The sequence below is a fragment of the Anopheles coustani genome, chromosome 3 (assembly GCF_943734705.1).
Source record: "Anopheles coustani chromosome 3, idAnoCousDA_361_x.2, whole genome shotgun sequence".
Lineage (NCBI taxonomy): Eukaryota > Metazoa > Arthropoda > Insecta > Diptera > Culicidae > Anopheles > Anopheles coustani.
Window position 1 is genome coordinate 87,243,316 of NC_071288.1, and position 121,896 is coordinate 87,365,211.

The 121,896-nt window shown below is 42.7% G+C and overlaps 5 protein-coding genes across 7 annotated transcripts; 2 read left to right on the forward strand and 3 right to left on the reverse strand.

Annotated features, from left to right (window-relative positions):
- Positions 1-76,132: 76,132 nt before the first annotated feature.
- LOC131272417 (LIM domain kinase 1) lies at positions 76,133-85,412 on the reverse strand. The gene is made up of 8 exons (XM_058274142.1): positions 85,327-85,412; positions 83,658-83,757; positions 83,234-83,348; positions 83,021-83,151; positions 82,702-82,947; positions 81,947-82,332; positions 80,925-81,879; positions 76,133-80,018 (listed from the first exon to the last, which is right to left on the reverse strand). The coding sequence occupies exons 1-8, from the start codon at positions 85,346-85,348 to the stop codon at positions 77,603-77,605; spliced, it is 4,371 nt and encodes a 1,456-aa protein (XP_058130125.1). The 5' UTR covers positions 85,349-85,412; the 3' UTR covers positions 76,133-77,602.
- Positions 85,413-87,303: 1,891 nt separating this feature from the next.
- Positions 87,304-93,741, forward strand: LOC131258479 (protein unc-119 homolog). Of its 3 annotated transcripts, none has more exons than XR_009178089.1 (4): positions 87,304-88,039; positions 88,175-88,347; positions 88,679-89,310; positions 91,486-93,741. XR_009178089.1 is itself a non-coding variant. In XM_058259805.1 (3 exons), the coding sequence occupies exons 1-3, from the start codon at positions 87,531-87,533 to the stop codon at positions 88,789-88,791; spliced, it is 795 nt and encodes a 264-aa protein (XP_058115788.1). In that variant the 5' UTR covers positions 87,304-87,530; the 3' UTR covers positions 88,792-90,358. The 3 variants fall into 3 exon arrangements, 1 of the variants encoding a protein (XP_058115788.1); XR_009178090.1 differs by lacking the exon at positions 91,486-93,741 and adding an exon at positions 89,809-90,358; XM_058259805.1 differs by lacking the exon at positions 91,486-93,741 and having other exon boundaries at positions 88,679-90,358.
- Positions 93,742-93,951: 210 nt separating this feature from the next.
- LOC131260381 (putative protein tag-52) lies at positions 93,952-95,951 on the reverse strand. The gene is made up of 2 exons (XM_058262084.1): positions 95,749-95,951; positions 93,952-95,674 (listed from the first exon to the last, which is right to left on the reverse strand). The coding sequence occupies exons 1-2, from the start codon at positions 95,873-95,875 to the stop codon at positions 94,182-94,184; spliced, it is 1,620 nt and encodes a 539-aa protein (XP_058118067.1). The 5' UTR covers positions 95,876-95,951; the 3' UTR covers positions 93,952-94,181.
- Positions 95,952-96,473: 522 nt separating this feature from the next.
- LOC131260382 (large ribosomal subunit protein uL15) lies at positions 96,474-98,174 on the forward strand. Its single transcript, XM_058262085.1, has 4 exons — positions 96,474-96,569; positions 96,861-96,927; positions 97,222-97,469; positions 97,683-98,174. The coding sequence occupies exons 1-4, from the start codon at positions 96,564-96,566 to the stop codon at positions 97,812-97,814; spliced, it is 453 nt and encodes a 150-aa protein (XP_058118068.1). The 5' UTR covers positions 96,474-96,563; the 3' UTR covers positions 97,815-98,174.
- Positions 98,175-98,930: 756 nt separating this feature from the next.
- Positions 98,931-116,132, reverse strand: LOC131260380 (FHIP family protein AGAP011705). The gene is made up of 11 exons (XM_058262083.1): positions 116,045-116,132; positions 114,503-115,027; positions 107,792-107,994; positions 107,414-107,701; positions 106,902-107,298; positions 104,440-104,640; positions 103,341-104,355; positions 103,092-103,270; positions 102,598-102,919; positions 101,412-101,450; positions 98,931-100,496 (listed from the first exon to the last, which is right to left on the reverse strand). Exons 2-11 carry the CDS (start codon positions 114,710-114,712, stop codon positions 99,946-99,948), a joined length of 3,405 nt encoding a protein of 1,134 aa, XP_058118066.1. The 5' UTR covers positions 114,713-115,027; positions 116,045-116,132; the 3' UTR covers positions 98,931-99,945.
- Between the last annotated feature and the right edge of the window lie 5,764 nt (positions 116,133-121,896).

Genomic DNA, 121,896 nt, shown 5'->3' on the forward strand with positions numbered 1-121,896 from the left:
CCACTGATTGCTGCGCGTTCATCATTTTTCCCCGAAGTGATAATGGACGGCAACCTCACGGTGTTGGCTTGAAGTTTTTTATATTTATTTTTGGTCTTTTACTTTGCATAGCAGTTTTGGGGAAAGCGAAGTAGAGAAAACACAAGCCATGAGTGTTTCTGCTTTACATGCTCGAAACTTTTCCATCTCTTATCGGATGATGTTTTCTTTCTTCCTTTTGTTTTCATTTCGTTTTATTTCGTTCCGGGAAAACCTGATAAAGTACATTCAAGCAACGAAACAAACGTCCAAAAACTGAGCTCGCATTCATGGAGAGCAGCCTAGGGGGGAAATTTATCAGCTTCATCAGTTGGCGAAAAACACCAGCCAAAGGAAGATGGCTTTCCCGGCAGTGTTACAGATTCGGTTGGCTTTTCCGCTGAGAAATGATTTCGGTTTTATTTTTGCTTTGTTTTCGAAGCTCCATCCTAGTTGGGTGGTCGTAGAATGTCGTGGTGTATGGCAAACTGTTTCCCTCCAGCATCCCCCGGCATCACCCCGGAGTGTGCGGAAAACACATCCCGAGATAAAATAATGTTTCCACCCAACTCCCATCGGGCACGGTGGAAGTGAACGTTTTCTTCTCCTCGCTCGAGCAATGTCCAGCGTGGCGCATGTGACGCTTCGAAGTGCTTATTTGAACAGGGCGACATTTTCCTAACGCCCTCCCATCCTCCTCCACCCCTCTCCCCCCTCGGGCGTGGTGGGTCTTTGCCGTTTGGCCCGGCGCAATGGTGTCCCTCCGTCGAAGTGGCTGAACAAATTTGGCTTTTATCGCTTCACTTCAATTTACTCTGGCTCCTTTTTCGCTTCCACCCGGCCAACACCCGTTCCTTTAGCCGCTGCCGGGCGTTTTCCTTGCCGAACACCGCAGTGAGGCGAAGAAATAACAGAAGAACGGTTTTCTTCGGTTTCGAAGAAGGCAAAAAAAAACGAGTGAAATGCTTTCCCATTCGCTTTCCCAGTCGATAGACGCTGGGGATTCGAGAAAGAAGGAGGGAGGTTAGATGTTAGCGGGAAAAGTTAACAAGATACCAGCAGGGTACGATGGTCACCACCATCGCTCGGAAGCCCAACAACACTCCGAAAGGACTTCTCGCACTGGCAAACGAAGCGATAGAGAGAATGTCGGATCGGAGCAAAAGATTACTTCGAAGGAAGGTTCGTTCTGGTTTATTTTTTTTTTATTTTGGTGAAAACCCCTGCTTGTGACAGGATACCCTGGACTGCCACGAGGTGAAAGGAACCACTGGACCACCAACCAACCCCAATCTACCACCATCACTCTCTTTCTTCCCGACGAAAGACGTGATTTCATGTCCCCATGCAGTGACAAAGAACTTTGGCCAAGCGGGAGGGTTTTTCTGGAGGAAAATTCCGGAACTGCGATGCGCCGTGGGGTGGCCTTGGGTCAAGAAATCATTTTCATTACTTTATTATACAAAAACACACTGTAACGCAGGCACTCGGGTAAATGGGCACGGGGCGAACGCGTAACTGGACGCTAACGTTCGAGGGGTGAGACTTGTTTCAAAGAACACGTCACATTTTCCTTTTCCAACTCCATCCCATCCATGGAGTTTGGTTTTCCACCGACTTGGCCGATGATAAATCGTTGCCACAATGTGTGACACAATGTGTTAGTTTTGGGAAGGACGTTCCATTTTTCTTCCCCGAACCCCGGGCCGCCCTCGAGCCACCCTCCCGGGACGCACGATTTATTGTCTCCTCGGAAGCCTACGGTTTTCCGAGCGCCTTCCGCCCGCCCGTCATCATGATCGTCGTCATCATCGCCATCGTCGTCCGCCGTCCGCTTGGTGTTTGAATCATTCATAAGTGTTTGGCCCACTCGCCTTTCTAGGGTTGTTGGCGAATGCAGGAAGGAAAAAGGAAAATCAATTGCCTGGTACGCCATTTTATTTTACCGAAGAAGGAACAACTTAAAGAGACTTACGAGGAGTAAAGATGTAACATTCGATAACTTTAAGAACCCAAGTTTCCTTATTATATTTTTGTTTTAATAGAACAGAAAATGTATAGCTCAACGGACATGATTTTTGATAGTTCATAGTGATGTTTAATGTGTATAAGTTGAACTAAGTACGCATGTTTTTGTTTGTAACATTTTGTTTGTTCATTGTTAGGAAAACACGAAAATATAAAAGCTAAAAAAACAGTCCTCTGATTAAATATCATCACTTTTATTTTGCATTTCCATGTATGTATACTACAACGACCTAAAGGGAAGTAAATGTCGAGACATCGTAATGGAATTAAAATGCTAAAAAAATCGTTATTTGAGTTATTTGACGAAAGATCGAACATAAAAATTATTTGCTAGCTGTAACAAAACAAGTTAGATGAGTAAATCAAGTAATGTTGTTTTGACTAATTTACTATTCATATTAGTTTACCACAACAAATAATGTTGTTCTAACTAGTTTATCGAACATCATGCGCTTGTGCTTTCCTTTTGATGCATTAAACATCTATCTTCGTCCGAATTTCCCTTTCTTACGAAAAATATATTATTATAATCTCTTCTGCTCACGTCACTGTGTTTCGTTTCATCCTACGTCACCTATCGATGAACAAATCACTGTGCATCTGATTTTCTCAACCCAAAGCCTTTTGAGTGAAACAAAACAGTTTCGTTGCCTATAACCTACCTTTCTTTACAAAGCGACAAGAGGGAGAGTGTTTTGTGTAACTTTTCTCGGTTCATTTACCGTGACATACGCTACGGCCCTTGCGTTACCTTGGACGAAGCTAATAGTCCAGCATAGCGAAGCGGCATGGTATTGTTTTCCCAGTTTGCATTCGATGTGTTTTTCTTTAGTCCGTTGATAATCGCAAACCGGGGGGGTTGGAATGAGGAGTTAAGGACCCTGATGTCATTCTTCTTGAGTGGTATCTGACGTCGCAAGTAATAATTTAAATACTATTAGCACTAATTACAACGTCCAGAAGGCACTTGTTTTTCTTTGAGGCAAAGTTTGATAAGTCGTTTTATGTTGATAATGTTTCGTTAGGCTGTCAATATGTTTTCCCTTGAATAATTTTTCGAAAATGTTTTTTTTGTTTTTGTTGTTTTACACTATACTGACTTGAGTTTTTGTTATGTGCTGCAGAGTAGTGTAATGTGTCATGTTAATTTTTCTTTTTTTATTTTCTTCTTTTTATGAATTCATAGAATAAAGGTGTCTCGATATCTTGTATGATTGAGTTTTCAAAGAAATATTTTGGAAACAATGGGATGTTTCAACAGGATAATATAAAATTACCTATTGGTTTAACTTTAATTTATAAGATCTTAAATCAATTTGCTTCTTCCATGTTCCAAAACGTTACTTTAATTTTATAGTTTCAGAAGATTTTACTACAAACAGAAGAGATTACTACAAACCAACAGTTACCTTTTGTTTTTAAAACCAACCTCCGTTCTACTGGCACGGCAACAGTTGAAAATTGGAATGGTGTGTAAAGACGACACTGCAGTCAAGCAAGTCACACAAATTATCGCCCTTCTTAAATGCAACGACGTCCTTAATCGTGGCTCTAAGTACTCAGCAATTATCATCGAACAATGTCCAACGTTAACAAAACCTGGCTTGGATTCCCTTAAATACTTGCTTTCAATTGCTTCAAAGAGTTGTCGCGAATCATACGATGGCCACCATTTCTTTTCTCGTGTGAGATGTCCCCACACAAACACGCATACATGCGGTGCCAGGTTTAGATAGCGTGTCACACGAGTTTGGAATCAACCTGAATGTGTTTTTCTGTCGATTGTTTGTCTCACAGCGTTGTAATCATATGTTGTGGTTGGCGAAGAGAGAAAACCATCGAGTAGGCCGTTACGTGCGTTACAAGCAGAAGCAGGCTGTGATTATGGTTTTATGTTCGGTGGCGTTCGCCACCAAGCTCATCCATCCGGTACTTCCTTCCCCGCAAACGCCTGGCCCACTGTACTGTGCCCTCAATTCTGCCCTCACCCACACCCCTCCTACCTTCCTCCACCATTGTTTTAGCGAATCCGCGCGTGAACAACCTGCACTTTGGAGACTCGCGGAAGCGTCGCTGTTGTGTGACAAATTACAGCTCGAGAAGCGATTTGCCCGTCAGCCATTGTTGCCACAAGGGTGGGACACGAGTGGGTGTGTGTGTGTGAGTGAGTGAGTGAAATTAACCCTACACTGTCCACTGTTCCCGAGCGGACCCGAGCCAACGACCCCGGGGCGGACTCCAGACTGCGGGGTTGCGGGAGTGGAGGGGGGGATGATTATGGTTCATTAAATGCGCCATCGAAGCACCATTTCGTGTAACTCGCGGTGACCGAACCTCAGAGGATCCTCCTCCGCCCCCCACACCAGAGGGTCCACCACGGGTGGAAAGGGGATGAAATTCGGTGGAAAAAACGAACGGCGGGTGCGGGAAACCGGGGTGACCGATTCGATGGCGAAACGGTTTCCATCTGGTTCACGAGCTCCCATTCAGTGGGACTGTCATTTGCACACTCCATAAATAACGCACAGGTCCAACGCATACGGGACACGCTGACGAGCCTTGCCGGTTGACGAAAGTGGAGAAAAAAGGGTTATTAAAGTGTAATTATGGCGATTGTAGGTTCCGGCTGGAATGTTTTTAGGTTTCTCTTTACTTTTTGTTGAGGTGTTTTTCCCGCTTCTTTCAGCTTTCTATCATTTGTACTAATTTGTATTAGGTGACGTATTGCACTTATACTGTTGTGCAAGTTGACTTCGAACAAGAAATTATAAGCAGATGTCGTTCTTCCATTTGATTTACTTTTTTTTACCACAGGCAACTTGACGACTGTGTTTCCTTTTGGTCAACAATCTGTTACGGTTTTATATCGCTAAAACAAGTAAAACAGTAATTAATCACATGTAAGCTGAAAAACTGATTAGATAAATTTCATAGAGGTTAATGAAGTGCGATCAAATGTGTTGTTTAATTATTCTCAATTTATCTTTCACAACAACACGATGCAATATGAGCAATGTAAAAGTAAAAAAAAAAATGGATTTTTGATATAAATAAATCATTTCATAATGAGTTACAACGTTTTTAAAGACAATCAATGTTCCCACTTTCGCAAACAGCATTAAAATTTCTCAAAATTTCAATTGATGGAAAGTTTTTTTCTGTTTGTTGCTTGGATGAAATTCCCTCTACTTTCTTGCATTCTTCTGCTTTCTTGTATTAATTATTGTAATTTAGATAAAGTAGTTCTACATTTATGTTTCTTTAGCTATTTTGCCTGTAAAAAATGTTGGAAAGATTTGTAACGCTCCAGAAAAGATCGTGTTACTCTTTCACATCAAGGAAATATAAGTAATCATCAACAAGTCACAGATAAAATACTAATTTGACACTATTTCGAACATATTTCTAGTAAGTAATTGAAATATTCACCACAATTTTATGGAAGTGATATAGTGAAAATATTTCAAAAATATAGAACTAATAGTAGCTAAGCTCCTACATGCTCTTGCCTTTCATAAGACATCCTTTCGGAGTAGGTGTCAATTGTTCACCGCGAATACTAACACCCCAACCACACCCAACGGCTATCACGGACACCTTCGCTCAGAATGGAGGCTTTTTGAAAAGCCGTCACCAGTTTAGTGCCTCCAGAACGCACCGTCGGTCGCTCGAACATTGCAAAACAGCGCGTGTCTGTGTGACAGGAAAACCTCCGGGCTCCAGAGACTCCATGTTCGTATCCGTGTCCGGCGAATCTTTCACACCAACACCGGAAGCAAACACCGGGCGCACAAACGGAACCGAAATAGGCAAAGGACCGGGTGGTCCGAGAAAATCAATCCAGCTTCTGCATTGTCCTTTCCGTCCGTCCGTTTGCAAGTGCAGCAACGAGTGCATTTCAGACCAGCACCAGCTCGATTCGATGGCAAACATAGAGACGCACACGTTCCATCCGATTGGGAATGCACCGATAGTTCCGGCCTGCTTGGTGATCCCGTATTTTTTGTTCTAGCTTCACCTAGCCTTCGGCTCCAGTGGGGTTTTGGTCTTCCGATCCAAAGAGGACACTCGCTATGTTAGCACGTTCGATTATCCGAGGGCGGCAAAATCAACACGGCTTTGCCGAGTGTGGCCCGATGCGATATCTGTTTGGTCCGAGGCCTGTCAAAAACGGACGCGGTTTTTATTTCTCAACGGAACCAGATGGAAAAGGGTAGCATCGATGCACCTACGTCGGTGTTTTATGTCGAGAAAAATCGCGATTCGATTCTGATCAGATAGAAGTCGTGTTTTTGACACAGAAAAGGAGTGGTCGAGATCGCGTTGGTGAGAGGGAAATGTACTTTGGAAAAGTCAAGAAAACTTTGATTCGTTAAATTTATTTGATTGGAAACCGAGTTAATTGGAATTTACTTTCGAGCAATTAGCTAACATTTCTTATTACTTAGCTTTTTCTTTATAGTTTAAATCATAAAATCCATATTGGAGCTAGTATGGCACAGCTTCTACTATTTTTCATGTATGTTAACTCTGTTCTTAAGATAAAAAAGTCTATTGTTACCAAGATAGGTATTTCTGATGGCAATTTTCTGTGTTCTTTATAAACTGATTCAACAACTCGTTTAACAACTAAGTTAACAACTCGTGTAGTGATTTAAAACTAGTATTAGTTCCCGTTTAATGACTTTTCGTGTGTTACTACTCCAAGAGTTTACTAAATTCATTTTACACTTTTACTAAATTCGGACACTTATAAAAACTGGCCTACATGTTACCTATCATCGTGCGAATGTATTGAATGGTACACCAAAGCCTCGAAGGGCCTTCTTTTGGTGGCAAAACTATCACTGTGTAGGAATCGCAGCAACGTTTTCGCCATCCGTCTGGTTCCGCGAAATTGTCGAACGGTTGATGGAGCGCGAAGGTAAACTTTCACTCAAGGATTTTCCGCGGCTAGTTTCCATGCGTTGAGGTTTTGAAACACAACGAACCGCAACGGCTTGGCGCCTTGATTTTCGCACCATTCGTGTTTCGCTGGAGTGTTTGTCCCCCGTTTCACCCCTCGAACAACGCTCCAATGGTGCATCGTCTGCGTTGCATCTGCCTGGGGAAAATCTTTTTCGAAACGTCCGTCCGGTCCATCGAGAGCGAACATCAAACCTATTTCCAACGTACGATCAGCTCCGCGGCGCAAACGCCGCTGTCTCACCATGTTGGTTCACCTTTTACAGCTACTGGTCAGCGTCTGTGGCCGATGTTCGGAACGATGCAAATGCATCCGGCAGAAGCTACACGCATTGCACCCGGAAGCGTCGGAAATCAAATGCTCTTTCTTTTTTTTCTAAAACTCTTTCACTCCCTCGCCAGACTGTTTTTCTTCATCACTCGCTCGCTATCGTCGTGTTTTTTATTTTGTTCCAATCCACCACCACCACCATGTTGCTTTTCGAAAAAGCTTTGCCACAGGTTTCACGCGAGCCACACTCCCAAAGGTGCCGATTTTCGAGCTATCGTTTTGCGGCTAACCGAAGTGGATGAAAGTGGTTTGTGCCACCAACCCGGGGCTGGATGGATTGGATGCTGTTTGCATTTGAAGTCCGTGCCATGTTTGCGCAGAAGGGCAGATACGGTCGGGAGCATCGCTTTTGACCGTTCGTGACGTTGGGTCATGAGTTGAAACAATATTAGGATTTTTTTTACGGAAATTGAAAATACAAAATATATTCCAAGCTTTCAATGAAACTTTGTTGTTTATATGAAAACTTAGTGCAATTATTTTGCACTAGATTTAAGTAAATACTAAAATTTAGCTATAACATAAATTGTATGTTTCGAAGAAGTAAAACGAAAAAGTAATAGAAAGTACAAATCAAACGTTTTTGGAGGAGAGCGAAATAAAAACAAAAAAAGTCTTTGCCATAGAGTATAGCAATCCGGTGGCAATCAGACGTCATATGTCAGTGTGTATATTGGCACTGAACTGCATCAACACTGTGTGCGAGTGGTTTGTTCGTCCAACAATTCTGGTCACTTGATAGAAGATGAAATTTGCCGACCAGCACGACGGTGTGCAGTTTTTCTGCTGCACCCTTCGATACGATGCATTTGCAATGCATTTCTCCCGGGGATACGCTAGCCATCGTCGCTTTGTTGGTTGACCAATTTCCCAGCAGGCACTCGGGGAGGGTACGCATATTGAACACGGTTCCAATCGTTAGAATTCTATCAGCTTCGATATCGATTTTTGTGATAGTCAAACAAACGTTACAAGTCTGTTGTTTGGCCCGCTTTGCTTTAGGTTTGATTTGTATGCCTGTACAATTGAGTGGAACAGTTTAATGTGTGAATTATGGTTTCGCGAACGGTGGCAGTTAGGGCTCTTTCTTCTTTTGCTATTAGTGTTCAAATTTAGAGAAAAATATCATTGGAGTATGTAGGAGTTATTTTTTTAATTAAGTGATGAATCATCTGAAGAAGTTCGACAGTGAAGTCTACATTTTTATCTAAAAAACAAATGCGACAACTTTAAGCTTCACTAAACATTTATGTGTGATGCTTTCCTATCAGCAAAGAAACACATTTTTAATTTGACTAGTTTGGAATACGTGTAAACTATGCTTAACACAAATTTATAATGCTTTCAAGGAATGATTTCGCAAATTATGGACATCTCACCATCACATTAGGGAATTTAATTTGAAGCCAATCTCAATTGAAATATTGAATATCTATACATAATATACATACAATTACTAATTATCACATGAAGTCTTCTCAAAGCGTAAACGCAAAATGTTATCGTTGAATATTTAACTTTAAACCATTGAAAATGCTTGAAAGTGTCGAGAGGATCTTTCGAAAAACAAAAATCGAGCTGGCAACGTTTATCAAGTTTTGAATTTTATTTCAACTGACTTGCGGTTCATGAAAATTCTTGTTCAGTAAATCAGTATAATGTTTCAAACCAATGCCGTCGTATATTAAAATGGTAAATTATGACGTTTGCCATTGAATGTTTGCATTTTATATGTAGTTTGTTTAAACTTAAAATGAAAAAATAAGATGGAAGATTCAATTGAACTTGATAATACTTAAAATAAGTCATGTCAGTAGAAAACAATCTCTAACTAAATAGCAGACGTTTGAAGTAAAACCTAAAACAAAATGTGTACAATGCAACTGATACGTACCTTACATAAACTTACCTCGATGGCACGATGTATTCCGTGCAGAAACCAATATACATTGTAACAGACAAGCAACAGTAAATAACTGCACCATGAACACCCAATGCGAAACCGAATTGAACCTTCCAAAAAACCCACAGGGACGTGGCAAAGAGCAACACCGAACTGCTCAAAACGCACCACGGCTAAACACTCGACGCGGGTGCATTTAGCTTCGTGCAATTTTAATCACTTCTGCCGTTGTCGCCTCCTTCCACCCCGCGAACCCCGATGGAGACCAAGGTATATATGCTCCCGGGACATCTCATCCCAGCGGACTGACCGGATCCGGAGTGCAGTAAGTGCAGTGGCATCCAGCGCAATGTAATCACCCCCACACCCAAGGGAAAAAGGGTTGGCTGCTGCTTTCCGGCCAACCTCCGGTCTATCGACGCACTGCGGGGGTGAGGTACCGTAAAGGTAAACCTGCCAACGGACGCATTCGATCCCAGGATTCGGCGAACCGGTCGGCTCCCGACGGTCGACGAATCGGAAGCTAATTTAGTGCTACAAATTGTGCCCGCAGGTGACGACACAGCGGCAAAGGCAACTTTCGAGTTCCCAGGTTCCGACAGGATGGCGCACCACAAAGCCACCAAGCACTAACGCCAACGTCGGAGCTGGGAAAATTGAACGGTCTGGGTCGATCGATGCTCGCGAAAGAGAGGGAGGGGGGTTTAGCATAAAATCGGGCCGAACCGGGTGCCCGAGAAACGTGGCCGTCAATAATTAAAAAGCAAATCGTGTGTGCAATATTGCATTAGTTGCAGTCGATTTGATGAGTTCGGTTCCTTACGCGCTGTCACTCCCGTGCGCTAACGGTGCCACCGTGGCAGCCTTTCGCATCGACGTTTACCTTTTAATTGCTATCGGAACATGCCTAGCATTATCGGGAGTAAATGAATTGTTTCGCAAAGGGAATTGTACTCATATTGATAGTTAAAAAACTAGAAAAAAATTCTATACATACTTCAAAACGAAATACTGTCATTTGAGGGCACATTTTCCGTTTATTTAAAAACTCTTGGAAGCGATAAAATTTATCATTTGGATTGATAAACAATGCAGGAGTTCCAACTGTACAATGATTTGCAAAAGTTTATTATTATTTTCTAATTTAAAATTGACGAATTGTTTCGGGCCCTAAGTACTAATGAAATCTCTGGGTCATCAATTACTATAATAATCATAAAAGTTTGATTTAAGTTTCAGAAGAACATTTTGCTATTTATATTTCCATCGCATCAGAGGCTAATTTATTTATCAGATCAAAATGTATTTATCAGATTGTAATTTTTCAATCGATTTTTTTAAAAAATTTTCTTCTCTATACCTTTACAAGATGATTTATTATCGTGTTAAAGGTTACAAAACAAATAAGCTCCAACAACAAGTTTCCATGGTTTTGGTTGTTTTATAATTGTATTAAATTTCATACTAAAAATGAACCTTAAAATTAGTATGAAGAAGTCAATATTGGTAACATTCGCAACAGAGACATCAAAAGTATAGGAGACATCAAAAGTATAGGCTAAAAACTAAAGTAAAAGGGACATGATAACCGCAGATGCCCCAATCCATCAAAAAGCTTCAAAACGATTGATTTAGACACATGGCAAAGAAGTTAATCTGAAAAATCAGTGAGTTGTATTGTTCGTAGAAGTGTAAAATCGATTTGGAAACTGATAAGAAAAGGCATAAGACACACTAGATAAGAGAAGAGAGCTCCAGCAAAGTGTGTTAGGAGTTACGTAAACAATCGGCACATTTTATCCGTAATTTTCTGTAAATTAACACCACTTACACAGAAAATTCAATTTAACATACTCTAGCAGATGAATTGAATTACTTTATTTTAATGCTCGTGCCTAAGTTATATAGCTATTTTGAAGATATGCCAAATATCTTCTGTTCTATTCTTCCTCCAATGTTAGATCTTCCTTTGCTCTGTCATTGGATGCACATAATCAGCTGAAAGGTAAACGGGCAGATGTCCCGACTCTACGTGTGGGCCACAGACCGAAGAAACCCGTAAACCACAATACGTGGCCGACGCATTCGTTAATTCAAAATTCATACGCACTCGTGTGCGCGCCGGAGTTACCCATGTGGCCAATGTTTTCTATTCGATTCCGTACGAGGCCGAGAAGGCAGATGACCCCCGGAGTCGCATGTGCACAGAAGTCAAGACAACTAATTTCACTGCCAACGGGACAAAACGCAGACAGTTGCCGGAACGGGGAGGTGATTATAATAATTGTAATTTCGGACTTTTTGCTCGCTTACTCCCCCCTGATGGGTTGAAGGATTCCGTACCATCCTTCGGTTCCCGGTGGTCAAGAACTGTCGCTACCGAAACCGCAACCGTGACGGCCGGAGTCAGTTGCAGTTGCAGTATGAAATAATAAACCCACCGGTGAAGGATGCCGACCAGGCAACCGCAAAACGGCGAACAACGACCACGGGATCGGCGTGCAAGAAGGCACCGTAACACGTGGGTGGCTATCTTGAGGGCAAACGAACGTAAAGGTATACGAACCGCTCTCGATTTGAATCGATAATTCCGGAAGAAAGTAAAAACGAACGGTTTCGAATGTTTTCCTGGCCGCCACGGTCGAAAAATCGATTTGATTGGCAAACCGACAAACGACCCATGTCTGATGTTTCCGATGTTTGTGCGTTCGTGTTTTTTGAGCAAATTGCAGCACGTTGTCATAATTAAGCGATTGTCCCGAAAATGAAACGTCTTCATCGAATCCAAATTTAAGAAGGTTTTTTTCACTAAATACAAATATTGAGAATTTTATTTGCGATAACCTTGTTACAGCACAGAAACCTTTATTAGCGTTATCATGTTTCCTTGTTTACCTTTTTGTTTATTTCTAACCTCCATCACTTTACTATCTGCGTACTATTTTTTCCAACAGGATATTAATTTTCAATTTGTTGTTAAATCAAAGGTTTGTTGATAATCCTGGAAATGGAAATAAATATCTGTGAATTCTACCGCATACTGTTCCTGTTATTGCTCGTTCTATCGCTTAACTTTACGTTCAAGTTGAGTGCAATGTTGTAAATTTATATTAGTCTGTTCAATGATACAAATATTTTTTTCAAATTCCTATTGGCACGAAATTGAAGGCAAATGCATTAGTTTTTATTTGGCGATTCTTTTTTTTTTAAGAGTGGTATTTTTGGTTTCCTTTTAAGAGTGTTTAATGGGGATCTAACAACTATAATAAACAACTCAACTCCGGGTAATAAAAAGCCCTTCAACACATCGACTCACTCACAACCAAAGGGATTTTCCAGAGGCTCTCAACACTTATCGGCAAATACGAGTACATTAATTTCAAAGTGAACCACTTCCAAAAATGCTTATGAAAATGCAATCAAGATCCTCGGTTAGATCGAAGCAACTGCCATCGATCATGTTCTCGGCACGTGCATTATTTTGGCAAACCAACGTGTTGAGAACAAGGATCAACAATCCTTCTGATTCGACCGGCTTCAATTTTAATCTAATAATAAACGAATTAATTAAGCTGCGAGGGAGTGCGTTCCTTATATACCGCCATCGCAAGGATCGAAGCAACTAATGTGAAATTTTGACAGCTGCTAAACAACTACAAGGTAAACAGTGCGACAGAACTTCCCCTGGCCAACCGGTGAACACTCAGATCGTGGAGGCTGCGGAAGTGTTTCCAGGAGACCAGATCGTACCATGTTGATTGCGAAAGAGTGGCTCTTGAAATGTTTTCAGTGATCTTTCGCTTTTTTTCGTCTCAGCTTTTGCTTTGGTTCTGGTGACACTAATGAGGAGCAAGAGCAGAAGGAGGAGCCAGGATGCAGTTCTAGATGGCAACGGTGAAGCTGGGTTGCTTTATTTTGTTTTGTTGGGGAAACTTCTTTTTATTTTTTGCTTCGTTTGGAGATGGAGCAACTTACGCAAAATCTCTCGAGAGTCCTCGCCGCCTTTGCAGAGCCGGTTGTCGTCCCGAGCCCGGGGCGGCTTCTTTTCATGTTCCTTTGGGGAGTTTTTTTTTCGCTCAATATTCCTGTCGTTTAGTCTTGCGCGGCAAGTACGCAAAGGGCCAGACTTCTCTCGGTGTGTCTCTCTTGCACTCGAGCGTTGTTTTCGAATCTATATGGTTGTTTTCTTCCCTTCGGCCCGGTTTCTTGTCTGCCGAATGTAGTTCTTGATACGGCTCGGACACAAAACGCTGTGCTTCGTGTGCGCGTGTGGCTTCGATGCGTCTTATTCCTTTTTTCAATCACTCCGTTGACCGCCTTCCCACCAAGCTTGGCCCCCTCGAAGGCCCCAAGGACAGCACGCAACGCGAGGTTGATCCAGTTTCCGCCAAACGAGACGCTAATGAAACGGATTAGGGCGATCGGCAGCGATCGACGGCTGACCGACGGAAGTACGGCCGGAACCCACCGGCGCTTTCAGCCGCTTGGTTCCCCGCTTTTGGAAGATTAATCGAGCCCGCACCGAGGCCGAAAAGGAAACCGCCTCGTACGACCACACAGCGTTACTCGGCGCTGGGAAACGAACGCTTCCTTCCACCAGGCTCCAGACTCTGGCGGCGCTTTCGATTCGGTTGCAAATTCGGTGCAACGACGAGGTTAAACACGGACGAGACAAATGCGGCCCGCTGCGTTCTTTGTCTGCTGCACTTCTTCTCTGGTCAGTTCTTGTAGTGGTGGCGGCGGCGGCGGTGGCGTCCTCGGCATCATGTTTATTTATTTAGCAAGACCATAGTTTTTTTTGTTGTTGTTGTTTGTTAGTTCAGCTCATTTCATCCTGCAGTTGTATTGTTCACTTTACCGGTAATGAATGAACCGATGGGAAACCCACGACATCAGAAGCCCGGTGACACAAGAGAAAAGCAATTGCGGTGCTGATTTTTGAAGATTAAACGGTTCCGCTTCCTGGGAGTAGTTCAGGCAAGGAAAACTCGAAGAAAAACGAGTCCTTTTTTTTAGAATCATTTTTATAACGAACAGCACATGTTTTACTTTCGATAGAATGATAGATTTTCTGGACAGGATTCAACTGGATTAGCTGATTTATATTGAAATTCATACGTCCCTACATCTAAAGTCCAATAGGAGAATGGAAAAGTTGATAACATCTATACGCACAATAAATTAACAAAAATAAACAATAAATTGTAATAATATACCCTTCAAATTAAGGGATGTTTTATCATTATTTGATTATAACATTTCCAACCCTTAATTAATACTGTGCCTTTCAACAACTACTTACTAAGCGATTGTCCTAAATTGGTATGTTCTATAAGACAAAAAACCTTCAACTATTCAAAAATAAACCAACCGGATTTTTTCTTAGAAAGTTATCGAAGTTAGTAAAGGAAAAGTAAGAAATTTAGTATAGTTCTACACATAGAGATTTTTAAAGTGAGCATCATTATGAAATAGATATAAATATTATCCCTGTCTCGTTTTCTGTCAACGATTCTCCTCAAAAGTTCTTAATTCATCGTGAGCGTAATGATGATCAAGTGTAGAAGCTATAAAACAATAACTGGTAGAAAAAAAGCAACGAGTACCTTGCAAACTACCTGTTTATACTGGACGGCAAATACGCAAAGTTGTCCTCTTATGCCGTGCACGACAAGCCTATCAAATTTCAGACGGTGTGCGCTTTAGTCCTTTTTTTTGCATACGTCTTCTGGCATCATTGAGAATCCTTTTCATCGCCGACGCGTTAGGATTCGTCTGGAGCAAGGATCCGGTGCAAGAAAATACCTCATTGTCCGGCGTCGGGTTTGAAGCTCAAGAGCGGTCCCTTTCGACGAAGACAGATTAGTTTGAAACAGGTTGTCATCCGACGACCATCGGAGGTAATCAAAATCGGTCAACTTCCTCGCGAGTCGGAGTGGAGCTAATTTGCATCATAACCGAAGAACATCCCCGGTAGTTATGCTTCTCGGCCCCCCGGCAAGAAGAGTGTCTTTAATCTGTTGCCGACCTATTGCCTATTTTTTGTGAAGCCGATTAGCAATTGGGCTGAAATAGGTTGCAAAATCTATCGGCGCGTGGAAGTGTTGCTCGCGTGACGACGGATGACAGGCAGTCGACGTGCCTCGGTGTCTCTGATCTAACCTTTTTTCCGTGTAGAAAGGTAGCAAAAAAAGACATGGAAACGAATGTGAGCTAGCACGTGCGCAAGTTTCGTTGTGCGACGTCAGCTATGAGCAGGATCATAGAAATATGATCTAGAACCTTTTAGCCGAAACCTCACAGTTTAACCAATTTCACCAAGCGCGTGGAAAAGTCACACAAGCGAGATTAGACGATCCGTGTTTTGGTTTTTTCGTGGCTAGAAAATGGTAATCGATAGCTTGCTCCCTTTTTTTATACTTATTGCATGTTTTTCGTTTACTTTCAAACACACCCAAAGTCTGTTTGAAACAAAAAAAACAATTGCTAGGTGATAGATTGAATGAACCCGGCAGAGGAAGTCATATATTTAAATGAGCTTATTAGCGATTGATACGTCTATTTTTAGATGTCTGATGTCTGATCGTTTGATTCATTTATTCCTTTTTGCATATGAAAAAAACTTGACTCCTGGAGCAACTTTCAGAATCAGCAAAACAAAACTACTAACGCTAGACATTCAATCTTAATAATTCGCTTCCTTTGATGTAGCCGCTTTGTTTGGTTTGGAAATTTCAAATCGTACCTTATGACGATAATGTTGTGCTTCATATTTCCGGCCATTAAATAAAAGATTAATCGAGTCAAGATGGCAAAAAGAACCTGGTTTTAATGTTGAAACAAATCAATCAATAGAATCCTCTAAATCAACAGAATAATTAATCATGTTTTTATAATTTTTTGAAACTAACAAAACCAACCAATTACAAAGCCTCCCAAACAAGATGATTCCATTCGCTTTCACACCAGTATCCTCGACCAATTACAAATGCACCGCCGAGTGCAGCTCGCAGGAGGCAAAAAAGGGAAAGGTAAAAATCAACGCAAAGCTGTTCGCAAACCGCAAGACGCAACTATTCTTCGGCAGCAGGCCGAGCTTTGAAGGAGCCACCGTCAGCCATTGTGCAAACGATGTGACACAAGATGGCGCCAGTCATAAGGGAAAATAGCAACTACTACCACTACCGTCGCTGCGACAAAGGTCTGATGGATCGCGGTGCAGCAACACACAATCGAGAAGTTTGATGTGACAGTGGGGTGAGGATTGCAGTTTGGAGATCAGGCAGGGTTGTGTGATTGGGAACAAACGAGCTTGGATGTTGGAGTGCGCGGTGCACATGTTTCGCACGGACATTGTTGAAGGAAGCGACGCGAAGAAAGGACACGCCAGGAGCGAGAATGTCTTCCAGTGGTGCACACCCACATGTGTGTTTCGGCCCGGGAGGATGGTTCGTGGAAACAACATGCAAAGTACCGGAACCGAACGCAACCATTTCCTTTTGCCCTGGCGGGAAACAGGTACCTCATTACTTAGCCATTATTTCCACCGAGCCGTACAGCGACGTCGGCGTTGTCGACGTTCACGACAATATATTGCATTATAATGCACAAAACTGCACGAACCTGTCGCTCGTTATGGGTTTCTTGAGGAGAACTGTTCGCTTTCTCACCCATTATTGTGTGCAACCCCGTGGCTTGTGTGAGAGCCTCCATTTCCGTAGGCGTAGAATATTCTTCCTGAACGAGACAAACATACCTACCTAAGGCCACTTAATCCCGGGCGATGCTTCCGGCGCACGATGGCAGTGGGGAGCCAGTCATGGGAGAAGCTTCAAGGAGTATGCAAGGATGGTGACAAAAGGAAAAAAACACGAAAGAAATGAGTAAGCAGTTAACATGACTGAAATAGGAAGGGAAACAGCACCATGTTTATACTATTATCCTTTTTTCGGCTATGATAATCCAATGCAAATCACCGATCAACGTTGCGTTAAAGTAATTGATCGTCAAACCCTTGCCCCGAAATTTGAAAATAAGTTATACTTTTATTTTCTTATACAATTAAATTTTTTTCTACAAGTTTCCTTCCTAGTTATTTCTTATAGTTTCCTTCCTAGTTATCTAAAGAGTAATTTTCTCCTTCCAATCTGTGTTAGTGTATGCAACTCCAAACTTTTTTGTGAGGATGGTACACATAATTACCACACAAAAGAACAATACGTTTTTTGAACACAACATGATAATTCCAAACTATTTCAAACCCGTTTTGAGGTTTTCCTTTAAAAACACATGATAACCTTTTATTTGCCATAAAAGTGAAAACCAAAAGTTCGTATTTTTATGTAATTTTTGTTGAAAATGTTAAAGGGTCTTTATAGGGGCATTTTTTTATTGATCTATTTTTTTAGTATACAAAAATGCTAACTCATTTCACTCTGTTCTATCTCTGTTCTAGAACGCTAATACATTTAGCCATAATAGTATCAAAATGTGATGTGCTTAGGATCTAACATTTGCTAATTTGAAAACATATTTTATCGATGATTAAAAACACTATCAGTTAAAAATTAAAATTACTTTAGCATACAAACCCAAATCCCTTCAGAAAAGGATGCTTTATGTACCAATCGAGAATATTTCTGTAATTGATGTGCTTCAAATTCTTCTCTCTTGAGTACTTTCTTCCAGAATTGGTATCTATTTCTAACGTGTTATTTTAAACGAGTTAGTCAGTTCATTTAGCAGCTACGGTAATACGAGGGGGGACTCGTAACTGGGACTTGGCCCACTGCATACTCTCCACCTTGCTTAATATGTTTTATTTATATGACTTTCTTTTTCGAGCCCATAGTAGGCTGGACACTTCAGCCTTCGATTTTCTTGTGGATGCGGCGCAAATGTGCACTAGATTATCAACTGCTTTGTACGCATTGCTATGCCTTCGGAATTTCATTTGATATCGCTCCGTAGAATCTCAATCCCAATGATATAGTGATAGACCCCGAATGATGCCAAAGGGACGTGTGCGCGTTCCGGGCAGCGACCAGGAAATATTTCACCGTCCATCGGCGATATGAGCAACAAAGTCAGCACGTCATAAGACATCGGTTGCAGCTTATAGCACGACCATGATGATGCACTTGAGTCCCTACTGAAGAACTTGAGAATGGCAGACGATGGTACGTAGGTTGTTTGTAGCCAGGACGAAGGTGGGGAGGTCGGGCTGCTAGGTGGTGGAGCAAATACTCCGAAGGCCAAAACTGCGGCTGTGGCCAATTGTCACCAATTTCTAGGAAAACACCACCGTTGAATTGAGACCATTTTAATTGGCCACTTCAATCGTGTGCAATTAAAACCCGAACGGGTTGAAGCGAATGGCCGGAAGGGGACTGGGACACCGGGCGATGGGGAGAGATGGGAAGAAACTTGAGCCTTAAGCTGATGGTCAACGTCGACCTCCAAAGCGAATTGCTCGCATTCTTCGCGGCCGATGTGTTTTTCTCCATCTTCCGAAACACTACTTTCGTTGCGTTTCGCTCAATCCACCCTGAACGAGCTGGAAATATATTTTCACGCACCTTCCAATGATACGTTTCGTCAATCAGCCTAATGAAACGGTTCTTATTGCTATTATTTCGCGTTAGTTCCTGCGCCAAGGACAGCTTGAAAAGTTCACAAGGGGTTTGCTGCTTCTGTTTTCGTTAATTTTTCCTTTCTTTGCTCTCAACTGCAACTTGGACGAGCAAGTGCCCCGTCGGTTTCATTTTCTTCTCGTGCATCTCTTCGTCTGCAATGCAGCACACAACGATGGAGGACACACACGTGGCGGCCGGGAGCAGCAAAGGGCATAAATATGGGGTGTGGAAAATGGCTCCCGGGGGTTTCGCTTTGACGGGAAGCGAGAAAATCGACCCGGGTACGTGACGTGAAGCGTGGCCGCGGGCTTTAACGCACACCTCCCGGTTGCCGGCGGCCGGATCGTGAATGACACACAAATTGCCCGAACCGACAAGTCGGCGCGAGTGTCACAGTGCTTGATTTCGAGACCCTCAATTGCCCCCCACACACACGAACAACTCCTAGGAGGCCGAGCATTGCAGCAAGATGATTGTTTTGTATCTTGTTTTCGTTGTATCTTGGTTGTGGAAGAAGGTTTTCCAAATGAAATTAAATTAGCAAATTTGGAAAAAAATGATAAATAAGACACCGTTACACTGAAACTATGTATTTAAAATATTCAGAACACGTATGAATAAATAAAGAATTAGGTCATCTACTTTCATTTTGCTTGTTTGACTGGCTTAAATTTTATGCAATTATCTTAACCACGTACATTCTCTCAAATTTTCATTTAATAATCATTAACGAAATTTATCACTTAGAAAAAAAAAATAGAAAATGTCCCTCATACCTAATCATCATTATTAATCTATATATAAAAATCTTTATAGAAACAAGAGTAAAACTGTTTTTCAATCCTGCCTTTCCGAATACCGAATTTTCTTCATCAGCAATACAAAATTAAGAAAAGCGTGATTGTTTTAAAACTCGTTATACTTCTACGATGATAAACATATAATTGAAAACGAAGGACAGAATATGCGTGGGAGAGAAATCGTCTGTCGAATGGGTACAAGTCCCACTGACAAAACGCATCCTAACTTTCGACATACTTTTCAAACCCGATTATTAACCGCTCCATCGGAAGCATCAAGGGAAAATAAAATAATAAAGCAACAGTAGCGAGGAGGGAAAAATGCGACACGAAACCTGCGGTCGAATGAAACCGTCACGAGATCCGACCGGTGTTACGGTTCCGTTAATTACATGCCAATTTGTATGTTGCCCCGGCAGTTGGCGTCCGGTGGCGGTGGCGGTGGAGTTTTCTTGAAGGAGTTGCCCCTTCCGTGGCCCCTTTCTAACAGCTCAGTCCAAATCGTTCAACCGGCCAAGATGTCCCCCTGTTATCGACGGCAACCGGAGACGACGCGATACAGTTTTGGTTGTTCGGTTCGGTGCGCCTCAGATTTAGTGGAGCAGAAAAAATAGAAATTATTACCTTCTGCATTCAGTTGCATCCTGCCGTGGGATGGTGTGTATTAATTTCGACTTATTTTTTAATGTAAGGGGAAGTTAAACTGTATGTCGGTTTGATAATATAAATTACATGTTTCAAACAACATCTTTTACTGCAAATCAGATTGTTTGTAAAAACAACAAACAGCTCAATTGCTTAAACGTTCAAATCGTAGAACGTAGCTTACAATTTATTTTATCTTTATTCTGCTTTTATTAACAAAACTCGGAGGATTTTTAGCATTTTGCTGTAAATCTATCTCATTTTCATTTATTGAAATTTATGATAATAATTTCTCCATTAGACGCCTTTTTAAAATATCAAACACGCACAGTTAGACAAATGTTTTTCGTACTATAAATTTATAATTTTATTTTTTGCTCTCTTTTTAAAACGTTGACTGCTAGACGGTTTTGACACTTTTTTTTATATTTTTAAATCGATGATTTTCGTAAATCAAACAAAGACTAAGCTTCTCAAAGAATTGTTTTTTTGTAGTTGTTCCACTTTTTATGTTTCCTTTTCATTTATTCATGTGGTAAAAACTTTTTAAAACTAATTACATCTGGCTATAAAAAATTATAGCCATGGCAGTGAATGTTTTAACTGGAAATGCTATGAATTTGAAGAAACCTTATCTTTTTCTATCTTGACTAGGATTAGAAAATCATCTTAATTAAAGCCCTATATTCTATGCTCCAGAGTCCATATTTGTTGAGCTATTTTTTGTGGCAAGTAATATCGAGATCTCTGTAGTATCGTCTACCCATTTAAAACTCATTCTAATATAATAAGAGGACAACAATGATCGAAGGTATGAAATCTGATTCGCGAATTTTACGTATTGCTCACACAAACAGGCAATAAAAAATCCTAAGAAATACGATTAGCGGGTTTTTCACGCATACCCACTTTAAACCCACCGTTAAATGAGGAGATTATTTTCTTTGAGCCATTTTTCTTTCACAACCGCTGGAACAGGACTCGAGCACCCATGAGGGGTCGTATTTCTTTTCGGCAGAGAAGAAAACGTTTTACAATGAAAATCTTCACAACAGAGAACTTGAACACGTCGGAAAAAGAACCGGGTCCGCAGTCGTTTTGGCAGTCGAAGGAGCCGGCACTGACAACGGTTGCTAGGCTTTTCTTTTCGCCTCCTTTTCCTAGCTGCCTACCACCGGAAAGCGTATTCAACGTCGTGTGGTGCTCGTTTTGTATTTTCGGTTAGTATTTTCGCTTTTTTCGTTTCGGCAAGTAGAGAAATAAAAACGGCTTCCCTCACGGCTATCGCAGGATCAAAGCGATTTCGGTGACAAGATCGCGAAGTGAAGAATGTGTGCGGGCGAAAGAAAAAAAGGGAAAAAAAAACACCCAAATGGAGAAACCGCGTGACAAAGGCACCACGGAGCGGGCGAAGGATGTGTTGGATCTTTTCATCACGCAAAGGAAAAGCGTGCTACTGTCGAACCGTGAATGGGAGCGTGAGGGGAATCGGCGTAGAAGGTAGGTGTAGGTGTCAAATGGGAGGCCAGCGAAAAGTGGTTTCTGCTGCTTTCTTTCGGGCGCCACGAAATGGAGCTTTCTTTGTCGGTCGAAACTGGATAGGGCATTTTCTTCTACGTTTTCTTTTTTGGGATCCCTTCCACCCTGTTGCCCTCGAGATCGAGTCGCTTAAGATTCTTTTATTACCGCACGCCGGCGGGGCTGGGGATTCACACGTGCCAAGAAAGCAACGAAATCCTACATTCTTCGCGCAAACTGCTCGAGAGCTCTCCGCTTTATCTTGCGCGTTCTTTTGGCAGACTCTTCACCGGCATTCATTCTTTGGGGCACGCATTTCGAATCCCGCTCGAAAGGCGCCTCTTTTATGCTTTCTTGAACAGCACTTTTGGCGACGCGATGGTTTTCTGATGAACGGAATGGATGAAAAAGAAACGCAACTCCTCTAACACCATGCTGATGTCCATGATAGTGACAAGGAGTTTAGATTTTTTTTCCTCTACTATTCCAGGAGCTGCTTAGCCGTCTATATTTCGTAAAAGAAAGAGCCTCCACTCGGTGTGTCTCCTCCACTTGGTTGCCTTCAATGGGCGGATATTCGCACTCCTCTAGTCACGTAGCCTCTGTTCGCTTATCATTCAAACCGATCTTGTGCTGGCTTATGTTGGAAACTTGGCTTTCCTTATGAAATTCCAAAAACACCAGCACTTGCTCCAACTTTCTACAGAATGAACTTACCAAAGCATTCCAATTCTGTATGGTAAAGTGAAAAATATTATCGTGTAACTTATTTATTTTTTTTTTTGGATTCTATTTCCGTATTTTAGCATGTAGACCGACTTCCTTTTCATTAAAAAAAATTCATTCCAGACATTTCCAATTCCATAAATGTTTTGTATACCAAAGTTCGATTATTTTTTTAAATGCCAGTAATTTTTATATGCATGCTTGCAGCCGTAATACATGTTTTTCAGTAGGAATAAATTGTATACATTTTTCCGTTATTTGTCAACACCGTCATATATCTTATAACGAATTGATCTATATGGGAAACATCAGAAGAAGCATCTAAAATAATGCTGTAGTTTTAAACCGCTTTGATTTTGATTATATATTCAGATTCAAATACTAAATAGTGCTATGAAATCATATTTTATTTAATGTGTTAATATTGATGATAAAACAAGGACCTAAACACTTGTCTCTATTAGCTTATACCACCTCGATTCTTAAGTATATTAAATTTGTATACAAAACTATAAACTATTAGACTATAAAACTATTTGCCACAGACATATTTATTCTAAATGAACTATGGCACATATGATTTTAACAGTTTCTTAACGCCGGAACAACTTTCACGTGACGCTTCGACTCAACTCAAAGCTAGTATTTCATCTCGCCACCCATTTAGCTGAAATTGAAACCTTACTAACGACCTTCTTGTTCGTTTTGCTATTTACTTCATTTGTCGTACAGAGTGTTCTATTTCTGTGGTTCCGGTTCCGATGAATTTATCGGCGGAAGTGCAGTTTCGTCGGTGAAAGAACTCCCACGGAGTGTTTCCAAACGATACGTTGTTTATTTTTGACAAAAACGATTGGTTAACTGATCTAGCAAATGCATTTTCATCCGCAAGGAAATATGGATCGCCGACCGGAAACCTGTAAGCCTAAGATCGACTCAACAAATCGTAGAAATATCGTGAGGTCTACCGAAGAAGTCAGTTCTCGTAAGATGGTCGTAAACTGATGCACCACACCGGGCACGGTGACATTCGAAACCTAACGCCACCGGCGCGGAAATAGTTCGCCCGAAAGGTACAAACACACGCGCACAAGCAGGTTGCACGAGGAAGGAGACAACAATCATTAGAACATGATAATCTTGCCGCTTCGCCCAACCGTGAAACCGTTAAAAACCTCCCCGGGGCAAGGATTCTCGGGCCGGTGCGGCGGATAAATCGCAAGAAAAGCGACGCTAATGAGGATTTTTCGCGGGTGTGCCCGAACCCACCCGGGCCCGTTTCGATGGAGATAGGGCGCCGAAAAGGAAGATAACGTGCGCAACCGTGGCAGGAGGGTGAGGCGAACGGGCGACAGACGACGGCGGCGACCGGTTTTTCGGGAGATCAAAACCGAGATGCTGTTGGCTGCGTTTCGAGACGCCGCTGGCAGGCGCCATTTCTTGGGCCCGGGAACATATTCAGCTCCGGGAATCCACGACAAGATTTCCCGATTGTCCTGACTTTGTGGCGGTGAATTACCTCGCGTTTGCATTTGAAGTATTTCAGGTGAAGAATAAAATAGGAGTTGCAGAAATGTTTTTGTTTTTGAGCGCTCAAATGAGGAAAGTAATGCCAAATGTAAAAGAAATTACTAAAAGTACACAAATTTCAATAAATTAATACGGTAAATGTTGTAAAATAGATAAATTCAGTGAGTTTGTTGGTGTTCAAATTAATCGGCTGTTTAGTGCATTACTCCATCATCAGTGATCATGCATTAAAATAAATGAGAATGTAATTTATATTACATTTCCAGATTCTAATTGCTTCGATGTTCGATCAGGAATGTCCAAGCTTCTCCAAAGACATACCTTCAGGTGTAGTTGCCATTCAAAATAAGCCATTGTTCGCTACCTTCCGTTTGTTGTGTTAAATTCCATGGCTTACGATTTTCCCGATCATCCGCTTAATCCAATCCAATGATTTTAATTGTTTGCTCACCATAATTACCCACGCTTCGGATTCGGCCCCAATCAATTAACAATTTTGTGTCACGAAATAAAATTCCCCAACCGAACCGGTGGTTCGGCCACTCAACAGGGCCAACCAATTTACGAAACGCCCCAGATAGAATCCTTTCTCGCACGGCGCTTTTTACTTCGTGACCGTCCGATCGCATGCTAATCGTGCGAAACCCCTTCGATCCCTTTCGTATTGTGATGGGTCTTCCCTGCAAAGTATGGATCATTGAAACATGGAAGGATATCAGGGTGATTAAGGGATGGTCCAGGGTGGTAGGGGTTTCTTTTCAATCCTTCCATTAAGTTAATTTTTACTGCTTTTTCGTTGATTAAACTGTTCAATTTTCGAGATAGAATTCAGTTTATTCATGTTAATTTAACTTTTGCGATTGAAATGAATTGATTTTTTGTCTTAAACTAACAGACCATATTTTGAATATTTTTTACAAAATATTTTATTTAAAATGTTCATTAGTACCTAATCCTTTATTAATAAAATGAAGGAAACACAATTACAGTTATCATAACGAAGGTAATCAAACCAAAAAGATACTTCAACACAACTTTTTTACAAAATGTATAAATCACAAGAGTAAACACTGAGACTAAAAGGGAAGTAAAACTATAAATTCATAAACATTTAATCTCGTCGTTTGAAATACAAAAAACTACTTCAAATAGATCACTATTAGTCATTAAAAATTAAAGATGAATCAAAAGTTTATGAAGATGAAAGTGTTATACAAACATCTAAGTTTACATACTACTCGAATAGATTAGCCTACAGATGTCAACCGTTTTCGTCCTTGAAGTAAGGAAGAAACATCCTAAGGAAGGAAGGAAGATCAGAGGAAAATGTTTCTAAAACTTATCCAGCCTTCCATGTGTTGATGAGTTATGACGAATTGTGGCAACAAAAAACATACAATCGGCGAGGAATAAACCCGCTCAATCTGACGCTCAATGGCGCGTCTCATTTAATGAGTGCAAACTATAGCGCAGCATAAGAAGTGAATAAAATAGCGGTGGCCACGGCGCGAAACCCACACATGGCTCAGCATAAAAAATGAATGCATAATGAGCGTTCCTTGCACCGTGCTTGGGCGGTAGATTGGGGGGTTTGAAACGAAGAGAGACAGTGAGAGAGAGGGTGGAAAAAATAAAACATTCCGCCTGCGACACGACACAAACATGAACAAATAGTGGAAGGCCCGAACGCGACCACCAAAGCGAAGGAAGCGCCTGCCGCCGGCAAAGTAGGCGGAAGGAATGGCGCCTGGCGCCGGCGCTACATATTTCTTCTTTGGATGTTTTTCGGGCTGCCGCCGACGCCGACGACGCCGACGCCGCCGTAGCGCGATCAAACCGGTGGCGTCCCCAACGGCGGAGTGGAGGAGCTTAACATTTATTCTTCTCTCTCCGATCGCACGGGATCCTTTGGCCCGAGCCGGGCATGTTTCGGTGGCGTCTTGGAGAATCTGTTTGATTTTTTTTCCTTTTTTGTAACCGTCGTTTTTACCTTCCCTTTCGGTCGCGAAGTTAAACCGAGCCGCTCTTTTGCTGAAATGCCGCCCGGGAGCACCGCTGGCCAACTTGGGGCGATTGGGCGCCGCCGATCGTCCGTTTCCGTGTCCCGAACGGGCGACATGCGATCGCATTCTGAAACCGGTGCGAACCACCGTTTCCGTCGCCAAGGATTCGCGTGCGCCTCTTTACCGAGAGTGAAACAGCTTCCGAAAGTCGGACCGGAGCGGAACGGACTCAATGAAGATTCCGACAAATCCGACCAAATGAGACAGGGAAAGAAAAAAACGCACCGAGCAACATCCAGGGGAGCAAACGATCTGGCGAAGTCGCGATCGCCGTCTGTCAAGCCGATTGTTAGTCGGTGGAATTAAAATGAGTCCGTCCGGTGGGGAAGAACCTCGGGCTGGTGGTGGCTGGTGAGGGGAAGCGCGATCTTCTGCGACCCCGGTGCATCTGCATTCGGCCTCGGCCGCGGTTTAAATGATCACATCTTCTCATCGCGCGCCGATTGCCGCCGCTCCCGCCACCCTCGGCGCTACGCCGGGTGCGGAATCTGTGTTCTTGAGCTGTTCCGTTTAATTCGTAACATATTGTTGGTGCCGTTTTGCCGTTTTTTTTGCTTTCCGGGTCGTTCTTTATCCCTGGGAAAGGTATCTTCGAGGGGTTTGCTTCGGTTTCGGTTTGGTAAATGCTTCATTTTTTTATTATTTCGTTTGCATTGCCATTCTTTTGGATTTGAAAATACTGACCACCGATTTCAAAAATAATTTTACCATTACCAGAAACGTCTTGAACTGATGCCAAACTGTTTAAAAAAGGTAAACTTAATGGTATTTTATAACAATTGGTAAAATAAGAAACCATTAGATCATTATTTTAATTACTACCCTAACAAAGTTAATCATCAAGTAAAGCATTAAGATGATGTTTTAAACATTTCAAATATATATTCATGTTTTATAAAGCTTGCTGATTTTCGAAAATTTAGTAATTCACTCGTTGTTTTTAATATGTTCGGCACGTGGTTTATGTCCATGCTTCAAGTGAAAGACAAATGCTAGTGTTTAACATGTATTCTTGTATTTTTCATAAAAGGTGGTGGGCAAAATTTCAACGAGAGATAAATTAAACCAGAATAAAAAATAAGCAATAGGTCTCAAGTTAAAACATGCTAAGGCCATACCAAAATTGTTGAATATGACTGAAAAAACTACTTTTCCCTTTCAACTTCTGTTCTGTTTGGTGGCTCATAGATCAAGAACAATTTCAGTTTATTGAATTATGAAGGATATTAGAAATTTGAAAATGATAAATCTCATGAATCATGTACAGCCCAATCGAAATTGTGATAAATAAGTATATTTTTCACAAAATCAAAGAGTGAAGAATAACGCATTGATACCAATTGTTCACGTTTGAAACTAAATATCATTTTCAATAACCCGACTTTGCTAAATTTTATTTGTTTGTGAGCTTAACGCAACAAGTTTAAAACGGCAAAAGGGTTAATGAAACGAATTGATGAGGATAAAACATATATTTGTATTCAAAAGACAATGAGAGAAACAACTAATTGAATGACCAAACAAAAAAACATCAAACCAAAACGGCAAAAGAACGAATAAATAAAAAATCTTGGAGAACCAAATTGAAACCTTTAGAAAGACGAATTATTAGCAACCGTTGAACAGAATAGCAACGTAAGCTAAAAGATATGTTTCTCACGATATCCTTTCATTGCGACAAGTAACGCAAGTACATTTTCTCACGTGCATTACCAGAGATTCTAAGAAATCACTGCAACTGGAATTAATTATCGCTTACAAGTACCGCAGGAAGCATACTATCCCCATTTTTCCCACACAACACCGAACTGGAACGGAAGAACGAAAAAAAAGGGTTACGCCAACCATTTCTAGGAACAATTTCCCTGTCCCCGATTTCGATGCTGCACGGTTTGGGGTGCAGAAATCATCCCACCGAACGCGAGCGGCCCCTTCTCCCCAGGAACCCATGCAATCGGGCAACCAAATCGACAGATGAAAAATGTTCCTTCAAAGCGCAACCGACACTTTCCGGCGCACCAGGATGCCGGTGTGCAGTGAGCCGAACGATGACATGTCAAAGATACGGACGGCCGCGTGGCGGCGCATCAACGCGCAGATCAAGAGAAATCACTCATTTGCGAACGGACGGCCCGGAGACGGACGGAGCAGACGGTTGATGAAAACCAAATGGGAAGCGTAAATTGTGAATCTGAAAGCCGGCGCTTATGATTTTGCGGCGCGTGATAATCATCTTCGGGGAAAACCGGCACCGGAAAGTGCGCACCAACCAGTCCGTGGGGGCTCTACAGTGTGTAGCCCTGCTTTCCTCGCATTAAAGGTTAGGCCTGAGGTTGAAAATAAGCAAAAACATTTTAAAAAGTCCTATGGAAAAGGGAAAATTAATATCTTTCAACAAATAGATCAGTATTTAAATAGAAAATTAATATTAAGCCGATAATTTTCACAAGGCAAAACAACATATTATTTAAAGTGAAACAATATGTAAACAATTTTGAATCAATTAAAGCATTCTGAGAGTTGGAATAAGATTAAAATTTTAGGTACTATTGAAATCTGCTTTCCACTGTAAATGTCTTTCTGAACCTGATCCTTCCATCGACACCAACTGACGTGATGATGAAGCGCTGAAATTCACCAACCCCACCGTGAGCCAGATTTCTTTCTTTTTTAACTCAGAAGAAACCCACATGAGGTACCGAGAAGGAAAGAAAGAAAACAAACCGGATGATGTAGCTGGTGTAGCGGAATCTTGAGCTAGATTAAGACCGAGATTGACATTTCGCTCGTTTTGCTCCGACATATGGGCCAATGTTTGATGCACCGGCAGTGGGAATTCGCTGTTTTTGCCACCGTTTTCCTGTTCCTCGTTGCTTTTTTTGTTGTTGCCTGCTCTCCCCCCCACTCACCGGGACGTGCCTGTCAATATGATGAAATGCAAAGCGGGAAGTGGGTGCCTTCTTTTTTTCCGCTTGTCTTCGCAGCATCCTTGGATCTGCCGCTTCCTTTCTCCGAAAATTATGATCATCGCTGGCGCCCAATCGAAGCGCCATGGGAATATTTCTTTCCCGCGCTCCATCCATCCGGGATTCGGTGCGGGCCACGGAACGCGAAACGTGCTCGTTTAAATGTGCATATATCATAAAGATTTTAAGCGAAATTATTCATCTATTCTGTCATGCTCGGGCAAACGGCACGGTCGGCGGCGGCGGCGGCGGCACAAAGCGGGTTGCAGACAATCTTTTTATAGTTTACCGCCAATTTACCACCCATGTCCAGGTCCTGAAATAAACCCTCCCCCCGCGGCTTCCCGCCCGATAGCGGATCAACACGATCGACGAGATTGCACAAATCGCTCCCGTTACGCAGATGATCGCGTTTTAGCGGCAGCCTGTTTTGTTCCATTTGCTCTCACTCTATCTCCTTTCCGACAAACACACGCGTCGGGAGGTGGTCGGCCTTCCGCAGGGATGAATGAAAAATGATGGATGGAAGGCGATCAGCGGGAGCAGCAGCTTGGCTTTGGGCGCCCTTAGCTCCGGCGCCCGGGGAAGAAACTCCGCGCAAAACCCAGAAGCGACTGCGCTAAGTGCAACACCGCGCTGCATGCATGCATCGGGGCGCGCGCGGAAATGCATCATGTCTAATTACTAGGCCGTACCCTTTGGCTTTGATTTTCCCGTCCGTCGTCGTTCCGTGTCCACGCCGATCTTTACTTTGGCCGATAGAGGTTGGTTTTTGGTATGAACTACATTGTTTCAGTTTTAGATCAACCTTAAAATCTATTTTACCCATTTACTTACGAAGCTTTGCTTCAAAACAAATCATTTTTAAATGATTTGTTTAATTCTTCCACACTTCTTACAGTATTGTTAACAAAATATGCATTCTATTTGTTTATTTTATCAATGACATGATAACGAAAGAAAATATGAATTATTAGCAATTATTTGAAATTATCATAGATTCTGCAGATGTACATTTTTCAACTATGTTTTAAATATGGGTTTGCATTTCTGAGTTTTTCCATCGTTTTAAAACTTGTGGTCAAAAAATCTGCCGCTTTTTCTTTTCAAGCTGGTAATGGTTCCATAAACATAAGCAAGAAATATGATTTGAAACGCAGAATCCAGATTAAGTTTAAGTGCATGGAGAATGTTTTTTGTAATTCGTGTAGTTTTCTTTTATCTCGTTTACTAGAATTTGAATTTTTCCCTTGCATTGGTACATTGGCTAGATACACTACATTCACAATGCATGTTTTCACTTAAAAATTATTAAAATTTCTAATAGGACTAAACCAACTATAAAGCAATGTAATTTAAATTTAATTATAATACAATTTACCTCTATGTTCTTCGGTTGATTTGAGAATATGCTGTTTATTTGGTTTATTTCCTGCGAAATCATGAATAATTTTCCAAGTTAATCGATAACAACTTTTGCTAAGAAGAAACTTGACAAGTAAGTATTTTGTTTACATTTAAATCAAGTAACTTTACACTCGTTTTAAAACTAAAAAAGTCCTATTTGATTAAAATGTTTAAAAAATACACTACTTTTTTCTAATCCAAATATGTCCATTATTCTCAAAGTATTCTGAAAACTTTCCTCTTCTTTAAAAAATCGTCAAACTGATCACATAAACATAGAATAATGGATCAATCTTTTTATTTCATCCCAAAAAAATACAAGAAGACGACGTTTGAGAAGCTTTTATTCATTAAAGCTCAATGTGGATGAGTTCAGTTGAATCATTCCCTCTTTTTCATATTTACTTTCATTCGGAAGTAAATCGACAAACTCGTCTTGCATTTGACAAGACAAGGAAATTTTTGGTAAGAAGATTTCAAACTAAAGTTTTGAAACAATTTGAAAAAATTTTTTAACAGCTGCTAACAAGGTAACAAACAAGCAGCTGCTAATGTAGGAAGCAAACAAGCAGATTCTTTGTTTGCTAACGTAATGATTCATCTCTGGTTACTCAAATTGTACATCATAAGGTAATAACAACAACCTAAACAAAGATCTTATAATCTTTTTTGTATGAAAATTTGGCAAACTGGAAATGATTAGGCAAAAAAAAGTCTGCATTAAACATTTACATGAATTGAAGTTATATTATAAACAATTTTTCCAGACCCTAAAGAGGTGCAGAAAATCAGAACGAATGAAGATATTAAGGAAACCAGAAATATTGTCCATCTTAATCAACATCTTATATAGTGAATCCCTTCATGTTCTCATCTGTATGCTTATCAGTGCCTGCTCGGACTAACTGCCAAGTAGTAATATTGAAGTCAGCAAAGCGATTGAAAGCCACCTCAAAGAATGCATCTTGGTCACGAATAATAAACGCAATGTTCCACTTTCCTAGAGCCATCGGCCGCTGCCCATCTTGAGCTCAAGTGGCATGATTGAGCTTCAATCGCCTGCCCGATCATCTCCGAGCGACAATGCGGTCACCGCTCGTCACCGTGCACGTATTTTTAATGTGTTCATTAGCTCCATTCCACCGCCTCGGAGGATCGGGGATTGCCTGGTTGAGCACGGATGAATGCACTTGCGCTGGGCGCTGCACCGAGCCGTGCAGCAATGCACCCTTGTGCCGAGGGCAACATTTTACTGACGAATAAAATCCTCCCAGTGTTCGGTGTTCGTTTTACTTTTCCGTTTTCTTCCCATTCCCCGGTCAACTTAATGCCATTTTTGGTGACGAATCTCGAGCTACCGAAGACACCCGTTCATTTCGCTTCGCCTCGCCCTCCCCCTTGTGGCGGAATTCCCGCTTTTCGTGGAATACGAAAACCGCTCCCGGGGTTTACGCGACTTGCCGACTGCTCGTCCTCCCGCGGGATCACGCAGCGCCTTTTTCGTACAGTTGGTGTCAGCGAGGCTTTTCCACGAAACCGAGTGTCTGCCAAGCGCGTTTGCCGATTCAATTTATTCAGAAAGAATTACTTTTAATTGTTCGCCGAACGCCCGGTCCCGATGGATGGAATTCTCGCATCGCCCGCGAGGACGGTTTTCCCTTACACTTCCCCGACCGGCCGAAGTCCGGCAAAGCCATCCTGAAAACAGAGAAGAAAACTCGCTAATCAATGCGACAATAAGGGGCGGGCGGGGGAAAAAAAATTGCGCACGAGAAAAATGCAGAGCACATAGCACAAAACCCGCGAGCTGCAGCAAAAACATAAAGGAAGAAAATGAAAGGAAAAACCGTGCAGCGGAAAACCAGGGGCCGAACGTTTGCGATTTCGATCGAGCGAAACGACGGTTCGATTGGTGCCGATCGCAACCACTTTTAGTTCGATTTTTATCACCACACCAGCTTCCTATTAGTGTACGTCGATGGAAGTTGCATTAAATTTATGTTTCCTCCTCTCTGCCCCTCTTCCCGTTGTGGACGCAGCTCTTTTTTATGCGTCCCCCGGTGCACCGCATGCACTTAATCAATGCACATGATTGCGGCCGATAGCGGCAAGTTACGCGCACTACGCCAAAGTGGTTCTACATTAGTCACAATTGTCGCCATTTCTTGAGCTGGCGATGTGAAACTTCCATACCCATAAGAGGCGAGTGAAACGGCACAGACCGGGCTGGGGGTCGCCGACGACCAAAACCAGAATTGTGCGTTAATTTAATTGTGACGAAGTGCAAAATTTCATTTAATATTTGTTTTGCCACTTGCGCCATCGCCCGGGCGAGTTTTGGTGTGTCACTGCTAACCGGAGGTGTCTTTGCCTGTACATAAATTTATGCTGTCTTATCGTACCGTCGTCGGCCGTCGATGCGTTGGAATAAATTGCTGGTACATGGGACGGCTTTTTCCTTCGGCCTTGTTTTTTTTATGCTTGCGCCCTCGATGTTTTCCATTCCGTTACTAATTTTATTTTTCCTGCATCACATTTGTGTGACAGTGTTTTTTCTTCACTTTGCGTTGCTTTTTATGCCACCTCGCCGGTTACCATTTTTTTTTATTTCTTCATTTCCCTTTGCAGCAATGAGGCACATGCTGCACATTAGTGTGAGGTTTTAAAAGCAATGCATGTTTTATGGTGCTGGATGGTGAAACAAGATCGCTTTTTATTGCGTCTTGCCCGATGTTTGTGTGATGTGTTGCGTTTTAAACGTGTCGAACTGCATTTCAACAAGTTTATGTTTTAGATGTGACAACTAATGCAATGCATCATCGGTTGCGTAGACAGTTTAGTGTGAAATAAATTATGTTTATTACTTTGACTCTTTTTTTATGTCTTCCTTTCTTAATGTTTATTCTTTTGCGTAAAGTGCAGTGGATTTAATAAATAGAAGTAAACAAAACAACATTAAATTGTTTACATCAATGCTTATTTTAGTTGTCTTTTGGTTGCATTAGCTTATAAATTAAAAAAATGCTATTTAAACCAATTTTCTATTCTAGGTACCAGCCCAAGGGTTCCCGTCACGATCGTAGCTCGTTCGTAAATTTACACTTCATCACGAGCAGCACGAGGATCGGGCGGAGTCAAGTGGGCGAACCGCTAATGATCGCTCCGGCGGTGGTTCCAATCCAATCAATTGGCCACCCTGCAAACGGGCCGGCCCAGCACGACGCTGCCGGAAGTTCAACACCGGGCCCGGACTTGCCAAGCCACCCACGAGGCAGCGATGGCGGCCGCCAGCCCAGCGGTTGATGGCCAATTATCGTTCATCTCTTCGGTCCCGGGGCAAACCTTTTGCACCGATGGGCGCATCTTGTGACTCTTGCTCGAGGCCGCCTCGCCGGAGTGCCGACTCCCACCACCCACGTACATAAAGGGTGATCATCGTCCATTGGCCTTGCCAGCGCCAGCTGCGGTTAGCCCTCGGAGGAACACAAAACCAATTTTTCCCACCAGCTTCGCACTGGAAAGCCCCCGGCGGAGCAACTAAGGACACCGAACGGTTATGTTGTGCACAATAATAATAATCAATTATGTTGTACATTTTCGTCTCTCCGTTGCACTACATTCGTGGACATATATTCGTGGACTGTTTCTTTTCTTTTATTTCGGAACGATGTTTTCTGCTTCCCGCATAAGGATGGATTTTTAAACTTAACGAAGGGATTGCAAATAATGGAAAATGGATATGGAGCATTAGAAAAGGGATATTCTCGGTTTTACTTCTATTTATTTGGTAGAAGATATGTTTGAAAAAGTTAATCATTATGTATTCTATATTCATATTGTGTTATGATCATCATGTTCTTTCTTTTTCAGTTGTTTTGTTTTCATCTTTTCATTTTTTCCTTTAATTAGAATAAAATTCTATGTTTTTGATTTTTGATAACTATAATTTATCAATAACGAATAAATACTCGGTTTCGCCAAGCAAAAACCAAACCCTACAACAAGATGAGCGATACCACGCCATTTTAAATCATCTCCCACACTTCGGTCCTAGAATATAATCCTTGTTTGCATGCATTGCGCCTTGATCCAATTGGTCTGAGCTTCTTCAACCGTTCGAAGTCATGAATGGATGAGATCAATTTTCTTGAATTTACATAAATTTCAATTGAAGTCATGACGACCCGCCAGCTCCACCGTGACCTACCCTCACTGTTGCCGCACGTTCGAAGTTCCAAACGAGGACGGCACCACTAGAGAGACACACACACACACATTGTACTTGCCACGGTGCCACTTTGGAGCTCCCTGGGCGCCACTTGGCAGCGGGCGGGCGGCTTTCGTCGGCGGACCACCCCGGTTGAGACTTCGACGTTCGAGGTTCGACGACCGGGAGTTGGGATGCTGCGGGTGGCGAACCGGTCGGTCACGATGGTATCCCGTGGATTATCTTTCCGTGCGCCTCAATCACCATTCAGGCAACTACTTCATCAATGTCCGGGCCCATCAAGTTCCTTTCGTCGAAGCGCGCACTGGAGATCTCGAGCCGATGTTAAAGCTGACACAGCTAATCAGTAGGTTTTCCCATGATTTCTGTTTATCTAAAGTTCCTAAGTGATGACAATTCCTTTCTGCCTGTTGGATCTCCATCAAATACGGTGTAGGTGTTTCGGCTAGCATGTCTTTGATGTAAAACTGTTATCATGTAACATCATGTTTTGTTTACGATACTCCAATATATTGTACAACTTCATCAAAAGAGTAGGAAGTCCGTTAGTTTTGTTCGTGAAAGACTCATTAGGACATGCCTGGGGCAACCTGATCTCTAATGGAAGAAAAACCTCAAAACGATCGTGTGTGGGCAAACTCCTGTCGTGTCTCTTTTGCTCGAGAGTAATTAAAGAGTTTCTAACTTGGAGAAAACAAAACTGAAAGCTCACCCACACACGTTGCTGAAATGATGATGAAGATAGGCCAAACAGATGATTGATGGATATTTGAGTTCGTCATCGAGTAGTTCAGATTGTCGTTCAAAGCTGTTGGAGGTCTAGCTGGAAATATTCAAAGGAAATCAAAATAGATACTTGAAATTATCATCTCAACAAGGATATATATTTAGGAAATTATTTTGAGCGAACTAAAACGATCATAATTATACCAAAAATAGATATACATCCCAGTATTTGCCTTATTTGTTACTACACCAACATCTGTTTGATCTACATTCCCTCAACTTGAAACCTGATAATTAATTGTCCTTTATAAAAGCTTTTGCCAAAGTTAATTCAGGCCAATCTTCGCTAATGCCATTCTCCAGACGACAACAAACCACAAGTACCGCACATCAGCTGATCCCTAATAATCGAATAGCCTCACGCTGGGAAACACTTTACTCGGGGTTCACAACATGCTACCAATTGAGCGACAAAACAATTCCCGGAGCCTAATCCCCGAGCGGACTGAGCTTACTATCCCATTGCGGAGGCATTGTGCGTTGCCCGATGCCAATTTAGTTCTAAACCTTTGGCGAATTGTCACTCCTGCGTTTGCCTACCCGTTTACCGCAAATAAGAACCACTTTCCTACCGATCCTTATCCGAGGGTTTCTTCTCTTTTCAACCAGAACCATCAGCTACCGGCAAACAGAAAGGATACCCGAAGGGTGAAAGGAAGGATTCAAAGCAGGACAACTTTAGGTGCCATTGTCAACGATGCACCGATGTACCGATGCCGATTCCCAAGAATGTCCTAAAACACCGACACCGACAGGGATGGGCTGGTGGATTTGGTGACCCAGCAATCAAAGCTCCCGTCCCAAATCCCATTCCGTTCATTCATGCGCCGTGCTTGTCTCGTTTCTCGGCCGCCTTCAAATTGGCCGTCCCGAAAACTGTTACATGCTCCGGTGGCGACGGATGCACTTCTGGCCGATCCATTCATGCGGGAAAAATAAAACTGATCCAACCCAGTGTGGCACACTGTGTCGCTTTCCTTCGGATGCTTTTTCAGTGCGCCTTTCGAAAATCCAATGCGCTTTCGTCCGGTTTTCCTTTCAGCTTTCGGATCCAACGGCAGACGCCGTATAATTTGTAATTATCCTCCAACGAGTGGAAGAAGACATTGCCCTTAATCCTCGGCCCGGCGGCGTCGCCATGGCCATGGTTGTCATCTTTCGAGTTTGTTTGCAGTCCCATGCTTTGTCGCTGAACGCTCGGATCCATTTCATGCACCTTCTTTTTTTTCCTTCTCCTAAATCGGTTTATTGAGCGTTGTGACATATTTGTGCTCCCGCATCGGATCGCATCCGTTTGGGTTTTTGCATCTTTGTGCTGTGCTTGTGTTTATCTCCTCGTGTCCAAGTGAGCCTCTCCAGGGTGCATAAGCGGTGGATTAAGCGCTTTGTCCAGCGTTCCTTCCGAATGCATCCTGCCGTGAATGATGCTCCTTCCGGGAAAGGCACGCTCACACGGGTTGCTGATGGAAGGTTGAGAGGTTAATTGAAGGTAGGAAATCGTCGACTCAATTGGACGCAACCCACGGAACAAAGCCGTGTTTGTAATCGATCCAGAAAATCCTACGAATCACTTGTGTCAATTGGTAAGTTTATGCTACACAATACAAGGTATTAGAAAACTGCTAAACTTTTGTTCGGTAAATTGTGATAATTGAATGCTCATATTCATACTAACAGAACAGAGTATTACACTAGAAACTTCTAATTATTTTGGACCAATATAAAGATTTGTTTTTAAATAAATCAAAAACAAAATCATTTCGGTGATTGTCACCTTTGATCGCTATAAGAACATCAAAGATAAACAAAGAGTCTTTATGTAACTTCAAAACATGGCATTACCATTTTTTTCTCCGCCGAACGGCCTCTTCAACGTAAACGAGGAAAGCTCTTCAAGCAGTGTTCTAAGAGGAAAATGTAGGTGCATGTAAAGCCGTAAAATGTGACACAACAAAATGCACGCCATGTCGGATGACGTAAAACGGCAAAACTGGAGCTAAATTGACACCAAAGGTTGCCACAAAAAAAAGGATTTCGATAAAAAAAACTCGGCACTCAAATTAACTACTCAACGGAACCACCAAGGTTTATAAAACGCTTTAAAATGTCCTCAAAACTGTCGGTTGGAATAATTGTTTATTCCCATTCAGTGGCCTAGTCAACAGAAAAACGTTGTTTTATTCTTACCATGCCTCTGATTTTGGTGGATTAAGGATGAATGCATAGAATGGCGAATTCAGTTCGCGCCGGGGAAAGGAAAACATTTTTTTTCCCAAATGTCAAAGTCCTGAAATAAGCGGACCACCAGTTTTCCCGAGCACTTGGTACTTGGCGAGTTCTTGAGTTTGTCCTTGAGCATTTCCCGTCCTCCCAGGTAGAACCTGATGAGAATGGAACGGGACGAAGCGTGGGAAGTTTCTGGGCACTTTGTAAAACTCATTCTCCTTTGAACATTCCACCCAAGAGTCCCGGCTGACGACAAGCAAAGTCAAGAGATGCGAGATTAACAGTCCACTTAATTCTTCATATTCATTAACACGAGATAATCTTAAAAGCTGTTTGGATTGCGTTGAACCACGGTTTTTGTCCTATTAAAGTTGATTTGGTGCTATTTTGCTGCTTTAAATGTCACTTGACAAAAATTCACATCATCACAGTTTTACGCTCACCAAACCTTGATTGAATAAGACAACACTTTATCGAAAAGTTCAAACGAGTGCACCTAACCCGACATAAACCCCAGGGAGCCCGTACATGTGCTGGACGGTGCGGCTGTTTTCGGCTTACTTTGCGTCTGCCATTTGAATTAAATTTGACAAATCGTTTGATTCACCAACGGTTTGCTTCGATAAGGCTTCACCTGGCATGACACCGACGAAACAAAACCTACTCCAAACAAGCCGCACCACCACAAACAGGCCAGCGCAACAATGGCAATGCGGTGAGGCAAGGCAAGTGTCAAATCCTCTGTCCTGTCGACAGCAATAATGGCGACTGTCGGGGGCCTGCGGTGCTGTGATTCGTGCAGGCCTGTCCTCCTCGATACTTATCGGCGATTGGGTGACAAATTGGGTGTCACTCGCGAGGTGGCAAAGGCAAACAAATAAAACGTTAGACACGTCATACCTGGACGCACGGTAGTCGGTGTCACCGGCAGCTTAACAAATGCCGGGGAAGTAGCGGAGCAAAAAACCACGGAAGACGCAAACCATCTCTCCCATCATAGCAAGCCTCGCAAGGTATCGCGTTCACTTCACGGATTGAATTAAACCCATTCAACTGTCTAAGCCACTGAGGCCCCTGCCGAGGTTGGAGATACGAGGTTAGAAGATGGAGGTAAGATTGTCGCGAATGTAATTACATCTTGCTATGCACCACAGGTAGTGAAGGTTCCTCCACTAGTGAGTTCAATTGGACCTTGCAGTTTTCGACGAGATTAAGCCGTTTTTTTTAACTATTTTTTAGCTATAGTTCCATAGCCTACTGTATAAATCTTATTCAAACCAATCCTCTGAGGAAGAAAATTACCGACGGAAGGTTACAATTTCTTGTTCTGGTTTTTGTTTTTAGCTTGAAGTAAACATGGGGCAAATTGAAATTTGTAAATTAATAAATTTGAAAATTGTATTTTAACCAAAACTGTAATAAACTAACCACGACAGCCGAGGGGGTCCGCGAAATCGGCCCATGAACGCCGGGGCTCACCACCTCGACGGCGTTCGAATCCCAACCGAGACCGGACCCTCCCCTGTACGGGAGGACTGACTATCCACGTACAACAGGGAAAACAAGTCTCGTAAGCCCTTAACGGGCAGGCATGACCAACAACAAGGTCGTTACGCCAAGAAGAAGAAGAAGAAGAATAAACTAACCAATATGAATAATTTATTAACTCTTAGATGTTTTAAAGGATTAGCCAATGTTTGAAATATAACGTTTGTTCATTCTGTTTTCGTTTAAATTACTTTACTTCCCCAATGGCTTTACGTATTAATTGAAATAGTCAGTGCTATTAAGCATGCATTTTCATAAATCGAGGTGTATAGACATTTCTACACGTGTAATGATGTTTTCTATACAAACTGCGGCCGCCAAGCGACATGTTGTGTACATCGTGCGTGTCAAAATCGAGCTTATTCTTCTACATATCCCTAATTCGGCTTATGCCGATAATATCAGTCAAACCAGACAAATCCGCTGGATTAATCGACCCCCTTCCAGCGCTCGGTTGAGAGTAGATTAAAGGCATCAATTTATCCACTGCCACCGGAGGATTAGCCACCATTCCTGTTCACCCCAGCTACTTCTGGTCTCCGCACTTATACTAGACCTTCATTCAAAGCTATCGACGCTTATCGGTTGCTGAAAATCACACCATCACATTATCAACGGATTTAAGGCAAAAGTCAACCGATATAAACCCTCCCAGTGCAGGTGCTGTTAGTGGAGGTAAAGTTTTGGGGCTTCATCAACGGATTACAAATGTTTTCGGTGATTCAATGGCGAGTGGACATTGGTTTTGCAATGGTGAATTTGAAATGAAATAAATCAACAACTGCTTTATAAATCAAATGAATTCGAAATTCTGGTCCATGAACATCTCTTGAAACCCATCGATGGTCTGCACAATCAAGTGTATGAAGAAGATCAGCATGCTGTGAACATGATCAGGAGATTCCATAAATGAACAAACGTTATGGGCAAAAACGGAAGCATAACTTCGTTGCAATCACGGACGATTTCATTCCTCGGAAGCAAAGAATTCGCATACTTCATCCGCTTCATAGACCCGTGCATGTCCGATGGCATATCGCTCTCGTTAAGCTTCATTTATCCATCGGCAATCTTGCCTCCATAGCTCGGCCCTCTGCTTAAAAGTAGCCTAAGCTGATGTAGCGGAGAGTCCTGAGAATCTGCGACTCTCTACGCTACAATCGGAGAATGAAATCGGAAATCGGTACAATGAATTCCTTCGCAGTGTTTCCCGTGGGCTACAGAGTTGCAGATGAGTACTGACGAAAAGATACAGACCAACTGACGAAGGGAAAGGATTGATAGCATTATGCTTGGAACTTCACCTCTAGCGTTACGAATTGTTCGTTACTCCAAGCGATAATGTAGGTGAACGTTTCCGACAAACGACTTACCGTACTAAGCGTCCGATCGGCTGACGTTCAGAACTGAAAACATGAATGGAAGTATGGAATTTAAACTCGGGACCGTAAGCACAATCTTTACCAGTTCCTCCTAAAAGATAATCAGTTATCAAATATTTGTATTTACATAAAACAACAGTTTCTCGAGAATAATACTGGAAAATTACTGGTTAACAAGTGATTTTTTAAAAGAAATTATCCTATACATCCATAAGACAAAAATATACAAAATCATGAAAAAGAAGTAACCAGGCAACTTTATTTCATTTAGGTCCTTCAATTTTTTCTGATTGATTTGCTAATCAAAAACCTTATCAAAATCCCCAAAATAATTATCAAAATGTATCTTGTAAAAGTTTAATCTTTTAAGAAAAGCTAGAAAGCTTTAATCTTTTTTATCTTCGCTTATGCGAGTAGTATTATTATTCAACCCCGTAAATGTACCTGTTCTGCTGTCACATTTGCAATGTTTAATCATTGCATTTTTCTTACGTAAGGTAGTATGTGAAAAGTCTGCCACGATACCCGTTGCTTCGGGCTAATCGTTCTTTATTTCGTCCTCCATCTTATGAAGTGATTGTTGTGGCACTGCTAAGGAAACCCTTTGCTACAATACCGATAGCAATAGGTTACACGCACGTAGCTACGGAAATGAACTCTGCATGTCGATACTGCCCAGGTTTTGTTCGTTTTATTCTGTTATTTTCCTCTCTTCTGTTTTGCTTGCTTCCACAGATTAATCAACGCTTTGCTATCACTAGCCAACAAACAAAAACCTCATCGGATGTATAACTTTTCTGTATGTTTCTATTTCCCGCCTTCCCCGCATCCACCATTTGGGGCAACCAGATTAGCAGTCGAGCCGACATAGATAATTAACGGAACGCGATTCTGCACGGCACAAAGAGAACCTCTTTTGCAAACCTCGTGACACTTGCCCTACTCAAACCACCCCCCAGGGGTCGGATGCAGGGACAGTTCCCTCCACTGCTGGGGGAGTTCAGAAGGCCGGAAAATCGGAGATACGAGTGAATAAAGGATGTCGTCTCTATGGCGGAAGCCTAGTTCTTCCTAGCCCGAACGCATTCACTGTTTTCCGTTTTGTTATCCCAAGCAAAGATCAGATGTGGATAGGACCAAGCGTTGCCAGGCTCGTCGAGTGCTGCGTAAACAGACGATTACTGACGAGTAGCTGACGGCACACACCCAGTCCATTGGTGAGTGGATGACAAATAGTAGGGGGTCCTTGTTGCATCTTGCATTGGTAACCGAACTAGAAAATCCTTCCAAGTTGTACTGAACGTTGTGGAGCTTTTTCATTTGTTGTACACCGAAAGCCAAGTTTGGTGCATCCTAGCTGAAAACATGATCAAAAAACTTATTATTTTACCATTTTAACATGACTGTTTTATCTATTTTTTAAACAGATAGATCGTCAATGCTTTCGTGGTTTGAGTTGAAGCAAATTTTTACGTTCTTCATATGAACTTATTCTCAGTTTTGATATTATAATTTCTTCTTTTTCGAATTTTCCTTCCATTACAGGCGATTTAATTCACACCTTAGGTATTACTTTATTGGTATCAGATTCTTTTTATGGTTTGATTCGTTGTGTTAGGTTATTTGAGAACAAGAAGAAAAATTAGTGTAACAATTGTTTCATGGTAAAATAATAAATTAACGCTTCTTTAAGTGTTCAATATACTATTTGAAATAATTTCCTATCACATAAGTATTTCTTTAAAACAAAACAAAGTTAAAATATATAATTAAAATTATAAAATATAACGAAATTAACAGGTATAGAATAACTATATGTTTCAACTGAGATATATCCCCATACGTGATGGCGCAAGCACTGAATTAATAACCAAACACACTTTTCTATTTATTTATTTAAAATTGTCTCCTCATTTGGAGAAGGTTGTCACAAAGGAAGGCAAAACATAAATACAAGCATTAACAGTGAAGTGGAAACTAACCAAAGACGAAATTGTAGGTATGTCACTACATAACACGTCCTTCCTCGGTAACATAAACTTACACAAACGATTAAAAAAACCTCATTCGAGTGTAATGACACCCCAAGAAGGAAAGCCGAAGAAAGCTGGCCACGGTGTAATGCTAGGTATGTGTCCTCAAATTACATCCCCCCGATTTCCCACTGCCTTCGATCGACGAGTTTCCTTGCCCTCCCACTGCTTCATCTCAGCGATGCATGTAATTTTTCGTCGCTCAACCGCGTCCAGTCTACAGTTCCTTTCCCGGCGCGGGCTTTTCGGGCCGGCCGCCGGTTGTGGCCACGGTTAGTTTACCCTAATCAATCATGTAATACGGGTAGCCGGCGTGGCCGTGCTGGCGTAACGGATCACCGCTACCGGATTCACCTTCTGCCCCGCGGCCCATCGTGTCGGTGGACTAATCTCGATTCCTCTCCCCGATTCGGCGACAGATTTGTCCCTCCGTTTAATAATGCTGTCCACCGCCACCTCATCGCCGGAATCGTCACGGCACGGCGCCAAGAGAGCTCGGACCCAAGCAGTTTTCTTTCAAAGACAAGCCTGACGCAACCAAAGCCACAACTCGACCTGTCAATTACAACCAGAACTCTGGTGGTGGAACTGTCATTTGTGCGGTGCTTTGTGCCGGAAAGTCACAGGATTGCTAGGAGAGGGAAGCAACGAAAATTAGATTTAAATAGTAGATTTGCTGCTAGAAAACGGGATGTGATTAAATTTCCGTAACGGAGACATTCGTAGCGGTGGCAGCAAATGGGCGTGGGAAACATCGAAAAGTTATCCATCGTCGTTCATAGAGATCATATTACCTAGCATCTCTTATGAAGAAGATAAATGCAAATTGTCAAACATTCGGATTCTTTTTCTGACTTGTATTTAGAGAGCTTTAAATGTTATTAAAAAATCATTTGTCCAGCCATGGTGTAAACCTTGAAAGCTATGAACACAGTATTATCACAGTGGGCATACGATTTTAATCAAAAGAAAAGTTTATCAGTTTATTGTTTGTTCTATTAGCTTATGATTTATAAAATTTTGCGAGGAGAATTTGTACAGGAATGTAATAATATAAAACACGTCTTGTGACGCGTGTAAATTAATAAATTTCATGATGAAGAAAATGTAAGATGTCATGGCAATATATGACATCTTACATTTTTGAAAAACTGTTCTTCTTGTAATTAAGGAATCAGGTTTATTACAAATGCTTCGGGCAGACTGGTTGCTCAACAACTAACGACGTCGAGATGTGCTTCTTTTATATACAGCTATCTAGACTACTTCGATATCAGTTCTGAAGCAGGTTTTGTACATAAATTACAACACAACACGAAAAAACCTTTATTCAACCAAGTACGGATGACTAATGTTTGAAACTTGGAAAATATAGAATGAAGTAATCCAGATTCTCATCTAATTGAAACTTTACGTCGTAACTAATCGGCTCATCATTTCATGCCAAATAATATATCTGTTCGTTAACATTCGAATGTTGATTAATTTCTACTCGACACTTCGAAAAAAGATGTTTACTTTGTCGGCACAATCATTAATTTGAAATTCAAGAATATTTTTAAAGGTGGATTTTTGCATATCTTCTCATTTTAACTCAACAACATTTCATGTTGGATATTCTTTTTTGGGACCATACCATAATAAATAAAATAAATTCTTTTTTGGTGGTATGGCTACCCAAATAATCATTAGTATTTATATCAAAACATTTTTGCGAACACATTCCCACGTGGCGACGCAGTTTCCGGATACCCTGCTCGCTGATCAAAAGGAAAATGATGGAAATCCATCCCCTTTCGCACGACAAACCCGTTGTGCATTTGAATTTCCTCGAGTGCATTTAGAACGACTGAAAAAAAAAAAAACGAAGTAAAATTGCCGCTTTCCACGACAAACGATGCGATGACACAACTCGACTCATCTCGACGCCGGTGGCCACGAGGAAACAAATTTGAACCGGAGACACGGAGACTCTCCCGGTCCCAAAGTCCCCCAGCATCATCGTCAACCGTCGCCGGAAGCTAAAACACACACACACACACACACACACATAGAAGACTCGGTAGTGGCCGGGTGACTCTAACCGTCGAGTGAACGGAAGCGTTCGACCTGGACCGACAGTCGGGCACGTGGCTTTAAGTGACAATTAGAGGGACAATATACGGTTCGGAACCCGAGGGAGGAAAACAAACTGACCTTCGGCCGCGGCCAGCGGCGAGAACGGCGCAGTCTAGGATCGCAACGTGGGCAACGAAAGTCATCGGCACGGTTCCGTTCGTTCGTTGGTAAGAAATTAAAGTTAATTGAAATGACGTCCGCAGCTTCGGCTCGGAAAAAAGAATCGAACCCCTCCTTCGAGGCTGGGTGATGAATGACGTCGCCGCTAGTGACGACAAGTGACCGGAATTCCGACCGACTTCCGGGTTTATCGCAGCACAGGGTTCCGTTTTTGTGCAACGACCAAACGACGACCTAATGGAGGGACGAAAGAGAACTTCCTTTCGGAAGTTAAGAAGTCGCATGAAGGATGAAGTGGAAAAGTTTTGAATAAAATGATGATGCAGTGAAATTGACACTTTTAGATTGGTTTTTCCTGGACACTCTTTACAGAAATACATTACTGAAAAAGGTCAATCTCTTTCGGTGGTTATTGAACTCAATAACTTAACGTAGCTATTTTACAAAGAGACGCCGCTTGCGGACCAAAGTTCTACTAATTTGAATAATAGATTTCCGTTAATTATCGGAGTCCATTGTGTCCGTGGCTTAGCGAGGGACACGACATCCCTCCGTGGGCCGCATTTGGCCCAATAATTTATGCACAAGCATGATGAGTGCCGCGAGCGTAGCTTCCGTGCGTCAAATATTCATAACTTTTTAGATATATCATTTTCCAGCATCATCTCGACCGCACACTACATCCTTCCCTTGGGACATCCATATAGTAGGTAGCGTATGAGAGTGGAAAGTTCAATCCATCCCACACACATTCCTCCGGTGCTCGGGGAACCTTTGGCACGCCGGTGTCTTGTGGGACGGCAACCGGTAACTCCCGGAAGTCCAACGGTCTCTTCATCTGCTTCCGACGACCTTTTCTCGTCTAGTCGGGGATGCGGTGAAGCACGGATCAATGGTCCGGTAGGATTTTGACCGGTCCCACTCCCCTGGATTCACAAGACGAGGCGTCTGATCCTGCGCCCAGTGCCATTTGGAGAAGCTACCGGAAGTGAAATAGACGAATTAGGCTTACCGGAGCAATCGCTTTGTTGGACTACTACTTGCTACTTATTATTTTGCCAATGAGATAATTCTGAGGAATCTTCTTATCCTTCCACCAATTTTATTTGTTATATTTACATCAAAATTTAACTGTTATATTTACATCACAAGCATAATCGCTACATATTCAATATTAAATAAAATTGCTACACATTTCGTTGTAGCAGAAACCGATAATTTTGAACAAGAAAACTCAGAATAGTGAGTCTTTGAAACTCGACCTTTTTCAAAATTCCCATCTATGTTCAGATAATACATTTAGGTTAGGTAAATTCATAATTTTGAATTTATAAAACTTAATACTTACTGAATCCATCTCTTATAGTGGTTAGTTTTTATGATAAAAATGAAAAATAGACTAGTATTAAGCGGCGGTCATTTTGACCGCAAAGCAATTTTCGATTTTAATATCTCAAAACGGCTGAATCTTTTTACAAAAAAAATACTTTTCTTAAAATCCAAAGCTACATCTAAAACAAAAATCAGATTCAGATGCAGATTTTTCTGTTCGTCCAGTTCCGAGTAATTACTATTTTTTCCGTTCGGGTAATTTTAACCGTTCTTTTGATTGTTGCTTATCTTTTGTCGTTTTTGATTTTTCGTTTTCGATCACTCCGCTAGCTCGGTGTAAATCAAAAAAGATAGCAAAAATAGCGTTTGGGCAAGATTGTAAGTCAATGTATCCTCGTTTTAAGGAGAACTTACACCAACCCATTTAAAATCACCTTCAATGATTCTGAAAATACGCAAATATCTTTATCCAACCTCGTCCAGATGCACCCCAGAGGAAAACTACCCTTTCCATCGACCGTTTGACAGCAAACATAATGGAAACATTTTAACAATATTTTGCCTGATGCGCACAAACGCAATAAAGCTTCGGGTGAAATATATCTCCCTAAATTACCCTCAATTGAATTTATCAGAAAAACCCATCGACAAACAACAACACCACTTGTCAGTCGGTGGGAAACTGGCCCGGGTGACAATATTGTCACTGCCAGCTCCGACGGCGTGGGGGACGAATGCGGATGACTGACACGCAGGGTTTTCTCTCCGGTTGGGTTTCCGCCGTCGTCATCGAACCGGAACCGGATCGTAATTTTTTGCATCGGAAAACTGGTGCGAAATTAGTTTGGTATTGATTTTTCCCGTGCATTTTATTGTGTCGCCTTCTTGGTTTGCTTGTTTTACATGGTATTCTTAGGACACTTTACTGTCACACGTTTTTTTCCTTCTCTCTGTTACATCTCTCGGAGAAGATGAATTTCAGCATCACCATGGCTTTGACGGGGTTGACCATCGGAAAAATCAATCGACAACGGGTGGTTTTCCGCGAGGGTGGCCTCATTTAATGGCTTCGGGTTTCTCTCCGTTTCAGCCGTAACATATGTACGTGCCACAAGTGAAACCCCTCTCCGCTTTGCTTGGTGGAATCGAAATCGCTCTTTGCACTTCTGCCTGGTGATTAGGAAGGAAGGTCATGTTGGAAGGAAATCTTCCCGCATGCCGGCTGTGAATTCCAAGGGCGCTAGGTCGTCCTCGTCGGAAGCTTCCCTCACCCTACCATTTATCATCGCCCTACGAGAGGTCGGCAATAACGATCTCGGAACTGTTTCCCTCGGCCCGCTTTTCCTCTCCGTGAAAATCGAAGCACAGCCCATTAGGAAAAATCACATTCCACCCTGTGCAGTGTTCTCGAGAAGGCACCAGCGCCGGGGTGCAAAAACGACGCAGTGTGCCCATCAAATTAAGTAATTTACTACGGTCACTGATACTGATCGTGTGTGTGTGTGTGTGTTTGAAAATGGAAAAATGACAATTGGCAGCAATCAGGCAGAAGTACGACCGCGTGCAACCGTACCTTTCCTCTACCTGCCGTTCCTTCTGGCTGGAGATTGAGGAGGAAAATGGTGATGACACTCGGGTGATGGGTTCGTACCAGCAGGGCATGACATTGAAGGCGATGTGGAAAAGGGCACCGGAGGCGATGTAAGTCAAAGCTTGCCAATAAAGATGCACAGAACAGATCTTTTCACAAAATGTGAACTGTGTACTTTATTTACGAAGAATACACAGCTTTTTTAAACAAAAACGACTTTTATCCTTTAAAAATATAAGTCTCAGTTTCAGTTTCAGTTTGTTTTATTTAAGATAATGTTTCTACAATATTTGTATCTTCGTGATTTCTCGGTACTGGATACATATCCTTAACTCGACATTTTAATTTATATCGATGATCAGTGATCATATTGACAAGTTAGATTAGATGAAAACGTTTAACTAAGGCAAAAAAATGAAAAAAAACCCTGTAATTCTTTTTGATTTACAACCCTAACCTTAACCTAATAAAAAGAAAAAAAAGGACATGCACAACTTACTACTATACCAAACAAATAACGATAATAAAAATGATTAACAACTAATTGTCGAACAATGAGTTCAATAAGTAATTCTGACTAGAAAAAAAATATACATATATATATAAGTCTTAACGTATGACAAATGTATTTGTAAAACTGATTTATTGCTTTTTTGCGCATTGCTGAGTTTGGCATATGTAGTTTTTGTCTACTTCAGTTCTATTTTTAATCTTATTTATTCAATAATTTAGTTCCATTTTTATTAGATATTTAAATTTTTCTAATTTTCTGTTTAATCTTTTCTCCTTTCTTATCGTTGTCGTTATATTTGGTTGGGTTTTGTTTCAAAGTTAACTTTCTTTTAGTTTTCTCCGCAAATGTGGGTAATTTGTTTTTTTTTTTGCATAGAAAAATAATTTATCAATTGACTGAAAATGTTTATGAAATTTTCCAAAGTATGCGCCAAACTTTTGATTTTTATAAAACCCTTGAAAAATCGAATCTACCTAAACAAAAGGAATGATTTTATTCAAACCAGACAACTTTCAAACCAACAAACCTATCCCCAAAAACCACAAAATCCCCAACCAACCGGTGTTTGTTGATTCTGAACTTTTGCTTGACCCGCTAGCAAATCGGTCTCCGATCTTCTTTTGACGTTATCGATCCAACATCGTAGCAATCACGGCACCGATCAACTTTTTCCAACTAGCAAACCTCCCGGATCATGGCACGTAAACCAGGCCGAAGGAAACTCAGCACCGAGCAAAAAGGGCGACGAACGAAACAATTTAATTTCCCTCCAACCCCGGCCTCGGTTCCACTCGGTACCAGACCAAACGCTGGTGGCCTTCACCGTAACAGGATAAATTATCACCAAAATCACCTCGTGGTTTCGCTGAGCACCCCAAAACGCCACTGCCCTGGGAGGAAAAATGTCAACATGAGACTCTCACCCAAACATGGCACGGGAAAAAAAAACCCGGCAGAAGCCAAGACACGAGCCACACGCGTTACGAAAAGTGCCATGAATCGTAAAAGGGAACTTGTGTTAGGGTGGTTTTTTGGGTTTTCCCCCTCCCAAACAAACAGTCACCCCGCGACAACCGGGTGGGTAGTAATAAAATTGTAACAAGTAATAAATAATCACAAATTAAATCAAAATATTACAAGTTAATCCCATCCACCGGGTTTCAGGGGATCGGGGAAGACTCTTGACGTCGGACCAGTTCTTGAGGTTGGACGGAAACAAAGCAGAGCGTGCTTCGCAAGTGTCACCCGAAGGGAAACCGAAACGAATCCGTGCCCGTGGCGGGAAAATCTTACCCCGTAGCAAATTGGGACTTTCGGGAGGAGATTCCAAGCTCATTGCTTTCAGACCACATCGAATTGATTCGAGATTTTTGTCACTACTCGAATAAATAGCGGCCGGTGTACGTATGTTTTGTGGTATTTCGGTATCACAAAATCACCCAGCACCCTTCTCCCTTCACGAAAAAGGCCGGCTGGTCATCGTGACGGGTACAAAACTTTGTTGGATGATCCGATTTCCATTCAAATAGAATCGCAGAGACACAGGATCAGTCGAAGGAGACAGGAAAAAGATACGATTCAAACGATGCACTCTATTTATCTTGTTGCTCTACTTCGGCCACATGCTACCGTTGACGTAGCGGGCGACGGGTGTTAGGCGTGCGGCAATCGGGAATGTCAATATTGCCACGGATTCACCACCGACGCGAATCGTGACCGCCGTTCGAAGCCGGCACACAAACACACGCAAGGACACACATAGCGACGGGGTTTCAATCGGAATTGGCCCCTGCCATCCCGTCACGGAAAAGTTACCGAAAGCGACCCTTTTGTACTGTACAGGAAAAGGAAACTCGAAATACCATTTTTCACCGTTTGCATCCAACAGGAAATAAAACATTAACAAACGCGTCCTGGTGAATGGATTAGAATACAACTGAGCGAAGCTTCAAAATCAACAATTCAATCAAGGAGAGTTCTTTTCGTGACAGAAGTTTTTGTACGTGTGTGTATTGAACAAATGTTTTACCAATAGACCACAAAACTCTTTGTAAGTGGTTGCAATGCAATGTAAAGAGTTGGTTCCATGTCTTTTGTAGCTGGTCGAGCGTTCTAAATCTATTTATTTCCCATTGGCTTTTGTCTTTTGCAGTTGCCTCGTTCGTTGGTCGAATTTGTTTTACAATCGTTGTCGCTGTTCGGGACACTATTCATAAGTTATTCTCGAACTAGTTTTCAAGGTTTATTCTTTTTACTTAAGAATCCAAATATAGCGACTTCAATTGTTGACAAAAATATAAAGATAAACTTTTGACATACTTCATGAACCACAAAAAAATCGTTGAGCAAATCTATTCTTATTTCTTCTCTTGAACCCTTGTGCATGACATTTTTCATTATCCCGACACGTTCCAAAAATATGTTATTTTTGGTTTAATTGTTTGTTTGATAACCAGACTAATTTGTATTTCTTTCATCTCGCAAATTTAATTATTATTTCACGAAATGATTTCTTTTTCGCTTAACGAAACCCTCAATCGGTGGCCATTGGCTTTTGAAAGGTGCGGTTAAAATGATACCTGTTCTCGCACTTTCATGATTTTATCGTTATTTTTCAGAAATAACCCCTACTCTTTTCATGCGTTCAATCCACGGATCGTTCTTTAACATTTCCTGCAAAGCATCGTACTAAATGCATTTAAAACGAGTGTTAAACATCACCTTTCGCTGAAGATCAAACCGATTAGACGGGACAACAGGCCGAGTGTTTCCTTATAAACCGGCACACCTTTCGGGTCGTGCTGTGACGGGATATTTATATGGTGTTAAGTGGATAAACAAGATATGACGATCTGGTTTATGTTTTAAAACATTTCGAACACTGTCTTATTCTTCAGTACGAACATTTTGATAGCTACGAATGTAACAGCTTTCGTATCAAATGACTTGATTTTTTCTGCCAAGGGTGTGTTTGAAAGTTTCCAATAAGTCAATTGACTGCAATTTTGACTGGTGTTTTAGAAGTAGCAAAATATTTTAAATAGTTTGAGAAGAAAACATCTCTTGACTTTAGTTCCACTGAAGTAATAATTTAAGAGAAAGTATGTTCGTTGATGAAATATAACTGTCTTGTGCGGTAGATTTTTCATTCCAACTGTTCGACCACTTCCTCTTCCTGATCATTGCATCATAAATCGGGGTTCGGTCCAAGACCATCGTCACAGGTGGGAGGCTCGCTATCATTACGTCTCGAAAACGAACACAAAACACCTTCGAGCGAAGTTTCCGACCGTTTCAATCAGCTTCGAACACGAGCAAACGGCATAAAGTACAGCAACATCCTGTACATAACTCAAGCTGATACTAATCACTTCTCCCGCTGACTGAAACTTCTCGCAAAACAACCCTCACGTCGGCAGGGAGTGAGGAAAGGAGGGAGAGAATGAGAGAAAGAAAGTGACAAAGACTACACACACTCGTTCTTCACTTCGTTCAACCTTTCGCATCTTTCCATCTGGTGCAAAGTGGGAGACAGGTTGAAGAATCTATCAAAAAATCACAAAAGCGACACAAAACATCGAAGAAACAGCTCATAAAATATGAAGGAGGTGTAGGAAAGTTTGAGAAAAACCTACAAGAAACACCTACAACACGGTGAAAGATAGTAAGAACATCCAACGGCTGACAACTAAGAAGAAAATCCAACAACGACCAAGCAGCCCACGTGAAAAGATAAGAAACAGTCGGTTGAAGCGAAGAAAAAATAAACGATAGTAAGAGAGACAGAGAGACGCGGAAAACAACAGACCCATTACACCAGGGATGTCAAACATACGGCCCGCGGGCCACATGCGGCCCGCAAGCACATCGGATCCGGCCCGCGACCCCTTTGAAGCAATACATCGAAAGTTTGGATTTTTGAGTATTATCCATTGTTTGTATAGCAAAGTATTTTTTTGTTGAATTGAATGAATTGCAAGAGAACTGAACGAACGTCAATTTCAACAATTTCTATAAGAAAGTGATGTACAACTTTGATCTGCATCTGCCGATGATATTGCGGTTGACAAGAGCAAAGATTTCACACAGATTTTCGAGACGAGTGCATAAATAGTATTAATACAAAACAAACGTCATGAACTACAGGAGCATTCTAAATAAAATAACAGATGTGGAGCAATAAGTTAGCTGTAGTAATAATGCACATTTACTTTTTTTTTAATCTTTACCAAAATGCACAATAGTGTTAAAGAAAAATTTTCTTTTACTGAAAATTGTATTTTATAAGAAGTAATTTTACAAGAAGTTATATAATATTTAAAAAAATTGAAGGTGTTAAATACGATTGACTGTTTGGATCAAACCACACTGATAAGAACATATTTTCATCAATCCAATCAATTTTACGTTTTGGCCCGCGAACCTATTTTGGGGCGAAATGTGGCCCGCGAGGTCAAACGAGTTTGACATCACTGCATTACACATTGTTCGAAGTGTAAAACGAAACACACCTTTTTGCTCGCTTGTTGCAGCCGTGATTTATCTGATGCGGCTGCTGATGATGATGATGAAACTGCAAACATGGTTGAATGATTCTGCAATTCCTTCAGTGTGAAATGCGATGCAAACGTTGCACCGAGCACCGAGCGAACGAACGGCCCACTACTCTATTCTGGCAGACGTTTGCAGGAGAAAACAAGGTGGCAAAAACAGGAAAAAAACAAACATCACAAAAAACCTTTCTAAAAAGTCACCGAAACGCAAAACACCAACACGAAACGTGAAATAAAAACAAAATTTTAATCGCCCTCCCCGCCCGCCAACAGCTTTTGTGTTTGTGGAAGTGCACTTTTCTGGGTTGCCCTTTCCGCCTTCCCCACGTGGGGTTTCACCGCGCCCTGACAAACCCGCCCGAGATAAGCATTATGTTGCAATTTTTGTCTTTGAAGAATTGATTTCAAAGACTTACATCTGAATGCCTTTCTGACGTGGCGCAGTGCTTCGGAAAGACAGAGCGCCAAAATACGGCACCAAACGAAACCAAAGACAAATGGGTCTGAGGAACACGAACACAAAAAAGGCTGCAGCTGAACAGCCAGATCTCGGAGCACCGACGATGGAGCATTGTTGCGCGGCCAACAATAGGCGGCGTGCATTATGTTGCATTATTTTTGGAAGTGCCGAAAAGAGGGATTTTAGCGCACTGAAACAATCCCCGAGGTGTTGGCAGTTTAGCGTTTTGATGCGCATCACTGCCGACCGTTTTGGGGCAGAAGAAGTGAAGCGCTTGAAGCAATGCAGTTACAGCTGAGTGAGTTAGCTGCGTTGCTAATGCAGGATAACCAGTGCGAGGTAAAGACATTTACGACATTAGATTTTTCATATGTCTGAGAAGATAGCCACAAAATTATTAGTGCTAAAAACAATGTTATCAAATTAATTAATTAGCTGTAAAGTTACCTTAGACATTGATTATACTAATAATAATTCATAATCACAATCAACAAACTTCTCTACGTTCGTATTCAATCAGAAGAGCGCAAGCGTTTGCAAATCCTTGTTTTGATCTCACGGTACTTTGAACGTTTTTTCTATTTGCAAAGGTTGTTTCACGCTTCATATAAACAGGGATCTAGCCAGCTAGCTAACTTAAAACGCACGTAAAACAAATAAGATATTCACTAGCATGCTGCTTTCTCGTCTACTTATGTTGGACTTCTTCGATCAAATTTTTACTATTGATTGTAGTAAAATTTCACAATTCTTGTCTAGAATTTTACCAGCAGCGAAATAACATTTTTATTTTGGATTAACAATTCGAGCAATACAATTTTCAACACCATTACGAAACAGAATATGGCTCACAATACTAAACAAAAATTATGCTACAGAGAAATTATTTGAATGGAGTATTTATTCAAAGAAGAATAAAAAAGATCAATTTAAAGTACAAGGAACAAAAAGTTATAAGTTGAAAAAGTACAAAATTCTACGAAAATAAGTATGAAAATAAATTGTAACAACTTGAAATAATTGGATAAGAAAATTGATACTCCATTTAAAAGAGCTTTAATAGATCTGTTAAAACAACTTTTTCACAGCAAAAGACGCCTGTTGACGTTTTGTTAATAAAAGTTTGGGTGACTTTCAAGAGAGGAAAGAAGGTGAAAGTTTAGAAGCTGGAAGGTATTCTTAATAAGAGAAATTCGAAGAACAAAATGTAAATAATCCATAAAGTATTGAATTATTATGTATATTTTCCTTTGAATACTTTGAAAAATTGTTTTACATGCAAATCATGACTTTTCAGTGGAAGAAAACATTTTTTCTACAAGTTTCTTTCTGCATTAGATGTGTGAAAACTGAAATACTCATCTTAATTCACCTGTGGCTGTAGATTAAATCATTTCTACAACCTGTGACGTTTGGATCAAAATAATTCCAAACTCGTCATTCGAGAATGTGAAATTTGTTCCCATGTTTGTCCCCATGGTCGTCACACAAAACCACCACCCCCCAGCCCCAAAAACCAAGAACATGATACGATGTCCTTGTGGAACACACATCTCCCGACAAGATTCTAAATTACAGTCACACACAATCGAGGATCGCGGACCACCCGGGTGCAATGGCGACTCCCTCAGCATGGAGTTGGGGCAGGGTGTAGGCGGGGCGGGGATGACTGAAAATAGATGAAGACGAGAAAGATTTGAGGATCAAACGTGAAGCCCGGCCAAATCGTCCATGTCGCCGGCCCCAGGAATTCGGAATATCTACCGGATAAGGGAAGGTGGAGGTATTCTGCATGGCCGCGAGTGGAAAACATACGGAACATACGGGGAGTCCAAAGTGGAGAGTAAGAGCGAGATAAAACAATGGCCACTGGGAGGATGCGTTGAGGCGATGAAAGGAAAAAAAGAAAAGCTAAAATCCGAGAAACAGAAACATTTATCCACAAGAATCGAACGACATCGTCGACGACGACTGACGACGATTGATTAAGGGAACAATGCCACTGAATTGTAAGCGATGTAAGGCGAAATTGGCTGACCGAATGTAAGACGGATTCCGCCCCTCCACCGGCTCCCGTGTCCCGTCGCACACCCGCTGGGGAAATGGCTACTGCCGTTGCATAATCCCTCCCATGTCGGAATCCTTCGCGCACCTTCCGAAACCGAACGTCTCCGATTGGCAAATGTCGCCACGGAGCAGAGCGACACGGACAGAATGTGAACCCCAAGTGAAATCCCAACTTTGCCAGCGACATACACATTCCGATGTTTTCCAATTCCCGAGAACGAGCCGAGTCCGAGAAGGACCGAGAAGAGTCGCCAAGGAGAGAAGTGAGTGCAGGATGGGTGGAAAGAACTGTGCACTTCCCCCGCAGCGGCGTCAGGTCTCGTCCTGTCCGCACGGACATCGTCGAGCCCGGCCGGAGCTCGAAAGTAAAGTGAAGGAAAGCTTCACCGGTAGCCTCTCGGTCATTGCGAATACAAGACTTCCGTTGCGAACATCCTGCCCCGCGCGAGGGTTGCGTCCCGGGGCAGCAACATCCGATGGCCGGTCATCGCTGTCGTGCTATCAATCTGCCGTGAGGACTCGTCTTAAAATGCCACTTCTTCTTCTGCCAGCGACAGACCGTCCGCTTCGCGTCGCTGAAGGTGATTGATGGCCGTCGATTAATAATCCCATTGACGAGCGCCGGGAATTGGACGGGAATCGGGCGAGGCCAGCACTCGACATCCTTTCCTTCGCTGGAAGCGGTCGGCTGCGTCAAGGCCGGGGTGACAATCACTGCCGGCTGAAGGCTAGGGAAATGCGATTGCAATCGCCAATCGACTAAATACTGCACGAAGCCGGCCTGCTAGATGAACAACCGGCATTATCAACAGAACAGAACCTGCCAAACGTTGGAGTTGTCTGTCGACGATCGAAGCAACGGACGACAGAGTTCGAGCCGCCCGGAGGCAGAAGGAATAAATGGCACATTTTTGTGCTCCCTCGTTCTAGGACTTGGATGTTTCAAAGAACAGTGAAGATGCTTTGTTGCTATATGTCAGTTGGATTGTATTATCTAATTGGAAGTTGACAATCGATGTTCGAAGAACATTAATAATATTGAAAACGAAGTAATTTTTTAACATTTGTATCAAAACATACTCAATGAATTAACAGACAAATAGAATATTGAAAAACCCTTAAGACGTCTCCCTTTCCAGACATTAAGTAGTAACAAGGATATGCTCAACCTGTTCCGTCGAGTTGATTATACATCTCAATCATCATTTTCAGATACAGATCTCGGACCTTTAACATTTATCGAAAGGCTCAAATTCGCATTCTCTTAATATTGCTTTACAGATAACTTTTCAGGAATGTTTAAATTGTAAAAAGTGATGAACTTTTATTGAAGTAATGAGTATGATTGAAGTAGCAAAAACAATCATAGACTATAGTAATCCATATTAACTTATCCAGGATCAACTATTCGCTACAATAACTGATAGGAAAGGACTATGGTTCAATCCTAAATATGCTCTTAATTCAATGAATTCAATACAAAGTTATCACAAACGAGTTTAATTGATATAAAAAAATATTTCATTAAATAGACGGACTGCACAAACAATGTTCAAATTCATATTGATAGTATTTCTATAATCGTCTAATCCTCTTTAACGCACGATCTAAAATAAAACTCTTCATACATTGAGGCAACTAAGTTAAAGTGAGGAAAATATATCAATTGTTTTATGGAGAACGTTTCAGGAATGAAAAGTTAATAATGAACTTTTATGTAGCGTATGATTGAAACCGTAAAAGTAACTATAGATTAACCTGTCCACGTTTTAACTACTTGCTACAGTGATTGACAGGAAATAAAAATGAAGCAAACCTAAATGTGCTCGTAATTAAATGTATTAAATTCAAAGCTATCATAAACGAGATATTGACATAAAAAAATGGTAGCATTTTTATGGTCTTTTCTTTTAATTCTTATCTTCTGTTAACGACGGTTTTAAATAAAATAAGGTTATCTAAGGTTTCAAAAGGCCGTTTATGGAGCCATGTTAAAGTGATGGAAATAATAAAAAGGAAAACCAACTCGGTTCGCGCAAAATAATCTGTCTCGCTGCGAAAACGGTCAAAAAGTGTAAAACCCAAATGGGACATAACCTCAACATCGCCCCGCATGATGCAAAACGCTTACACGCCGGCACGACGGCTTTCCTAATTGTCGGTATATCACACATTTAAATTATATAATGTTTGCCATTCACTTCACAATCCGGTGACGCTCCGGCCGGGTCCGGTGTCGGAGTCATTTATTCAACTTTTATGCTAATATTTATGTGCATCACCGGTGCAGCCGCGCGAGGCGTTTTGTGCAAACGAAAAAAAAAAAACATTCGCTCACAATAACAAAAACCCAACCCGGTTCGCGGTGTGGGAGGACGAATGAAAGGACGAACGGACGAAAGGACGGTCGCTAGCGAGCGCCAAGTGATACATACATATTTATTTAGATCTAGACACATAGCTCCAATGGAACTTGAGCGAAGTGGGAATTTAAAAACAGCTCTCCAGCAAAGGGCATCGAGGAGTGGCGGAAGGTAGGGGAGCTGGTAGCTCCAACAGTGGCACACCACCGACACCGACTGTCAAGGAAAAATGGCGTCCATCGTCAGGGAGGGTGCAGCAGAAGTTCAAAAAGGCACTTGTATGCCTGCGGTTATGATGTCTTTTAAAAGCGGTCCTGAAGCTCGGCCATCGGGGGAGGGGGAGAAAGAACTAAGCGAATGGCTCGGGTGTTGGAGTCTTGGGCGTAATCTGAATACACACATCAAGCCCCGACGTAATCCAGCTCGACGCAGGGACTTGCAAATCGTTAGAAGCAGCCCACTCGCATGGGACTCGGATTGCGAAATCATTCCGCACGAGGACCAGATTCCTAACGACCGGCTGCGCTGGTGGAACGAGGAGGGGAAGGACGCGCCTGGACGTTCTATTTATTCAACCAGGCAATCAGTGTCCCATCTTGACCTCATGAATTATTATGCCATACAGTATCATTTCCATTTATGCATGGCACAATCCAATCTGATATGAAAAGACTTCACTCTCCTTCAGTTCGCTACGCCAGAGAGGGGGGAAAAAGGTGGAGTAGTAGGAGTAGCAGGTCCTGCAGGGGGGAGGAAAAACAGCATCTGGGCAATAAGGATCCGCTTTTTGCTTATTCCACCGAACAGATCGCCGGACAATTCGGACCATTTCTCCGGACTCGGTTCGGCATTTCGCATCTGTTGTGTCGCACGTCGACGGTGGATGGCGATGGACTCGGGCCGGGTTCTGCCTTCATTTTATGCCTTCCCGGACCGATGTAGATTCCTTTCTGTTATTATTCTTTTATGCCCCATAACCTCCTTTGGCTCACCTATCCATGGGAGCCCCCCTCCCAGGTACCTAACGTCTGCACGAGTAAATCGAGTGAAATGCAGAAATCCCTATTCAGGACCCATTTTTTACGGCTACGTGACGGCTACTCCTGCCACCACAACCCACGTCGACCACGTGGGGCACCTTATTTGCCCCATTCGTGTGCGTGTGTGTGTGTGTGTGCCACCGTGGTTTGCCAAAGATTGTTCCTTCAACTGCAGCGCAATGGTGGCCGATTAAGAGTTTGAGTGCCCGTTTTTGGTGGCTCCGAATGGGCGCAAGAACTGCACACGACGCAGCCGTAAAATCGCAGCAGACCGCGCTCTACACACGCCAGCTCCCCCACACACACACACACCTTCTACGGCAAGTGTTTGGAGCGGTGACGATATGTGTGTACATATTTACTTACACTTACCCTCCGGAATCCGGAGCCCCGGCTTTTCAACTTCCATTTGTTTTGGCGACACGAAGGGGTTAGTAGTTCGCCCTTAATACAAGCTAAAAAAAACACCGGATTTCCCGCACACTGCTACGTTCGTACACATAAGTTTTCCCCCTCGCTGGGGGTTGGTGGGTGGGCGACATAATGAAGCTCCAAAACTGGGTGGTAGGCAGGGCCCACACTTGATGCTTGCCCGTTCCACGAAGGAGAAAACGAAACAGATTGGGTGTTATCGTATGACAAAATAGCAGACATTGAAAGAGAGAAAGAGAGAGAGTTGGTGACGAAATGGGTAAGCGGGGAGAAAATAAGGAGCAGAGGATGCAGGCTGCATTACGGGGGGGAAATATGAACGAACGAGACATAATTCCGCGGCAGGATCAATGTAATGAAACAAAAGGCAAGATGGCGACACATCCGCCGGACCGTACCCCGCCACCGTACCCCACCATCGGTTGCCTCACGGGTTCGCCTAGGCGACTCATTTCGTATTCATATTTGCGGGACATAAATTATTGTAAATGGAAAAGATTTTACCATCTTCTACTGCTTCTTGACACAAATGGCACCGACGAGCGACCTGGGGAAACCGCATGCAACTAGGGCAACATGGGGCAAAATAAACTTCCGAGACACAGTCATTCTTGTTGCAAAAAGAGCAAACATATGAAAATAACTGTTAACGTAAAAACACGTAAATGTAATGAAAAAAGTGCTTAAGCTTTTTGTATTTATAAATGTGATTTTTATTTTGTGTAATAAGTAAAAACTATACCAACTACTTAATTAATTCTAAAAAGTGAATCATGTTCAACATTTATTGGAAATTAAGACAAAACCAACAAATTTTCTCTTTTCACATGATTATGTATGAAAATTAAACATTTTTCTTTATGCATGACGATGAGCATGACGGAGGGTAAGCAATAGCTTTGGAAAGGAAATGAAAACTGACGTTAAATTCAAATGGATCCATCCAACACGAGTAAGATTCAGTAGAAATTTGGAATAACTATTTAATCCTCTTGCATTGTTCTTATGATACATAAACATTCATTAAAACTTTCATACGGTTACGGTAACTTGAGTATTGTATATTAGCAAACGTAATAAATCAGTACCATTAGAATTTACTTTCGTTGTTTTGCGTTTCAAGATAGGTATACTTTAATTAGCTAAAATTTGATTTCAGTTTTTCATCGTTTATTTTATATTATCAACAAAGCATAGCCATCTTGCTTTAGATGTTCATGTGTCATTTGGAAACGAGTTACATAAAGATTACATAGAAAAACAAAATCTCATTCTAATGTAGTTTTTGCCCCATGTTCCCCTTACGTCTCTTCGGGGACAGAAAGAAAAACACAAACGTGCCAGTGATTCTCCATTTGTTAGAGCATAGATTTGTATGCAGTTGGAGATGGTAGTTTCGCTGGGAGGCGGCAGCGAACGGTGGACATGTCGTACTGATGGCAGACACCATCTCTGAGACCGACACTTTCAGCAGCTGGTAATAGCGTGAGGGTGCAGTGTTTTGGACACTCATAGGCATAAGTGCCGGATGAAGGTGATGGTAGAGTGAAACTGTATGTCTTTTATAATGGAACCATTCATTCGAAGCGTTCGAAAATGGGCTTTCGGTTAATTCAAGTGAATGAGAAGCAGCTTTAATGACAACTAAATAGAAAATAAAAGATAGAGAAAGCCAAGTCGTACGCCCCATTCATCTACATCTTATCACATTTCACAAGCAAGGGGTTAGATACTTTCTTGGAGAAAAGTTTGTAACCAAAACAATATGCGCACAGTGTCGCGTGAAAACCCGAATTTCCTTTCCCACTAAACTTCCGTAAAAACAACCAAATCCGGAGTCCAATTACAGCCGCCCGGCCAAGGGAGCCGACACCCAGGAGCTTTACGCGCTCGAAAACATACGAAAAGGACCACCCAGCCCAAATCTCCGGTCCGGATTTCCTTCGTTGACCCCATCTTAGGAGCGCCAGAAAAGGGCGCCAGCAAGAAGTGTCCACCATCGAGACAGGGAACGCTTTTGTCTTTTCTGTGTCTCGGGTGCGTCGGTTGGGTGCGGCTTTTGGCACTGGACCAGATCCATGGTTGAAACGATTGGAATTACAACAAAAACCGGAGGAACGATAACAAACCCGACATGGTTGAACATTTCTCCAAAAGGACGGATGAACTTTACGCAATTCGTAGAAAAATTGTCTTTCACCTAATGAGAAAGGTGTCTAAAGCATTAACACACTTTAAATACCGTGAGTTCAGTCTGAAATTGACTACTCCAGAATAGTTTAGTATACTATATTCTTAAATACACCAAAGTCCACATCCGGGAATCGCTTTGGAATAACATTCTGAACTTCATCAGTATCAGTTTCCTCGACCGTGTTTTCCTAGAAAAAGAAAGCACAAGATTTTACCGCAACTGAACTAAAAGATGTTGTCGTTAAACCTGGTTCGTTACCCCAATCGTCGTCGGTTGGTCAACCGCAATCAATTTACGATTGGGCAATTTAATTTAAAGTTTTAGCAATCCGAACTCCTGGAACAAACTTCACTGCCATTTGTTAGTTTCCTTGGAATCGCTTGGAATTAAGATATCTCTGAGTTGAGGTCGATGGTTTTGGTCTTTCTTCTATGTCGTCGAAAGCAAAGAAGCGATGGCATATGAGCAACGTAGACACGTTGCAAGATGGTATTCCAGCAATTTTCCTTAACCCTTAGGTATTTTATTATGTACACCCCTTAGCCAGCTTTAGGCGACAATCATAATCATGAAACGATTTCCTCATCATCGCACACCCGTGATCCAACACAACACTCTTAGCAATCCCTAGAAAACCACAGCATTAAAACGCCACCACTCCGACCGCCATCGTACGATACACGTCGAGGATTAAGCGCTCCGGGAAAGTTTGCTCAAATCATTGCCCAGCCTTCGACGCCGCTAATGACTTATCACAGTCCAAAGTAGCTGTTAAGTCACCCCCACCACACTTCTCCCATACCTCCTGGGGACGAGACCTAAGGAAATTGTGCTCAAACGCTGTCCCTGCATCGTTGCTACCGGGAATTGACTCTATCTCTCTCTTCCCTCGCCCGGAAGGAAAGGATATCTTCGTCGTCGTCCCTAGCTCGCCTGCCGGGAAAATGAAAATTCAATTAACTGATGAGAAGCAAACAGCAACACAGCCGCAACAAATCCGCTCAATCAATCCAACCCCCGCCCGGGATTGACGTTCATTATGGAAATCCTACACCCCTCTCGCTCGCTCTTTCCCCGTCGTCGGAAGCCCGGACTATCGGTATCGGTTTTTCTTTCCACTCCTTCCCGAGGGGTTCTTTCTTTTGGTCAACCCCGGGAGCCGACGGTTCAACGGCAAAGTCGGAGCCAAATTGAGGTTAAGTCCCCGTGAAGCAACTCGATTGATTACGGATCCGGATCCGTTGTGCCGCGCCTTGTGTGACGTCCGGGGAGCGGAATCCGGCGGTCGATTTGCCTGCGAGCCTCATTGCGCTTGTCCACACAGCCTAAGGACACCCTGAGGCCGGTGTTGAGATTTGACCGAACCTCTCGGAGGGACCCGGGTTGTCAGGTATGAATATGTACGAACCGGCCAGCGTTCGCAGTTGAGCTCGTCTAGAGAGATCATCAAGGAACAACCCACAACATGAGGGGATGGACAGGATACGCATCGCAGAACCGAGCAGTAATCCGCAGTGATACCTTCTTCATCCTGTTTCGTGTGGTTATACCGACTCCCTCCGCTGCGTGTTGCCTACATTCAGGCGCGCCGTCGCGTGCACGCTCGTGAAAGAAATCATCACCCGGAAAAGTCGGCCACCATATCCAGGGGTGGTGGATTGTGGCGGTGGCTAAACAAATTCATTTCCGTACACCCCCCCCCCCCCTCCCCCTCGTCCTCCGTCGGGCAGGTTCCTTGCAGGTGGGTTTTCATTACTAAACCCACCCTTACATTAACATAAATCTACAAGATTTGCAATTGATACTGCTGTTGGCTGCCGACGATCGTTCCGATCACCCCTCTTCGAGCTGAGGCTGTGATTTTTCTCGTTTTACGGTCGCCATATGCGCTTGCCGAGAATCGGGAAGGAATGGAAAAGAGGGAGAAAAAAGGACGCCGCAGTGACCAGAGGGATCCATTTCCGTTGCTTATGCCACAGGGACAAAAGACAGACCCTTTCTCATGCTCTGCGCTCGGTCTCGCAGGATGCCTGATGTTATTGTCTTTTTATCCTTTCCTTTTTCCCTCCTCCCTCTCATGTCGCCCGGTGATTTCCGACAGCCAAACAAACCGTCCACCATTCGTCCAGGGCACGGTAATGAGATTTACTCGTTGGCGGCTGCAATCTGTGGGCTCCTAATCTTTGACCGTGAACAGCTCTTGGGAAACGGGTTGAGATACGGATGCGATACCGATTCCGTTTCCCCCTGTAGGCGCAATGCGCAATCAGAAACTGTTTGAGGTATGATTAGCGCCCGAAGGGTGTATAAAAGCGAGCAAGTGCTGCCGATTCGGTGACGACACAGTTTCGCTGTGGTATGCAACTACAGATTCCATAAGAAACTGAACAATGCATGAAAAAAATATAGTTAGCTGGTAGATTTCAAAGGAACGGCTAGTTGATAACGCCTCTGAATTTTTAAATGCTGGATTCTTTGGATTAAAACGTTTTACAAACACTTTATAATATTGAATCTATTTAAAAAAAAAACAGGACAATGGAACATCAGGAACAGGAAAGATGCAACAACATTCTTATTTTAAATCAAAGCATAATAACCAACTGCGAACTCATTACTAAAATTGAAATTTTCTTAACGTAATGAAGTTTAACATAGAATGTCTCGAAATATCTGTTTCGTTTGTCATGATCCTAAGATTCATTAAGTTAAATGAAGGTAAAATTGTTACACTAATATTTATAACCCATCCCTTAAGTTTTTCTATTTTAAAATGCAATGAGACTTCACTAAAACAACCAAATAATGTATTCTAGCAATAAAGCAAACACCTTCAAATTTTATTTGTTTCTTCACCTGAATTGAATGAACCAAGATTTGAATGGATATTTTTGCTTCTTAACAATTGTCATAATCCTATGAAAGTATTTGCTAGGCAGTGTCATACACTTATTTTTAGTTATTTACAACTATTAAGCATTTCCTTTAAGCGGTGTTACTTTTAAGTTTAAGTGGTTCTGTTTTACCACTAAAACATTGTAGTTGCCGTCATTATCTATTGAAAGACCTTAACACATTTTCGAGATCCTCGATTATGTCATGAAATTCTGCTAAAATGTAAAAAGTTACCATCCGAAAGATGATCAACTACACCTTTTCTTAGCATTCAAAAAAATCATTTAGCCGTATAATAAAATCCAAGACTCTGGAGCTATCGTTATACGAGCTTTAACATAGCGAAAATAAAAGTGCACAGTTTTGATGTGCTTTATTTATTAAATAACCTTAATTTTTTAAACCTTTCGTACAACTCAACTTATACAAGCATCATGCGCCTTTGAAAATCTTTTACAAGACGTTGCATCCTCCACGATATTGTAAACCCTCTTTTAGCCGCGTTGGATGTTTATTCGGAACCTTCGTTTTAGGACTCACTTACCGATATTGATTACTTTCAATCCATTAAAGGCAATCATTCGATTGTTATGGCAACATACACCCACCGAACTTTGTTTGTTGCTAAATTCAAACCCTTCGGTCATAACAATCGTCACGCATCCTCGATGCATCAGCGAAAAAGCTTTCTTTTGACCACATTTACGCTCTATTATTTCCTCGCCCATTGTATCACGTAATGCAATTATGCTGACCTTTCGGTCGTTGTCGTCCTTGGCCGTCGTAACAACCCACACGCACCCGAAATTAAACTGCACGCTTCAAAAACACAATCATTGTGAGCTCGCACCATTGTTGTGCTGTGTCGATGGGTTTTAAATGAAAATATTTCGAAACAACTAAATCGTATAACTTCACCCTCGCACCAGGTGAAAGGTAATTTCGAAAAGTGAAGTCAATATTTTCCCCACCATGGTTCATCTGTCAATCCGGGGACGTGGCCGGAAGCTCCCGGACGCCCTTCGAGTGGGCTTAGAAATGGAACACTTTGGCACAGCATGAGAGAAACAGTAATAAACGACCTTCCCGTGGCGGATGTCACTGACCAGGGTGACCGTTTGAAGTGTGGCGTCAGCCGGCGAGTCGAAGAAAAATGCCACCGGGGTCAATGGATGGTCGTTAGTGATGTCGTTATTGGCTGTTCTTGACTCAAGTCTTGTCGACCAGCGCCCACCCATTGTCCGGCCATTATTTCTTAATTCACGGCACGTGTCCTTTGCTTTGAGAGGATCGAGTAGATGATCTACGCCCCAAGCATAAAGGTGTCCTTGCAACAGTGAGCTTATCACGAAGAATGAAGTTTAAACTATTACTTGCTTTATGTGTTGTATTCTCATCCTGGTATAGAAAATTCTACAAAATAATCTAAAAGCAATAGCTGAATGTAGAAGAAAGATTCCTTTGAAGTATATAAATAGTAGGAATTGACAGAAAAAATAATCACAAGAAACAACCATATCATATGTTCAACTGTGTATCAAATAAAAATGTATGATTTCAAAGAATAGAAAAATCAAGATTCATCATGGATCAAGAAAGATAGTGCTATAAGCAAAGGAATAAGTTAATTTAAATTAATATGAAGGCATTTCCAATGACAAGCTAAAAACCCAACAAGGTGGTAAACCGCCAATCACGGTTTTCGCCATGTGTGAGCCCTGATTGAATATTTTCAAAAAAATCAAAATGTTTATAACTGTTTCGTTGACCGCTGAGTTTCTTTTTGTTGAAAAAACACTTTCTGCGGTTTTGTAAAATCTATTTGAAAATAAAATCACGGTAAAACCTCCTCGGGAATGAAATCAAAACGTCATGCGAAACCACAAACAAGGTAAAAATCCCTAATGAAACCATCTTTAAACCGAAAGCAATCGAATCGGTTTCACCAGAAACGAAACGATCTGGATCTACGGATAGAGGCGGGAGAAGGAAAAACAAACGCAAAGGCAATCGAAACAAATTATCATAATTTTTGCATTAATCTACTTTCCCGTGTCCTATTCCCAAAGAAGTAAGCGAACGATCTTTTTTTTTTTTTTGACAAGGATGCGGTAAGGACACGCAGTATCTCTGGGAGTTCGGATCGTAGAGGGAAGAAAATCGAGTCCGACGCGAAGGGTCCTTACCGCAAAACCCACAAGAAACACGGCCACTATGGCGGATCGCCGGGAGTTCTGGAGGGTTCGAAAAAGCAAAACGAGTCCGAATGGAAATCATATGATATCTACAATTATTTCAACCAGCATGGGATTTTGTCATCAGCTGAAACGATGAAAACAAATTGGACCATCCCTTCGGTCTCTTTGGTCCCGGGAAGAAAAAAACCGTGTCAGCACAGCTTATTGACGAGTCAACCCGAGGTAGAAACCGCAAAAGACGTTTTTAATTAGCTTTAAACCGGTACCCCTCCCGCCGGAACCTGTAAGACCTGGCAAACTAGCTTTTCCTTGGACTGCACCGTCTAACGATCACAAACGTAACCGCACACAAACGTTGACCCTTAAAAATTGTTTCGCATTCACTGTTTATAATAATTGAGACGGACGAAACAACCACCACACAGACCGGAAGACGCAACGCCGATGGTCGCAAGATTTATTTGACAGATTTGTTTCGTGCTGCACAATAGTTGGCTCGTTTCGTCTGCGCTCCCTTCCTTTCGTTTCGGTCCACAATATAATGGAAATAATTAACCGGCCAGTATCCGTTGCGGTGTCACCCGGAAGTGGTCCGAATCAGGTTCCGGCGCGGAAAAACCAACGGGAAACGTTAAAAAGTCACCTGCCAGAAAGGTGCCTTTTCCTTTCGGTCCGCGGTACCACTCGGGCACTCGGAGACACAGTCCTGTGGAGGAAGAAAGGTGTGCAGTTTTCCGTTTCCGAGTTAGGCTTTCCACCGACTTTCTTCGGCTTCGGTTTACGGGAATGCAAAACGACATGCTCGGTGTAAGACGACGAAAAAATGTTTGAACACCACCAAAAACTGGACAAAATGGACCACAATACCGCGAACAACAATGGCACGTGGCTCATAAAAAGGTAAAATATAGCAACAAAATGGCGGTGATGCCAGCGGAACGGAACCAAATTCGTCCACCAACGGTCACACTTGATCGAAATTTGCATGCCGGAATTTGGCACCGGGCAGGTATCGGTATGTAAGAGTAAAGCTGGGAGTCTTAAACTAGACTAATTTCTGTGGGAAATTTTCGAGTAACAAAAAGCGAAAATGTTTTTCTTGGTGAAATTTTGTTGAAATATACGGTTTTGAAAATGAAGCCCATCCGTTTGCAGATAGATTCTATATACACGATCTTAGCAATAAAAGAATGAATATTTTCCCTTCATCTTTTAAGAATAATGCAACTAATGCAACACTAATAACGATTTTCAGCTGTTATGATTCAATCGGATTCAACTAGATTCAACCAGATTCAACTGAATTCGTCCGCATTCAACCGGATTCAACCAGTGAATCCAGATGGATTCCACCAAATTCAACCGAATCAAACGGATTCAACCGGATTCATCCGGATTTAACCATATTCATCCGGATTCAACTGGATTCAACTGGTAAAATCGGAGTTGAATTTGGTTGAATCCTGTTGAATACGGTTGAATCCGGTTGCATCCGGTTAAATTAGGATGAACCCAGTTGAATCCGGTTGAATTGGGTTTAATCAAGTTGAATCCAGTTGCATTCGGTTGAATCCGGTTGCATCCGGTTCAATTCGGTTGCATCCGGTTGAATCCGGGTTGCTTCTATCGATTATGGTACCGATGAATGCTTCCGAGCAAAACTGAAGCAAGACTACAGAACTGTTTTACAAATAAAGTATAATAAACATGTTTGCGTTATAAAATCAACTGATGCATTTGGAATAGAATGTGCTGCAGTTAAAAATAATGCTGCTGCTGTTATGATATCACCTAAGAATCTTATTGAAATTCATTTTTAACGACTTTGTTCGAGCAACACAATCATTTAGAACACAATAAAAAATATAATATTTTCTATAATGTCTTGCTTGATTATCTTAACTCGACAATTTTAAAACTCCGAGAGCTTATGTTTTCAAACACAACACATCGCAAGTGAACCATTCAAGATTCTCATATGGCACCAACAAACTTCCACATTGTTGGAAAAACTTTCCCTTCCAGAAAAGCAAAATAAAAATCATGTTAACTGGAAGGCATATTCAAAATGGTGCACGAATCGGTTCATCCTTTTTATGACAAAGCAAGAAAAGCTTTCCAAACAAGCCTTTCCAAGAATGTCGGTGAGGGTATGGTCCACCACATTTTCCTCCAAATGGTAAACCTTTGGCAAGCACGCTGAAAACGAAGAGTTCTACTGTTTTTCCGGCCATTTCCGGCCATTTTGTGCATCGTAGAGTGGAGAAGACGATGCGTGAACATCGGGGCAAAAAAAGTCATATACACTCGCACAAAACAAAAAGTCGAAGAAACGCATCGAAGGAGATGGGTGAGGAAAGGAGGTGTGTATGAGTCGTGGAATTTGCGAGCCAATTGCGACACATTTTCCCTCGCCCCCCTCTCCCTAGCGGTTCACCGGCATTGGTTCCGGGTTGGAGTGCATCCATTCGTCGTGAAGGATGCGTTTCCTTTCTGCACCGCGTTGCGTCCTTATCGTTCGCTCGGGTTCCCTTTTGTCGAGGGCCGTTCCGACCGCTTTCTTCCTCGCGCTGTTGTTCGGTCGTCACTCGCCAAGCCAAGGCAAGAAGGAAAAAAACAAACATGCCAACCGAACCGAACAGCTACATGGTTCCTGCTGCGTGTCGTGCACCTGCAGCTGCATCCTGCATCCAGCTCATTTCCACCGTGGGCCGGGGAAACCGTCGGTGGAAACCGAGCACCCGACGACGCTGGGGCTCGATTGTTCTTTGAACTCCATCTGCCACCCACCGGGGAAAGGCCGACCCGGTCCGACATGATCCGTGGAAACCTGAGCACACGGCGAGTACATCCTTCATTCGGGCCTAACGACACGGCGCACGGAAGCGGCGGAGTTCCGGAGTTCCGGTGTTTTCTCAACCCGCACTCTCTAACTCTCCCCTCTGTCTCCCTCTTTCTGTTCGTGCATCGAAAGCAAAGCCATGCTGAATGTGCAAGAGAAATGATTTCCCTTCGCGTTCCGGGACACACGCAGCGATAGGCCGTCGGAGTATGCTAATGGGCATCGCATCGGGTGCGAGTACCCGGGCCGGGTACATAACTCTCCCGTGTGGAAAAAGGAAAAACCACGCACACAGCAAAAGAAAGGCCGAAGAAAGAAACGCCCGGTTGGTCCGGTTGCGTAAATCGCACACTCCACGGTAGCGCACGTGAATGGTACGTAAATTATTTGGCCCCACCCCCCCCTCCCTCGGCCCCCCAGAAGGGCCCACGGGGTGTGCATTTGGTGCGCCATAAAGAACGGGCGTGTTCGGCTACGCTTTTTCCCTCGCTCGTACGAAAACTCCGCCGCACAAAGGAATGGCTGCCGTAATTTTTGCGTCACGGTGCGCTGCATTTCTTGCCTTCTAACTGTCACTCTTCGCGCTCTTTAGCCCCGGGGCGGGGGCACACCTTGCGGTCGCCATTTTTAACGGCGAGACCGCCATGGACCCCACCTCGGCTAGATTTATGATCCCGGGGAGGGGGAAAGGGGCAGTCAGCCACGGTTGGAAGTCAATGTTGCTTGCCAAAAGGTCGCAAAAACTATGCGCCCAGTTGTAAGATCTAATGTAATTGTTTCGCGTACCTTAAGGAGGCCACTTTTTTTCGTTAAAATATTGTGATGTTAAGCCTTGTTTAAAGGATCTATGTTGTTTGGAAAACACATGGTTACCATCAAAACTAGCTTAGAATATTTCTCTTATTTCTTTCGTTTCTGTGACGTTTGATATGGTAATTTTTTGCTGAACAGAGAAATTAATTTGATTTTGTTTCAATTTGTACATTCGAGTTATTCTATTAGACACGATTAGCGTGTTGGTTAATTCTACAATATTTTTTTAATTTAATCATTGCATTAAGTAAAAAAAAAGTTTCTTAACGCTTTTATATTCAACACACTGTAGGCTACTAACTGAAAAAACATTTTTAAAAAAGGTTATAGAGGCTTAATTAACCCCGTTTGAAAGGTTTTCTTGATTAATCAGTCATGGATAAAGCGTGTTGTAAAACAACTTACCGCACAAACCATTTCGACTTGCCTAGAAGAGAAAAAAAAGCCTAATTACCGATTTACAAACATCCACATGTTACATTGATTAGTTCTACTATTTTAGATTGTTTTTTTTTTCAATTTTAATGGTTTGAAAAATAGTTTTAAAATTTTTTCCAAAATTTCCAAAAAATTTACAATTTTTTAAAATTATCTTTTGAAAACATGTTTGTTATATGTTCTTGAGTCATACTTTTTCATTTCCAAGTATCGCTTGGATTAATAAGAATCGCTCTTGACCAACTTCCGGAGCGTTATTAAACACTATGCATTTTCATTTACTTCAAAAGGAAAACTAAAAGTGCAAGAAGGCATGGAACCATTGAACCATTGATGAAAAAACACAGCAAAAACGATCTAAAAGAAAATAAAAGCTTCAAACCCAACAACAATCTAGCAGAGGCCATTTCTCCCTTTCGGCGAGGGGAAAGTCTGGAAGAAAATGGGGTGACGTTTCCACGACGAGGCGTATGGTTTGTTTCGTAAGTGCACATTTTAACGTCATTATGCATGCCGGTGCGCGATATGAGTCGAAGGGGTCGGTTTGGCAAACAATAGGCAAGGTAAACCACCAACCAGATCTTGTTTTTCTTCCTTCCTGTCAAGATGGGACAGCTATGATGGCGGTGAAAAGCTGTGTTGACGATGATGGCGGATTACTTCCTACTCATTTCTCGAAATTTCCGCTTTTCCATCTGTCATTACTTGTTTATAGGCAAGACAGAGAATGAGAAAATTGATTGACTGCATGTTTCATTGTAATTAAAAATTAATTTATGATTCGCATTTTAAATTTATTAGTTTAGCGTTTGCTTTTTCATTTGAACATTGTTTTTTTATCAATATGTAATGATTCTAGCAATTATTAAAACTGTTTTCTTATCAATTTAAACTGGATTCAATCGCACAAAATATCAAAAGATGTAACAAACAAGTAAAAAGTTCAACGTATTACATTAAAACAGCAGATAATAATGTTAGTTCAACATTCTTCATCCCATTTCGAATGCTTTAGTTACGCTCCAACATTTCCAAACCATCCGACGATATCACCATTAGAATTCGTATGCGTGAGTGACCGATTTGCAGTCCATCACAGAACCCAAAACGGATTCCGATTCGATTTGAATGAATGCACCAGTGTTCGGTCGTTTTTCTTTCGCGAAACAGCAGTCCTTTTATTACGATTGACATGTTTGTCAACGGACAAAACCGAACCAAAAATGCACCCGAAATACGATATTCAAAAGACTCCGACCGATGGGTAGTTTTATTTCTTCTATTTCCAACAAACCATCGGACCATCGCTTGGTTGGATTCGATTCCGAAAGGCGCATTATCCTGCCCGGTGCACAGTTTGTCATCGATCCTGCATGTGAATAAATGAAATAGTGGCCGTCCACGGGAAAATTGAATAAATTTGATTATTTTCAATTGAACCTCGTAACACCCTCGCATTGCACCCTGTGGTGGGTTGGAGGCTGTATAAAAGAAAAACTACCATCCGGGTTCGTGGAAGTTTTACTTATTTTTTTATTACCTTCTGAATTTTGTTCCCTCACTTTATCAAATATTTGCTACAAAAAAACTAAAATATTTCTCCATTGAATTGAAATTTGGGTGCGTTTATTTTTTAAATTTCATCCAGTGTACGGAATGAATGGTTCGGGATTTACACAACCATGCACAATGAGGGAGTAGTTTCACAAAAAAGCATCTTCATCCCATTACCGTTGATGGAGTTTTAGTGATCTGTAGAAATAAGTACATCTACATTCACTCAACGATCGTATTTTATTTTATGTGAACAATCAATTTTTCTAATTTTTGAAACTTTTTGACATTTTGTAATCCTTAATATGGAACTCTTCAAATTCTACCCAAAGCCATCGAAAAAGCTGCAAGGATATGTTGATTAAAGAGATGGTAAGTAGCTGTTGTCGCAAAAACATCGACAAGACAAATGCGTGTGGAGAAAAACCAAAATTCCCAACCGTCCGGCAAGTCCTGGCAACCTGACAGGTGGACTAATATAAATGCAGAAAACAGTGAAGAAAGAAACAACAACGAAAAAAGCAACCTAAATGCAAAAACCAGCCGCAGCATCTCGGCTCGACAGAGGCCCGGGTGCGGAAGGTACATTGATATGGTAGAATCAATTATTCAAATTTATTTTATTTCGTTTTATGAGCGAAAATTTTATTTTATTATTTGAAATTCAAATGGATACAACAATTCGAATATCCATCGCCGGCCGAGTCAGTGAATGTGACAAACTGCCGGCCGCGTCCGTCCGCACACACGCACAAAAATGCACGCGGCCGGAAAAACGACGAGTGCGGCGGGACGGAGGCGCACCGGGAAGCACGCGACCGAAAGGAAAATTCGTTTGCAAGGGAAATTGAATCGTAGTTAGCAGAATGTACAGAAAAAAAAACCAACCAGAAAACCTCCGGTAAAAACACCCACAAAACGGAACGGCACCGATACCGCGGATATGGGTGGAAATAAAAATGAAAATTTTATTTCATTCGGATGATAACGGAACAGAGCGCAGAGATGTTGGAAGGTGGAAAAATAGCGACCCATCCGGATCCGGGGGTGGGCCGGAATGCAAAACGATGAAATCGAAGCGGAACATATGAAATATTCAATCAATCGTGTGTCCTATCGAATCAAACTTAAATATGCCACCGCTAGTGAGCTATTAAAATAGAATACATTAATTCTTTTACCGACAGCAGCTGAACGGTCGTGAGTGGAACTAGATGAAGCGTTTCTAATTGGATCGTATTTCGCTGGAAATGGGAGTAAATTTACAAAACTTTTGCTTTCAGGTGAACAAACCAAAGATCTCGCAAAAAATAACACGTATGAACCATTAACGCTCATTTGTTTCAATAACTTTTTAAACAATACTGCCAATTCCATCATGTACCGTAGTTGAACGACATTCCTTATTAAAAAAAACATCCTTTTTTAACGTTGCATTAGCTTTCATCCGGTGGAATGAATTATACCATAACCGTTCAATCATGCATGATGCTACATGCCGGGGATTATGGGACTCCGAACGAACGCATAAAACATGTGAAATTGGATTAACAGGATGAATTTCGAATTTGAATAATAATAAGAGCAAGCCTGAAAACGTAACACGAAATGTAAAACATAAAATAACCCATCTATTTCAACAGGAAGCTTTTTTTTCAGTGAAAAGACAAGTTGATGATGAGAGCTGTAAAGTTGATGGTGAGATTAAAGATGTTTATGCATGCTATCAAAACTATTAAAAACTAAATAAAAACAAGCTCAACAATATGTAATTTTTCTTTTTTCAAATTTATAACACAATTTATGAATGATAGCAAATTGACCTAACGAAATGAAAAAAGAAGCAAACGAAAACTTCGAAGTGGGGAAAAAACGTTTGGAGGAAATTTGAATTTTATTTTCTTAATTTCCCTAATGAATAACATTTGAATACCGTCTTCATGCACATGGCGACGTTAGGCACGCAGTTTGCAAGTGCGCTGGTTGTTATTGATGCTTCGGTCGTGATTTAGTTTGACTACAACCGCAACCTGGCCTGGGCTTCGAAGGATGGAAGGTTGTGCGCAAGGAAGTTTCTACCTTATTTGCATGAGCACCAAACTCCAAACGCATCGTCGGTTGCAGCTGCAAGTGGTCTAAGGTACGGCAGCTGTTGTCAAACGAAAGTTTATGATGGCTTTTTTTGTTGTGCTAAGCTTAAACAAGACAACTGCTTTGCTGATCGGATATAAACAACATCAGGTGCAGGAAATAATGAGCATGATTTGCTAAAAAATTTGAGGGTTAGATTTAGAAAAAAAAAATAGTTATAGAAACAAACACTTTACATAAAACGCTCATTTAAAACCATTTGTAAAAAGAATCACAGACAAATAAATATGAATATTTCATGTTCAACTATACAGCAAACATATAAGATAAAACTAAAAGTAAATTAAATCAACCATTGAAATTCTGTACCATCGTCAACTTTATTAATAAACGAGTAGAGAAAAAGAAACACATGACCAATCGGCCAGCGGAATAAACTAAATTTAAAAGGTTGCGTTTCGTTCCGAACGAACTGAAAAATTACACTGTGTTGTTAATAAATTAGTGAAGATAGAACGTAACCTTTCTGTTGCCGAATCGGTTAAATATATTAGGGCACAATTTTGTTTGTTTTTAACTAGTTTACCAAGGATTTTGTCGTCCCTTTCCTGAATACAGATCGTAACAGCTAAAGCAAAACTATTTGCACGTCGGAGCCTTCAATCTTAAACGCAAACCGACCATCTTTCCGAGCACGACTATTGCTATTCTAATTGTACACTTTACATGGTGTTGTGTCTACGGTGCTGTTGTTGGTTATTATTTCCCTGCCATATTAAGGTCCTTCATTCGCATTGCTTATTGTATAGTCCTTTTCCGTCGTTTTTATGTGTTTTTAACGAATGTTTACAACTGTTCGAGATTTATAATAAAAGATCTATTCCATTTGGTACACAACCGAACCAATTGTTTATATTTTATTTAACTATATTATGGGGACAAAAGAAAGAGAAAATCTTCTATCAGAGTCTGTTCGTCGGATGGATGACAAATCTGCACACTTTAGTGTAGCGAAAAACGAGGAAAAATAAAGATACCTCGTATAAAAATCTCCCATGGCTAAAAAAGGACATTTCCATACAAACTAAACAATTTGAATAAAAAAGATCCCAAAAAAAAGCTTGTCACAATGGGGCACAGTTTCGATAGTAACGTATAAAAATGTGTTGCGTCCGTTTTCAGATAAATATTGGTTGTCCGCGTCCGGAGGCGTGTGCAACAAATGGGAAAATTGAACAATAAATTTTTAAATTTTACAACATCCTGTAAGCAACAATACCAGTGGCAACAAAAGTTGGGTTTCCCGCCCCATGCGTTTCCGCACTGTCCAATTGTTTGCTCCGGCAGCATGTTTTTATTTTGCACAACACAGTTTTTTGACGACTTTTGCAAAAATAAAATCATCGAAATGTTATTGAGCATTAACATTACTACAAAGCCCACCTTCATGAATACGACGGCGTTCAGTTTTTTCTGGTATAAGTTTCCATCCCAACCCCTCTATTGTACCTTTGCGCACGAGCTTCTACATGTTTGTGTTGTGTTTCCCACCATTATTCACTATTCTGCCAGCGTCATTCCCATTGCTTTGACTATCTACATTATTAATTACAGGATACTGATCGAACGGGTGCCCATTTATTTTGCATGATCCCCGTCTACTCCTGCAGGGGGTTCTCGTCGTTGGTTGTGATTGCGGTTTGGTTAGCACCTCTCTTTTCATGCCCATCCGCCATCCAACCTCCAACTTCAACAGGCTGGCATTTCAAATGTCCAACATAGTGGAAGTCTTGACGAATGTTTTATTTTCATTCGGAACCAGCATCGCCTAACCCTAACATACACTGCTTTCGTCATGCTCTCTTATCAAAATAAAATGGTAAAACTTAAGGTGCTAAACTAAGTGTAACTAACGACTACGTCCTTCGGTCGACCTGGGGACACTTCTCTACTCTACTCTACTTCTTGAGTGCGATACCACTTTTCGGTAATGTCTTTTGCTTCATGGGTTACGGATCTCCCCCTGGTCCTGGCTCCCTCAGCCGACGAGAGTCACGTTAATGTTCGAACTTTTTTTTTACTGCTAAAAACTAAACGGTTCAAATGTAATAAAGTGTCACGAATGCATTCTCTATACACTACAGCGTTCCATATAATTCACAATATCACAGTCCGGTTAGTAACTTCATCTTGCTAAGGGGGTGTTTTCGCTGTTGTTGATCTACTTGTCATAAAAATATAGATTCCAAAGTAAGGTTCATTAAGAAAAGATCCTAATACATTGTGGGGTGTGCGGAAGAAAAGCAGTCTTTTTAAAGCATCAGCGCCTTTGAAACATATGTGCAAAACACATAAAAAATAGAGATCGGGGACAGGAGAGAGTATTAGTCAGTTTAAAAAAGGATGAAGATGTCATTTTTGTTAAAACGAATATAAACTAACGATACTAAAAACTTATACACTTTTGTTTGGTAAAATATCAACGCGCTGAGCTGTCGCTTATCTTAATGCGTATTCAAAAACATTTTTAGCAGCCAGTTAATGGAATTTTAGGGGTATGCTGGAATTTTCACGGTTCTGCATCAACCAAATCTAACGTATTTTCATGGAACGTATTACAATAAGTATAAACTATACACAGAAGCATCCAAGGATGCTTGACAATTGAAACCCCAAATGATGTGTGGGGTCCTCAAACGCCAGAGCAAATGATGCGGGCACAAAGTTGCCTTCGGTACAGATAAAACAGGCGCAACATTCCATCGATCCGAGCAGGCGGAACCGATGGCAAACAGTTAGCAGTTAGGTGTGTATTGGTAGGTAGAGTTAGTAGGTAATAAGTAGTTGTCGTTTGTGGCTGGTGTGCCGTACGCTCATGTTGACCGTTCCGGCGAAAATGGGGTGCTTGAATAAAAGGTGCTTGGAAGAAAAGTCGTATTTAAACCGGTGCGGTGCCTTTCGGACAGGCTTGTTTGGAGGTGAGAGTTGTTGGTAAACTTTGCATTCCTTCGCTTCCTTCGCGTTGAGCCGTTAGTAGATTGCTTTTCGTTTGCAAATTGCAGTTACATCAAGGGTTTGCAATTGCAATACTGTTGGAAAGAGTGAGCGTCTTTTTCTCATGTGAGTTTCATTATGGTACTCCGAAACTTTAAACGTAAAGTTCTTAGGAAGGTTTTTCAACCGTTCTAACACGACACTTTTGTAAAGCGATTTTAAGCCGCTACAGCTTAGTTCTATGCAGATACAAATTTACACACCCATGTGTGGACCACCCCCGCCTGGACATCGGGTGGATCGCCGCTCTCTCGAGCATCCGGCAACAGCGCTAATAATCGTACCTCTACCGGTGCCACTAGAGCTAGCCGTTATCGGAGGCACTTTTCGTGCCACACCCGGTAGCTTGGTGCCACCGGAGATGGAAACAATTGTCGCCACCTTGGCCCGGGGAACGACCGTCGGTACGGTCGGAGTCGGCTGTTCCGACGCAAACGACCCATTACCCTTGCGTGCTTCTAGCAGGCGTGCATTTAGCCGGCGAATGCTGGACGGTGAAAGGATACCGATGGTGCGACTTCCCGCCGTTCCACCAACCGAAGAACGCGTCCCGTTCGGTACGGGTGGCGAGGGAGAGTTCGTTCGAGAGTTGCTGCCACTGCTTCCACTCGGAGGTGAAAGCGTTGTGTACTTTTCCACCCTCACCCCGGTGGCCGTCCTACACTCGCCAGCGGCGGCCGTCATCTTCTCCACCGGACGGTAATTGCGAGTGCCTTTTCCGAGCCGCAATATGCTACCACCCGAGCTCCCGGTTCCCACGAGGGCCGCAGGAGTGTAGGTACTGATCGGTGGCTTACCAGTGGCCGGCGGTATACTCTCAACGCACGCAGCATTCATCACGTCACCCGGGGACGCTTTCCCACTGGCGCCTTTCGCGCCAGCGCGTCGTACGACGGATCCACTGGAAGTGAAAATGTTACCGCCATGAGCCACACGCGCACCGTCCATCACGGGCTCATTTGGTTTCGATTTGTACGAGAACACGGAATTTAGCACCGTGTTTGACTTTGGACGTGCCGAGCTTCCCGCCCCTGTCACCCCGGGCGATGCACCGAAACTGGGCTGCGGTTCCGGATCGGAGGTAGGAGAAATTTTCTGCTTTGTCGAAAACAACGCCGACCGTTCGGACGAACCCGTGCGGGTATGGCCACGGCTTGTGGTGCTGGTTTTAACGGTACTCGAGGGAAGATGCGTTCCGGGAAGGTCATGAACCGGCTTGGAAGAGTTTGCCAAAACCGTTGGCGTCGGTTCCATGGCACTGCGAAATAGTTTCCTAGTGTACTGGACGGCTTTCTGTGCACTGGAGGGTTGCTTTTTCTCCTCCACCTTTGCCGGAAGTGTTCCGTTACCGATCGAGCTGTTCCTTTCCGCCGGTATCGGAGTGAAGGGAGAAAAGTTTGGCTTCGTTTGGGTTGGAGTAATTTTCGCCTTTCCCAACGCTGGCACCGGAGATTCAGTGGAGATATTTTCCTTCTCGCATGTACCGCGTGTCGAGTGGACCGGTTCCAATGGAGCTGGTGGACTGGAAGTCAGAGCGGGTCCTCCTCTCGCGCTTGAAACCACGGCGTCACACTTCACCTCCACCTCCGGCGTCTCGCAGGTTTCACTCTCCATCCGGTTTCCATTCACCTCGATGTAGTTAAGGCTAGTGTCACAACTCGAATCAAAATCGGAACAGTTTTCAAGATCGCGCACGTTGTTGAGCGTAAGGTGTCCATTTTGCACGTGGATGACGAACCCTTTCTCGCCGTAATGTTTAACCTTGGCCGGAATAGGACCCCATCCTCCATCGTTCGGTCGCATGCCGTCCCCGATACCGATGAGTGATTTGTTCAACTCCAAACTATCCTTCACCGAAGCCAACAGTTCGTCCGTGGAAGGTCGCTCCCGACCACCAGCACTCGCGTCCACGATTTTAGCAGCATCGTTCGCGATCATCTCGCTGGTCATGATTAAACTGATCGGTTCCGAGGCACTTCCATTGTCAACCGCATCGTTCACGTCGGCAAACAACCGATCGGCACCGAGCCTTGCCGCCAAAACACTAGAATCGAGCGACTTTCGTTGATTCTCACGACTCAGCATCATCCGATGGCGCCGTTTCGCTCGAATACTGTCCCGAATACGGTCGCCATTAGCGGAAAAGTCTTTTCCCAGGTGCGGTGACTTTGGAATTTCGATACAGTCTGCCACAATGAAACCGTTGTTGCTATCGGGACAACAGGAGCCACCATTGTTTTCCACAGCGGGTGGTGCATGTGGTGCATGCGGTGATACGGTGGTACACGGTGGCCTCACACCGCCGATAGCCCCGTCCACCACGTCCAGACTAGAAGTCGTTTGTAGGTCGCTCAGTTTCGGTTGTGGTTCAACCGTATCTTCCGGCCCTTCGCAGATGCGCTTCCGGCTGAGCGAAGGTTTGAGGGAGTACCCGGCGGAGGAGGGTGGCGGTGTGGCCAGCCCATCGGGTGTGGTGCACAAACTCGAATCCGTGCTGCGTTGTCCCTTGAAGTGCTCGATGTCGTACACAATCTTGGCCGGAAGTGGCTTATTCAAGGCCGTCATCGTCACCATGGTCTCTAGCCAGTCTTGCAGTACATGGAATGGAGGTCTATGGAGGAACGGACAAAAATAGTATATTAGACTTTCGTTCAAACAAACTTTGCCTCCCATGCCAATTTTATCAGGATATTAATTTATTTCGCTCAAGAGAGATGTGTAAGCATAAACAATCTTTGTGAGGGATGGAAAACCGATCAGTACCTAATCAGGTGAACAATCAAGCGGAAATGTCAAAGTTTTGATAATTTTTTCCAACAAAAACATGTTATTTCAATACTCATAGCTGTTCAAATGCGAAAATTGTATTTACATTCGTACATAAATATCTTTTCAACAAGCTAAAATTCAAAGAAAAATTCGAATTCCTTTTGAATTTACTAAACCACATTGTAACACGTGTGCGTTAAAAATAAATTAAAATCCACTTTTTTTCATTTTTCCAATTTTAGCATAGCTCAACTAGAACTTTGAGCAAAATACACAATTGATACTATGGCTTTTTCTTATGATGCAATCCTTTCAAAACGTGATTAAAATATGGAAACTAACAGTTTACCAACACATCCACTCTCTGCTACACACCGAGGAACAAAGGGTGCATATTGAAATGCGTAAGTCATCTCTTGTGTTTACGTTTGTTCCGCAATCCATGCAAGAGTCTCTTATCTTTTCGTACGTGCCTTCTTGAAGTAAATTAGTCAATTTAATTTGTTTCAGTCGTGCTAGTTTATGGAGGGTTACGGATGAGGTCAGTTTAAAAACAAAAAAATGGAAAAAGCGCCACTGGAATTCACAATGACTTTGCATACAAAAATGGTGGCATTGCGATTGACTAACATTATTATGTTATGTTTATTTGTTTTGTTGTAAATATATTTTCAAGATGTTTCCATGAAAGGTGCGTCGATAAAATTGGCATGAGAAACACTGTGTTTCGAATAATCTTTCGACTTACCGCTTGTCGGGATTCAGATCACAGCACAGGAACGCAATTTTGAAGAACGGCTCCGGACACTGGCCACAAAACTTCTCCCGAAACACCGTCTGGTTCAGCCCGAAGTCGGGCAACCTCGGCAAGTAGTCCGGATCGGCCTGCACGCGCCCAATAATCTCGCACAGCATAATGCCGAACGAGAAAATATCCACCTTCTCGTCGTACTTGTTACCGCGCATCATCTCCGGGGCCATCCAGTACGGATTACCCACCACCGTGTACCGTTGCCTCCGCGGGCGCACGCCCCTCCTCCCGATCGTCCCATTTCCGTTTGCTGCGGGACACTTTTCGTAGGCCGTACTGAGCAGCGGCTGTTTGATGATACGCGCCAGGCCAAAGTCCGCCACAATCACCGTCCCATCCTCCCGCACCAAGCAGTTCAGCGAGTTCAGGTCCCTATGGATAATGTTCATCGAGTGCAGGTAGCTCATGCCGCACGAGATGTCCCGTGCGAACGATATTCGCTGCTCCCAGCTCAGCGGCTGGCCGGAATCGTGTATCAGCTCCTTGAGCGACCCGCCCGGTATAAACTCGGTCACCAGGTGCAGCTTTTTGTCCTTGTACAGGACGCCGATGAAGCGGAGCACGTTGTGGTGCGAAAGGGAGCGCAGTACGGCGACTTCCTTGAGGAAGTTTTTCTGTGCCTCCTCGTCCACCCGGTACAGTTCTTTCAGCACCATCACCTCCTGCGTTACACGGTGCGTCACCTTAAACACCTGACCGAAGAACCCTTTCCCAAGCAGCTCACCCTGCACCAGATCCGACGCGCGGAAGATACGGGCCGCCTTCGGTTCCACGCGGAACGACTTTGTACGCGAGAGGTCATAGAACTCGCCGCCGGCCGCAATGCTGCGATGTTCGTCGAGCAGCCGGGACATGCTGGAGCTGCGCTCTTTTTCCTTTAAACTATTGGTAGCTGTGTGGAAAAAAGAAAATGTCAATATCACAATACGATAAGGAAATTAAGAACTGCCTCAACCTACCAGTATTGCAATTGACATCTTTCAAGCGTTTTTGTAGCTTTCTCGATGATCCACTCATGTAACCCTCATCGTTTTTCCTAAAGATACGCTCCAGCTTACTCGGTGACAGACTCCGGCTGGACTGATTATCCCCATCCTCGTTGTTGTTGCAGGTATCGGGACATTGCGTCCCACAGTAGGAAGCGGACAGAACTCCATTGACCGGTCTTTGTTGCGGATCGAGCAGCTCAGGATCATGTTCAACCGTCAGCTGCAGCACTTTGCCCGTCGAGTTTTCGATGAGATTTTGCAAATTTTCCAACGGCACATCGCGCACCGGGGTGCCGTTTACTTCCAGTACCTTGTCGCCAACGCGCAATGACATCAAATCCGAATTGAGCGTTACCCTGTGAGCGCCAAGTGGATGGAGTAAAATCGTCGTAAAATGGATTAGACTTGTGGAAAACTAATCTCTCGCTTAATGGATCCCTTAAAGAAAAATTTTATCTCTCGTTTGATCTCCCCCGAAAGCGGGATTATTTACCTAAAGTGAAGCAAACCACAGCAAGACTCCAATGCAGAATTAATGCATGAAAAAATGTATTTGCCTAACTGTCCGTATGCGGCACAGAACACTCTGTGACAGCACGGCACACGTGTTACGACAATGGACGACAATCCGAAAAGGGCAAGCGTTAAAGCACACAGACAAAAAGGGTTAGTATGAGGCGTTGCAGGTTCCCACATGGTTGAAAGATGACTTCGGCTGTACTTACTCCGATATTCGTACGCTCTTGCAACCGGCGCCAGCGCCCTTGCCGGACGCACCGAACAGTTTGTCGTCCGTGGCCAGTCGGATACGATCGGTACGCGCATTGGTCCAGGGTATCTCCACCAAACGGATCGTATGCGGAAGTGGTTGTTGCTTTGCCTTCTCACCGCGCACAATCGAGGACGTTGTTGTTGTGCCGTTACGGGACACTTCTACAAGGGCGCTCTGGTGGCGTTTGTAGCATTGACCGCTGTAACAGTCGATAAGTAGAGAAAATGTATTAAATGGTCCCGAGTCCGCTACCTCTTGTACCTCCAACGTACCAGTAAAGCTTTGACCGTTCCAGCAGTGTGTAGGTTTCCCCTTCGGCGATGAAAACTTTACACGATTCACATCGAAAGCACTCCGAGTGGAACTTGTGATCGCCTGCGAACATAACAGGCCCGGAGATAACCTGAAGAAATCGGAAACAAACGTCCGAATGAGAAGCATTTTCTTTTAACTACACAACCTCCTGGCCTTCAGCTACCACATACCTGAGAACACTGCTGACAGCAGTCGCCAAACTTGGACCAGTGGTCCTCCTTGCAGAACAGTAAGCCATCCTTTTCGAAGTACCAGCTCGACAGTCGTGCATCGCACACCGAACACCTGCACACAACGAGGGAGAAAGTAAAGGAAGTTCATTTACACCACACCACGAGGCAAATTGGTAAATTGAATTAGCATACGGTAAATGAATTAAAATGTCGCCACGGATCGGTTCGAACGCCGTTGCAGGCTTTGATCCTGAATTTACCAGGCACGTGGTGGACGACCACGTACACGTTATCCATCCACCACAGAGGCAGGAGGCAGTGCAGTAATCCTGGTAACTACGGCAACCAAAACCGGTACGGTGTACTTTGCACAGCAAATTACCGTTCTTTTTGACCGGAAGCATACCGGCCCGGTGCTTACCTGAAGCATTCCGCGTGCCACAACTGACCAACGGCGGCCACATGCTGTTCCGGTTCTATCGCGTTGTAGCAGCTAGCGCACACAGTGCTGTCTTTTTTCCCTACAATGAAACGAGAGACGCAAAAGTGATTACTAATTATTCACCGCCTGATGTCCGGTGCCAGGAGTCTGTAAGGCCTTGACGGAGTTAAAAGACGTTACATCTCACGCTGATGGGTCAGATAAAGCCGTCAAAAGGAAGGGTTAGTTTATTTTTTATGGCCACACAACCATCCCCCCCTCTCCTTCTTCCTCCGTACAATGTCCAATGGAATACATGGTTTGTTGTTGTTGATGTTGTGGTTGAGCTATGGTTTGTTTCCGATTACGACACGAGGTAACGAAACCTTCGGTGACATCGATTACTTGATTACCTCCGCCGTGCCGCTGCCACATGCCTCTGTCACCCTCCGACATGCTTTACATCCAACTTATCACGTACGAGAAGTAGAGCAAATTAGTGCATTGCTTAATCGCTCCACTCTACCTCAGCTCTATTTTGATTTATTTGGCAACCGCTACATTTGCTTTCACTTGTGCGATTACATTTGCTAGTTTGTTACGCTTGTGTCGGTGTGCGGTTTTTAGCGCATTGCTTCAAATCTATTTTCTAATGTTATCGATCTAAGCGGCGCAAAAGCATCGCATCCAAGTCGCCTTCGCTATTTTTTGAACCACAACCACACACGCACACACAGCGCTGGCCATTCAACAAAACACAGACCGTAGGCCAGTGGCGTTTCTAATGAATGAAATGTCAAGGTCAGGTGCTGCCGGACGGTGAGGAGAAAAGCTTGGGCCAAAGGATATCCTGTTTTCGGTGGAACTTTCTGGCTCATCTATCTGGGCGGCAGTTTCCCAACCGTGTGTGCGATGATGTCAATGACGCACCCTCGTCGGAAGCGAACGTGCCGAGGGATTGGCTCGATTGATAACTGGACACTTTTATCGTACTATACCACTCCGCCGCATTCCATGGCGCGACACACACATTTAGTGGCGGGCCCGCAAGAAAAAGATCAAGCAACCGACCGGAGCCCAAGAAGGAAGCGAGATTTCCATTAGCGTCGATGACTCACGACGGGTCGCGGCTCCGGCTCCGCATCGTAAACATTGGGCAGTCGACCTTTTGCAGGCGCAGGCAACATCATAAAACAAAACTCACTCTCACTCTCTCGCTCTCGCGCTTGTAAACACCAGGGGGGCCCGCAACGCAGCGTTACGTTACGTCAAGCGGGTACGAATGAAAGGGAAATACTCTAAGGAATGCTTTGGATTTTTTCTTTTCTTTTTTCGTTGAGGGATTCCCTTTACTGCTCGGAGGACATGCAACGCAATCAATTAGGTAACAATTACCGGCCAATCAATAACAACAGCGTGATGCGCACTGCAGGATAAAAGTGAGGCAGTAAGAAACACTTAAAGACAGCAAAAAAAAACAAGCGTCAACACTGAAGGTGAAAAAAAGCATCACACAAGCACCCACGCTCCGCTACAGCAAGCATTCATATGTGACTTTGGAGTCCAATAGCACAGTCCACGGATTGCTGCGAACAAATATTTCACTGCACAACGCTGCCATTGACTGGCAATAAGCATTCACAGGAGGAAGTACACGCTTATCACAAACCTTTTTCCCCGTTCTCGCCCATTGTTGCATTTTACTACGACCGTTCGCTGTAATCCCCGCGAAGCTGCGGTCACCAGCGCCACCACCACGCACTAATTCGGCTGAATTCTTAACTAACACTGCGTAGAACAGACAATGGGGTACGCTACGTGCGTATTCAGAAGCGATAAACATATGCCGTTTTTTAAATCCGGCGTTCAACTGAACGAGAATGCTGAGCAAATGGTCACGAGCTTACGAGGATATCTTGTTTTTTGCGTTCTGGTAGTTTTTTTTTTTTGCTAGCCCTGGGCGAAAAACATTCTAGATGTCAATTGAAGTACAGAAGCTGTGGAGTATAAACCACCCAAGGACTAATTTTGACGGCGTCCATCATGCCGTTCGCCCAAGCAACAAAGTGAGTGCCTTCTTAGTCATAGCCCCGCTAGGCGATTTCGAGCAAAACGTCCTGAGTGAAACAAACATCGAGCAGTTTTGTGTAGTGAGTAGGACGAAGAAGAACGACTTCTCGAAAACGTCCTACTTTTTTTCATCCCCATACAAAAAAGTAGGACGTTTTTAGGCCGACATTTTGAGCTGCCTAGCGGGACTTACCGGTTCTTTGATAATCAATTAAATTTTTCTTTGATGTTCCAATATTATTTCAGGTTCCCATGATTCTTCTTCTTCTTCTTAGTCTGCGAGGATTTACCCCAGTACGGCTGTTGAATCCAGCTTCCTGGGCCTTCGCCAGCTAACCTGCTGATGTAGACCTCTGTGGGTTAAGGACCGGCAACTAAGGCCATATGCCCCGTTATCAAGATTCAAAGGACCGAAACGATGGTAACTGTCAGTTTTATCGTCGCTGCCCCATACAAAAGCTAAACAACAGTTTGAAAAAAAAAGGACAAACTAGTTGGCCGTCTCCCCGATCCAAAACGACATGACCTACCATCGTTTTTGTCCTTTGAATCGTGATTGCCTCAATTGTTTCTCCAATTTATTCCTAAATCTCTAATCTATATGTCTGTCTAATCTAAATCTCTAATCTATATCTTGTAATATTTATAGGATTTGCGGCAAAAGGGTAAATTAGGTCCCAGCCTTTGTCCTGGTCTTCCTAATGATTCATATTTGCACCTGAAGTTATGCAAAGCGCGACACATGCATTCTTTTCGAACGTTTGAAATCTAATGATTCGCTTAAAAGCACATAACGATTTAAACTAATCACGCAGTGGAGGTTGCTTGCAGGTTAATATACTTTTACATATTAAGTTAGCTTGTAAATTATACCACACATGAACCAATGGGTTTAGCTGAAGAGATTAATGGGAAACGGTGCGCCCGCAGTGAGCGGACTGCGCCAGGTCTACCTAAAAAGGGAGTTTGTTATGCTTTGGTAAAATAAGTTCATAACGTACACCTAGGGGGACTGCGTAGCCGAAATTAACGGTACACAAACGGTTTGAATACTCGTAGGTCGAAATTAACGAATTGATGTGCCACCTATTGCATAAATTCAGTTAAAACGTCCCACTAGCGATGTAGCCATGATCGAAAACATGGTGACCAGGGCTTCATTTACTCTTTTACCGGATTTGCGATATGCTGGACGAGGAACTCAGTGTAGTGAGAGCCCCTAGAACCGTGGTTCCTTGGGCAAGCAGCTGTGCTTCGTTCCAACCTTCTGCCTTGAATTTTCCGTTGCGTTGATAATCCTGCATTCTCATGTTTCCCCGGCTTATACAGTATCGAAAGCAATTCATCGAAAGATTCTAAGAAAGTAACTGATTTTTTTTGTGTATTAACAATTCAATAAGGAGTGTTTAATAATTCTCTTAAAAAATAAACATTTGTTGGCCCGTAACCTGAAGTTCTCTTTGCGTGTTTTGATTTCACTACAGCTGTGGAAAAGGGGAAGAAAAAACAAACAGAACCTGACAGCAGATAGTTCCCTTTTTCTCGTTTCACGTCTATCTTCGTAGAAACAAAAAGGTCCCACTACGGTTCTGCCGTGCAGGATGTGCTAGATAATTTAGTGTATAGTTTTAGGTCATTTTGTTGCATTGCTAGGTGTAAAATCTCGTTGGTGTAAAAGTTGGTGCCCGTGCGCTAACCGGGACAGTGGAGCATTCTTTGTAGAGCAGGGAAGCAACCACACAATACTCGCTGGACTGATTCTTTCTTGCGACGTCGGAAGGCACAACTTTGACCCAATAAACAATGAGTGTGGTGGGCAAGAAGCTTGGCTCGTCGATGTCGGCCCAAGGGGGCACATCGGGAGAAGCGGAAGCTGCTGGCGAATCACCCGCGACTCCAACGTCCAGTCGGCCCATCCCGAGCACCATCACACCCGATTACGTGTTGCAGTTGAACAAAATCGCCGACGATTACCTCTGCACACCGGATGCAAACATTTACGAGATCGATTTTACACGGTTTAAAATCCGCGACCTGGAGTCGGGTGCTGTCCTGTTTGAGATAGCGAAACCGTCGGTTAGCGACATTGCCCAAAGCGCCAGCGAAAACAAGGCAAGTGCGAACGAGGCAGCGACCGCGTCAGGTGCGCAGCAGGCGGCGTCGATTGGTAGCGAGAATCCGACGACGGCTGTGGCGACCTCCTCCGCCCCACCGACCGAAGATGCGGAGGAAACATTCGAACCAAATGCTGGCCGCTACGTTCGGTATCAATTTACGCCGCAATTTCTAAAACTAAAAACCGTCGGTGCAACGTGAGTATTTTAGTTTAACTTACGTTTCTAAAAAATAACTACCGACTAACATGTTTGTCTATTCCTTTCCTTTTCAAATGCCCGTGCTGCGGAAAATCAAACCCCCGTCGTACAACATCGTCTTCGCCCGTGCAGGGTAGAGTTCACGGTTGGCAGTAAAAGTGTGAAAAACTTTCGAATGATTGAACGGCACTTTTTCAAGGATCGGTTGCTGAAAACGTTCGACTTCGAGTTTGGATACTGCATTCCCTATTCTAAAAATACCTGCGAACACATCTACGAGTTTCCCACTATCCCGCCAGATTTGGGTAAGTACAGCATGTGTAAGCCATGTGGAACAATCCTACACAAGGTTCCTACCCGACCGGCGGGATTTGAAACGTTGCGTTGAAATGTGGCACTGAGCGTGCAGCGAACGAATGGTACCAGAACATTCGTTTGCAAACGTCATGCTATCAAGATTGGAACACATATTACCCTCCCGTAGTAGTCGCAGAATAATTTCGAAACTAAATATGCTTGGTAAGCTTTGTCATCAGTTCAAATCTTATATACCCTAAACAAAATATACCATTACAACCAATCGCTGTAAAATAATTTAAAATCTTTTTTCAAACGATTTTTGACTTCTCCCTTTAGTAAACGAAATGATTCAGCATCCGTTCGAGACGCGCTCGGATAGTTTTTACTTTGTCGACGGTTGCCTAGTGATGCACAACAAGGCCGACTACGCCTACAACGGTGGTCTGTGAGCACGGGAACGGCAACGAGGGCGAAACCGAAAAGTGATGTAAACCGCGATTTACGATTTTTGCCAGATGTTACTGCTGGCCATTTTATAATTGTTTATTTGTGTTTGTCGATTTGAAGAAAAAACCCCTTGAACTCCTTTGAGGTGTTTCTGGCACGAGTGTTTACGTCTGTGTAAGTGTGTAAATGTGTGTGCGTGTGTGTCTGCACATACAGTTAAGGATTTGTTTTTTGCATCCTAAACGTACGACGAAGTCGGAAGTGTCGGTGGCCTGTTCGTCAATTCCTATAATACAGCGAGTGCTGCCTGGCAAAGCAAACATCCACCGCAAACTGACGCTGGGCAGCCAGAAGGTAGCAACGTGTTCATTTAGAAGACATCGGCCGCAAACTGACCAAATGAAGGGCATGATTTATGGAGACGGGAAAACGGAAAATTTAAACACTCTTCTCCCCTACGAGATAAGCGTCACGAGCTAAACCGAAGACCAATAAGAAGACGAAAAAAATAACCAAAACAGGTACGTTATAGTAGTTATTAGAAAAGCAGTCGGAAACCATGTACGGAAAAGCTAAACCAAAAATCTATCTAAGAAAGCTAAGAAAGACATTTAAAAGAACAGTTGCCACAGTAACCGCGCATAACGGAACGAGAAACGTGACGATTTTCGTTCAATATACTTTATTACGTGCGCTTTAACTGTTTATCGTACTGATCATGGATCGCATGTTAGTGGAAAAGGACCGAAAATCACACGACCACACCTCCGCTGGCAATGCTCACGAGCTCTTATTATTACAGTAAAAATAACGAAAGCAGTCGATGGGGTTGGGGTATTTAATTAAACAAATGAATGGTGGGCGAGAAAAATGAGTTTTATCATACTATAACATAAAATGAAGAAAACCCGGAGACAGATCAAAACCAAACACCCAATGAAGAAAAGGTGAAGGCAGGGCCGCGGACCGAGAATCTAATCACCTTTCTTGCCTTAATTATCTGTTTGTTATTATCGTAGCGGCGGTGGCAACTGCTGGCGCTGAAGAGGGGCAGGATCTGAAGAAAAAGAGAAACGAAGAATCAATGAAATCGCATAATCGCGCATAAGAAACACACATAATTCACGCAGCAAGAATCTCTCTCGCACGGCAATTGTGCGGAGGTAAGTCGTGTACGGATTTAAAAATAGCTTCGATCGCAAAACAGCAGCGCGTTGTGAAACCGGGATCATACGGTCGGACGATGGACGAAAGTGTATTAATTGCGTAGTGAGGTTGGTACCGATAGATAGAATGGGATTCTTTTAATAAGCAAAAGGCCGATTTTTTCACATGCAAGCAGTATGCAGGGGTATGATAGGGTTGAGGAAATGAGTGGAAATAGCGTGTCCGGCGTATCTCGTGAATTACTCCTGTTTATGTAAACATTTTTCCTACATACCTTAGGTCTTTAAAAAAAAACAATTCCCTTGGCTCTGTGACGTAAGCGCACGGACCGCGAGTAATTGCTTTTGTTCTAAACCATTGAAATTTTTTTTAATTGCTGGGAATGTGATAAAATTAAAATTACTTCCCGATTTAACCACATGTTGCAACGAGTCCATTTTTATTAGCCGTTCTATATCGGTTGATTAAATGTATGGAATGAAACTCATTTAAAAGCGAAGGTCACGAGGCGAACGACAAACGACCCGAAGCATGCGACCATTTGCTTCGATTTCATGCTTGGTAAGGTTCGGTGGCAAAGTATTAGAAGTTTCGTATGAAAGGGGGGGACCCTGTCGGTCGTTACGGTCGATGTCCCTTCGGTTGACCGATGAGCATTGCACGGAGAAAGGGAATTTCGGTACCCGTTCCATACCACGTGGCACGCGATTTTTCCCCCGAATATGGTCACAGTACTGGCTCCCGTTATATTCGTCCGATTGTTGTTAGTGAAAGTTGGTTGTTTAGTTTCTGTTTTTCATTCTAAGCGATACTAAGGATTGGAAGATGGAATTGAAACAATCGACTCATCGCACCCCACACTCGGACCGCTTCTTTCTCGCTAATCATGGTTGACAAATAATACGACTCGCCGAACGTGTCCTTCCGTGTCCTTTTTTTTTTTTAAACGACACCAAAAATCACTCGCGTGACCAAACCTGAACCACGTGGGTGTGAAAGAAGTTTTAACACGTAATGTGTGTTCCGTGCTTGAAGTTGCGCAGTTGGTTGCCCAGACACACGAATACCAAAGGATCTCATAAAGAACCTGCGTGCGAAGCAATGTCGATAGTTTCCCACGATAGTTGGTAAGTGGCAAGTGACATTGAAGCCGATGCATAAATTTTAAATAGCAGCGAGGCTTTCCTTGCACGCGTTTTACAATGACATAAAGGGATACGTTTTTTGCACTTTTAGTTGCCGCAGAAGAAGGTGATGATTTTGTAACACATTTAGCACAATTTTATCCCCTCCGTGAGACGGTATGGATCGGTATCGGGAAACGCCGATACACGATGCACGTGAACTGTAAACCTAGATTGATGTTATTTATTTTGTGGAGAATGAATGTTTTCCAACAACCACCGGTTTAAGCTCGGGCCGCCAAACGAACATCCGGATTCGTGGGACACAGAATCCAACATAAATATATATATTTCTAGCGCCAGTGAATTGCCGAAACTTATCGAATTTTATTTTTTCCACGACAGGTTAACCTGAGAATTTAAAACGCAGGAGTATCTAAGAAAAAATATGGCATAATTAAAAGAAATAATAACGTAAGCAACCACAACTAGCAGTCGCGAAAGCGGTAGAGAAGTAAAAGGTAGATGAAACAAGCATAGATAAATGCACCGATAAGACAAACCACCCAGGCAGCAGTTGTTTTAGGTACGTACATAGCAAAACCCGTAAACTAGTCCACATGTCCTTAAAATAAGCGTGGAAACGCTTCCATATGTTGTACAGCACACGAGCACGTGTGTTTGCTGGCAACTTTAAACACAAACACACACACACATCCTAGGGTGGCAAGGAAAGAACTGAGTTGAAGTAAATCCTTAATAACGAGACGAACTTAATACACACCCTGCGCGATCATGGAAAATTCAGGAGTCCAGAAAGGAGAGAGGAGGATCGGTAGATTGTGATAGATCGGACAGATGTTAGAGCACTTTACAGTACCACCTTTTTAAAATACACCTTCTTGCCCGCTAGCAAGGTAATAGAAGTTGTTCGTACACCATTCGTTTCAGAGAACTCGGAGGAGCCAAACGTCGATGTACGTGGTTTAGTGGAGGTGTATTTTCGTATCAGTTGATTTGTGGAAAGCGTAATCGACTTTGAAATGTTTGAAAAATGTTTATGCATTTTGTTTTCTGTAAGAATACGGATCTCTTTGAAACGACAGCAGTTTATTTAATATGAGTTGTTTTTAGTTTGTTTGTTCAGGGTTTTCTAGTCACATTAGTTCACTGCCCTGTGTTGTTTTGCGTTTGCGATCTTCGTTTAGATCGACATAGCTTTAAGAACATTGTTATAATTTATAAATACAAGCTTTTCCAAATTATTTTATTATTTTATGCTTATGTTATGAACATGACAAACAGGTGTCTGACTATAATAGTAGTTCGCGATCTAGCTTGAGGGAGTTAAAATTAGAATAAAATGAAATAGAAATCCAACAAAAACCCGTACGTGTCCAGCCGATTTTAGAACACCGAAATGAGCGCCGCCCATTTAAAAGAGAAAAAGGTAAAACAAACGTGTACTGTAATACGATACCAGCAAACAGAGAACAATACGAGATGAAATGAAAAAGCAACAAAAAATAAACTGCATCGATCCTACCAAATAAGTCCTAGAAGAAGTTACTAGCAGCTAGCGGAAGAGCTTGTCTCTCGGAGGTAGGCATTTGAAAATTACGAGGGACGACCCGACCGAACGTGGGGGTGGCAAGTGGCCCCCTCGAGTCGATAAAAGCATACCAGGCATACAATAATTACTACTAAAAAAAAACAATTTTAATTTTTAGCAAAACAAAAGAAAATCAACCAGCAAAATATTTAATCAAATCGAAGCGAAGCGTATCCGCCAGCAAACATTAATTAGGAAAAATGGTAGAAGGGGTCGTTTTTTTTTCGGTGACATTTTCTTCTGGCAGTGAACTGCAAGGAAAACTAAACCCACTTATTCTCTTTCTCTCTTTCGGGCTAAAGCTAAAAGCAAGCGAAATAAGTAATCCTAAACAGAAGAAACACTGAAAATCAGTAAAAAACAGTCACCGATCGAGAAACGCACGATGTTCGAGCACTGAAATCTAGCGTATAGCTGTTTGGAATTGATGCTAGGAATCTAAATTTCGGTTCATAAAAAGGTACACATTTCGTAAAACAAGAAAATCGATTAATACAAATAAAAAAAACTGATGCGGCTAGATGGTAGAGTAGAAGAACGATGCAATTTGATGACGAATAGTCCGGAAGCCACCGGAGAGCGATAGAGTATGGCCGGTACACTAACAATATATCAAAATCGTTTTATTTTGTCCCTTTAGGCAAAAATAAAATCTTATCCCAACGCTCCTTCCATTCAACGCTCGGCTCGTGGTAATATGTTTTTCGGTGCAACACCAGTTTGCACAATTATACAACCTCAAACAAATCATTTCAAATTGTTTGTATTTTTAAAACACCCCAAAAAGCACACGCACATGGTGTGCTCTACGTCCCACGTGTTTTTTTATCTAGTCCATCATCGAGTTAGTTAGTAAGTTAGTGTTCCATCCCGTTTAGTTTAGTTTTCGTTTTCACCCGAAATGTTAGCAAATGCTGTTTGTCCGACCAATTTAACAAAAAACAAAAAAAAACAAAATGATGTGATCATTTTTTGCCCTTCTTTTTGCGCCCAGTTTTTAATTGTGGTTTAGTGGAAATAATCATAATAATAATAGATAACACATTGTTCGGTGTAAAACAAGCACCCGGTGAGTTTGTTTCCGTGTTCCAGTGTAAGATTGAAAGAAAAGAAAGGTAAGTTCGTTCAGAGTAAAAAACTTGTCTTGTCTTTATTGTAAATGTTTAATTTTATTAACTAAACAAAAACGAAATTAAGTCGCCGCCCGAGTGATTCGGGGTCGGTTCAAATGAGATGATTAAAAAGATCTTAAAACTATTCCAAAGTCTATGAATGACGATTTTATTTCCTTACAAGCAAAAGAACATTAGTTTAATGGCATTAACCAAGTGAATAAATACATAATTCTAGTGACTATAAGAGGTGCGAAAAAAAATAAAACAAATACAGATCTAATAGTTGAAATAGAGAAAAAGATGCATTGTAAATTATGCAACGAATCAAACGGTCCTCATATTCAAAGCAAATCGTTTGAAAAGCCCGTCCGGAGTCAATAGCGCCAGTGCGCGGAGGGAAATCGAAAATGGACATGTTTGTCAACGCCTTGGTTGGTGGTTCTAGGTTCGCTCGTCGTTTCCCCCGGTAGTTCCCTTCCTTCCATCCACGTCTGGAGCATCGTTGACTCGACCCTATTTACTCCCAGTGCGGATCTCACCCCAAGGGCGACGGTGGGTGTGTCCGCTTGGGGAAACATATTGCGTACCACTGTTGCCGTCGAGGGTTGCGATTCACTCGATTCCCCGAGCGAGCTGTTCAGTCGAAGGCAGTTGATGTGTTTGAACGGCCACATCGTATGACGGCGCCGTTTCGAGGGCGTTATGGGTTGCTGCTTTTGAACACGCTCCGGACTGGCCGTCTTGCGCCGCAGCAGCCACAGGATGTCGTCCTCCGGTTCTAGCCGTTGCAGGTGTTTCTTTCTCAGCGGCTTCCGATTGCTGGAAGCTTTCCGTAGCGTCTTGCGACACTGCACGTGCTGCTCGATCGCCTCCTTTACGGCCACGTACCAGGCATGACTCTCGTCCAGTACATCCGAGCTAAAGATCGTGCCGTCGCCACTGCACGTTATCTTAAAGTTGCCTCGAAACAGCTCGACGATTTTACACTTTTTCAGCGGAAAAATACAACTACAGGCAATGCTCGAGCTGTCCGTTAGCAGCACGTCGGCATCTTTCAGCGGGCGGCAGTACATGAACATGTCCGACATCAGGATGCAGTACTTCTTCGAGGTGGAGCCGTCGGTTTTGAGCTTGCGCAGGATACCCTCCTTCAGGATCTTGCGCCCCGGTTGGACCAACTTGAGCGACTTGTTGGTGAGCGCATTCTGCACCGTTATCAGTCGCTGTGTGTTCTCGTGATCCTCCACGACGGAGTTGATGTGCGACACGGACTGTTCGACGAGCCGAATCGATTCCTGCAGCGGTTTGTAGGCCGCATCCGATGGGCTCGTGTAGAGCAGCACCTGCTGCAGGAGCAGCTTGTACCGTGGAATCCGCTGTATCGGTTGTATCAACAGCGAGATCAGCTTCATCTGTACCTCCGGCCGGCACTCGGTGTTGCTTATGTACCGCTTCAGCGTCGGGTTCTTATCGATCAGCGATTGAAGCGTGCACAGCGAATTCCGGTAATCGAATGCGTACACGGAGTAGAGCTTGAAAAACGGCCCGAGATTCGTGAACGCCCGCACCACGTTGTCCAGATTGTCGTCAAGTTTCTTCAGCAGTTCCTGGCTGAGGTTGTGGATTGTGTCGAGCTGGCCGAATAGCTGATTGTGTACCTTCTCCGTGAGGAACCCGTTCACGCGCAACGGAGTTACAAAGTACTCCAGCAGCAGGTCCAGCTGCCGCAGGTACGATTCCTCCGACGTCCGTATTTCTCCTATCGCTTGCAGGCGTAACTGATGTCGTTTGTCGGCTTCATTATTTTCTTGTGACGCCACCAACGAGCTATGGCTTTGAGATCCGGGTAGAACAAACCGACGCCCACCTTTAACGAAAACCAACAAACATTAGCACCAACTAGCATGTATTTTCGGGTAAGATAAAAACAAATGTTCCTACTTTTGTTGATGCTCGTTGGTCGAATATTTTGCACCTTCAAGGCAGCGATCAGTTCCGACCGCATGTCCTCCGGCATCAGAGGTTTCAGCTGCAAGTTTTTGGAGTGATTTGGCATAGCGTGAGCCATTTTCGGAATTACTTTCACTGTGGTAAGTAAACCATTCAAGCAAGGTTGCGGTCAACAATATTGCTGGCGGTTTTTGTTTGGCGTGTCCGTTTGTCGTTAAGATCTGTTGTGAAAATCAAATTTGACGTTTAATGCTCGTGTGCCTAATGAGGCACAAGGTTGAAACTTTTCAAATAGGGAAATCTGAGGCAATACGAGCTGATTGTCCAGAAATGGTAAAAAATATAAGCTTGGAGATTATGTTCTTTAGTTTTATTTTAGATCGCTCATGTTTGCTCAGATCTTTCCACCTAAAGGTATGTGTTATTTTGTTTCGAATAACTTTAATGCCAAGAGTATGACAGCACGCTTTGTATTGAAGTGAAAATTTTATTTGAAGAAAATTTAACAAAACAAACTAGAAAAACACGAGTGGAAATTTTGTCACAAACTTGTCACATTTTTCCACGATTAACAATTTTCAATTTAAAATTTAAAGAAATATTTTTCCTCACATGCTCACAATACGCGGACATACCTCACTGGGCACAAAACGTCAAGCGATCACGATTGCTGTCAATGTCACTTCCGCTTGCAGCTTATACGTCAAACCGAAACGTTCAGTCCATCTTTCTTTTTCCGGCAAACTTTGCCCGCTGTCGAACACATTTCGTGGTAGCAGCGAAAGGATTTTCGATTTTCGTGCACAATGGTCGTAAGTGTCGAGCGTAAATACGTCTAAACGGCGACCACTTCCTTTGCGGTTTCGTTAAAACTTAGCACCGTCTCTGATATTAGTTGACAAGTAACGAAAATGTGAATTTTACTTGGCCACAAGTGAACTTGTTTGAAGGCGAATTCGCTTGGTGTTCGGAACGGTGTGAAGGAAGTGTGTCGCGTGTTGTGTGTGTTTATATCGCGTGGTGCGGAATATGGAACCCTGCCCCGCGGGATTAATTTTGACTGTCGGAGGTTTAATGCTGCTTTTCTTCGTTCTACTTTGCAGAATCTAAGGAAAAGGAAGAAGACCAGGAAGCTGCGTGGCCATGTCAGCCACGGTCACGGTCGCATTGGTACGTATCCAACGAGCGGACCATTATTTTGAGGCTACACGAACGGGGGTTGTTTTGTTAGGTTAACCCGTGTGAAAAGGGGCAACCATTTCTACTGGTCCTCTCTTCATGATGATACTTGCGAACGGGCGGACAGAATGCATCATGTGTACAATAATCGATGCTAACAATCCTGTTGATCGTTCCTATTCTGATTAAATAAGGCGTACAAAATCCTGCAACACCCGCGCTTCCACAGCCTCTTTTGTGTGATGGCGTAAAACAGCAACTGATGATGATTTTTCCTCCTTTTAGGCAAGCACCGCAAGCATCCTGGAGGTCGCGGTAACGCTGGTGGCATGCACCACCATCGTATCAACTACGACAAATACCATCCCGGTTACTTCGGCAAAGTCGGTATGCGGAACTTCCACTTGAACCGCAACCACAAGTTCTGCCCGACGCTCAACCTCACCAAGCTGTGGGCTCTGGTGCCGGAGAACATACGTGAAGAAGCCAAGAAGAACCCCGAGAAGGTCCCCGTGATTGATCTGGTGAAATTCGTAAGTATACCCCCTTCAATTGTCTGTTCCTCGAATCGTCGAAACATGATGATAACACGACGGGCGGACAGAACGCACGTGTACAATTTTTGATGCGAATAACCCTGTTGATTCGTCGAAATTATCTGATTCGATCAAATAAGGAATATGCTCTTCGGTTTCCTCTTACTATTTGCGCTCGGTTTGTTCACGTATGTTTGTTATCGTTTGTAGGGTTACTTCAAGGTGCTCGGTACCGGATACCTTCCCAAGAAGGCGCCCATCATCGTCAAGGCGAAAATGTTCTCCCGCAAGGCCGAAATGAAGATCAAGCTGGCTGGTGGTGCGTGCGTGCTGCGGGCTTAGAATTTGTTCAACAAAACGAGCGAAGGAAGAGCTGCACACACAAACTGTTACTACTCGGCCGATGATGGAGTAGGCGGGAAAAATAAACATCTACACCCGGGCACTGGAAACCAAATGCGACATCCCTTTTTACGGAACTGAAACACCTGCTGCTCCGTGTTTACTTTCTATTTGCTCCTGCCGGGTTGCGGATATCCTTGTTTTCGTACAACAGTTCGTGTGTATTGTAGGGGGAATGGTTGGAAGCTGTTTGCGGTGGCGTTTGCGTGTCCGGCGTCCGTGGACGGTGCCGGTGCGTGTAACGTTGTCACGAAGAGAGAAAAGATGAGAATACAAAAAGAAAGTAATACCTTAAACATCCTTTCGGACGTGTCTTGTGTGTTTTTGTTTTCTATCGCAGATGACCAACCAATTCGACCATTCAGACAGGGGTTTTCAGTGCCGTTCAGCAGTATGCAGGTTCGAAGCACATTCGAATTAAATAATCTATGCAGGACAGAGGTATCTGCCGCCCAACACAATCTGATTTGTTTGTAGCCCAAAAGTTCATTGAAGTGAAATACTTCTTATTTGTTATTAGAAAAGCTAACTTCTGTTTAAACAGTAATCTATTCAAAACAATTTTCATGGTTGTTTTAATAATGCGGTTCCTTTGATCCATCCTTCTTCTAGCGTTAACCGTTTCTCGGCCATCTAGACTTTGATCGTTACATGTTGAAATGAAAACGCTTTGATCTGCTTCAGTGAAGGATCTGTGAAGCGAAAGATATGTTATTTCACTTCTAACCTCGAAGCAAACCGAACCACTTAGCTGTTCACCAATTCACCAATAAATTCTCTATTTTGGAACCAATTGATACGGTAAGTAATTCACGGCTATTCATTAAATTTGATTTAAAAAGGAAGCCAACTGCTGGTCATTAACGGGATTACAGCATTACGTCATAAAACATTTCTTTCCCAAATACTTAACTGCATGTTTGAGAACCGTAATATCGGATATCCGATCCATCGATTCGAGTTAAAATTAACTTAACATAATTTAATGTAATTTCAACTCGATCGATGTTCTTTGAACTACTCAAGATTTCGGCACAGATAGAAAAAAAACAACCCTTCACAACATTAACAACTTTCTTTCAGGTAATTTACTTCGATAAATCAAACAATATAATAGTATATATCTTACATAAAAAAAAACAACTCCACAATCTTCGCTTCATGTACACTAGGTTAGATTTTCCATTGTATTTTTTATCTCACCAATCCTCGCGAAAAGCCATTGGGGTCGAAAATTGCTACAGTACGTTAAATAGTTGTATATATTATCTTCATGCTCAAATTACGTCGACTTCATTTGTTCCATTTGTTCTTTTCTTTGTTCGATATTTAGCTAGTTAGTTTAGTAAGCGGTTACATATCGATTATACACGCTCAATGGGGGTCAACATACGATAAAAAGATATAAATTCGCATCACTCAAGAAGTAACTTTCACCTGCTCGCACCGATAGCTTCTTGAAGCAACCGGTTCCTTGTCGCATTTGTGTCGTTTGGCCTTAGGGTTTGATCGTACACGCGGGCGTACGGTTGAATATCGTACAGTAGGGGTTTAAAAAGATGGACAAACGCACAAATTTACGTTAAATGTTTAAAACAGTAAAGCAGGAAACCAAAAGGGATGTACGCTTCAAAAGGAAAGGATCGCACAAAAGCAAACTTACTCTACACATCCTACCTTCGTTGTAGTAGCGACGATGATAATCGTTAAAATATAGATAGCTACATAATTATTGTTTATATATTTATAAAACAAAACGGAAGCGAATCATCCGTATATAATTTAACTTTCACCTATCTAAATCGTTTCGAAAACGATCGCGCCCGCCTCAGAACTCAAACTCAAGCAAAAGACGTTCTCACAGCATGACAATTGAACTAACACACAGGCTGGGAGGTAAAGTAAAACGGATCTATAAAAGAAAAGGGGGCTACAGGTTCCCAAACTTTGTTACTTAATTACATCACAAGCTTTTCGTTTATCGGGAAAAGTTACTTATGCTAATCGATCGTTAGTCGGAAGTTATCGTTCCGCTTTGCACCGGACTTCTTTTGTTTGTTTGTGGGATATTTTAGCTGGTCCGTTGCTGAACCCCGCCCATACGCTGCTGATGTTGTACCTGCTCCGAGAGCATCATGATGCACTGTTCCTGCGTAATGGCGGACAGTTCGCGAAGCCATTCGTCCAGCAGGACGGCCCCGATGGCGAGATTTAGCTGTCGCTCGCTAGCACCCACACTGTAGTTGACCAGACTCGAATGGTGCTCGAGGCTATTGCCATGCAAGTGCAACTCGTTGTTACCACCGGTCGCTGCCGGAACCATTCCGGAGGAGGAATGATGAACCGGGGCCACAGCAGCCGGAGCATTCGAAGGTGTCTCGAACGACATGAATTGGGTTTCCGCTTCACGTGACTCGCGTCGGCCACCTCCACTGACCAGCAGACCGCTCGTCGGCGGATGGTATCCACCTCCTCCTCCGGTGCCGGAGGTGCCAGTTCCCCCTGGGGTTGATAACGGTTGCTGCTGCTGGTGTCCGGAGAAGTTCGTCGATGATCCCGCTGTGAGTGACTGCGGGTGCCTTCCGTTCGGCGAATGGTTCAATCCGTTACCGTTGCTCGAGCCTGATCAATCCCGCACCATTCCGAATGAGAGAGAGTATGGGGTAAAATTAATCAAGTGCTTTGTTTCCCATCTTCCCGGCAACGGAAACGTAAGTAGAATAGAAACGGCAACACAAGAAATAATTAAGCATAGCAAAGGATAATCTACGTTCGGCCTCGGAACCGACTCGGGAAAGGGTTGTATTAGTGTTCACACTCTCGAACCACGGTTCGATTCTAAATTACCTGTCCTTAATCCTATACATGCTCTACCGGATATACCGTAATACACACCAAACAATACAACATTTAAAACATTAATCGTTAGCAATGGGAGGGTGAGTGTAGAACAACCCGCAAGGGACTAAACATTTCCAATAACCTTACATAACTCAAAAACAATCAAAACTCAAAACACTCATAAAATGTTAATACATGCTCTGGACAGGGGAAAAGAGACACGAACAAACAAGGTCCTTGAGAAAGGCACTTGAATGTGGTACTACCTACGAATAAGCTCAAGAATGTTTCTACGGTTGGACAAAATTTCACATAAAGACGATGAAAGAGCTCCTAACATAGAATATTTTAATTTAAAAAACCATATATTCTTAAAAACCAAATAACAATGAGCTTCAAACTCCTATATGCTCGTAGAAAAATATAAAAAAAGGAAACAATTTTTTACATTTACATTAAAACAATTTGTGTTAACATGAGCAAAACAAGAAGGATATTTGATAACGTTGTGCATGCAAAATTTGGAAACGTTTCAGACCAAAAACAAACAATAAATAATAAGCAGTTTAAGATAAAACTATGCTGCAGGCGGAGGTAGTTAAAGGAAACGACGGAGAGGATTGGAAAGGTAGAGTAGAGCAGAACAATAACAAAACAAAAAAACAAAGAAACAACAAATAAAGGCATGATATTTACCGGTAAAAAATTCAACTATTTGTGCTAAACCCGATGAAGCTGAATGAGGAGAGAAACGAGATGACGAAATTGATGCGGTTTTATTATATATCAGTCATTTGGCTAGTTTTCTGGAAGCATTTATCATAGTACAACGAAAGGAACGTTATGGCGTAGGGGACGGGGGTTGCTTTGTGAATGTACAAATGTTTTAAGCACATGGATGAAGTGAAGGAGTTTTAAAATTTCGCTTTCTCTCTCTCTCTATCTCGCTCTCCCTCTTTAACTGTTTCGATTGTGTTCACACTATACCGAAACGGACGATCGTTAGTCAGTTCACATTTGAGATGAGGCACATGTCAGTCCTACGTAGTGGCGCGGTGGTGGTTGAGTTTGTGCAAAGACCGACGGTGTTTAGATACAGTAGCGGAGAGAAGTGTTGAAGGAGGAGATGGAATGAATATGAACGCCCATTTGGCAGTGACAGGCGGTGGGCGTAGGTGCAGAAAGCTGTCTCTTTAGCGATTAACAAAACTCTTCTTCCATTTGAAGCAGTAAATTTGCAAAAATAAAAAAACGAACAAAAAAGCAGTTAAGAAATGAAAAAATATAAACGAAAACTGTTACAACAAATTGCAAATACAAACATTTTTGATAAAACGTCTTGTAAACACGAAAACCTTTTTAAATGCACTTTGTGCATGATTCCAAACTAATAAATAAAGAAAATGAAGACAAATCGTAACAGTTGAAAGATGAGAAATGATAGATGAGATATGAAATCATATAAGGCGAAAGGTGCCCACGGAAGCGTATAACAGTAAAAATAAAACAAAAATAAAATAATCCAGTGTAGGTGAAAAGCAATTAAAGGAAACGAAGAAGCAAGACGTAAGCGAGAACGAAAGAAAGACGGCGGTGCGACAGAGTATCTAGAGATCGTTGGTGAATCACACTACGCCGCAACTAATGAGCTGTGAAAACGAAAGCATAAGTCATCAGTTTCGAGAGCAACCGCAGCAAGAGGCAGCAAGAAGATTCGTAGGATAGGAAGATACATGTTGTGGCTGGTTTGGTTAGGTGAAAGATAAACTAAGTGATCGATCGACGGTAGACGGGCGATCGCCGATCAGGCTGTGGTCCACACACCATCGTTGGAGAGGAATTTAAATAAAAAACAATACCGAATCGATATCGAAACACTCACCGACAGACCCGGGACGACGGAAAATGTTCGAAAATGAGTTGGTTATGCTTTTACGTTTGCTGTCCTGCCGCTTGAACGGATCGTAGGACGAGCTGGGGGTCAGCTGCATGGGAGTGGTTTGCGAGAGGCTGGAAGTCATCGACGAGCCGCCCCCGTTTAGCAGCTTCCCGCCGCTGGCGGCCGACTCGATTGCGTTCTTGCGCATGTTCACTAGCCGGAACTCACGATCGACCAGAAAGGTTCGCGCCACGTCGGCAATCTCGAGCGATTCGTCCGTGTCCGGTAGTTCGGCATCGATTTGTTGCTTCAATATTTTCAGCACCTTGTGACGAGAGAAAGAGAGGACAATTAATTTTTCAAACTCATTTGAACCTTCGATAGTAATGCAAATTTTTGAACTTTTATCGCTTGGTAACATTCAACCATCTTTGTAGTACTGGACTATACATGTTTTAATACATGGCACGTAATTTTGTGAAGCAATTTAGGCATACCTGGTGAAAGGAAGGCGTATCGGAGGTCGTCGGTATATCGGGCCGCAGTAGAATCGAGTGCAGCAGTGGTAGCGGAAACAGTGTCAGGTGACTTATCAACCCCGTCAGATGGAGGTTCACGTACATGCAGTTACTCGTGAAGGTTTGCAGCTTTCCCCAGATGGCGGTAAGGAAGGGACCTGTTGAGAGAGAAAACCAGCACGAATTAATATTTGCGAAATAAAAAGAAGAACCGTTTCTACGACGTACCTAAACTGACCGTCCCCTGTGCGAAGAGATCCTCAGATAGATCGAGATCACCGATGGGTTCTTCGCGCACGTTCGATATCTTCCACGTGTCGACCCGCTGATGCTTCGGTTCCGGAGGTAGGACCAGCGCTGCCGGTAACTGCTCACTCGTAGACTGAGAGAATACGTTCAAACTTTCGTACCCACTGCTGTCACCGATCGATTGGAGACTGTCCAGTTGCTTACCACCGCTTGCGGTGGCCGCCACTAAGCCGGCCCCACCAAACATGCTCGCATTGGAAGTGGTACCCGTGCCAACGCCAACCGGCTGGTCGCCCACGATCGAGCCGAAGGTTCCGGAATCGGACGAAAATTCGCTCAAAAAAGATTTTATCATCTGCACCTTCAGTGTGCGGACATCTTCGGCGTTCTCGAGGCTGTTGCCAACGCTACCACCGTTCGGGGACCCCGCGGGACCGGAACCGGAGGAAGAGACAAAGTTCGCTTTGCTTAGTTTTTGGTAACGGTACACGTTGTTCCACTGATCACAGGCATGTTTGCATTGGGCGATGCGCGTGCGTGCATCGAGCAGGTACGCTTGGTAGTTGGCCAGCAGCGTTTCGCCGGTCGTCGTGTTCAACCCGTAGTGGTTCCAGTTGGCACCGATCGTTTTGCTAACGTTCATGTTGACCCCAGCACCACCGTTTAACCCGTTGGCACTCGTTGGGGCAGGGGTGGTGGTGTTGGTGGTGATAACACGTTGACTGGCACCGCTGCTTTGGCTTGCCCCGAGGCCATTGGTGTTGTTATTATTGTTAATACTCAGCACGCTGTTCACCTTCCGCATGATGTCCGGTGTAATGTTGAGGAAGTACTCGACCGCCTGCGTGTACGGATCGACCCGGTTGATCTTGTACCGGTGCGATATCGGGACGTGCTTGCAGTGCAGCAAATACTTCAGCATCAGCTCCAGCATGATGTCCTCACAGTTGAGGCTTAGGAGACTATCGAACAGCGACAGGGTGACCATGCACAGCTGCAAAGCGGAATGAGAAAAAAACATATTAGATTCCTTTTTTTCAAGTTATTTGCTTCAGCGGAAAGCAAATGTAAGCCTTACCCTTGAATCGTTGCTGTTCAAGCGCTCCACGAGTACATCCAGTATCCGCTGGCCGTCAAACTTTTCCTCGTCGAGCAGGAAGCGAACGACGAGCTGTATCAGCCCCGGCTCGGTGATGGACCGTACGATCAGATCGAAGTACGCCATCGCCGACACCTGCGACTCGACGTTCGTCTGGAATTGACCTTGCCCTTTAAATGTCTGCTTTCGAGAGTGAGGAGTTGGGATAGTCAGGGGGATTCGTTTTTCAAGTGGTGTGCATTAGGGTAGCATTTGGATTTATTGTTTGTGTTGTGTGAGGAGTTGTCGCGGTGGGTTTTTAATGAATCATTATTGGTTAGCAGGTGTCGGGTTGAAATTGAGATACGTTTATTTTTTTTTTTTTCATTGCAGTCCACAACGCAACCCCCATTATAAATAGATGGAGTATGTTACGTATTTCCAAAATTCCGCCATCCGGAAAACGGGGGAGAAAAACAATATCAACAAGCGGAAAACGATAGCAAAAATTCACAGCATTCATCATCAAAAGGCCATAGTTGTATAACACAAGCACGCACACACGCACACACGGACGGTTCGTCGTCGAGGAAGGCAACGAGAGCAAGGGCAGTTAGGTTGGCAAAAAGATATTGGACGGAGAAATGGGGGGAAAAAATGGAAGCACAAGAAAAAAGGGGAAAAACAATTGATAAAATGATACCGATCATCGGCCATTGGGAAAACGATCGACGGGTAATATTAGATCACCAAACAGGCCGGGATGCACCATCGAAGAAAGAAGACAAGAAGGTGTGCAATGACGAGATTATTCGAAAATTGTAGTACAATGTTGAAATTTTTGGTATAGTGTAAACGATAAAAAGGGCAATTAAAGCCGAAAGGAAATGGGCAAATGATGTGGGGGAAGAGAAAGAGAAAAGAAAAAAAATAATAAAATAGTACCATTAGTTCCGGAACGGCAGCGCGGCAATGCCTCGTAACGATCGTAAGATCGGGTAAAAATACCAAACACACAAATCAAACAGAGACAGACAAACAGACAAAAAAAAAGAAGAAAAAGGACATGAAAAAATAAACCAAGATAAGGTAACAAATGGGAGCTAATGTAACAAAACTAGAAAAAAAAACTGTTGACTAGTGAACGGAGATGTAGCTTAGTAGAACACTACGGGTACGAGAAAAACAAACTCGATCATATGGCACTTCCGAACCGGTGGAAGTAAAAGAACAGTTTGAAGTAAACATGGGATGGAACACCAGCCACTTAAACAAACACAACGAAAAACAACAAACCATAACGAAAAGGGAATTGTGGTGTGATTGTGAGTCAGTAATGGTTGAGTTGTCCATTTGATTTCCTTTTACGAAAACCGTATAACCGTGTGTGCTTTTATGAATAGGATTGATGTGTTTTCAAGAACCCGGCAAAATTAAGTTTTACTTTATAGCCTCAATATTAGATCTTTGAGTTAATTTAATTCTCATTTGCTTTCCTTTGGTGATTCGGAAGTCGGTTTAAGCAACCATCTACTTTCATTCAACGCTAACTGTCAAATACCCCAACACTCAAATTACCATAGCAACGTAGGATTGCTGAGCTTTTGCATAACGATTGTTTATTCGATCTCTACCTCTCATTTGCTCTATTTATTCTTGTTTGAACTGAAGATACTATAATCATTTGTTTAATCAGAAAATAAATAAAATCGTTGATAATTGGTCGCATTCCAATGCGACTAAGAGTAAACAAACTAGTTTCTGTGTGATGCTGTGTGGGCATGATTTGTGCAGTGCGACCTTCCCACCATAATCCAACAAACCGCGCTTTCGCCGGGTACAGCAAACATAAGTGCACCACTAACCGATTAAAGTTACATTCCACCAAACCATTGTTTCTGCTATTTACAGATTAGAATTGCCGAAGAGATTACGGGCTGTGGGTCGAGCCGTAAGAACAGCGGGACGGAACGGACCGGACCTCATCCACAACACAACACAAACAACCCACATTTGGCCCGGTAATGGAGGGTAAAGGTAACGGTAGGCATGAGATAGAGCGAGGCCTTTCCGAACACCACGTTGGCGGCGGAAAGGAAAGTGTACCGATAACCGAATGCAAACACTAATGGCAAATAATTGTGCTTTCCCACCCTCTCCCCATTTCTCCCGGTGGTGAGCGGTGATTTGATGGACCCAACGGTCGGTAAATCGACCGCTGAATGTGCATGAGGAAGCATTATGTTACAGCGGAACGAAGGCGAACGGTGTCCGATTGGAAGTGCGAGATTGGCTCGTGCCTGCCGTGAAGATGCGGTTGTTACGAGGCGAGATAATGGCGTGGGGGGAGGGGAAAGATGAAGGATGTCTGACGAGCAAAAAGACGCAAACGTCGGGAAAGGTGCAGTACCCAAAAAGCAAAACAAGGCCTTTGTGCGGGTGGACAGAGGCACACCACCTACCTGCAGTATGGCCGGACCGAGCACCGGCACCAGAAAGCCTTGGTAGAGGAAGTCGAGCAGCTGCTGGCGTATCATCGAGTGGGCGACCTGGACGACGGCATTGCAGAACTCCAGCGAGTTCATGAACAGCGTTAGCTCGGGCAGCTCGGTCACGTCGTCGGTCGTGATGCGATACCAGTCGACGGTTTTGATTTCAATCTGGTTCGGCAACCGCGAGTAGAGCCCACCGAGCCCGGTTACCAGGACCGGACAGATCGACGAGTAGGTCGCGATGTACGTGCCGACGTTCGAGTTCTTTTGCGAGAGCGCCATGCAGAGGAGCAGTGCGTCGCGCGCCTGATGACCCAGTGACCCCTCCCGGTGCACGTACGGAATCAGCAGCGAGAAGATGATGAAACTGAGGGTAGGAGGGAGGTTGTGCGAAATCAAACGGAACGGATCACAGCTTAGCGAATGTAAGGAAGAATGCAATGCAGTGACGCAACAACAATCACCGAACTATGGAAACTCACTTCGTGTGGCCGCCGTTGCTGGTCTGCTGGCTGTGGGTTTGCGTTTGCGTGGTGGAGAAGAAGAACAGGTCGAGAAGGTGCACGTTCTGCATCAGCACCACGCACAGTTGGTTGAGCAGGATCACGAGCCGCTTCTCCACGTCGGGCGGATAGATTTCGTTCTGGCTCGAGGCCAGCAGCTTCAGCAGCGGCCTGAGGAACGGTTCGTGCACCAGCAGCTGGTGACGCGAGTGGCTGACCAGTTGCTCGTAAAGCTTCAGCTGCTCCAACCGGACGGCATTGGCATATCTGCGGGTGAAGGTGAGAGAGAGAGAGGGAATCGATTAGAAATTGGAATCGCATATGACACCTTTAACTCAAGGATGAGTGCGCGCGCACCTTCCAGTTTTAATGCCCCACTCGTACAGCTTGTCGAGCAGGTTCTCGCTAAGGAGGTGCTCCAGACACGGCGCGGGGGGTGCCGTCTGGCCGGGCAGGCTGAGCTTGTTGCAGTGATGCAGCTCCATCAGCAGAAGCGTCACCATATGATCCAGATGAGTCACCACGCCGAGCACGTCGTCGTGCGATTGACTTCGATAGTTCTGCAAGAAGGAGAAAAATAGTAAGGGTTTTCCATTATGTTGCTCACAGAACTGTTGTTTTCATTTATATAAGAAGTATAACCTGTAATATATTTTCATTGTCTACTTTCTTCCTAATTGAATGACAATCATACACTCTGTCCAGTTGCTACAAGACTATCTCGATTTTCACAATATTCACTAAATATATTAATAAATTAGCTTGCTCCGAATATGCTTTAATACGGAAATTAATTGTACAATATAGCTTACATAAAATAATATGATAAAACGTTGAAAATCCATTCAACAATTGTCCAGTTGCTATAAGACCACTTAAATACAGTCGGGTTTAAAAGGCATTATCCAAAACTAATGTGTTGATACAATTGTGTTATGAGTTTCATAAATGCAAACATTTTTTTCAATCAGTTAAATTATCTGAATTATTTTATGATCTGATCATATTGTTTTTAACAAAGTTAGGTATATTGCAATTCGTTTCTGTGTCAGTATCGACTCGTCGATCTTTTTTTACTAATTTTTTACACAAACTCATTGCTCAAAAACGTCTAATATATTGTCTTGTATTGTTTTTAAAGGTTTAAAGGAAGTCTAGGCATCTTTAATGACCTTAAAGTAGTTTCAAATAGAAAAATGTAGTTTATAAAATAATTTTACAGTTTTTATCGGTCCTTTTCAGTAATAAGGAAAGACTTGAATCTATCGACAAGAAGGACAGATTTTCTCTCGCATTCCGACATTTCTCGTTCAAAATGACACATTTGCTTTTACCAGCTCCATTTATTATTTTCCTTTCTGCAAAATCACGATTTTACCACCAGTAGGTGTTTTATTATATTAAAATTCACTACTGGTCTTATAGCAATTGGATTATCATTGAATAAACATTCAACGTTTTATAATAATTCAACAATAACCGTATTTGTTTAAGCAAATTTGCAGTTTTTTTACCAAACGATTACCGAGAACGAGTCAATTTTCCAATATTTTCATTAAAAATCACGACAATCAAGGTGGATTGATAGCAACTGAACAGAATGTATTTGTTCATTTTATCCTTATAAAATCTCCTTTAGTTTCATAAAAATATCACCCTTCATTTTTCAACTACCATTGGGAGTTTTCTCACAAAGCGCATGATGATTGGAATGAATAAAAAAGAAGTCAAACGATTTTCAGTTGCACCGAAGAAGCTACCCTGGGCACTCACATACTCATTTCCCTTTTTGGTTCGCGAATTAACAGAGCATAATGGTTGGAAATGATAATTCCATCCTAACCCAGATAAGTATGCAAAGGCAAATGGTATACTAAATTGAAACTGCTACCGTGGAAAAATGATATTTATTTAATTTGTAAATGAGTAGAAAGCAAACATCTTCGCGGTTACGGGGAACCGGATGGATAGGTGGGGGTAGGTGGGTGTAAGGCGCGTGAAAATGCATAATTGCATGGTCCTACATTTTTTTTGTGTTTGTTTTCGCGCGTCGACTCCCCTCCTCGTGCCCCCTCCGATCACCGACCATGTCGTGTTTGCTTTGCCCTTTAATTATGCGACGCCATTTCGCTGTATGTAGACCTTGACGGACTGCAGTTGTGCAGCGAATCTGCAGTGGTTCGAGGGTGTGAAGATATGCGAAAGCAAACCAAAAAAAATGAACATATTTCCTACTCGCTATTGTATGCCGATGGTGTCTACAAGCGTCCTGGTGCATCGATAGCAGCAACCTGCTGCTGCATTGGGAATCCTCGCGTTGGTCCGCGCACATGTTCCACATGGTTGTTTTGCACGTGTAAGTCATTTTTTTTTCTAGCGCACCCGGTTTCCTATGAATTGTGAGGCTTTCGACTTCGAAACCTCGTTTTTTGTTGCCTCAATGTCCACGGAAGAGGCGCAAGTTGTAGGATGTTGTTAATGGCAGTAAAGAAAGCATAACCGTTTCCAGAAGCATCACGAATGAATCATCGATTGGTTTTCGCTCATATCAGCTACCAACACATTTGCCTTTGCTACCGAAAGATACTTCAGAAGACATTTAGAGGCTTCTGACGCCTGTCGATCAATTACACGGTACGATCGGGGATACAGTTATTCGGTGGAGGCCAATTTTCCCCCCGTTTTTCTTAAATAAAAAACTCCCTTGTGAACCAAGCCACCGATAAAACATCTTTTCCACCCCGGAAAAGGGGGGACACCACCACAGCACGTGTGAACCGCACAATGGTAGCAATTATGGTGCGCTGATGGGTGTCTGGAAAGTCACGGGTGCGAGTTTTCCATGAGAATTACATAGGATTACGCGTCTTTCGTCTTGTGATTCGCCTTCTGGCCTGTCCGTTGGCGTTTGGTCTTTTCGGCCGAGCGCAGCATCCACACGTGAACGAGAACGGCTATCGAGGCATTCACGTTCACAGACAACCCCTTTCCCCCTCCCCTCCCTCCCTCTCCCTTGAGCATCATGATTTCATTATGTTGAAATCGAGCTCAGTGGGCTTTCACGCGGGACAATTTTCGGTGGCACGGGGAGTGGCACACATCGCATCGCCTTGGGACCGATGGAAGACGAATGGGTTGATGGACGAAATGGATTAATTCCACTGGCGCGCTAAGGGGTGTACGTGAGAGTTTTGTAACCTAAAATGTTCGAATGTAACCGGTAGAGTTTAAACAGTTTGGCACTCGAAAGAATTGTTCGGAAAAACGGGCAATAATTCCTGTAAGAAGTAAAGATTGATATCTTCAAACCCAAATCATACAATCGCCCTATGAGATGATGGATTTCAGTTTTTAAAAGGTGTTCAATGACAAAGATTATACCCCTAAAAAAATTAATTAAACTTAATCGTATATCCACTAAAATTAATTTCAACCCAGATCGTCTACAAGCAGTTCCGGTAACTTTCAACATCTTTTCTTGACCAATATGTTCAGTGCCTAATGATAGAGATTTTTCCAAACAGCTCAACCAAAGTTTTTTTACAATTTAATACAACAAACTTTGGAACATTTCTGGGCTAATAAATAAGATTAGAAAATAATCTTTTTTTAAATTTCTTGATTTAAAACTTGATAATGTGACGATTTAAAAAAAAAAAAGCTTTCATATGAAAGATTTTGTCCAGTTGGTCACAGTTGTTGAGTAAATTTTTTTATCATAAACAGAGCAAGCATTACAAGATTATAGAAAATTCCGAGTTTTGTACTACTTGCCTACTCACTAATAATTGACATTTAATTACATCGTTAAGTGCTTCACATCCATTTTAATGTCCATAACGTTGTCAATTAGCTCTTGAGGTCAAAGATTAATTAAAATGCCACTTTAAATATGGTCTGTGGTTTAAAAAAAAAAGAATTTTCGCAACACCATGTTCTATCAACATGGACATACGTTATCAACTGTACCATGGCATGAAGTAAACCAAATTAAACTCGAACGAACTGAATTGAATGGAATGGGGGAAAACCCCGCAGCTGAGGGTTGGGCATGAGGACAAATGTCGGTCGCCGTTTAAACCGACGTTCCCAAAGTGATTAAAATGGTTGAAAAACATTTTCATTGAAAATTAATGCAGAATGAAAGCGATACTGGGCGGGATCGCTGGGAGTATGTTGATAATTTATTTTTTCAATAAGCCGGGTAGAAGAAACCGTAAACCCCGTTTGCGGCATTAAATTGTCAAGCGACTCGCAATTTCCCTTAGGAGTTGAGGGACTATTTTTTCCACGAAACACCTGCACGAAAACTGTGTGTTGGCCCAAGCAACAAATACTTTTTAGAATCAAAATGCTATAATTAATTTTAAAATACTGTTTTTTAAATGTTATGTCAACATTTTTCTTTTCCTCCCATTCAAAATATTGTATTTTTTTCCCTTTTGAATGTTATGCTATGCGTAAATGATGGGTTTGTTTTTCTCCCATACCAGGTTGCTCACCTCTGGCTGCATCAATAATTCATTAGCACAATTTTGGCACAATGGGAGTGGAATTGTGTCACTCGCTGCGCGTGTTTATTTCTGCCGCCTTTTGGATTTCCCATAGCAAGTTCGTTATAAAGTTCATTATTTTGGTACAAACCGAAATAAAAAAAAAAATTGGAAAAACAAAACACCACCAAGCCATTTCCTCCTTTCAGTCGATGAATGTGGATACACATGCTATGTGCGGGGTTTTTTTCCCTCCTCGTTCTCATACAACCTACCTCCCATTGGGTGGGGGTGGTGTGCGATTTCACAAAGATGCAATTTGTTTGACGGAACGTTGATGCAACGTTTTCGGCACTTTTCTAGAGCGATCTTCTGTTTTTTTTAAAGCTTTTTGAATTGTGGCGGTAGATGTGGCCGTGCCATTTGACTCTTTTTTTGGAGCTATATTAGATTTTTCTTGTACTCTGTAACCAGTAATTTGGATCTCCCTTCCCCCGTCCACAAAATACACGACCCATGAGCTTCATATGATTTTCGGTGCAATTTTTTCTTCCTTTCCAAGGTGGATGCGACCGTGGATAAAAACAATAGAAGGCAGTCGTACGACAGAAAAAAAAGTACAGTCACAAAAATTCGCGAGTGCAGTACAGGGCAAATGCTTTTACAGTGCGTTAGCGAATGTTACCGTATGGAAAACAATTTATGTAGCACTAAATGAACCTTTTTTTCATTGTCAAAAAGTCACACTTTAATCAACCATCATGCGATGAAAAATCAGTGTATATTAGTTTTAATTCAGCGTTAAAATCAGTATAACATTGTTATGTCACCCTCATATGGAGTAATAGCATTGGAGTAATAGCATTAGACAACTAAACTGTGGTCCACTTTTCAGAAGCTCTGAACTACTTTAAAATGTCTGTTGGATGAAGTTTACGTTACATAGTGCACAAAAACATCTAAAAGGCGATGGGATTGAAAAAAAGAAACGGAAACGAAAGACATGCCATCATTTCGATTTGCCAGTGTTTGTCGTTTTCCCTTCTCGCTAAACCCACCGTTCTGCACCGCTGAAGGCGATCGGCGAGCGAAGAAAGAAATGAGTCGATCTTGCGTGTGGCGTTCGCCAAAGAAATTTCGCGACGCGTGGGCCCGCCACGGCACCAAACCCTCGGTGCTCCACAGGGTCCCACCGTCCGCACGTTCCATGAGAGTTTCGCCCGGCGATTGGGGCTCCATTTTTTCGTCGCCACAATTGGAAAGCAAACAACCCAGCTCCAACCAACCCAACGGAATCGGAATGGTGGCATGTCTAGGACCGCATGGGTAAATAAAACGATATTTCTCGCGGGAAAAAAAGGGACGACCAACATCAGATCGGATTGGCTTCGGGCTGCTGGTTGGTGAAATAAGCCGTCGATGGTTTCGGACACCTCTCATCAGCCATCACATTTAAACGAATAGGACGATTATGGGATGAAAGTTCTTTCATTTTGAAAAATTAATGACGTATTAAATAGCGCCATTAGAAAAATGCAACGCGAGAAAGTCAAGTATGTGATCGAATGCAAAAAGATTGATCAGTGTAGAGGTTTAATATCTTATCTTATGTATCCGTTGATAAGCAATTGAATAAAGTTGTCGAATTTAGTTAAACTACCTAGTCTCATTGCACGTTGCATGTTTTTTAAATACTTGTTTGCATTTGTGTTTTAAAAAGATTACACATACTTTGCTTAGTAAAACAAAATTTCTACACTTTGCTCAACACACAATGTTCATGCGGTATTTTGCGGAAGTCGGAACTGATCGCATGAAGAAAAAATAAACCTCCTTCCGTAACCAGCACCGTGCCCGGTCCGGTAGGGCTAATCCGGTTCGGAACCGGCACTGTTTACGCAACGTCTTGACGATGATAAGCTTGTCACAGCGAAACCCACGTTCCGGACGGCGTGTTTTGCTATTGCCGGGGAGCGTGTTATTTTTTTTTCGAAAAAGAAGATTGTTGTATAAAAATGCGTCGCAAACAAGTATCGAAGCATCGCAATCGAAAGGAAGAGGAAGTCCAGCGTTATGGCAACACAAGTCGCGATTCCGCCGTACTCATCATCCCGCCGTCCTTTGGCAGCACACACTGGATCGATGAAAGTAATTGCCGGTCTTGGCGTCGGGAGGCTAGGATCAACCAACCGCAACCACGGCGAACACGGCGACTCGTTTCAGTGGAAAGATCGTTAACGATGAAGATGATATTTTGTGAATGCTGTTTGATATGGTGTTGAGAAATTGTAGAAGCATTAGCAACAGTATGGGCAGATGATTGGTCTCACATGTGGTAATATTTCTAAACAATGTTTTGATTGACATGAGACAAAAAAGATAAACATCTTTTACACTGGTGGAATTTGATTAGATAAATCATAATCTCATTTGCTGGGTTCCATAGCAAAATTAATTAAAACCTATCGTTCCAAAGCTCAAAAGGCGCGTTGACAATCTAGTCAGCACAGATTTCACCAATTATTTTAGATTACAGTTTGGTATACTAAATAAATTCTAGATTCTAATTTATTACCTCTGATCGTAAGATTATTTCGTACGCCTGCTGCCAGTGGATGCAGAAACTGTCGTAGCATGCTTTCGGGTCACAGTCCGTTGCGTCGAACGGCCGGATCCCCGCCATCCCGCCGCCGCTGCCACCGGCACCGGAACGGGAGCTGGCATTTCCGGAGTGGCCGGATTTGGTGAAGCTTTGTCGCAGCGGGCTCGACCGTAGCCAGCTCATGGTAAGTCCGTCTTTTCCTTCTTCTTCTTCCTCTTCTGTTAATCCAACGTTCCGCTACACAAAACCTAACCGGCCGTCTTCGACCACGGCTAGGTTGCCTTTCGCTCGTGGGTACCGTTTGAAATTGATCGAGTCAATGGCAAGACGGATTAGGCGCCGTCTAAAGTTGGCCCAGGCAACGATCCGGTATGCTACCGTGTCAAGCTCGCGGGAAAGCACGTACGTGGCCAAACACTATCGGCAACAGGAGCCATCGGAAGAAAGCACAACACTTTTGCTCTACGTCATTGTTGTGTAGTAGCAGTCACTTGCACCCTGAAATTAGCAAATTGGTTAAGATAACACTGCGTGGTTGCTTCGATCTTTACGACGATGTTTCCTGTAGGTTTACGAGGAATTGAAGGATGCACCAAAACAAAAACAAAACAACTTCACTATTCCTCAGGGCGATGCAATAGTGAGCGAATGGCGTAGTAACGCACTTCCGCTGCATAAAAATACAATGCAAATGAGCTACGGTTAATTCTGAACAACACAACTCTAAGCAGCACCGTAAAATATCGCTTCAATCCCACATTCCCTGCGTAAACAGCACCGTTACCCACAGCATGCTCGCGGGGAGACAAAACAAATGAACTAACCACACAGCAAACCCACACATGCACTTTGGCGGTCACAAATGGTGCTGCGCCCCCTCAACCGTACACACAAACGAACATGCAAAGATCTATGAACAATTTATTTTCTCTGCTATGCTGCCCTATCATGTAAACAGGTCACCATAAGATTTACATCGCAGGTTGATTCGCACAATGCGGAGAATTTTCTTGAAACAAGGATTTATATTACGGACATTGCGATTCACTCTATATTGTAAAAATAACATACTGCTATCATTCACTCGTTACAGTTTCACTTCCTCGATCAGGTGCGATTAGAAACAGTGGAATTTTTTGTTTCCTATGGATTGCCAAACAACCCACTGCACTGCCATTACGACGTGTTTCTTCCGTCCACTGAAGCTAACCGTGTTTACTTTCTCCCATCACGGCACAGCCCTCGACGTGGATTTTTTCCTTTCGCCACGACGAATTGTTAATTTGGTGGCGCCAACAGTTACGACGATCTTTGACGATCCTAAGGATGAAGGCTGAAATTGAGATAATCTCCTAATTCCTCGCAACTAAGTTAAACTCATTGCCAACAAAACACCCAGCGCACAACGTCGATGCGAATATGATATTGCGTATCGCCCACGAATGATCGCCTTTTTGCGGGCTGCACAGAATCGGTAAACCGGATTTATTATTGATGGCCGCGAGTAAGACGCACCACAAAAGCAGAATATCACGTATCACGACCGAACTGGACGAGGAAAATATTGCGTTTGCTGCTTTCGACCCACGGTGGAGCATTGAGTTTTCGTCTGGAATTTTGACAGATAACGTAGATGACGTTTCGACAGCTTCGATTGACAGTACGGTTAAAAACATGACAGTGTTTGGAAATAAAGGTTTAGAATTGCAGAAATGGCACGTACTAACAAGGTTAAAACGAGCTTGATAATGTAATAAAGATATAACAATACTACAAACGGTAAAAGAGTAAATGAGGCCCCGGCCGCCATGTTTTCCATCGTGGCTACACCTCTTGTGGACGTTTAAACTGAATGTATGCAATTGGTGATACATTAATTCGTTAAATTCAACCTACGAGTATTTGAACCGTAGTGTGTACCGTTAATTTCGGCTACGCAATCAACCTATGGGTGCGGTATGAGGGGGGCCCACGGGCCCCCCTTATTTCTCAAAACTATAACAAACTCTCTTTTTCGGTAGACCTAGCGCAGTCCGCTCGCTGCGCTCGCTGCGGGCGCGCCGCTGTTTCCAAATCATTCCTTCGGCTAAACTCATTGTTTCATGCTGTCCACCATGTGTGGTATAGTTTGCTTACTAGTAACTTAACATGTAAAAGTATATTAACCCGCATTCAACCTCCACTGGGTGATTAGTTTAAACCGTTATGTTCTTTTAAGCGAACCGTTAGCGTTCAAAAATTCCAAACGAATGCATGTGTCGCGCTTTGCATAGCTTCAGGCGCTAAATGTGAACCAGTAGGAAGAGGAGAATCTAGCCCGGGGCCTCATTTACTCTTTTACCCTACAAACAATCATATAAATACATCATATAGTAAATTGTAGGCTAAACATAAAATATTCTACCCTTCATGTATGTGCACTTTGGTAATAGTCACGAAATGTTTATTGATCTTGGGATTAGAGCCCTACAAATGTATTGTTTGGTTTGGCTAAACCAAGATCAATGAAAAAGAAGGTCGCATCATACTATGTAACGAACAAGAAATTGAGGAAATATTTTTGATAGTTGGTTTAGGTATATCGCCGCACAAGTGGTGTAACCACGACCGAAAAAACGAACGCATGCATTCTTTTCGAATATTTGATTGCTAACGGTTCGCTTAAAAGACCATAACGGTTTAAACAAAACACGCAGTGGTAGTTGAATGCGGGTTAATATACATTCAGTTTAAACGTCCACAAGAGGTGTAGCCACGATCGAAAACATGGCGGCCGGGGCCTCATTTACTCTTTTACCGTCTTCCTACTCGTTCACATTTGCGCCTAAAGCTAAGCAAAGCACAACGCATGCATTCTTTTCGAATGCTTGAATGCTTGCGGCTCGCTTAAAAAACATAGTGGTTTACAACGTTTGCCTCGGTACACGGGAATATGTTCATTGATTATGGAAATCTTCACCACCAGCTACGTTTGGCGAAATCAGGCAGCTATTGCTGCATTGCCGGCCGCAGTTAGGGCTTCAACGGCATAGATTCCCATTGCCAATGTGTACCGAATATTCTACCCGTGCAAAATGTAATCCACTATGGCAGACTCCCGATGATCAAAGGGCCGCGCCATTTAGGTTACGATGAGAAAGAAGAAGAAAACTATACACGGAAAGTTTCGACCCACTCATCAGACCCACACATCTTTGAAACCATTAGCCGTGGAATTGGTTTTTCCTTAGTTGGCATGCCACACTTCACCGTTGTTGTTTGAGAGTCTACTGTTTTTTTTCGAAAAGGTTGTATGCGTCGGAATTTTTCTTTCATCAGAGAAAATACAGAAGTTGTATACAAATTGAACCAGCACTTGGTTTATTGACATTTCATTAATAGGTCATGTACCTCTTAATAAAGTTAAGAATGTTGGGCGACGGTATGTACGTGAATCCGTTATGACCAGAGGGTGGGCAAAACTCTCCAGCGAAAGATGTAATACCAACCAAATGGTCATTGCATATTAGCGGGCCACCGCTATCACCGCCGCACACACTAGCATTGTTGAACTGAGTGCATACCATTCTATGGAAAATAAGATAGCTAAAGATCTTTTCACACATTATTTACAACGTCTTTCTATACTTACTGAGGAGTTAAGCGAAACTGGCAGGAATTTGGAGGCACTAAGTATACATACAACAACTGTAGCGTATTAGGAAAGGTACGAGTCGTGCCATTTGTAAGACCCCATCCCAATGTGTGGCACCAAGGAGGGTTGCTGGGCGAAATGGTGATTTCCGTTTCTTGAAGGCGATAGATCGTTCGAACGGTGTCGATGGTAGCAAAGGTACCAACTATAGTTATAATGGCTACATCATTGTCGAGAGTTTTAGGATCGTATCCTGGATGAACGATCCAATTGGCAACTGGGATCGTGTATCCTCCGCTGTTTGCTTGACTGCTGCCTACTCTCAATGTAATCTGGAACAATTTAAAACCATTTTATAGAGTCTCAAACGCCTCGTCTTGTATCCGTCGCATCAATCTTTACCTTTGTTAGACCTTTCGGTAAACAGTGGCCGGCAGTTAAAACAGTCTTGTTAGTTATTATGGTACCACCACACAAATAAGATACACCGTTCGCATAAGTCGTGACTATTGACGCTACGTACGGAGCGGTGTTAATAATTGTAGAAAGACCGTTCACAATCCTTCCAGAAGGGCCTTTGTTTGGACCGGATGTGGTGTGATTTTGCCCATGGACGCCGCCACACAGCAGTACGATAAGCACGACAACAAACACTTGCTCCATCTTGCTATAGAATCCATCCAGCGGAAAAATCGCGCCATTATATAGGGGATATCGGGTGGCAGAGTTTTTTTTTGCGTATGCGTCCATATGAGAATATGCGTACAAATAGGGGATCTTGTTTGGTACAGGTGATATTGCGTAAAAGTGCTCTTAAAAAAGCTAAAACGAAAAAAATTCAAGTAAGACATGAAAAACAAAATCCTAGACTCCTTGTACGAGAGTCAATCTGTATCAATATACCGCCGATTGTTTGCGTCTGCAGGCAACGAAGTGGGTTGATTCTTTTTCTTTCAATTGCGTCACGGTGAAATCAACCCCAGTTGTTATATCAACATTTTCTAGAGCAAACCTATCTACAAAAGGATCAAATTCACGTCTGAGTGTATTTATTTGAAGAAGTTGATTTTTATGGTTATTTCAACGATATTGATAGGGATTTAGGGCATCAGGGTAAGCTTTTTCACTTTCACTACGAAATCAAAGCTATACAAAAATTGTATGAAATTTATGAGGGAGTTAAAAACATTTATACTGATTTTTCAAAATATCTTCGTTTACGGTTGTGAAAGTAAAGAACGATCGATGTCTCAGCCAGTTATGTTTTAGGCTTAACTACAGGTTGTTTACCTGTATCAGCTGGTATCGGCACATGCTGACATCAATGACCTGTGGATATTCAGGCGGTGAGGTGATAGCACCGTTCGTGATCGTTCAAGCTACAGCCACAAACCGTATTCTGAGTTTTCAAAATCACTTTTCAAAGCTTCTTACTTAATCTTCTACTTAGCATAAAAATTATGCTTAGTTTTAGTATTTCGAATGTTTACCAAATAGCCACTCCCCCAAAAACATATTCTTGAAAGAAAACATACTAGCGAAATGGGTAAAATCACTGTCGTTGCTACATCATTTGTGAGTAATTGGTGCAATTGGTGATACAAATGCCGTTGGGTGAACAGTTTGAATTGATTGTCTCGTTAAATTAAAGATTTTAACCGATTAGCTCAAACCATGACAGCTTCGAACGGAAATTTGACGGTTCAAATATTCAAACTGAATTGAAGTGCATCTTTTATTCAATGTCATTGCATAACATTCAGGCGCAAATATGGAAAAATATGGTGACGATGCGGCGAGAAAAGGGCCTTACTTGGGATTTTTCCCCGTTTCATAACGTACTTGAACGCTTGGTATACGTACATTTCATTAATTTGATATGTATCTCTTGATAAAGTTAAGAATGTTGGCGGACGGTACGTATGTGAAACCATTATAACCAGATGGTGGGCAAAACTCTCCGGTGAAAGACGTAATGCCAACTAAATTGCCATTGCATACAAGCGGGCCACCGCTATCACCGCCGCACACACTGACATTGCTGTTCTGAGCGCATACCATTCTGTGGGAAAAAAAAGTTTGCTAAAGATCTTTTCCCACAATATTTACAACTTACAACTTCTATACTTACTGTGGCGTTAAGTAAAACGGGCAGGAATTTTGAGGCACTAACTGTAACCACGTGTACTGAAGGGTATCAGGAAAAGTTTTGGTCTTGCCATTTGTAAGACCCCATCCCAAAGTGTAGCAACTAGTAGGGTTGCTGGACGAAATGGCGATTCCGGTTTGTTGCAGAGCAATCGCTTGAAGGTTTTGGTAGCTAGCAAAGGTACCAGTTATAGTTATGATGGCTGCATCATTGTCGAGGGTTGTAGGATCGTATCCTGGATGGACAATCCAGTAGGCAACTGGGATCGTGTATCCTTCGCTGTTTGATTTACTGCTGCCTGCTCTCAATGTGATCTGGAACAATTTTAAATTATTTTACAGAGTCTCAAACGTCTCATATTCTATTTGTCGCTTCACTCCTTACCTTTGTTAGACCTCTCGGTAGACAGTGGCCGGCAGTTAAAACATTCTTGTTAGAAATGATGCTTCCACCACACAAATAAGATACACCGTCAGCATGAGTCGTTATCATTGACACTACGAACGGAACGTTTTGAATCGGTACCGATTGACCGTTAACAATCCTTCCAGAAGGGCCTCCTTTGTTTGGGCCGGATGTGGTTTGATTTTGCCCATGGACACCGCCAGAGAGCAGTACGATAAGCACGACAACAAACACTTGCTCCATCTTTCTACTGAATTAATCAAGTGGAGATTTTGCACCATTATATAGGGGACATCAGGTGCCCAAATGCGGATATGCGTACCAACAGAGGATCTGGTTTGGTACAGGTGACTTTGCGCGAAAGTGCTTTTAAAAATATTAATAAGAATAAAACTTCAAATAACATATGAAAAACAAAATCCTGGATGCTTATACGAGAATCAATCTGTATCAATATATGACCAATTGTTTGCAACTGCAGGCCACGAAGTGGGTTTGAGGTTTAGCCGTTTCTTTTTCTTCAATTTAGTCACGGAGAAATCGACCGCAGTTGTTATATTAAAATTTTCTAGAACATTCGTTTTGCGTACGTGGATAACCGTTTTATTTTTGCTAGGCAGCACGTTTCATTTTTTTTTTCGTGGAAGCAGTACCGGCTTTTGGATGTGAGGACCCATAATCAGGGTGAAGTTATTTATCGTCAACTCTTCCATCGTAGGCTGCCGATGCGACAGGACGTACATAATAAGGAGTAAACGTAAGATCAGACGACCTCACAAATCTTTAACTTTCGCAGTATCACTTAAAAGTAATAACACTCGAACACAAATCGCTGTATTAGCTGACTTACTCGTGTCAATCACCTGCGAATCCAATTGAAGCATATCAACCAGTTTGCATAGCGGTTTTCGTACCGTGCACGCGTGTGTTATCTAAGGTTTGGGATCTTGGAGTGTTTGTTAGTTGTTTGTGGAGTGTTCTTTGGTATTGTGGCAAAATTTCCGTAGAAAGATGAGGCAAGTGTTAGTTCTGGTGCTGGTACCCTTGGTATCAAAAACATCAAAAACAAAACTCTTCCATAAGCCATATTTCCTTATCTACGAAACATGCCCGTTTTTTCCAAGAAGCCGACACAATTCAACTGATCAAACAACCGATCGGGCTCAGTATTGGTTGGTG

Bases quoted from the DNA above. Each gene is read 5' to 3' on its own strand.
- LOC131258479 (XM_058259805.1), top strand. From the start codon at position 87,531: ATGAGTGTGGTGGGCAAGAAGCTTGGCTCGTCGATGTCGGCCCAAGGG. The intron at 88,040-88,174 runs GTGAGTATTTTA...TCGCCCGTGCAG, and splicing joins CTAAAAACCGTCGGTGCAAC to GGTAGAGTTCACGGTTGGCA. The intron at 88,348-88,678 runs GTAAGTACAGCA...TTCTCCCTTTAG, and splicing joins CACTATCCCGCCAGATTTGG to TAAACGAAATGATTCAGCAT.
- LOC131272417 (XM_058274142.1), bottom strand. From the start codon at position 85,348: ATGGGCGAGAACGGGGAAAAAG. The intron at 82,948-83,020 runs GTACGTTGGAGG...CGACTGTTACAG, and splicing joins GAACGGTCAAAGCTTTACTG to CGGTCAATGCTACAAACGCC. The intron at 82,333-82,701 runs GTAAGTACAGCC...TGGCGCTCACAG, and splicing joins AAGAGCGTACGAATATCGGA to GGTAACGCTCAATTCGGATT.
- LOC131260381 (XM_058262084.1), bottom strand. From the start codon at position 95,875: ATGGCTCACGCTATGCCAAATCACTCCAAAAACTTGCAGCTGAAACCT. The intron at 95,675-95,748 runs GTAGGAACATTT...TTTTCGTTAAAG, and splicing joins ACCAACGAGCATCAACAAAA to GTGGGCGTCGGTTTGTTCTA.
- LOC131260380 (XM_058262083.1), bottom strand. From the start codon at position 114,712: ATGAGCTGGCTACGGTCGAGCCCGCTGCGACAAAGCTTCACCAAATCC. The intron at 107,299-107,413 runs GTGAGTTTCCAT...TCCTACCCTCAG, and splicing joins AGCAACGGCGGCCACACGAA to TTTCATCATCTTCTCGCTGC. The intron at 103,271-103,340 runs GTACGTCGTAGA...CTCTCTCAACAG, and splicing joins ACAGGGGACGGTCAGTTTAG to GTCCCTTCCTTACCGCCATC.
- LOC131260382 (XM_058262085.1), top strand. The intron at 96,928-97,221 runs GTACGTATCCAA...TCCTCCTTTTAG, and splicing joins CCACGGTCACGGTCGCATTG to GCAAGCACCGCAAGCATCCT. The intron at 97,470-97,682 runs GTAAGTATACCC...TATCGTTTGTAG, and splicing joins TGATTGATCTGGTGAAATTC to GGTTACTTCAAGGTGCTCGG.